Genomic DNA, 140,712 nt, shown 5'->3' on the forward strand with positions numbered 1-140,712 from the left:
ATGAAAATGCAAAATCTGCAGTTTCAGTTGTGAAAGCTTCTAACGAAATAATTGAAAGTACATTTCAAGAAAGCACTTTTAATGATTATAGAATGATCCCTTTTGAGGAACAAACAAAAGAAATAGGAAAAGAAATCAATGACAACATTGTCTTCCGGACAAACGCCGCACCAGAAGATACTGAAGTTACTTTGAAAATTTTAGAGAAGGAAATGGTGCCAATCATTTTGCATTCAGATCCACTCTCAGTGGCAACCATAACAGAGGTTGATGCAACGCAACTGGCAATAAAAACAAAGGAGAGTGATAGCACTTTTACAGGAAAACCAAATGAAACTGCAGAAGAAATCATATCTTCAGCTGAACCAATAATACCACATGCTCAGGAAAGTGGAAAACTAATCAAAGGTGACATTACTGCTGCAGAAACAGGTTCAGATTTAACAAAGCTTGCCAAGGTAGGAGATGATGCTGAGGCTATTGATTCAGATGAAAGAACTGATAATGTAAAAATAGCTACTTTTGAAGAAAACATTAAAGTTTCAGAAGAAAATAATTTTGCACAAAGTTTTGAGCAGTTAGTAGCAGATGTGCCCAGTTGGCCAGTTGACGATACGTCTGAAAGCACAGAAGATGAAGAAAAGGGAGTGGATGTGATTTCAGAAGCTCAGGCCAGTTCTAACTTGGCAGATTTGGAATGTGCTAAATCAATAAATGAAATAGCTAAAGGAATAGGACAAGAACTTTTGCAATCTGCACAAGAAACGTTTGCAAACATTCAGGCATCTGACAGCGCAGTGCAGCTGCAGCCATCACAGCTACTGCAATGCAGTGAAAGAGACAATACTGAGATACCAGAAGCAACAGAATTCAAACCTTTCAATGAACCACATACCCAGCCAAGTGCTACAGCAAACGAAGATGATGCTATTACTGTAGAAACAAGTTCAGATGTAACAAAGGTTGTCAGGGTAGGAAATGATACTGGGAATATAAATTCTGATGAAAGCATTAATAATGTTGCAATTGGTAAATCTGAGATAAATATCACAAATTCAGGAGAAGGAAAATTCACGCCTGGGCAGATAATAGCAAAACAGTCCAACTGGCTAGTCCAAATGGGTGATTTGTTTGAAGGCATGGAATGTACAGCAGAGAGATTGGATATGGGTTTAAATACTACCACGGAGTCTCTGCCTTCAGCAAGTCAGGGCATTGGAAATGACAGTCAAGTTAATACAGAAGATTCTCAAAAACTGCCAAACCTTGATACTGAGATCAAAAATACCATTGATACAACAGAATGCTTATCATCAGAAATATCTTCAGAAATTGTAAATGTGGAATATCAAAGTGGGGCTCCTACAGACAAAGAAAACACTACCCTGGTAAAACAAGAATATAGCATCTTTGAACCAGCACAGAGCTCTGATCAGTTAAGCACTGATTCAGTGAAATCATTCCAGCCAAATAAGTGCCAAGATCATTTAATTCTTGATTTTGAGAAAAGCATTATAAGTTCAGAAGAAGAAAATCATTTCACACCAAGGTCAGATAAGTTACCAAGAGCAATGCATTTAGATGAAATAAATGACAGCACGGAAGATGAAAGAAGAGACAACCTTTCTGAAATATCCCCAAACGTTCACCTCTTTTCAGATTTAACTGTACCAGTGAGCAATGCTATTGGAGAAGACAGAGAGCTTACTGAAGAGCAGGATAATGAGGATGAAACAGAAATGTGGTTATTGGAAGAGGCTGAATTGGTCCAACTTAATTCTCCAAGTTGGACCTTTGGCAGAACAAAGATTTATCCTCTTTCTTTATCACCAATATATGAAGAATCATTACCAAATGAAGAAACAATGGACTCCTGTGTCAAGTCTCATCCGGCAAGTGAACCAACACAACAGAAAACCATTGCACCTGTTTCACTTGTATTTGAATCTGTAACAACTTCTTTACGTTTGATACAACCAGAAAATTCAGCTCAACAATGTGAAGAACTAGAGGAAACCCCAATCAGCTCTGTACCTGCATTAGAAGCGAGTGCAGCAGTTTCTAGTAACAACCTGACGAAAGCAAGCCTACATGAGGAACAAACAACAACTTGCATTTATACAGCACCCTTCACGATGGCCAGCGTCTCAGAGCACTTAACAGTGGAGGAGTCTGACACCGAGCCAGGGAGGAAGGATGTGACTCTAAGCACGGTCGAAGAGGAATCTCTTCAAACATCGAATTCACAGTTACAAAGAGAATCCAAGACTACCATCAGTGCTGAGGCACCAGAAAATATATTTTATAAATACTTTCAGTCATTTTCTTTGGCAAAAATAAAACAAGCAGCAGACGAAACTGACTCGAGCTACAGGACAAATCAAAAGCCAGATCCGCCAAACAATCCATTAGTATCAAAGGTAAGACTTTTTTTTCTTGTTCTCCTTCTTTGTAATTAATTTCTCCCCTTGTGCTGTGGGATCTCTACCTCCATTCAGCAATCACCCCTGTTAACAACTACCCTAGAACATACAAGACACCCCGGTTTGCACACAAACAAACCTTTACTCAGAGGCCACCCTTATATAAAGGCCACTTTGGCCCAGTTTCCTGAGTGGTTGCTAAAGACAGATTTGAATATACACATACCTAATATATAAAGAGCTCACAGCATTATTGAATCAGAGAAGGGAGTTTCTCCCAATATCCTGGCCAACAATACTCAAGGCATATCACCATTCATCTCATGGCTGTGTGTAAAAATTGAATGTCATATCAACGTATAAATACAGTCACTACATTTGACAGCAATTACCCATTGAAGTGCTTTAAGATATTATGGGCCCTATATCAAATGATAGGATTAATATAACATGGTAAAAGTAAAATATTCATCTGGTTGAAATTCATGATTTATCACTGTAATATTGCATTCCAGTCTCTTATTAAGGACACACATTTGAAAATCAACCCAAGGCCAGGAAAGGTGAGTCAAGTATTTTTAAAGCATTGAAAAATAAATCTCCACCTAATTGTTTTCTGTATTGATTGAACACTTTATTAATTTTTGCCACCTTAGATGGTTATTTATGATCAATTACAATTTCATGGAAACAAACATGAAATCATGACTGATGTACCTGATGCTACAAGCTGGATTTTTTCAAAAGGAATTTCACTGAAAGTTGTTAGAGGATGGTAAGAAAACAATTTTTTTTCATAGAAGCTAAGGTATTGGTAACAATTAGTTTAATGGTTTTAATAAGTAGTATCACATCATTTAAACAACTGTGGAATATATCCTAGTCATTTACTCAAAGACCATGCTTCATTGCAAGGTATTAGATAGTAAAGGGAAAGAACAAGGAATTGTGATTAAGATGGATGACTTCTTGTGAGAAGAAATCCCACCATAGTTCCTAAAAAGAACTTACAGAAAAAAATCTTCAAAATTAAGGCTGTGTTTAAGAATTTGCCATATTCTGGACAATCAAAATGTGACATAAATAGAGTAAATCTCGACCCATGTGGAATTTCTCTTCACGTTGAGAAGCAAGCACCGACACAAACAAAATGAGTCAAATGGCCTCCAAATTTCTATGGTTCTATAGTTTAAGGATTGGTTGTAGAATAAGGCACCGAATCACCAAGTCTGTGTAATGATCTTTCTCAGGTTTGGGCTCTAGAGTCCTAAAGAAAGCAAGGGTGCTCTTAATCCAGTTTATGGGATATGTAGATCCACAGAACCAACTATCCATGGTTTTTACCACTTAATGCTATGTAGCTTTTTTGCAGTACAGTATTTGCTCAATGTTGTGAATACTTAGATGTAAGCTTATAATTAGAAATCCTACTTTAACCTTACAGTGAAAGAATGATCTGAATCTAAAGGTTCAGACATTTATGGAACAGAGGAAAGTAAACTGATAGGTGGATCAGCTTATCCAAAAAATCCACAAGGACAGCAAGATGACAGCAAGACAGCAAAATTTCAAATAAATTTTTTAGCATGGTGCGTTTGCTTGTATATCTATTTTTTACTATTAAATCCATCCTCATTTCAGTTGGATATTGTATGAAAAGCCTAAATTCCAAGGTCAAGCTTATATCTTGGAAGAAGGAGAGAAGGAATTACAACAGCTATGGCTCAACCATGATTTTCTGGCCATGGAATCCTCAGCCCAAAAAATCGTGATTGGTTCTATTAAAAGGGTTACAAAGGTGAGCTCCTGACCTTTCTCTCCACTAAAATAAAGGAACAAATCAGAATAAGGTGAATCGTACAGTACTTAAAGATAAACAGGAAATGTTTCTGAAGGATGAAAATGTTATTGCCATTTAAACTGCTTTCGTATCACTAATAATACTTCAGAAGAAATGAGTTTGGCAGAGATCCCAAGTATTAAAACTATGCCTGAAAAGAAATTGAAGTTAATTAGATTTGTGTAATGAGACTCTCTTAAGGATTACAAGTATATGCAACATTTAACAATGCAATTTAAAAAAAAGTTAATCAACACTGATTGTCTTTTTATACTCACCAGAAAAAGTTTTATTAAACAGATCGGTTTTTGATGAAAATATGTCACAATAAGGTCAAACAATTTTAAGTCATAGTAAAAAAATAACTTCATTAAAGGTGGTATTGAACATTTTTACTCCAATCCCAAATGCATAGCATTTAATATAGATCTTTGCAAGCATCCTACCTTCCCAAAGTAAAGGTAATTGGAATGCTATTTTGAGCAGCAAGATTACAACTATAATGGATCATCGCACTGCCATTGCCCTCTTTCTTAGGTCTTGTTCCCTTTCTCTGCTTCCTCCCTTTCACATTGATGTTTCCCTTGTTACTTGTGAACTCACTAGCATTAAGAGAGTTAATTGTGCAATGGTGTTACCAAAACTGCAAAGAAGCTAGAGAAAATGAGATTGCACCAGACAGTCATGGTAAGAAAATCAGATACTACTGTATTTCTGCTGATCAGTGAGTGGATAACTAGAAGGCATAAATTTAAGATTATTACCCAAATCACTAAAGCAGAAGTTTAGGATAATAATTTAGGCACAAATAGTTGTTCAGACATGGAACACTCTAATAGAAAAAACAGGGCTGGAACAAAAGCCACAATACAGTAGGATGTAAAAGAGAATTAGACATATATTTGAAGGAGAGATAAATATTAAGGGGAATGGGGAAAGGGATTGGGACTAAATGGGTAGCTGCCATGACATGATGGACCCAATGGTTTCCTACTGTGAGGTAAATTCTATGATTTTATGAACCCCGTTTGGAAGTAAACATTGTTGGACTGAGTTGCTTGAATGGAATTCTAATCTAATATCAGCAGTACTTTGATTACATGGGAAATGTACGTTATATAATCATATAACATTAAAGTTATTTAGAGGCAGGTGGAATAATTTGTCCTACTTTCTTGGGAACTGAAATGAAAACTTCTGAAGCCTGACCCCCCCACACCCACTGCTCTCAGTCCCCATAATTCAAATGACCAAGACAATCAAATATATGAGCTTATACTTTATCACACTATTCAATAAAATACTTGGAATGAAAAACATTGATGGTGAATTTATTTTCTGCTGCACTTAGAATTATTTTTCTATTCTTCAAATCCCTGTAATGTATGTAAAAATAAATATTCTCAAGTGTGATAATGAAGGCTGTGGTGGCATTTTAGCCATAATAAGGAAATGACTGATTCACAGGACCCCTGGTCTCCATTACTTGTAGGTATTTACAGATAGTGGACTAGTATTATTGTTGTTGACCCTTTCACACTCCCTGGACGTTGAAGTGGAGTCCTGTAGCTCAGTGGTTAGAGCACTTGCCTTGCAAGCGAGACACCTGGGTTCAATTCCAAGCAGGGCGAAACCTTGGGCAAGTTTCCTTACTCCACACGCCTAATAATAATCCCTCCAAAAAACAAAACAATAATAAATTGGTTATTTTCAATCAAAGACTGTTTGCGGGACACTGCTGTGCGCAATTGGCTGCTGCGTTTTGCCCACAAGTATACAATCAATTCACTTTACAGCATATTCTGTGAATATCACTTTACAGCATATTCTATATCAAATGCAAGGATTATTATTATTATAACAAGATTTGAAAATGTAGAAAATGTCTGCTGATATTATAGAGTTATTGCTATAGCCCAGACTTAACAAAAGATAATAACAACAGTTCTTCACTCCCAGCAACAGGAAACCTCCTCCCTATATATTTTCCATCCTGCCCCCCTCACCCTGCTCAGGCTAGCACTCCATCTCCGCTAAGCACTTTAATTACGCTGAAAGCCCCTGGACAAGTGCAAATTATTTTTGTTCATATCTGTGCATATGCAAAGCATTGATGATTCACCCACCTATAAAATCACACTTCAAAACAAACATCTAACATGCATGTTTTTTGTTCCAGAATCACTGCATTCCAGAGGTTGAAATCCGGGAGTCTTGCCAAGACAACATTCCAATATTTCTACAGAATGAAATTGCCTGCATAGGGGAAGTTGGAATTTCAATCCTTATGTCTTCTATCATTGTCAATTCAGGAATGTGAGTGAAATCCTCTTGTTACAGTTATAGATTGTTTAGAGTATCAACAGCCCCTATAATAGCCTCACAACTAATCCCATAATCAAACTAATTTCCTCTACAAAATAGACCTGTTCCTGTGACCTACACTTATCTAGGTGTGTACCCAGGTTTAATAATTGCCACTTGTTGAATTTGTTTACCCGATGCAATGCCGATGCCTGTTACAGTCTGTTTTGGCACCACGGAAATAGTGGTTATTACACAATGCCAGTTTACATTGAAGTAACTACAGTTCGAACCCTTCAGTATAATGAATGTTTGGATATAACACAGGAACATCATGGACCTGCAGTGTACTGCAAGTTAAGTGTGGGATACTTCCTGCACTGATTTACTGCCGTTCTTATTGGTGTTTTCACTGGCATCCAAGTGTACAAGCCTCTGAATGTTAGTGTTGTCCCCAGCAAACTTTGAAAAAATGCTCAACAAAGCTAGCTTTCTGCAGAGGGCATGCAGGAACAACAATGCTTGGTAACATTAGAGGTGACCTTGACAACCTGAAAGTGCTGCACTGCAACACATTCCATTATAACTCATTTTATGGACTCCCAACTGCTTTGTTATAATGGGGTGGGACCATACTAGCTTCTGTTTTTCTGTCATCATCGAGAATAATAATAAATGGATATGAACCTGTAAAGTGATTCTGTGTGACAGAGAGACACACCTTGAGGGATTGATTTATGTAGTTTCTGAACATTGCACAATAGAGAGCTTTAAATATGCATAACTGACCCCTCAACTATCATTTCAAACATAGTTTGGAAGTATGACAAGTTAGAATTCAATGTGAAATTTGGAGACAGTATAAGCAAGTGTGGTTTATCAAGTACAATTATTTTGACCTTCTTTTGTTATTTACTCTTTAATCGCAGTCATCTACTGCTTTTTTATCAAAATATAGTATTTAAAATGTATTTGTATAATAAAAAGTTGTTAAACTTAATAGAAACTCATCATACCCTTTTAAGGAATAAAAGGATCAAACCCAAATCTCTCCATGTGAAATATATGGCAGAGACTTTATATTTCCTGCAATACTACTGTGACTCATGTTTATGATGTTGACTCACAGTTCATTTTACTTTGTTTAGTCAGGTTATCAGGGGAAGAATCAGACATTTGTAGGAGGGGCAGAGAGGTGCTTGAATGATCCATTGTGCTGTTGAACTACTGTTGTGGACCACTATTTTGTGTTGTTATGTTTTGCTTGGGCCACAGTAAAAACAATCTCAGCAAATGGTCGACGTTTGGAATGAAAAATTGTTCTTTGGCCACTCCCTGTAACCTTGTAAGAACTGGTATTTTCTATTTTTTCTTTCCGGCTCATCCACTGCCTCTCCTCTCACCTCAACCTGCACATCTCTGTCCTTCAATGGTTCAGATCATACCTCTCACACCGCCTACACGTCATCTCCACAAATGGTTTCTCCTCTAGCTCTCTTCTTCAATATCCATATGCTCCTCTTAGTGACATCATCTGCAGACATGGGGTCAACTTTCACATATATGTGGATGACGCCCAACTCTATCTCTCTGCTCCACCTTTGATTCCAGGACCACTGCTGTCCTGACTGAATGTCTGTCGGATATCAAGTCCTGGATGAGAGCTAACTTTCTTCAGTTGAACATCAACAAGATCGAGGCTCTCCTGATTGGCTCCCGTCGCCCCAAGGCTCTGGAACTCCATCCCCCAGTGCCTTCGCCTTGCTTCCTCCCTTTCCTCCTTCAAGGCCGGTCTCAAAACCTTTCTCTTTGACCGTGCCTTCAGCTCCCCTCTCGACTCTCTTCCTCCTCCTCGCTCCCTCCCTTCCCCCCTCCTCTCTCCCTCCCTTCCCTCCCCTCACCCTGACCATTTCCCCCCTGCTCGGGTCATGACCCAACTGTGCAGCGCCTTGGGACGTCCTCCTGACGTGAAAGGCGCTCTATAAATGGAATCTTGTTGTTGTTGTTGTTGTTGTCAGCGCCTCCACACCTCAGGCTCTGACAGCATCACCATCCATGGTTGCACACTCCACCTTACTAAGGCAGTCCGGAACCTTGGCATCTTGTTTGACCCTCAACTATCCTTTCTACCCCACATCTGCGCCATGACCCGCTCTGCCTTCCCCCACCTCCGCAACATCGCCCGGCTCTATCACTATCTCACACCACAGGCCGCCGAAACCCTCATACATACTTTCATTACATAGAGGCTTAACTATTCAAACTCCCTGCTTGTCGGCCTCCCCAACGCCTCCCTCCATAGTCTGCAAATCATCCAGAACTGCAACCCTCTCACCCCCACCCTTGCCCAACTCCACTGGCTTCCCATCACACAGAGGATACAGTTCAAGATCCTGGTCCTCACCTTCAAAGCCCTTCATGGTCTTGCTCCCCCCTACCTCTGTGACTTCCTAATCCCCTTCCACCCTGCTCGCTCCCTCTGCTCAGCAGGCTCCAGCCTGCATCACGTCCCACGCCTCGCTCACCTCACTATTGGTGGGCGAGCCTTCTGCCACTCTGCCCCCATTCTCTGGAACTCCATCCTGCAGTCTCTCTGCCTCGCCCCCTCCCTTGCCACCTTCAAAACCCATCTCAAGACCCTCCTCTTCGACTGTGCTTTTGATCTCCCTGCTTCCCCCACTGCCCTCAACCCTACCCAATCCCGACCCTCAGCTTGGGTCCGAAACCCTGTTTGTCCAGCGCCTTGGGACATCCGCCTGACGTGAAAGGTGCTATACAAATGTGATTTTGTTTGTTTTGGTTGCTCCATAATGTAATAACATATCCAAATAATAACACACTTGTGACAAGCAAAGCATTCCATTTATACAATCTCACCTGTTGAGTAAACACCACTCATCCCTGTAAATGGTTCCATGCTAAAACTGAAGCATTGTACCCAAGTTGCTTTCTGGTCAGCTTGGTGCTGGCCTTCAGGTCATCAACTCACCATCAATGTCACCTCCAGCCAGTTGCACGTTTGCTGTGCACAGGAAATGCCTCTAATGTCGCTTCCTGTACCTGACGATGAAAGTGGCATTGCTTGTGCCTGACACACATGTACACACATGCAGGAAGCTACGCCAGCAATAAACAGATGACACAGCAATTGGACAGTTTTTGACACATTGTAAAATGTAGTCTCTGAAATACTGGACTCTGGCAACCGTGTAATAAAGGGGTTGTCCTGTATTATTTGTCTGAAAAATGATTGCTATAAAAGGAGTGAATAAAAAGTGACGTGGGATGATTGCTAATTCCCTTTTACCCTGTGCAAGGAAGTACCCGCTCTTCGATTTGATCCTCCCCATGATAGTCTAATTAAGATTGGGAATCACTGTGTCAACTTGTAGGTTCAAACCACACTTTTGACCTCTCTGAAAAAGCACCTTATGTGCATAGAAAACACTGTTTCATTCATAGCTTCCTCTTGTTGAGATAAATTGTATCAAAGCACAGTGCCATATTGAATGTTACCTCAATGTGGTGAAACTGATGGCTTGTTCAGCTTCATCTCCTTCTTGTCAGCATTTTTGAAAAAAATTTAGCTAGAGCTATCGTGAGCTTTAGCTGTTTGAGATTATAGAATCTTTCTTTCATCTGTTGAATTATTTTTCTAATTGTGCTTAAACAATGAGAACTACTGTCTGTTTAGAGACCTTTCGGGGGAATTACTAAGATCTACCATGGTTATCAACTTAATGCTTCACTGATATAAATTGAGGTTTTTTAGATGCTCAGATATTGTAACTTCTCAAAGCCAATCTTCTGTATAACTTCACCCTTAATTGTTGTTTAAACAAAGTATTCACAAACTGGAAAACATTGCCAATTTTTCCTCACTAATTTTCTCCTCTTCCACCTCTCCATAACGTTTTGACTCCTTTTTGTCTCTTATTTGGATACTTCATTCTCGCCCGAGCATGACAGGTGGCGGGGTTTAGGATCAGGGAGGGTGGAGGGCAGAGAAGGTGGGAGGGCAGGTTGATAAGAGGTTATCAGGTCAGAGAGGCAGGAGAGGGCAAGGCCATTGAGGGCTTCGAAGGTGAGGATGAGAAATTTGAACTCGATCCTCTGAGAGATGGGGAACCAGTGGAGCCGGGTGAGGGTGTGGGTGATGGGGTCATGGAGCCTGGTGCGGGAGAGGTGCTGGCGCGAGCCAATCTCCTGATTGAGACTCAGTCTTGCTGACGTTCAACTGTAGAAAGTTAGCTCCCATCCAGAACATGATGTCTGACAGGCAATTTGTCAGGACATCAGTTATCCTGGAGTTGAGACCGGAAGCAGAGAGATAGAGTTGGGCGTCATCTGCATACATGTGGAAGTTGACCCCATGTCTGCGGATGATGTCCCCAAGAGGGAGCAGGTTGAAGAGGAGAGGACCGAGGACAGAGCCCTGAGGAACACTGCGCGAGACAGTGCAGGGGCTGGGTGCAGGGTAATGTGATAATTATGACATTACAAGTTACAATTCCACCCTGTATTATAGTAATAAAGCTATCCTTCTAATATTAGGTCTATTTCACTTAAGTTAATCTCTAAGTAGCTTTATTAATGCGTTATTGGTATTTTTTTCCAGAGTTGCAGTGCTTGAGTTGGAAATGTATGTAAATAGCTTGCTTCACAGAAACAAGAGTCTATAAACTTGTTGGCAGTCAAAATCATACTGATGAAATACATAAAAAACAAAGCAGCTGAAAGATGGAACATACAGGTACCTTCATATCAGCAGAAGGTACCATTCCACAGAGAGTGTTGGACTAATGCCTTCTTGGATTAGCTCCAAAGATCTAACAACTGACAATTTTGTTGATGATTTTGAGTTGAGAATCACTAAGTATTGCCAAATGCTAATTTATAAGCAATTCATGAGCAAATGGCCATTATAGCACTTATCAACAGCCCAGCAACCTCAGTGGAACACCCTGTTCACTCTTGTTTTCAAATTAGGACCAAGGTTGAAAAATTCCTATTGCTGATAAGTGCAGTGACTGCCCACAATAAGATTTTCCCAATTTAAGACCACATTGTTAAACAAATTATAAAACAGCAACTATTTCCCATATCTAATAACATCCTGTTATCAGTTCGGCTACATAGAAATTATATGCAGTGTTTTCTTAACAGAATTCATAACAAAGGAATCAAATTTGTACAAATGGAGAATGCTTCAGTAAATAGAAGCAAACCATACCAGTCCACGTAAACACCTATAGCACTGTAACACTGAGTATAGTGGATTTCCTGTTAGTTAACAGAAATTGTGATGGATGCCTTATTAAGGATTCTTGTTAATAAGGAATGCTGTTACAAAATATCAGAAATTAGATCTGACAGTATTTATCTATGACAATACAAAATGATTTGGACATTTGGCAGTGCCAAGAGAGTGTAAAGGAGGAACTATTTGGTGATCGGCTAGCTTCTTGTTTCACTTGAGGCAGAGCTTGTGAATCCTGAACTTCAAGTGGCTGTCCAGCCAAGTTTGAACGTTAGTTATTCTGGAATCCAAATCCTTTACCTGCAGTCTGACATTTTATATTTATTTTAAAATCTCTGAACAATATTATAAGTGGAGAACGCTTTGAACACAGGTGTAGTTACACCATTGACCTTAGTGTAAGCTTGGTGCATGTATGACCCAAACCAATATGACGCATGTGGGATTTTATGCGTATTTTGTTAATTAAATGTTGAGATGTGTATGGATTAATAAATTATTCATTATCCTACACATAACCATTATATAATAATTCAAATACTATGTGAAGCATCTTTTGAATTATTCAGTATCTTCCTAAGTTTAAAATGACTGTTCTTTTTCCAGTTGGCTTGCCTACAAAAAGCCGAATTTCAATGGTCAGTTTACTGTGCTGGAACCTGACAGTAATCCTGGTGCAATGTCCAGTGAATTGAGGTCAGAGCATGTCAAATCACTGCGGCCTCTGAAGATGGTGAGGACGATAATTAATATTGTTATTTATTAATACTGCCTATTTATTACTATCAGATTATATTTTATGTGATATGATAGAAGTACAGCACATAAGGTGAAAGGCTCCACGGATTCTCTATGGTGGTTTTGGTAGACTTGTTCCCAGCCAGACAGGGCCTCGGTGCTCGAGGGCGTCGCTGGTGACAGACCAGCCAGCCTGGCTCAATCGGCACAAATTGCAGTACAATTTAAAATTAAAAGTTACAAGACCTCACTTGGTCAGGAATACAAATTGTAATGGTTTCACAGTCTACAAGTCATTTGTTTGAATTCTCAATGGACTCAAGGAAGAAACCATTCTCCAGAAGGCATGGGCGGGGGGGGGGTGGGAGCGATCACTGCCAAATCTGTTATTGAAGACAACCCCCAAAACAACAACAATTTCTCCCCTTGTGACTATTATCACATCCTTACTGTATTTTAATCCACAATATAGTCTGACCCGAATTAAAATGCACCCTCAGTATAGTGCTCCAATTGTGCTATCCCAGAAACATGATACACTTGGTAAGCGTACATGTAATACCGCTCACTGGCCGGTTTGCTGTACGCTGTAGTTTCTTGTATATAATGTACTCGCGGAGCATGTGTGAAGTCACACTAGCAGTACATCCTGTACATAATGCGCATGAACAGCACATAGGAAATAACACCAATGGCGCTTTCTGCTCATTGAAGGCATGCATGATGTGCAGAAAATTATGTAAACAGTACCATGTGTGCTTAACATGTGGCATACAGCAGGTGGTCATCTTACATTGCCCTCCATTATGTCCCCTAACCACCATCTTATAATGCATCGGATTTGTATTATTGTGAGCTTGTTAAACTTAACTGGTTATTCATGTTGACTCAGTTTGATTGAATATAAGCATCACTTTCTTTTTTCCTTTAGGGTGCACTGAAAGTAGAGAGTCCTCTGTCTCCCAAGGTATGTGTATATTATTACTCTTACACTGTTCAATTTAAAAAGTCCTGCTTGAGTCTGATATAATTGAAATATATCTGTTTCATCCACTTGCTGACATTTGTTTCTACTGAATGAAGACTGAATCAGAAGTAGGTATTAAAGATTCACTGCTTTCGAATCACTTGAAAACAAATACCTTGAGAAAGACGCATTTATAATGCAGGAGGTTATGACTGTCCTAGTTGCAAAGTCTTGCAAAGTCAGCATTGTAAAAGCATGTCATTCCCAGCATATTTTGTGCAGACCACAGCTGATTTTGAAGAAGCGAACATCTGAAGTTGAAAGCTGCCTTGTTGTCTCTGTGTCTTTCTTGGGAGAGGTATCAGATGGGAAAGACAACATGTTTTCAAAGCTGAGATCTCACATTATTTGCTCCCAAAATAGTCCAAAGTTCTTTAAGTAGGTTTTGAAGAAGCTAGTAGCACTGAAACTGCAGCCCACCTTTATTTGATGCAATAGCTGTACAATAATCAATAGTTTAACACCAAATGCGAGATTGGGATCTAGCATATCTATCACGAATGTGCTGTTTTATGACATATGAATTAAACAGTATGAGCATAGTTTGGCACACAGAAGAAAATGAATATGTTGAAGATGAGAAGAGGCCATTTTGCCCACTAAAGCTCTGCCTTCACTGTTGGAACCTATTGAATCACAAGAGATTATATATAATTGTTTATCCTTCACAAACCCTGTGGGAAGATTGTTATAAATTGTTATCGTGTTTTGAGTACTTTCCCTGACTCCAACCTTGACCAACTTCAGCTCTTACAGAATACCTCAGCCACGTCTTGTCCTGAGCTCCTTCACCCCCATTCTAGCTGAGCTGCCCTGGCTCCTTATCCCTCAATGTCCCTTCCTTGCCTTTATTTTCAAAACCTTCAGTGGCCTTACTCCATCCTATCTGTGGTAAACGTTCACAACCCTGCATCCAAGCTCATACTCCATACCCTTCTGACTAGTTTACTGTTCTTCCTCCCCCAACCAGTTAAAATGCCAAGAGCAAAGTTTTATTGTTTTTTATTTTAAACAATAAATCATATTTCACATTCCCTTTGCCTCCCTCCCTTGCCTCCTTCAAGGCACGTCTCAAGACCTTCCTCTTCAAACGTGCCTTCGGCCACCCTCCTACCCACCCTGCCTCCACCCTCCCTCATTACAACACAACCCCCCAACTTGGCTCCAAATCCCTGTCTGTCTAGTGCCTTGCGATGTCCTCCTGACGTGAAAGGCACTATACAAATCTAATTTTGTATTGTATTGTAAAGCTAAATATTTATCAAAACAAGTCACTAATAATTCATTTTGACAGTACAATGTCAATTGTTGCCTCCTCTATAGGTAAGAGCTAAAGAAACCAGTCTGTTAAAACATATTCTTCATAATATTGTCTCTCAGCTTTCTCACTAAATAGCAACAACAACATTTTTGGTTATAAAGCACAATGACACAAGATAATAACAATAATAATCCAACTTTGATATAACATCTTCCACATCAGGAGATTGTCTCAAAGCACCTCACAAGATATGCTGTAAAGGATTGAGACTATATTTTGTGGGCAAATGTAGAGAGAATGTCTCAAAGCAATTTACAAAGACAGAGTGGGAGCCGGAGGTGTGAGGGAGATGGGGGTGGGGGCTTGAGGAGAGGTGGCCAAAGGCACAATTTTAGACAAGTCTGAGCAAAAGTGATTCATTACTGCGGTACTTTCTAATCCAATTGACAATTTCTTTGGCAAATGTTCTGACATCTTTCAGAAACATTGACATCCACCGACTACACATTCTGGTAAGATTTATTGTGCAGTTTAATAATGAAGTACTCAGAGGTTTTGATTAAATAACCCATTTTGAGAATTAGTAAAATGAGATAAATTTCATGCTACAAAGAAAGGTGTTAATCGAAAGGCTCCTTCCAATATGGGAATACTGTGTAACACTGTGAAAGTTGAACATTGTAAAACGAGATATAAAGAGAAGCATGGGTCTGAACATCAGCTGTCCAAATTATTCTAAACATAGTGAAATACTGCTTTTAAATCTAGGTTGTAATATTTGAGAAGCCATTCTTCAGTGGAAACTTCAAGGAAGTCTCAAAGGACGTATTAGAGTCAAAGACACTTTGGAAAGAGGATGCTGAAATGAACAATGAAGACTTTAGAGGCTTTGGGTCAATACGAGTCATTGGTGGAGTGTGAGTATTTCCAAATTGTTATGAAATGGAATAATGAAAGAAGCCTTCAAGAAGGAATTTTGTTTGAGGGAAATATTTTGAATGCTAAGTTAAACAGTAACTCTCGCCTTTAGTGTTCCTTTTAAAAATCAGACAGCTATATTAAAAAAAACTATGGTGAATTTTAAATAACTGATTTTTTTTCTCCTTGGTCATTGATTTTTTAAAATTGTTTTGTTTATATCTGGAATGCTGATGACAGCATCAGGGGTAAATGGCCTGGAAGAGTTAGTGAGGCACACACACAAATGACTTAAATTAACATACGGTTGATATAATGAAATCAATGATTTATCATGGGTTAATGGCTAAATCTAGCGACAGTAATTCAGCTCTCTGGCACTGTCTGCTTCAGTAAGTTCTCCCATTCTTTTACCACCGAGGGGAATATCACTCCTTCGTGTTTGAAAACTCTGTGAGCCCATCACCTCCATCGTCACACAGCTCCACTAGCTCCCCATCCCGAGGTGGATCAAATTCAAGATCCTCTCCCTCACTTTCAAATCTCTACATAGCTATGCTCTATCCTACCATCTGAAACTGCTTCCTGCCTTCAAAACCTGCCTTAAGACCTATCTCCTCGATTAGATTTTTAGCCACCTTCCTATCTCCTCAGTTCCCCTCCCCCCAGCACCTCTCCCCACCACCCCAGCTGGGATTACCAGTGAGCAATGTGTCATGCTTTGAGATCTCCTCCCCGCATGAAAGGTGCTATATGAATGGGAAACGTTGTTAAAAAAAGAATCATTGAAAATTCTGCATTAGGAGAATGCCAAGCATATTCATGAGTCAAAGATGTGGAACTACTTTGCTCTTTGTAAATACCATATGTCAAAGGATTAGCTGAGAATCCAACCAAATTGACCAATGTTGACTTAGTTTGATTAAAAACTTCAACATGTATAAACCACAAAAAAGAGCAATACATCCTGGAGTATTTAATTATTGAGTACATTGACACATCAATATCAGCAATGTCTTGTAAATAGCAGCTAACTCCTAGTAAAATGGGTTTATTAGGGATTACTCTCAGAAGCTTCATAAATTCATGGACCTTGATACTCTTTAACATTGTATTCTCCACTTGTCCTCGTATTTACACTTTAGTGATGTAAGTTTATATTGGGATTACTGAGCATTCGCCCACAAATATACAGTCAATTCACTTTACAGTGTGTTCTGTGAAGCGCTTTGGGACGTCCTCCCGACGTGAAAAGCGCTATATCAAATGCAAGGATTATTATTATTATTATTATTATTATTATTGGAGAATGGCTCCTGTTGTGCTTGGGAACTGTGTGGGATGTTAGCATTGGGTTTATTTACAGAATACTAATTTGTTACTCCTTTACTTTAATGAATCAGGCCTGAATGAACAATGATGCATGTATTCACTGGAGATTTTGCCATTACCGGTGATTATTATAGCATAAGATGAATCAAAGTGTTAAAATGACCATTGACCTCGGTTTAAAAGAAAAATTAATATGCACACCTTGTAATACATTATTACAATTAGATCACAAGGCTTCTGTACAATATAGTAACATTTTTGTCATAATAAGACAAATGCACAACCAAAAAAGTCACCTTTTCAGCAGCTGAAGCATAATTGTACAAGAGAACAATTGGAATTTGAAATGAATATTTGGAATAAGTAGACAGTCATTTCACATAGTGATAAGAAATTTACAGTACAATGTTTTATTGAGGTAGAACAGTTGCTGAAATAGCGATCTTTTCATTATCTATTTCTAATGGAAGATCAAAGTAACTAAATGATCACTACTTTTAGCCATCAGCATGCTATAGACCCTAATGTTTTATAAATGATCTCAAATAAACATGTTCATTTGGGTGGAATACATTAACATCTTCAGTGTGGATTTGATACTGCATTGTTTACATTGGGTCTAAATCAAATATGACTATCTAGCAGAACGGTTAAAGTACCCTGCGATATTAAAGATACTAAACTATAATTCTCCATTGATAGTCAACTATCAGTTTCTATCTAGTAATACAAAAGGGGATAACTCTGTATGACTGACCCATCTGAATCATCCTTTTTGAAAGCTGAACCAATCGTTCCCAGAATAATCCAGCTTAACTGCCCTCCACCTCTCCTTAGCCCAACCCCCAGCTCGGGTTAAAATCAATGACTGTCCAGTGACTAGGGACATCCTCCTGATGTGAAAGTCACTATACAAATGTAATTTGTTGTTGTTGGAGTGCCTTTCTCTTGTGGTAAGGTATGCAGTCATGCCCTGATAATGCCAAATGCAAGCCATTCTTGTCTGATTGTTTCACAATAAAAATTGCAACATGATATCCACAGTAAAATGATGTGATTTTTTTCATTTGAGAAAAGTAGTCTGTTCCTGTCTACTTTTCCAGTGGCCATTTTGAAAACACAAACAGCACTACAGTGTCAATGAGGCAAATATTCACATATTTTTCATTTTGTTGCTACAAACCGTCTCTTCTGCTACTCTCTCACCCAACTCTCTCTTCAAATCCTGCCTTAAAAACTACTTCTTTGACCATGTCTATGGTCACCTCCACCTTCTCCCCTCCCTGCTGAACCTGAGTCAATCCCATCAGAGAAGAGCACTCTGAGACATTATCTAATTTGAAGGGCACTCTATCATTGCAAGTTGCTATTATTGTACAAGGTGCAATGGCTGTTTCCAGCACTGGTAAACATGCCAATATGTTATTTAAGGAAAATTGGTTCTTTTGTGTCTGTAGCATAAGAAAACTTAAATGAGAAAAGGCCTATTAATACTTCACTGACCAGGTGAAGCCTACCTTATCATGGGCTTCCTCCACTCACTCCATCTGCTGGAGAAAGTGTTATATAAATAGTCCTTAAATCCCAAAGTCAATCAACAAAATACTCCACAACATCCCTCAATCCCCACGTCATCATTATTTCAATGCCTTGGAATGTCCTTTTGAAATGAAACAGGCTATATCAATCTAATTTTGTTGTTGTTAGCTCTGGTCTTGCAGTCTAAGTCAACTTCTAGTTATTTTAGGACATGGATTGTGCCCCTTTACCATCTTGTTTTTCAAATGATCAGCTCTGTGGTCCTTTCCTTCTGAGTCATAAAGGTCTGAGCATCATCTATGTCGCTCTGTCTGAACCCTCTCTAATGCGACATGTCTGTCTGAAAAATATACACTGAATGTTTAAAAATTATTTTCTCTCATGCCTAATGATTGTGTTTTGATCAATTTTATGAATGTTTTTGTGTAGCGTAGCTTCCATATGGTCTCCAGTTAAATAGTGACTGCTGTGATAGTGAATCTATGATGTCTTGTAGACATAATACCTGCAGTTTGCCCACAGTGAAATGGTGACTCCAGCCGAGCAGCAGCGACCTTGGCTTCTCATATTTTATTGTAACATTAGGTGCTTAAAATCCCACTGAAAAAGTTCACATTGGGTATTTACATAGATTTTTATCAGTTATGTTACATTGCTACATGAAATCCATCAGCTGCTCCATGAAAGTACTCTGCATAATCATATTGTAACATCATTAAAAGTAATCTTTAATAATAAATAACAATAATCCTTGCATTTGATATAGCGCTTTTTACATCTTCTAGACATCTCAAAGTGCTTCACAGAATATACTGTAAAGTGAATTGAGTGTATATTTGTGGGCAAAACACAGCAGCCAATTGTGCACAGCAGTGTCCCACAAACAGTCATGGATTGAAGTGACCAATTTATTATTGTTTTTTTTTCTTGAGGGATTATTATCAGGCGTGTAGACTAAGGAAACTTGCCCAACGTTTCGCCCTGCCGTCTATCAAACTCAGGTCTCTCGCTTGAGAGGAGAATGCTCTAACCACTAACCACCGCAAGCGAGAGACCTGTGTTTGATTCCCGGCAGGGCAAAAAAGCTTAATAATCTTCAAGAAAACAAACAACAATAATTTGGTCATTTCAATCCACGACTGTGGATAAGTTCATAAGTTCATATTTTTAAGATAAGTTCATAAGTTCATATTTTTTAAAATGTCAAGGAAATCCCATACTCCATGATTAATAATAAGACATTTGTGATCAAATGTTTAAAGTGCATGAAAGTGCATGAAAGCAACTTGGTAAACAATATTCTGTTTTTCATAATAGGATACTTTAATTGTTGTGTTCAGTATTCCACACATGTCATCTGAAATATTCTTCTATGCTGTGTATCTAAATATTCCAGTATAGAGTACAGAAGTATACATATGTACTCTGCATTACTTTTTTCAATAGAGAGATGAGGCCGGACAGTGCTAAACTCGCACAAGTATAAACACAATAGGCTGAATTACCTCCTTCTGCGTTCTAATTTTCTATGATTCATTCCACTCTATTCTTTTTAAAATTGTATTGACAGCACATCCAAAGGGAAGTTGCTTACACAACTATGCATTCCTGCTACAAGATCTTTTCAAGCAGTGATTCAGTGATGCTAGTTTTGTCTATTTGTTATTTAGGTGGGTTGCTTATGAAAAAGAATGTTTCAGAGGATACCAGTACTTTCTTGAGGAAGGGGAATATGAAGACTGGCATGCGTGGGGCGGATTTAACAGTGCAGTACAATCCTTGCGTTACATTCAGGTGGTAAGTTATTGCCTTCAAGTATCCTGTCTCTACACTTCCTTTGCTGGAAAGAAAACAAAATCAGTCAGAGTTTCAGTCAAGGTTGGGTTGAAAATCATTGACTCCATTATATGAGGTCAGAGCCTAAATCTCTACCTCTTAAATTTCAGAACATTACCCATTTTGGGAGCAACTGTTCCAAAGATCACACAAAATCTTTTGAAAGAGAGTAATCATTGAGATAGGTGTTTGTCACCACTCATCTTATACAGAGTTGATTGAAAATGTAGCCAGTGATTATTTCTGTTAAGAAAAGATAGTATCTTAATAAAGGTCTCCAGTTGGGGACCACTTGTATTCATCTTAATACCTGCTAAATATTATTCTGCTGCACCTTGACAAAAAAAAATCACAGGTTTTTAGCTGACGGGAGTTAAATTTCAAGTTAGCACCTGTTCACCAGTGCTGTTACAGAAAATGATTACAGTGTTAAAACTGAAATGTCTGAAGATCATACAAGTAATTTCTCCAAATTATAGTATGCTGACCCAGATGACAATTACTGTGCATCAGTAATTGTTCACAGTTAAAGAGATGCTAATAATAGGTTCCAGAAATGCTGAGAGAATGAAACAGGCGTGCTAACTTTTAGCAACGTTTTGAGGATTTGAGCATATCTTTTATCAAATCCAGTCGTAGAAGAACTGGAAGTACTGTGCATTTAACCCGGTTGAAAGATGTAGCAAACATATAGGTTCATTGTCTACAGTGCCAAAAAAAAGTTATTTGCCACTGTCCAAGACAGAACTATTATTTGTTTTAAAATGAACCGTGCTCTAAATAATAAAATAATCCTTAATAATCCTTGCATTTGATATAGCGCTTTTCACGTCGGGAGGACGTCCCAAAGCGCTTCACAGAATAGACTGTAAAGTGAATTGACTGTATATTTGTGGGCGAACGCGGCAGCCAATTGCGCACAGCAATGTCCCACAAACAGTCATAGATTGAAAATGACCAATTTATTATTGTTTTTGTTTTGGAGGGATTATTATTAGGCTCTGTGTGGAGTAAGGAAACTTGCCCAAGGTTTCGCCCTCTGCCTGGAATTGAACTCAGGTCTCTCACTTGCAAAGCGAGTGCTCTAACCACTGAGCTACAGGACTCCACAATGGAAACAAAGGATTTGAAAATGTTACATAATTTCTGTTTGATATATTCTACATTTCCACAATGCAACTGAAATATAATCAATTATTATTACCCCAATAGCTGTAGAAGAGCACTTGGCTAAAATATATCAATGACATGACTTCTTATTTCATAGCAAGATCAGTTGAGCACTAGACTCGGGAGCCACAAGGTTATGGGTTCAAATCCCGACAGATCTCTTCATCCTTTTGAGATCAATAAAATGAGTACTGCATACACTTGGGGATTGGAGTAAGCATAGCCTCCCTGGGATTGAATCAGATACAAGCAAATATACCTGGTGAAACCAGGCAGATCTATGGAACTCCAAGAGGTTGTTAATGGTTGTCCAGCCTGTCTAGCTCAACAGATTAGCCATGGCTAGACAAATATTATTAAAAAAATTACCAGTGCATCGTACTCAAATTGTACAGATATCATTCAATATTGTCAAATTTATAGACAGACAGTCCGATGTAGCAGAACAAGAGGGATTTGTGCCAAAAGAATCACTAGTGTGACAAAACTCATTGTACATGCATGGTTTCTTCATTATCATTGATTGATTACTGCACAATCCAATAAAGTACAGCAATAGAGGTTCTGCACTCTATTATAGCATTCTGAAGTATGGAATATGATTCATGTCAACAAATAAATCTTGCATGGAATAATTGTTTGTGGTGGTGATAACATTTTAACATTTCTTTCTTATTAGGATTTTATGCAACCAGTGATCACTTTATTTGAACAACCAGATTTGAAGGATGGTAATAAAACCGTTGTCAATCATGACGTCCCAGACTTGGAAACCATTGCATACGGAACAGTAACTCAATCAATTGAAGTGAAAAATGGAATGTAAGCGTGCTGTCAATTTGTCCAGATTTAAATTACACTTCGCAATTACAAATCCACAATAGTCTGATGCTCAAAATGTATTTGTGTATTAGGTGGGTGGCATACCAAGGCAGTAATTACACAGGAGAGCAGTTTATTCTTGAAAAAGGAGTCTACAGAAGCCATGCTGACTGGGGAGGAAGGGATGGCACCATCATGTCAATACGTCCAATATACCTGGTAAATCCTTCTCTTAATCTAAGAAAAATTAAAGTTTGTTGTCTGCTTACTCAACAGAATAAAAGCTGATATTGTGGTTAGTTATTTAGTACAACACTGAGTGACTTCTTCAATAAGCCTTTGCAGGTTTGACAGTTTCCCCACCAACAGAAACCCTTAGCTGGGAGCTAGATATCAAATGATTTATTAAAGGAAAATCTGCAAAGATAATTTGCAATAGGCACTTATTGGTCTAATGGTTTAAGTCACTGGGGATTCTGAATACTTCCTAATAAATAATGTTTGTCAGCTTATAAATCTGGCAACTTCTTTTTTAAAACAAATATTGCTCCGGGACACTACCCTGTGTGAAGGGCGCTATATAAATGCAAGTTATTGTTTTTGTTGTTAAAAAACATCCTTTCATTAGAAAGAACTTACCAAAGTTATAAAAAACAAATGTCATCTATTTTATTCACAGCCTCCCTAAAACAATAAAACATTTACATAGATGAACAGTACAAAACGAAACCAAGTAAAGAGCACTTCACACTGAGTAAAATGCTGATTATTTTCATTGCATAAATATTATAAGTGGTTATTGAATCTACAATTGGTACCATTAATAGTAAAATTATTATTATAAATCACTCCTTAATGTTTATCTTTCATAAAGCATTTTGTGCCATAAATTTCAGCAAATTTTGTAACAGAAATATGCTATACAAGAAATACAGTATGGTGTTGCACTGTGATTGAACAAATATTCTGTGAATTATATTACAGGAACCCAATGACAAACCAAAGTTCCAGGTATTGTAAACATTACACACACCATACCAGTAGCTTTCTTCATTTAGTGAAGCATGTGTATGAAAATAAACCTAACTTTGCAGGGGTGACATTTCTCTTGCCATCAAACCTAATAGGAATTTTCCATTATAAGGACATATTATAAAAAATCGCCACTCAGTACAACATGAATTTCAATCCTTTCCTTCTATCCACTCTCAGATTTCTAAACATATTTCTCTAGCATTAAAATATATTATTGCATAGATGGATATGTTATTTGCATTCTGTTGAACATGCAGCAGTGTTAAAATAGTTTGCATTCTTGACTGCCATGCACCTTTTCGTCATCAGTTAAATTAATTTGGATTGCTTTTTGTTCTAGTTCCATAACCACAGTAACTACCTAATTAATCTCTTCCCCTTGATAATTATTCTTTTTGCAGGGATGAAATTTCAATGCGCATCAAAGAGAGTTATGTCAGTGACATTTTTTCCTTCTGACAGCTCTCAGGTCAGTCCCACACTGGCTCGTATTGTTACCAAATGGTCCATCAAGGGAGCCTTTAATCATTGTTTAACAATTAGACTACAGGTATTGGCAGCTGTTGAGCATCCCTGGACCAACCAATTGTAGGAGCTTTCAGCTAGCATACTATGATCCTGATGCAGAGAAGGAGGAAACCAGTAATAATGGCTGGTGTTTAAAAGATAACCTGTTTATTGGCTGCAGAGTGCCAAGGCACAGGAACAAAGGGGAGAAAACAACTACATTAAAGTATTAAATTACATTAAATTACAGAGCTCATTCCACATCAACCAACAAAATCACGTCACAGCATCCATTGTACTTAATCTTCAGATTTGCTATTTATTTGGCATGATAATTGATATGCATATTTTAGACGATTTTATGTCAATTTAATCTGCAGTAAATCTGTTGTAACATTGTATGAATGGCTTGTTACAAAAGTTATAAGTTGAAAGTGACAAAACAATTCTTTGTAACTGTTGCAGCTCCAAGCATACAGCGAAGCTGACTTTCAGGGAACGGGTATTGAATTTGTAACAGAAGTTTCTAAATTATCAACATTTCAACTAAAGTCCTTTAAGGTGGTTCGTGGATGGTAAGAATAAGCAAAACATTTACCTGTCATGTCTCGTCAGATACTGGTATTTTGCTCTAGTTTATAAAAGCTGTATTCTTCAAACAAATATTCTATATTAACTTGTCTACCAAATCTGCAAGGCGATATGTATAAATACATAGTTTTTATTAATATTGATATTAAATATAGTATTTATAACTATTTATTTTCAAATTAGGGGGAAAAGAAGTACCATTACAAAATACACAGTCAAAATACTCTTTAAAATAAATTCTGTGAAGCGCTTTCAAATGTCCAACTGATTTGAAAGGCTCTATATCAAATACAAGGATTATTATTATCAAACAGACACAATGATGTACTTGTTGAGTCATTATAGTGTAAAAATACTTGATGTTGCTACACAGTTGGGGATTGACAATTGTAACAGTTATCCAACTGACAGAAGAGGCTTCATTGAGATTTGCTGCAATTTTCTGTATTATGTTCTGTTGCATTCTTTAGTATTATCAATTAGTCTAAGTGTTTGATGAATGATTACAATAAATAATGTGGAAATATATGTACAAAATGTGCAATATTAATTTGAGTGATTAAGAATATTAAAAAATTCTCTTGGCATGTGTACAAATGTGCTTTTTTCACCATCCTAGCTGGGTCCTATATGATGAAGAAGATTTTGATGGTTGTCAATATCTATTAGAAGAAGGTTATTATCCAGATCTTGGTTCTTGGGGATGCCTGACAATGGAAACAATCCAATCTCTGAAGCCAATCACACCTGTAAGAATTTTTCATAACTTGCCATATTATTGTGTTAGTCGATTGGCTGATTGCTTTTCTGGGGGTAATAATTCCTTCAAAAAAAATATTAAATTGGTCACTTCAATCCACTACTGTTTGTGGGACACTGCTGTGCGCAATTGGCTGCTATGTATCGACCTTAAATATAGTCAATTCACTTTACAGTATATTCTATGAAGCACTTTGAGATGTCTTGAAAATGTGGTAAGGCGCTATATCAAATGCACAGATTATTATCCTAATAACCTCCAGTTTTTTTTGGTTTTGCAAAATGTACCTGATTCAAAGTTTCTATGTTGTTGTCTGACAAACAAGCTTGCCTGGAATTGAACTCATCTATATTTTCTAGTTGCTAATAAGGACCAAGTAGAAACCCCTTCTAGAACCCCATAACTCACTGTCTGGCTCTCATTCTTCCACTGCCCAACGAAGCAGAGGCAATGCTTACTTTTAATATGACAATAATTTGTCTTCATTTTGTCTCAATGTAGCATTAAGGTGAACAGCACATGTATTTTATTACTGTAACCTGGAAGTAAATTTAGAGCCATCTCAGGACCACGAGTCATTCTGGGTCATGAAATCATTACCATTTTAAAACTGAAGTGATATTAGTCTAACATCTATTTGGCATACTGGATATAAAATGCACAGAATATGTGGCTTGTGGCCCTTGGGTTGAATATTCCTTGATCTGATGGGAATTATTTCAGTGCTGGGTTCTGAAGGACGAAAGTGTTGCATTCAATAAATGCTTTCCCTTTGGTGATTCAGAAACTACAATCATCATCATTGTCTCATGAAAACGTGTGTGTGATGAGGTGGGGCTGGGGAACCGGATTTCACTTTGGACTCTATCACTTACTATAGTAATATTTATTATTTTTCCTATAGTAGTATTGTTCTGTAGTTCAGCCTGCAGGAAAGGTGCAAGAATGAGAATTCAAATATATTTTCTTTCTGTAGATGTGAGGCGCCATCTAGTGAATAAATGAATAAAATTATTCCATACACAATTATTCCAATAAAATTATTCCAAACAATTTTTTTTGACACGTGTAAACCTACACGCTCCATGTTTCTGGAATGATTCTGTGAGCAGTACTCACAGCCTCAGGGTAACATGGGAAAAGCAAATTAGGAAAACTAAACAGTAGTTTGCATTCAACAGATTAATGCTGGATAAAATATCTTACTTCAAGAAAATGGAAATCATGAAAAAATATTATTTAAAGCTGCTCCTTAAGGTAAACTAATATTATACTCCATGCCTTGGTAAATCTGTCTAAAGGCTAAAAATGGTAAGAAGTTCTTAATTAGTTCAGAAGTATTTCATCAACCATGACAACATGATGTTTACGTCTTATAACTGCAGTGTATCAAATGAGTATCTATTCTGCTCAGGGACAAATGTTGGTAATAGAATAGGAATGACCTACAATTCAAGGTTATTGATAGAACTTTTCAGAACTTTTTCATTATATATTACATTCGAAAACAAAATATGTTGGTAGTCTTTAGATTTGTTCTTATTTGCTGGAGGTAATTTTGCAGTATTTTTGTTACTTGCGTATAATTCTCTCCACTTTCTGGGATGCTATTTTTTAAGCGAATTAGTACAGCAATGTATAAAATGTAAATACATCAAATGTAAATGATTTTAAAGTACCCACAAACAGAGCACAATGAAGTGACCAAAACTGGTATCGTTGTTCCTGAAATTAGTTCAATAAAGTTTTCTCTTTGTCAGACCTCCACACATTACTAGTGCCCAGTGTAATTGCGAGTTATAATTTCTATTGTTACTCAGAGTGGATCAGGGCATAGCAGAACTCCAATATTCACCTATTTAATAACACTAAAAATGTAGCAAATTGATTTGCACCAGCCAAACCTATCACTGCTAGGATCATGGTAATTTTCTGCTAACCATGCAGTATAAGCAGAACAAACTTCATGCACGGGCTCATTAAGCTTATATTATTTGGGGTGTAGTTACAACTTAGAATTATTGTCACAGTTTATTAGAAGGTAAATCATGCTTTTTATCATAGTTTGAACTATATGTCCCCCAGCTATTTCTTGTCAGTATTTGAGGCATAACCAATAGTGCAGTTTTATTATTCACTATTTTAGGATTTCTCTGAACCTTCTATCAGCCTTTTTACCCTGGATTCTTGTCAAGGGCGAGAACTAATTCGTGCAGAGGCCATCAGTGTCTTACAGAGCAATAAATATTACCAATACACAAAGTCAATAAGAGTGAACAGTGGAATGTAAGTATACATAAATGATTGCATACCTGCAGTTCTTCAGTGTAGGAGAATCTTTCTGCATGAATCAGCTAATGAGGAAACCCTAAACTCAGCCAAACCAAATGGGACTGATGTAAACAGGATACAAATGTCTATTATGAATATATATTACTCATGGGTCATAAGCAATAAAAGCTGTCATCTTTTGATATATATAAATGAATTAAGTTACTAATCATCATTCGCATGATCACTTTTTTTCTGTAAACTGATCTATGACAGGTTATCATTATTTCAGTCATGTACAAATGGAAAGCCTCAAAGCTGTCACTGGAATGAATAATGAATACAATGGAGTTCTGATTATCATACTCAATTTGCCATCCAAATGTAGGATATTAAGATCATAATGAGTGGGTTACAATATTAAGGTGTCATCCTTTATAAAGATAGATGAAGAAGGATATAAAACAGAATCCAAATAGAAGCTGAACAGAAACCATTGTTGGCAGAATTTGAAGCAATGGCTTTTGTAAGGAGCTAAAACAGAGCAGTGAAAATAAGACACAATATAAAGTAAAGAAGTGACTGAAACATCAGACCTATTCCCATTCTAACATGTGCATGAACCTATTTTAAATATACATACACAGCACTGAAATAAACATACAGAGCCATTGGGGCTTTGGGATGCATGGATAAGGAAATGTCCCCTCTCTAACCTTAAGAAGGCCATTTTAGCCTCCCATCAGAGATCAGCAAACCCAACACAGACCAGGATTTGAACAAGTGATCTGTAAACTGAGACTATATCCACTACACTGTAAAAGGCTGACCCATATCTCAGCATTTTAAAGACCTCCTCATGTTGCTCATCAATTTATTTTAATTATTTTGTTTCAATTTCCTTTAATTATTTTATTTCAATTTCTTTTAATTATTTTATTTCAATTAAAACAGCCTCAGTTATCTGGCCTTTGTTTCAAATCTTGTATCACTAAGCTAACCTTGTCTATATCCAACCAGGTGGGTAGTCTTTGAACATGCTAATTTTAGAGGAAGGCAGTTACTTTTGGACAGCACTGAAAATATCAATTGGATTAAATTTAGTGGATGGACTTCAGTTGGTTCAGTTCGCCCAATCAATCAGGTATGGCAGAAGCTTTTTCATCCACAAAATGCACAATACTTTACTATAAATCCTGTGAAGCACTTTAAAACATTTTGATGATGTGATAAGGCGCTGTATCAAATGCATGGATTATTATTATAATTATTCAAAACCTATAGTAATGCACTGAAAACAAGTGTTTGGTCATAAACATTTTGATGGGGTTGAAAACTATTCACACAAAAGGAATGTTGTCATCAGGAAAGAGGTTTTCACTGACATACCAGAGCTAATGGAGCTCCACTTTAAAATGTGATGACTATTGAATCTCCGCACATTGTTCGATACAGAAACATGGACATTTTCAGCACGGAAGGAGGTTATTAATATCCTTGATATGAATTGCAAAATAATTGTCTTCCAATGCAGGACTGAATTTGCAAGAATTTTCTTGATCATCAGGTTAAGATCAAAAGAATTCAGATCTCTGATGCCTTAAAAATATCACCTACTAACATAATCACAAATTATATTACGTCCACAATTCATAAGATTTCTCACTTAAAATTTGAACCTTTGTTAAAATAGTTGCCCCCTGAGGATTATTTGTTACACCTTAGTGTTTATCCTTTACTTCTCTGAGGTCCTGTAAAGTCAATCCCAGGAAACTAGGTGAAACACTTCAGATGTCCTCCAAACATTAAAAAGCGTTGTAAAAATGAGAATTGTTGTTTTAAAATTACATTTTTATTTTATTTGTCTCTTATAAATTTTTTTCTTGGAGCACACAATACATTGGCTGAATATTGCAGTTGTAATTCTATTTGATTGATAGGAATACTTACTGTTAATAAGCATACAGGATTCTCACCCGTCTACTGAGCCATAAGATTGTAAGTGATTGCTAACCACTGTGTCCTTCTGTTCATGATCCTGCAGTGCCGCGTCTACTTCAGAATAAAAAACAGGGCCAAAGGGACATTTATGACAATTGATGAAAATTTAGAAGACCCCAGGGCATCAAAGCTGTCTGTCTGTCAGTACAATGGCAAACCTACACAGATGTGGTTTTACTGTCGTGGACTTATTAAATCCAAGGTACTGTGTCTGCAACTCTCTGACTATATAATGCTCGGAGATGAATTGTACATTAGGGAAACACAAATAGCCAATTCAGAAATAAAACTCACTGCTACAGAAACAAGAATATAGAGCCTTATATTTGGTGATAGCAAAAGAAAATCTCCACCGAGGTAACAACAACAACTTGGATTTATATAGCGCCTTCCACGCCGGACGGCACCTCAAAGCGCTTCACAGTAACGGATCCCAGGGCCGGTAACTAACTTGCTGACATATCACTGGAGATAAAGTGACAATAGATGGTTAAGTGAATATTATATGTAGGGTAAGGGCAAAAAAAGAACATAAGGCTGTGCCAAGCAATTACAGTACTTTGGTAATTGAACATTTAGTTGATTAAACTGACTATTCGGATATTAAAATAGCATAAGAGTATCCTTGGACTGGTTAAATCTGAATTCAGTCTCTTGTGCAGTAATACTAATGTGTTATTGCCCTGAATGATTCCCAGCTGTTTTGACTGGGATATTTTATCCAGTACATATGTTCATTGTTCAGTTAACAGAGCAAGACATAAAATATTGCAGGATTTTTAAAAACAAAATATGCTAAAAATGTAGCTATATTCTATAACATCCAATCTGAATAGAATTATTATACTGCATTGGTTTGTTTGATATGAGCTCAATAATGATTTTCTTTTTTAAAAAAATCCCTAACTGAGGGTACTTTTTTTCAAAAAAAAGGCTTTAAAGGGTCTCAATGATCCTGTCGATTGGCCCTCCATTTTTTTCATCTCTTGATTATTGTGAATGATAATCACGATAGTGAAGCCAATCATGTCTTAACCATAGAAAGTAGGTGATAAAAATGACAGATAAAAAAGCTATGCATGGGGCATAAATGTAAAGTAAAGCAATGTGAGGATTTCAAAACTGTATTTTTCCTATTACAATAGAGCGGACATCACTCTATATTGCTGAGAGGAATAAATAATTCATATGTAACCAAAGTATCTAGATCAGGGATCGCCAAGGCTGCATTATACATGCGTAAAATAATCACATGAATGCACTCATTGGTTATCCCTGATCTAGATTATCACAGAAATAAAACACAGAAATCAGATTAACCAGATTCATAATTTGAAGGCATTTCTCTTTCCACATAGGATATTTATAAACAGTAAGATAAATGCTTGTGCAGAATTCTGATAATTAATTTAATGATGCTAACCGTATTCAAATCCCACTGACTTGTATTATGTTTTAAAAACAAATCTCTATTGGACTGACCTGGAACTTTTCAACTTCAAAGTTCACTCTGGATCTCTTGCGCTAAGACTGGAGTTATATCACAGCAAATATGAAGTGTAAGTGATGTGAGGTAGTCTCATGTTAGTTTCCTGAAATACGTACTTTTCCTCCTAAAACTGATATTATACTGCAGAGTTTGCACTAATTCTTATGAAAACTAGTATGATTTACAGCTTATTGTTACTTAGTTTGAAACAACATGCTAAAAAAACTGACCAAATAAAAATTCTCCTTCAAAGTCGAACAACGCATGTGTGGATGTTATTGGGGGACAAAGAACATCTGGTACAAAAGTAGCTCTTTGGACGGAGCATGGGAATATTCATCAGAAATGGAATATCAACAGGAATGGCACAATTTCTTCACATTTGGATTGCAATCTGTTACTTGATATCAAAGGTAAAGAACTTTGTTTATTTGAAGAAACAGGAGACTGCATTTCCTACATTATGCAAATGATAGTAAAATCTTAAAAACATGCTAGAATTTTGTCATCATAACACAATGATTTGGAAACAGAAAACATATGCTATCAGAAATCCTGGTTAAATAAATAAACTCATTCCTCAAACCAACCCTTATGTTTAGATAATAAAACTACTCCAATACTAATCTATTAGCACGCAATGAAATTGTTAAAATAAGATATTTTTAACACTTTGGCTGACTCTGCTATGTTTTTATTATTTTAACCACTTTTGCAACTCCCATTTTAGATTTTTGGTACTCTTGCTTTTTACATTAAAATTCTTTATCTGTTTATCTTAGCTTTAGTGTGCCAATTTCCATTTTACAGCTTAGATACATATTGCTTCAAATATACCTCAGAAAAGGTGAAAACTAACTCCAAACTCTGCATTTCCATGCAGTGATCGTACAAGACTACTTCTGATGTTTTGTGTTAACTGCCCTAATGATTACCTTGTATGTCCTCCCTCCAGTGGGGCAATTGCACTCTTGACAAAAAAAGGCCATTGGCAGGATTGCCAAGGCTTCAGAGGAATAAGCGTTACAGCTATTCGATGGGAACACTAGTCACCCGAGTGTTTCTGAGAGAACCTAACTGTACTTAATTGATATTGCTTTTCATACAAAAGATCCTGGTCCTCGCCTTCAAAACCCTCCATAGCCTTGTTCCCACTACCTCTGCAACCTTCTAACTGCCTTCCAACCTGCCCGCTCCCTCCACTCAGCAGGCTCCGGCCTGCTTCATGTCCCCCGCCTCGCCTGCCCCACCATTAGTGGGCAGTCCTTCTGCTATTATAACCCCACCCTCTGGAACTCCATCTCAGTCCCTCCACTTTGCCTCCTTTGCCTCCTGCAAGACTCTCCTCTTCGACCGCGCCTTTGGTCACCATCCTTCCCCCCCACACCCGCCCTTCACCCTCCCCAAACCCAACCACCAGCTCGGGTCCGAAACACTGATTGTCCAGCGCCTTGGGACGTCCTCCCGAAGTGCTGTACAAATGTAATTTTGTTGTTGTTAATAGTAGTCTTGAATATACAGTATATTTTAAAAAGCATGAATTTTCACCCCAGTTGTCGTTGAATCCAAAAAATTATTGAACTTTTTATAAATTTGTATTTTCAAATTTCAGGCGGTGACTACTATGACAAGTCCCACCTAATATTAAACAATCCACAAGCAGATCAGCAAACTCAGTTCTGGGACATTGAATTATTGTGAGCTGGGAAACACAAAGGTCAGGTGGAACTGAAATATTACTTTACAGAAGACAAGTGTGTTGCAAATATGTCCAGCTCATCACCAGAATGAGCACCACACAATTTACACCATATGTAAAATATTGCACTTTACAAATCAGCCACAATTTCAACTATGCAATGTAACTATTTAGAAGATGTTTGCTGTTTTTGCCATGAAATCTATAATTTTTTTTAAAAAAAACTTCTCTTTCAACTTACAAACTAATTAAGATGAATCATGATTAGTGAAACATGGTTCTGTTTGTAAATAGGTTCCATTTCAAGATGTGGTAAAACAAGCTGTGAATGTAATAATTCCAATACAAAATACTCATTTCTGAATTTGTTCATTTTGTTGCATCAAAATTGTTTTTATTTTAAGGAAACTGAGTAGCCAGAAGTACAACATGCCCATTCGCAGAACTCTGCTCTGAAAGTAGATTGCAATGGAGCGAAGTTCCTGAGTCAGTAAAATGTACTTCTGGTTTCATTATTGAGTTAGACACTGCTACATATTCAGCTGAGCTAATGAGTCTGCTCAGTAAAACAATGCAGTAAATATTTGTAGAATGTAAACAAAATTCACTTTACATTAAAAATGAGTGTTTTTTTATGAACTGGACTGATCCCATATCAATGGACAGCATCTCTGTAGGAACACATACTTTTTGCTGTGCGTTTTGCATTCTGGACTATGTAAAAATCTGAATCTATGTATTAACTAAAATAAAAAATATAAAGTCTATGTATTCAGTTTATTCTTTGATTTGTTTTTAGAAATACTGTGCATCTTTGTAATGAGACAAGCGCTCTATTGACATTTTCAGTTTTATGTTTTTATTATATAGAATAATAAAAGGCACTCAAACTTCAATAGGCCAAAGGAACCATGACAGTTACATTTAGCTTGTTTCAATTAAGTTCTCCGTCCACAAGGACAGGGCCAGGCTTTCTTTAGCTTTATCCGAGTCCACTTTGAGGTCTTTTACAGGAATTGTGCCACCCATCCATAGCTGTTTCAGCGCTTCCAACTGAGACAAAGGAAATCTTAAGCCACGAGCCTGTGTAGGGATCAAAATTGGAAGAAAGATTAATGTTGAATGATTTCTACTAAATTAAATAACTATGAGTCTGTCTCCAACTCTGCTCCAGGCTTTTAATAAGATATCTGTACATATGTCTACCACTTTATCAGAATTTGTTTTTGTTTTTAGATACCTAGAGACATTTAATTACAGTTACATTTAAGGTTTCTCTAGTACAATGGTTGCATATTCTTGTTTCTCTGAAAGAATATTGAGCCCACATTAGAGCACAACACTGTCAAAGATAGCCACTTTCTCAATCCTATTTAGAATCTCTAAAGTCCTGCTTCAGACATCTCTTATCAAGGCTGAACCCTAACTTATCCAGTTGGTCCATAGATCTTCCCTCAAGCATCATATCTGTATCATATCAGGAAGCAAAACTATCAAACCTTACCTTGCTGAATAAACTGTGCTGCAATATAATTAGAACAAATATAGTCATGCTTATATTCTCCTTGCTTCAGATCCAGGTGTCTATTTGACTCAGTTGGTAGCACGCCAGCTTCTGAGTTGCAGTCTAGGCTGACATTCCAATGCATGGTTGGAAATTCCATCCTTTGGATTGGATAAACTTAAACTGACGCCTGACTGCCTGCAAACAGATTGACATTAAAGATTCTACAGTACTATTCAAAAAGAGAAAGGAATTTTTCCTGGTATCCAGGCCACGAATCCTCGATTAACTGATCAATCACTTCATGGGTGTTTGCAAAATTTTGCTGTTTTCAAATTGGCTACCAGTTTGCCTTCGTAAAAAAAGTCACTGCACTTAAATTACTATACGGAGACTTAAGAGATTTTTTTTAAAATGTATACGGCATGCACAAGTCAAGCCAAGAAAAAAAATTAATGTATGTGTTGAAGCAATTCCCTCATGGTTTTCAATTTCTAATTGTCCACAGAACACATTTGCCTCGGTACTGCTCAGTACTGCTTGATAGTCGTATTACAATTTTCCTGCAATTATGAAGCTTTAGATCAGCTCCTATACTACTCCAAAGATCCAGCCCCCATTATTATAATAATATTAAACTCAATGATGCTGTTCTAGCTCCTCTCCAACAAAAATAGCCTCAAATACTTTCAATTTTTAGCTGCAGGAAGCTGCTATTCGTCTTAGAATGGGACAAACATTCAAATTATGCTGTTGTCTAGTGAAAAGAGACCAAAGCCAACAATGGTTGAAGTTTCACTTATTATTCGCTCTGGCGTGACCACCAGAAGATGCAACGTCAACCAGATAACAAGCTAGTCTAAAGGTTACAAATAAAGCAGAAGGCATTAAGTTTACAATTATAGACAATTCACAACAGACCTGACGATAGAAAATGTGAGACTCTCTCTTAATCACATTAGTCTGTTAGGTTGAAATCTAGAAAACCATGGCAGGGTTACAGTATTCGCATCCAGTCTTTGCTCTGTACCAGCTGTAAGAACATACAAGAAATGCTAGACGAAAAAAGTCCAAGGTCCATCTAGATCGCCTTCCACCTTCCCGGTGGTCACATGCACATATGTTCCGAACTACCTATGTACTATATCCCATATTGTTATTTCCTAAAAGAAAACTAATCTGTGTTTGAAGGAATCAATATTTCCTTCTTCAACCATCTCTCCAGGGAGTCTGTTCCACAAGTTTATTATTCGCTCACTGAAATAGTATTTCCGTAGATAGATTCATTCTGAATTTACATCTGAAGTGGAAGAACAGATAGCGTCAGTAAGATACTACTGAAGTCCATGCAAGCTATGGATTTCATGTACTGTCAACAAACTTGACACTTATGCTAGTGCTCCCTGATAAACTACACACCAACATTTTTCCTGAATAACTTGATGTGGGAGATCAATTCTTCTTGGGTCATCGTTTTAAAATGTTGCCGGGAAGATTATAATAATAATAATAATCCTTGCATTTGATATAGCACTTTTCACGTCGGGAGGACGTCCCAAAGCGCTTCACAGAACACACTGTAAAGTGAATTGACTGTATATTTGTGGGCGAACGCGGCAGCCAATGCGCACAGCAATGTCCCATAAACAGTCGTAGATTGAAAATGACCAATTTATTATAGTTTTTGGTTTTTGGAGGGATTATTATTAGGCGTGTGGAGTAAAGAAACTTGCCCAAGGTTTCGCCCTGCCTAGAATTGAACTCAGGTCTCTCACTTGCAAAGCGAGTGCTCTAACCACTGAGCTACAGGACTCCACAATTATCACCTCACAATAACTTTTTGTAATCTAGGGAGTGAAGAAATATGAATTATCTTGCAACTCCTTTTCACTACATACCAACGTTTCACATTTTAAAAGTGCCCTATATTAATATAAAAGGTGGAAAGTACTACTCTATTTCCGTACTGTGATTATCACACAATTACATGAATTGCATGAAATTTAAAGTGTTTTGAGATGCAGTAATCAAATTAATACATGGTTTTGTGAATGATGAAACAAATTTCGCAAATGGGTCAAGGCAATTTTTGCACTCACTTTATTTCTTGCCAGTTCAGTGAATTCGAAACATTGCCTGATTAATGCTAATTTTATACTATGTTTGTGGCTGCAAGAACACCACCCAAGTAAAGTCTCTACCTATGGCTCTTAAAGAGTTTAAAAATGCCTGTCCTTTTCCAGCCTAGATGTCACAATCATGCTTCCCGCTTCCAATAACTTGTTACCGGTTCATTTCATTGCAGGCTGCAACAAGATTTCTCTTTGCATAAATGCAAAGATGTCATGCAGCATGCCATCAGTGACCAGACTAATTAGCTGGTGCAGGCTTGGCTGACAGTGTAAACAGAGGAAGCAAACAGTAGCAAATATGGGGCAGCTGTAGAAACCCAAAGTAAGATACTTTTCAAAATTGTAGATTGGCTTTGAACAGTAGGGCTGTCATCACAAACCAAGGCACAGCTTTAGCCAGCATAACAGCATTGCAAACCTGCAGTTGACCCATTAATGCTGTTTTTATGACCTGAGATTGCTGCTCTCTGCAGATAACTCATTCGTTTCATAGCCAAGATCATGGAAATAAATATCTAACGGTTCTGCACATGAGTTAGGGGATCCAATATGATTGCATTGTTTACCAGATGATATCAGGTGGACAGAAAACATCACCCCCCAAAAAAAACTGTGCACAATATTAAATTTCAAGACATGTTTTAAAGTGTAAAACTATGAGGAATTTCAAGCACTCAAATGGTTTTGCATGCTCAGAGATCTAATATAGAGAAATTCCATCAAAACTACTGTTTTTTTTTAAAACCCACATGTAGGGAGTGTTTTATGCTGAGGGTATTCCCCTTAAGCTTTCTTCCTCTTTTTTAAAAAAAAGATTTACTGAGAAAAGAAACCACAGGTGTTCAGTAGAAGACTTCCATGAGGAGTTACACTTTAAACTCCATCATCAGCACTGATTTGAATGTTTGCCCTCATTTGAGCATATCACATCCTCGATGGACACATAATGAAGCATTCATGTTAAGAGTTCCACCTCTGACTGATTGATCACAGCCAAACAATCAAAGAAAAATCTATGCCCTAAATAGCTACTGGCTAATGGAGGAAGTGTAGTCGAAATTTACATAAAGAATTATTTTATCTTTTTTGAGATCACCTGCAACTAAATATGATCTTCCTCATTCTTTATATGCTTTTTTCATTCATATATTGTATTTCATTCCAAACCTTCATTTCCCAGTTTGTAATTTTGATTTCGATAAAAGATTAGAGCACATTACCTATCACTCTTTCAAACAGAGAATATTACATGGCACAGGTAGATCTGAAACAGGAAATAAAAACTTAAAAAGATATATACAAATTTCCTGCCTTCAGTTTCTCAAGGCTAGATGCACACTGTTTTCCTATGAAGTGTGTATATCACAAGCCTTTCAATTAATAATGGACAGTGGTCATTTATATTTTCCTAAATGCTTTATAGCACATCAACCAAACAAAGCTCACTTGCACCACCTAATGGCAGAAATCAGCACATCAATAATTTTCAGAAACTGACCTACTTGAAGACAATACCATGGACAATACCCCGTATTGATGGTTCTTTAAATGTGAGCTGAGACATCAAATCTCAGCTTGCATATGGAGTAAAAAAGCTGACTCTCTCCTTATCTGATGTCCAAAAATTCAAATAACAAAAAAAATGCTCTACTTAGTTTCTAGCACGTCCTGTCATAAATAGCTTCTGAAAGTCAATTTGAAAATGTTTTGAACCTGAAAACTTCTTCCTTCTTCTTCATTGTCCTCAGCCCCCATCATGTGGTTTTCCCTGCTATTCCTCAGTGAATGATATAGATACACCATCATTTCTCGAGATTCATCCTGTGAAAATACAGAATTATAGAAAATAAATAACAGGTGCTGTATTTAGCTGCTGTCAATTAACAAATCATTCAAAAAACATTTTGTGCCAACCAAAAACGTGACACACAACTCATTGGACATGAATCAGGAAATATAACTGCTTAATCACATGCTCTAAGTGACTATCCACCTTCAGCACACGATGTGTTTCAAAATGATGCCTTTTTTATATGCATTTTTAGTTGTGGGAGTTGTAAAATTCATTCAAAGAATGAGAAGAAAGCTTGGTTCATTTGATAGCACTCTGGCAACCTTAGACTCCTCCCCCTCCCATCTACATTGGGGAGCCCTTTGTAGCTGAATGGACACACAGAAAGTCCAAGTGAGTACAATCATTTTACCCGGAATAACCGGATTTTTGTCCGAATCAACCACCTTATTTAAAACAGATACAAATCCAAATGATCCGGGACCGGGGGTTTTGTTTGATTTATCCGATGTTCAGGGTTAACCGGCATCCAGCAAAAGCGGATTCCACTTTACATCACTTCAACTTGAAACATTGAAATCACTTTTGAATGTCCAAGTAAATCTAAATAGGTTATTCTTTAAATATTTAGGGAGGTGATATTGAGGAATGTCAGATTCCAATTGTAGTGATTTTGATAATGGGATATTGAATGGAATTTGTGATAAGTTGGGTATCTCGGGTTAAGTTTCTCAGTTTTTCTATACTGACCGTCCTTTCTTGATCATGCTCCACCAAAATCATGATATGGTCTTTGAAACGAAGTTTAATCTGATCACCTAACTTCGGCAATTTTCCATCTACAGCAAAAAATAAAAACAGTTAAAGTGCATAGCCAGTAAATAATGCAACACATAAAATATTCAATGAGTGACCTGACTACACAACCAAGAACACTGAATCACTTGAAGAAAAAAATATGGTCACATATTCAATATTTTGCCTCCTTAGATTTTATTTGTAGCACAAAATGTTATTTAATTATTTGAATATTAAATGTCCTTTATAGTTTTGACAATAAATACATATCCTCCTGACAGGCGCTATAATAAGTGCAATTTGTTTGTTGTTGTTTTGTATTGAAAACAACCACACGGCTAACCTTCATGGCTCTGTCCTTGACTGATTCAGATCGTACCTCTCAAACCGCCTCCACTTCATCTCTAGAAACGGTTTCTCCTCTAGCCCCCGCACCAGCTCGTGCAGCGCTTCTCAGGGCTCTGTCCTTGCCTAATCTTCAACATCTATATGCTTCCTCTTGGTGACATCATCCGCAGACATGGGGTCAACTTCCACATGTATGCGGGTGACACCCAACTGTACCTCTCTGCCTCCAACCTCGACTCCAGGACCACTGCTGTGCTGACAGAATGTCTGTCAGACATTAAGTCCTGGATGAGAGCAAACTTTCTACAGTTGAACGTCAACAAGACTGAGGCTCTGCTGATTGGCTCCCGTCAGCGCCTCCACACCTCAGGCACTGACAGCATCACCATCCATGGTTGCACACTCCACCTCACTAAGCCAGTCCAGATCCTTGGGGTCTTGTTTGACCCTCAACTATCTTTTCTACCCCACATCTGTGCTATGACCCGCTCTGCCTTCCCCCACCTCCGCAACATCACCCGGCTCCACCACTATCTCAGCCTGCAGGCCACCGAACCCCTCATACGCGCTTTCATTACATCGAGGCTTGACTATGCAAACTCATTGCTTATCGGCCTCCCCAACCTCCCTCCATAGGCTGCAGATCATCCAGAACTCTGCAGCCCATGTCCTCTCCCACACCAGGCTCCGTGATCATATCACCCCCATTCTCACCCGACTCCACTGGCTTCCCATCACACAGAGGATATAGTTCCAAGGTCGTGGTCCTCACCTTCAAAGCCCTCCATGATCTTGCTCCTCTGCAACCTCCTAACCCCCTACCATCCTGCTCGCTCCCTCCTCTCCAGCCTGCTTCACGTCCCCCACCTCGCTCGCCCCACTATTGGCAGGTGGGCCTTCCGCCACTCTGCCCCCACCCTCTGGAACTCCATCCCGCAGTCCCCCCGCCTCACCCCCTCCCTTGCCTCCTTCACGACCCATCTCAAGACCCTCCTCTTCGACCATGCTTTTTGATCTCCCTGCTTTCCCCCTTGCCCTCCACCTCTCCCCGATCCCGACTCCCAGTTTGCGTCTGAAACTCTGTCTGTCCAGCGCCTTTGGAGATCCTCCCGACATGAAAGGTGCTAATTGGTGTGCTGTGGGAAAACATGAAACCAGAATAACAACAACAAAATGTTTTCCCACAGCATACCACAGCACAGCACTATTCAAAAAGAGAAGGGAGTTGCTCCTGGTGTCCTGGTCAACAATCCCCCAAATAAAATTGGTCAATCACTCCATGGCCATTTGTGGGAAATTGCTGTATGCAAACTGGCTGCTATGTTTCGCCCACAAAATACACAATCACTCCACTTTACAGTATATCCTGTGAAGCACTTTGAGGTGTCTCGATGACATGATAAAGTGCGGTATCAATTATTATTATTTGTTTCAGTACAAACAAATATGTTCCAATAGACTCTATATTCATTTTAAACCATAACAACAGAGTTGAGATCATTCTAGTAACGGATTAAAGAAACTTCAGAATGTAACAATCTTCTCTGATAAAATGAGCTTGATTATTGCACCCATTTTTAGACAAACAGCGAGTGATCTTTGCTGTTTTCAGAAAAAGCATCAACATTCGTAGAAGAGCATAAATTTACCTGGTGCTGAATCCGATGTGTTGCACAGGTATGGAGGCAATCTGTTTACAACAAAATCTTTTTTCATTTCAGAAGATCTCATTTCCTTTCCATTCTCTATCTGGTCTGCCAGCTTCCGCAAGAATCCACTCAGTTTCCTTGTTGAATCGATCGGCATTTCCATATGCTACAAAACATTGAAAAAAGCAACATTCATTTCTTAATCTCATAATTAGAAACACTACAATGTTAAGGGGGGGAGGGGGCTTGCAACAAAGCAGGGGAATAGAGGTGTTAATAATGCAAAACAAAGGGGTGAAAAATTGCAATAAAATAGGTAGACCAGAAAGAGAAAAGGTGTGTCTGGGACCAAGATGATGTGGTAATTGTCACAGAAGAGCAGGAGTGGAAGGTGAGCTGTTATGGTCTGAAATTGTTGAAATCAATATAGAGGCCAGAGGGCTGTAAGGACCCTAGCAGATAAATGAGGTGCTGTTCGTCGAGCTTGCGCTGTGGTTCATTGGAACAACGTAGGAGACCGTGGATGGAGAGTTCAGAGTGCGAGTGGGAGGGAGAGTTGAAGTGGCAAGAAACCGGAAGTTCAGGGTTGTACTTGCGGACAGAACGGAGGTGTTCAGCAAATCGGTCATCCAATCTGTTTTGTCTCCCCAATGTAGAGACCACATCGTGAGTAGCGAATGCAATAAACTACATTGGTTGTAGTACACGTAAATCGCTGTCTCACTTGAAATCTGTGTTTGGGGCCCTGGACAGTGGTATGGGAGGAGGTGAAAGGGCAGGAATTACATCTCCTGCACTGGCGTGGGAAGGTGCCGGGGGAGGGGAAGAACTGTTGGCGGTGATGGAGGAATGAACCAAGGAGTCATGGAGAGAACGGTCCCTTCGGAATGCTGAGAGGGGAGGGGAGGGAAAGATATGCTTAGTGGTTGGATCACATTGGAGGTGTCGGAAGTGGCGGAGAATTATTTTTTGTATGTTGAGGCTGGTGGGGTGGAAAGTGAGGACTAGGGGACTCTATCACGGTTCTGGGAAGAGGGTGAAGGGGTGATATTACATCATTACATCGAGGCTCGACTATGCAAACTCACTACTTGTCGGCCTCCCCAACACTTCCCTCCACAGGCTGCAGATCATCCAGAACTCTGCAGCCCGTGTCCTCTCCCTCACTAGGCTCCATGACCCTATCACCCCCATCCCCCATCCTTGTCCAACTCCACTGGCTTCCCATCAAACAGAGGATACAGTTCAAGATCTTGGTCCTCACCTTCAAAGCCCTCCACCGTCTTGCTTCCACCTACCTCTCCGACCTCCTAATCCCCTACCACCTTATTCGCTCCCTCCGCTCAGCGGGCTCCGGCCTGCTCCACATCTCCCGCCTTGCTGGCCCCACTATCAGCGGGCGGGCGTTCCACCGCTCTGCACCCACCCTCTGGAACTTCATCCCACAATCCCTCCGTCCCTCCCCCTCCCTCGCCACCTTCAAGACCCACCTTAAGACCCTACTCTTTGACCGTGCTTTTGATCTCCCTGCTTCCCCTCCTGCCCTCCCCACTTCATCACCCCGACCCTCAGCTCAGCTCCATGACTCTGTCTGTCCAGCGCCTTGGGACTTCCTCCCGACATGAAAAGCGTTATACAAATGTAATTTTGTTGTTGTTGAGGACAGAGGTGCGGGAAGACCCTATCGCGGTTCTGGGAAGAGGGGGAAGGGGTTTGGACACTCTTACGCATGGTGATGGTTTTCTGCATGTGTCAAGGCATCCAGCTGATCAAAAATAAAATAGACATCTTATTGTGCTCTAAAGCGTAAAGTTTGTAAGAAGTCCTGATTTAATGTTTAAAAATTCTACAGAAAATGTTGGTGTGTAACCTCCTTAAAGCTCATTTGGGATAATAAATTAATTTGTAAACTTTTCTTGTGAAATTCTAGCACTTGCTTATGGAGAATACAATATATGGGAATACAAAGCCTACCATTTTTTTCCAACAATGCTAAAGAGGAAGAAACATGAATTAGCTCATAAAACAATGTCCTTACCATCAGATGCTGCCAAGGTAGCCCTCTGGACAGTTCAATATCTTCCTTCATTGTATCATATACAAGCCAAGGAATCACATCCAATAAGTAATCTCCCCAGGTGCTTCAATGGAAAGAAGTTTTTTTTAGAAAATAACATTCTTAAAAAGCATTTTGGTCTGTCACAGTTAAAATCCAATATTTGCAATACCAAAAACATTTTTAGATCCAGAGAAACAAGATTTTACAAACATTTTCCAACTTCCTTTGATCCCAGTGGAAATGCCTCTCAATTACTTCCAGTACATTTCCTTGGACTGGATAGGCTCTTTTTGGTTTCTTAAACGTTCTACAGTAACCTACCACTGGCTCTTTCGCATTTCCTACACCAACTTTAATGTTTATGTTGTTACTGACATTTAGCTTTATAAAACCATTTCTGACGAAAATAAAGATAAATATGAATAATACCATATGAAATATGTGCACCATAAGCTCGTGGTCCTATCAACAATTCACTGAAAATATTTAGTCAGGGTTATATTGTAACAAGAACATTTCATTAAATGTCAAATAGACTATTCATGTTTGTACACTCATTGGTAATACATTAGAAATAAAATTATGGCCATTCATCTATTTGTGAATGCAATACTGGCAATTCCAGGATTTAACTCTCCAAAAACTAGCAAAACTGTGTTTTTTCTATTGAAGGAAAGATTGTTCCAGATGATTTAAATGCTGAAAACCATCATTTCTGAACTTCAAGCAATAAAATTGGTCCAGTGAGACCAGAATATAAAAATTGCATTGACAGAATAGTTCTACCGTGGAACAGACTAACACGAGAATCAATTAATGAAGGAAGGGATTGATGGGAGACTGGATACTGCATTGGTTAGCTCTGGCCACTTACCTCTGGAACCTGGGTTCGAACCTAGATCTCAATCTATAATCTCCTCTATTTCCTGGCACTAGATCTTCCATAAAATCAGTTCAGGCAATCTCAAGCTCCTCTTGGGACGGCACCACATCGCAACATGCCTTGAGATCATCAGTCAATTGGCAAAATCGCTTAGCGATCACTGGATGTCCAGCATCGCTTATAGAGCTATAACATACTGGTGCACTTCACGGAAGTTAGAATATGTTACAAATTTTACTCAGATCACAGAGCTCTATCTTTTCAAAATTTACCTGTGCTTATCTTTCCAAGAATATACCTTAAGCAGAATCTGACAATACAAACTGTTCATCGTTTGTTAGGATTGGGCTTGCTATATTTTCTCATTTCATACTTCTTGAGCTCTTTCAATTTTATTCTTATTAAATTTCTTATAATGTATGTGTGCATAGCAAGAAATAAGTGTATTTTATAGTGTCAAATAAAAAATAAAACCTATCAAATATTAATCACCATAAAGTCTGTGAGGAAAGCCGGACTGATTTTAAGCCACATGGCCTATTAGTGAACCCTAAGAACAACTCACTCTGATCTTCTGCTCTTTCCCTCTGCCTCCACCTAGAAGTATTTGGTTATTCTTAGCATTTCCCAAAGAGAGCCAATGAAGATCAGGAATTCAATGGGATGGAGAGAAGCTAACACTCACTCCAAGATGCTACTTTACTTCTTACTTTGGTGTGTAAAAAAAACTTAAGTGTTTTGGAAAAAATCATGTGTTTTAAGAGAAAACTATTGTCACAGCAACACATTATTGGATAAACATGTCCCATTGAGAATATATCTAATCATACCCAGAATACAATAATCATACCCAGAAACACAAAAGGCCATTCATCACATGCATCTGGCCACATTGTTCAAGTGTTATCTTCATAATTAGACAACTATAATTAATGAGTAAATTTTTATTCAGCTATAGAATATGAATGCCTATAGCAAAAAAATATGTTGGGGCATTGTTTATTGATTTCCCTACAAAGTATAGGCACAATAAAATGCTCTCACTTGTTCTGGTAGGTGCTAATGGTAATATGGGTGGAATGGGAGCCTCCTGCTGGGGTATCTGCCTGGTGGATTGTTCCTCTCGGAAAGTATAATAGATCGCCTGACTAGAAAGCAAGCAGAACAAAAGTTTCAGCAATATTTCACTGCATTAAATAATTAAATATTATATTTAAGAACAAGTTCTCATATTTTCCCCTATACAGTATTCTACTTATTAAAATAATTCATTGTTAAAAGGTGTTATTTCTTTTTGAATTTTCTTTCAAATTCTTTACCTTTAATGTGAATTCATGGGTTGGACTTCCTATCCGCTCTTCAAGCTCTACACTGTACTCACGAGCTAAAGGATTGGTGGGTTTGTAGAGTCGCCAGTGCTTCTCTCCCTCCAGCTGCAAGATAAACACCTGGCAACACATTTAAACTTATAGAATTAACAATACTTGTTTGAATTAATTGACTTAATAATCATCATCAGCAACATATTAAGTGTAGATTTTTAAAAAATACAACATTTTGTCAAATACTAGCTTCACTCTCTGCAAATCCCCCTTTCCTGCCACAAAATAGAATTATTATCATAGATGTGCATATAATTTCTTAATTCTAAAATAAGTGAGAGAAAAACATACTTTACTCTCTCACATTGCAACATGGAAAAAACAAACTTTTCAGGAGTTGAAAGCAATGTTGTAAACAAAAGTTGTGCTAATGAATGATCCGCTGAAGCATAAAAAACTCCACTTAAAAAGCAAAACATTACATGAAGTCACCCAACAAATCAATTGGTTAATTGCTAAGAGTGAAACAGAGAGAATTACAGTAAATGACCCATTCCAGATTAAATTCCTGGCCTTTACTGAGTTCACTGATTTCACCTGGAAAGCAGAAGAGCTGCTACAATTGTCTTTAGTGCCCTTGGACTCTGGAATTAATCAGGCAGGAATCCTGCTCCTGACTGTTACCTACTGACCATCCTGAAAAATATCCATGTGGTCATCGTTCAAGGATAAGATTGAGCATGGCTGGGCTGCCTCCCATAGAGGGCTCCAGGCTCACACACACAGTAGAATTTAGGTAAGGTACCAAGTCTAAGGATTATTATTATTATGTAGCCTGTGTCTATGAAACGGTATACTAGTGAAATCTATGTGTTCAGGGGAGGAGAGAGCATAGAAAAAGAAACATTAAAAAATAAGCAATATGCTCTTTACATTAAGACAATGATTGGACGTTGCCTTTTTCTTTCAAATCAACAACAACTTGCATTTATATAGCGCCCCTCAAGCAGGGTAACGTCTCAAGACAGTGGCAGAGCCTGATGCCAAGCCAGAGGGTCGGGAGCCAGGGAGCCATGTGGAGCAAAAATCACATTCCCTAGATGATAAAATTTCCATTTTATACAATATAAGAAACAGGAGTACATACAGTATTAAATTCCTTCCCATGCACAAGGTACTCATAAAAATCCAGCCCTAATAATAAATAATCCTTGCATTTGATATAGCGCTTTTCATGTCTTCGAGGCATCTCAAAGCGCTTCACAGAATATATTGTAAACTGAATTGATTGTATATTTGTGGGTGAAATGAGGCAGCCAATTGTGCACAGCAGTGTCCCACAAACAGTCATGGATTGAGTGACATTTTTTTTTCTTAAGCCCTATACAATAAAGTGGTTATTTTCTCACACACTACTAGGGATAAATGGACACAGCTATCAACAAAGATTGGACAGCCTTTCTCTCTGGAGAGGAGACGATTGAGAGGTGACTTGATGAGCCTGTTTAAAACTATGAAAGATTTTGTAATGTGTTATTTGCACTTGTTAGCAAGTTCAAAATGTGGGGGCATAAATATAATAGCCAGGAGCAAAGTTTAAAGAGGATGGTGACATTGTGGAACTCACTGCTGTGGTTCAAACAGAAAGCATGGACATATTTAAACTGTAGCTTGATGCACACATGAAGGTGAAGGTAACAGAAAGATATAGAAGAATGGATTAGTAAGGGTGAAGGCTCATGTGCAGTATAAACACCACACCAGATTAGTTAGGACAAATGTCCTGTTCCAGTGGTATAATGTTATATATAATTTTATGGAGTCCTGTAGCTCAGTGGTTAGAGCACTTGCCTTGCAAGCGAGACACTGGGTTCAATTCCAGGCAGGACGAAACCTTGGACAAGTTTCCTTGCTCCACACACCTAATAATAATCCCTCCAAAACAAAAACAATAATAAATTGGTCATTTTCAATCCACGACTGTTCGTGGGACACTGATGTGCGCAATTGGCTGCCGCGTTTCGCCCACAAATATACAGTCAATTCACTTTACGGTATATTCTGTGAAGTGCTTTGAGACGTCTAGATGACGTGAAAAGAACTATATCAAATGCAAAGATTATTATTATGTAAATACACAATCTTTTTCAGCTAATTTTAATCAGAAAGTTAAGTCTTTATCTCCATTCAGTCTATTGCATGCGTACTGAAAGGGTGATGTTTGGGTGAATGGATTCTCTTTATCAATACCTCAACATCATCGTAATGTGGTGGTAGCCCCTGGGAGCCCTGAGGAGTGATGTAAACATTGGATCCAACCAAGGAGCCAAAGAAACATTCCAGCATTTCCTGGATCTTCCACAATACATCCTGAAGATATAAAAGAAAAAGGTTGTTTGTTCTTCTGTGAGTACATTTATCTCAGCGCCTTGGGATGTCCTATCGACATGAAAGATGCTATACAAATGTAATTTTGTATTGTACGGTGCCTTTCACATCAGGAGGCCACTTCAAAGCGCTTGACACTGCTGATTGGACACTCAAGCTGGGGGGGGGGGGCAAAGCTGAGGGGGATAGAAAAAGTTAAGATGACCAAAACACGGTCAAAGAGGTAGGGTCTTGAGACCCTTGAATGAAAGGAGGGAGAAAGAGGAATTCAGGATGGAGTTCCAGAAAGAGGGGCAGAATGGCTGAAAGTCTGGCCCTGTTGGGATGAATCCGGTGGAAGACATGAAGCAGGTAAGTGTTTGCTGAGCAAAGGGAGTGACTGGGTTGGTTTCCTTGAAGGAGTAGCAGAGGTTGGAACGGGCAAGACCATGAAGCGATTTGAACACAAGATCAAGGATCTTGAAAGATCTGTTCGGGGATGGAGAGCCAGTGGAGCTGAGCGAGGATAGCATGATAAACTCACAGACTGCGGTGAAGGAGAGGGCATGAGCTGAAGGGTTATGGATAGTCTACAGCCTGTGTAGGAAAGAGCTGGAGAATTGGGCAAGCAAGGCGTTGGTGTAGTCTCAGCAGCCAAGGGGATACGTATTTGCAGTAGTAAGAAACCCCAAAAGATAAATTATAACCACAAACCACAACATGTGAAGAAAAACAGAACTCAAAAGATACCTTAAACCTCTGCGGCTGGTGAAATTGTATTGTAGCCTTCTTCTGTTCGAAGTCTTTCTTTAACTGAGTGTAGTTAATTTTTCCATCTTTGTTTAAAATCTTCTTCTTTCCATTTATACTTCGGCAACAGTTGATGTCTGTACCGTAGAATACATCATCATTGCAGATTTCCTTTAAGTCATCAAACTTAAACAATGACTTGTAGTACACCGCTAATGAAGGGTCATCCCTCTGGATCAGCAAAGGCTTCTGCTCCCAATATTCACTTAAGAATTCCTTACTTCCAATAGGCGACACCAGACTGTCAAACAAGCTGGCTGGACTTTGGAAGTTGAATGTGCTGGTTAAATCTGAGTCCAGTTTGACTCTTTTGCAGGGGTTAGAGCTCGCTCTCTCTGAAGCCAGTTCTTGCTTCCTGACAACTTTCTTCGACATTTCTGTGTGATAGACCAAAAAAAAAAGATTGTTAATGCCATGCAACATTTGGATTTTCCTCATGTTAGAAAATAACTGTCAAAAGACCATCTGTATCTTGGAACAGAGAAATGAAATAAGATCATTCCTCAAAGACAAAAGGCAAAATACTGCAGATGCTGAAACGGTATCATTCCTCATAGATATTCATAAGACAACTCAGTGGCCCCCTTCACCTTCCACTTAATGTGTCAAGGCGGGGGGGGGGGGGGGGAGCGAGAGGGGTGTGTGTGTGGAAGAGGGGGTTGGAGGGGGGAGGGAGGGATGGGAGAGGTTCAGGTGAGGGGCGGTGCGTGGGTGAGGGGGGTGGGCGGGCGCGGGGGCGGTGAGGGGGGGCAATGGGGGGGCGCGGGCGAGGGGGGCGCGGGCATGGGGGGGCGCGGGCGAGGGGGGGCAATGGGGGGCGCCGGGCGAGGGGGGCGCAGGCGCGGGGGGGCAATGGGGGCGCACGGGCGAGGGGGGGCGCAGGCGCGGGGGGCAATGGGGGGCGCACGGGCGAGGGGGGGCAATGGGGGGCGCACGGGCGAGGGGGGGGCAATGGGGGGCGCACGGGCGAGGGGGGGCGCGGGCGAGGGGGGGCAATGGGGGGCGCGCGGGCGAGGGGGGGCGCAGGCGCGGGGGGCAATGGGGGCGCACGGCGAGGGGGGGCAATGGGGGCGCACGGGCGAGGGGGGGGCAATGGGGGGCGCACGGGCGAGGGGGGGCGCGGGCGAGGGGGGCAATGGGGGGCGCACGGGCGAGGGGGGGGCCAGGGGGGCGCACGGCGCGGGGGGGGCAATGGGGGGCGCACGGGCGAGGGGGGGCGCGGGCGAGGGGGGGCAATGGGGGGCGCACGGGCACGGCGGGGGCGCGGGCACGGGGGGGGGGGCGCGGGCACGGGGGGGGCGCGGGCACGGGGGGGGGGCGCGGGGCACGGGGGGGGGGCGCGGGCACGGGGGGGGGCGCGGGCACGGGGGGGGGCGCGGGCACGGGGGGGGGGCGCGGGCACGGGGGGGGGGCGCGGGCACGGGGGGGGGGGCGCGGGCACGGGGGGGGGGCGCGGGCACGGGGGGGGCGCGGGTGAGAGAGAGGGTTAGAGGGTGAGAGAGAGGATGAAGGGGAGAGAAGGGGGGGAGAGGGAGAAGGTAAAGAGGGGGGGAGGGTAGAGGGGGAGAGAGTAAGAGGGGAGAGTTAGCGCCTCTCCGCCCTCTCCAAGAGCCCTCCCCCCACGAGTGACCCTCCCGCCCCCGGGGAGGGGGGGACCCGCTCTCCTCTTCTTCAGGAAAGGCCTTTGTCCACCCGTCCCCAGGTCAGGTCCCCCCTCTCTGCTCTGGTGTCCCCGGGGGGGAGGGGGGGGTAGTGATCCCGGTACCTGGGAGCGGGGGCGGCGTCGCCTCGCGTCACCTTCCTCTCGTGTCCGGGGCCGCGCGCCCAACCGTCAGCCAACGGAAACCTCGCGGCCTCGGCGCCAGAGACAGCGGCTCGTGAGCTCCCGAGCCGTGTGGCACTGAACCGCTTCCGGCAGGAACCCGAGTCCTGTCTCAAGAGTTCCGGGGCTGAAGGCGGCCGCGGGTTTGGTGGGTTTTTGTTGTTATTGTGCGTGAAAACCCCGCTTTGGGCGGGGGTCTATTTTTTTAAATGTAGTAATTTAAACCGGGAGGGTATTTTTTTCCCGCCTCTGAAGATCTTTTCTTCCAGTGTAAAAAAGGACTAACCTCAATTGGGCCGCTCAGCTACCCATAGGGGGCAACACATAATATTGGGCTACTTTTGGGCTAGTATTTGATGGACTTTGGGCTATAACCTGAGAGGGGCAGCGCCTTTGCTAACAGCTGCTGCCGCGATCCGCTCACACCTGCAGAGCCACACTTCACTTCTTATCTCTCATTTCCTCTCCCTCTTGTTGGAAGCCAGTGATTCCTCTGGCAGTCCTGTCATTGCATATTACTATATATACCTGTGCCTGGGTTTATACCCCTCCACATCACCCCATTCTCATACACTAGGCTCCCCCGCCCCATCCACTTATACCCTCTGAATGCTTTGGGTTTCCTCTCAAATGCGTCAGTGTTTTCTGCTTTAATCCCGACTTTAAAACTATAAAAGCTTCAGGGGCCCTGATTATTAATAATAATCCTTGCATTTGATATTGCGCCTTATCACGTCGTCGGAAAGGCTATGTGCTTGTGGGCGGATCGCTGCAGCCAGTTTGCGCACATCAATGTCCCACAAACAGTCATGAAGCGAATGACCAATGTTATTTGAGGGATTGTTGGCCAGGACACCAGGAAATGTGCTGCGCAGCGCAATATTTGTTGATCAAGTGCCACATATTCGTGGCCTGAGACTCACTGTAAACCTCACTGCCCGGCATCCTGATTAAGTTACTTACTGTTGTAAAGGGAAGCAGCTTTGGATCACCAAGTCAAATGCAGACCCTTTGAAAAAGAATCTCCCACAAGAGATAATGGGTTCAATACTTTTAAGGGTTTGGTTTTGTCCAGAAATATTGTGCAATTATTTTATTACAAGTATTAATAAATACTTTTTAATTATTCACCATTAACATATTCAAATGGTATGTTGTTTTCCAGCTTATTCCTACTCTCTTTAATGTTTTGTTTTGGGAAGAGTAAAGAAGGTATTTTCTTTTCATAAGACTACAGACTAAGTGTTCATGGAAAGCAATTGGTAAGGAGATTTTAAAGTGGTTGGCTGCCAGAATGTAGCCTCAGAACAAATGTCTGACCAGGTTTGAAGCGTACAAAAACAAATTATTATATATAGTGTCCTTCACGTAGGGTAACATTTCAGAAAAGCTTTGCAAGGACAGCCATTGATATACAATTTGGGGTTATTTAAGATAAACAAAAACGTAGCGATTTGGTGTCTGAGGTCCTTTGCTAGATGGTTCTGAGTTGAATTGCCAAAAAGCATTTGAAATGAGGGGCAATGTGTAAAAACAAAAAGAAAAAAAGTCAATGCATGCTATACAAAGGATTTTTAAGTCTCATTGTTAACATTAGGCCTCTAACATCTACCAATAGTTCTACTTCAAATCAGTTTCAATTCATCATCCTAGGGGAATGAGTGAAAATCTTTCATCACAATATTATGCATGAAAAATATTATGGATATGGTATATTTGTTATCCCTTCATAATTATGAACTAAATATTACATTGTTAGTGTGAAGTCTACCCAATAAACCTTTTAGAAGAGAGTTCAACATTAATTGTTGAAGAGATCTTATTTTATAATTGCACAGCATAGTAGGACAACAAACTAAATGCCATGCATCAATTCTAAGCAGTATATATAATATATTTATTTTAAAAATATAAAATTAATTATTTTCCCTAAATTAAAGTTTATTTTCTAAAGCAAAAAAACAATTTTAACATAACATTAATCCAAGAAGTGCATATAAACGTATACTAATATGTGGGTTTCTCTTGCTCCATTTACATTGCTAATGAATGTATTTAACAATCTCAAGATAACACTATGGACAGTAGTGGAGTGGTTTGAAAGTAGTAAAAAGTAAATTCACAAATAAACTACATTGATGTAGACACTGGCTGTGAAGCAAACATAATTCAAAGAGTTGTTTCAATAAACGTTCTATTCAGAAATCAATCTTTATTTGAGTTAGACTTTATACATTCAAACTTTTTTTTAAAGATACCCATTATTGGCTTATTTTGATTGATCAGCAAAGCAAAACTACACAAAAGTAATTTGCAATAAATGGCTGCCTGTGACAATCACCTACATGGATGCGTGCTTCAAATTACTAAGTACACAAGAAAACACACATTAATTGTAGTGACAGACAGTACCTATGCTGAGGCACACTTGTGAGCATACTCTTAATGCCAATATGCCAGAACAATGCATTTAGTACTGCTTAAAACCATATGCCCTATTTCTGCCAATTTTTCACTTTAATTGTTCATTGGGCAGTAAAATTCCATGCTGTTTCCAATGTCAACAAGTTCAAGATTTCACCAGCAAAAAATAGAAACATCACATCACAAAAAGTCAGATCCACAGCTGCACTTTCACGTCACCATTTTAACTTCTACTGTAGCTACTGGAACAAGCCAATTAAGATTGTTTTAATACACCAAATGTCATTTGCATCAATTTAAGAATTTTAACTGCCGAATATAGGAGATAAAATTCACATCAGTAATTTTTCAGAAATGCCACTTTTGAAATAATGAAAAAAATGATTATACTAATCTATCACATTTTTAAAAAAATACGACTTTGTTTTTCCTCCTTGTAGAATGTCACGTTTTTGCTGGTGGTGTATTTGTACTATCAATAGTCGCTGAGTTCTGCGCGCTTCCACATACTGAGGTGTTGTCCACACCCGGAGGAAATTCCAACTTCTCACAGAGCAAGTACTTAAGAGGTAAATACTGGGAGATCTCATTTGGATCAGTGTAGAGAGATGGCGGTATGTTCTGAAAACAACAGAATTCAATTAGATCAGAAAACTGTCCGCATACCTACTGTTTTCTGGTAAAGTGCAGAAAATAAATCGTAAACCTGAACTCCATGCAATGCAGAGGTCAATTATTAGTAGTAGCTGTGCTTGTGACTTATTTTGAGTACAATTGACTGCATTTACTTCTGCAAACCTCCAATTACCTGATTCTGACAGAAATAATAACAATAATAATCCTTGCATTTGATATAGCACCTTATCACATCTTTGAGACGTCTCAAAGTGCTTTACAGAATATATTGTAAAGTGAATCGACTATATTTTGTAGGAAAAACGCAGCAGCCAATTGCTCACAGCAGAGTCCCACAAACAGTCGTGGATTGAGTGACCAATTTATTATTATTATTTTGGGAGGGAGGAATTATTACCCCCAGAAACGCGATCAGCCAATCAACTAACAACTTCCTACTTATTGCTAGGTAAACAGGCGTGTGGAGTAAGGAAATTTTCCCAACGTTTCGCCTGCCGGGAATCAATCCCAGGTTTCTCACTTGCGAGACGAGTGCGCTAATCACTGAGCTACAGGACTCCATTAAAATTATCTCTCTGTCTCACATTTGATGATTTGCCAGCAATATTTCAATGTTAGGGAATCTGTTTATCCTGATGCATTTGCACTGCTGAACTAGTGCAACCTTTTTTTAAAAAACAAGTTACCTCAAGAGATGACATCTTACTTTCCCGAGAGGTGTATTCAGAGAGAAGGTAGTTTTTATCAGCCTATGAAGAAAAAAGGATGTTAAATCAATAGAATAATTATAAACATGTACTTTGTTCAAAATAAAATACTTTCACTGTTCCTTTCAAGTTTCTTTCCCTGCTTATGTTATATTTTTATTTTATCTACACTTATCATGCTTCCTGTCCGCTACACCAATCGTGTTAACTAGGCTGTCAGACCTTAATCTGGTAACTGAACTAGAATGTGTCCAATTGATGATCAATAGTACAAGAGTTTGTGCAAATCTCAAAAGGTCCCAAACACATACTCCCATCTAAACAAACTGATGTGCTGCATGACTCTCAGCTGACATGTAACAGTCAAAGTTCTAATTGAGATAGGTAATTGCTGTTGGTAACTGAAGTTGAATTCTGAGTCTCGTTTAATTGAATTGATATCCAGGATAGCTTACTGAAGGCTGAACATTTTAATGCCAGGTAAGCAATTTTGACACACCAGAATGGCCTACAATAAGAGCAGGCCATTCAGCCTGTCAAACCTGTTCAGCCATTTTATTAGTTCATGGCAAGTCGTTCAATCCCATTTTTCCACTTTTTCTCCAAATCCTTCATACCCTCATTTCCCAATCATGTATCATTAAACAAACCTATCTATTTCTGAATTTCTGGCTTTCTGGGGCAATTTGGGCAACACATTCTCACAATCCAATAAAGCAGCTCTCACGATTATTTTTTCCAAAGAATGAGCCCACCCCAGTCAGCTGTGATGCTGAGGTGGCCATTGCAAACAGTAACTAAATTAAAGCAGAACACCTCCATGCAATTCCTGAAAGGAAGCCACTGGGAGTTGGAATCAAGAGAGATGGGGGCCAAGTGAGATAGGGGTGGGAGGATGACGGAAGGCGCAGTCAGAGGAAAGTCTTGAGACAGGCCTTGAAGAAGGCAAGGGAGGGGGCAAGAAGGAGGGGCTCCTGAATGGAGTTCCACTGAGTGGGGGCAGAAGTCTGAAGGCCTGACTGCTGATGGTGGGGCGTGCAGGGTGGGGGACATGGAGCATGCCAGCGGTAAGGTATTCATAGGTCGCAGAGATAGAGAGGACCAAGACTGTGGAGTGCTTTGAAAGTGAGGGTGAGGATCTTAACACCACCACAAAATTACATTTGTATAGCGTCTCGGGAGGACGTCACAAGGCAAGACAATCAGTGTTTCAGACTCAAGCTGGGGGTCGGGATCAGAGAGAGTGGAGGTCAGGGGGGGAAGGAGAGTGATAATAATAATAATAATCCTTGCGTTTGATATAGCGCTTTTCACGTCTTCTAGACATCCCAAAGCGCTTCACAGAATATACTGTAAAGTGAATTGACTGTATACTTGTGGGCGAACGCGGCAGCCAATTGCGCGTAGCAATGTCCCACAAACAGTCAGGGATTGAAAATGACCAATTTATTATTGTTTTTTTTTGGAGGGATTATTATTAGGCGTGTGGAGTAAGGAAACTTGCCCAAGGTTTCGTGATCGAAGGCACGGTCGAAGAGGAGGGTCTTGAGACCGGTCTTTAAGAAGGCAAGGGAGGGGATGAAGCGGAGGGACTGTGGGATGGAGTTTCAGAAGGTGGGGGCAGAGTGACTGAAGGCCCGCTCGCCAATGGTGGGTCGGACGAGGCGGAGGACATGAAGCAGGCTGGAGTCCACTGAGCAGAGGGAGTGGGCAGGTTGGTAGGGGGTTAGGAGGTTGTAGAGGTAGGGGGAGCAAGGCCATGGGGGGCTTTGAAGGTGAGGAACACGATCCTGAACTGTATCCTGTGTGTGATGGGAAGCCGGAGGAGTTGGGTAAGGATGGGGTCACAGAGCTTGGTGCAAGAGAGGAAACGGGCTGCAGGGTTCTAGATGACCTGCAGCCTATGGAGGGAGGAGCTGGGGAGGCCGACAAGCAGGGAGTTTCCATAGTTAAGCCTGGATGTTATGAATGTGTGTATGAGGGTCTCTGCGGCCTGCAGTATGACAGTGGTGGACTCGGGCGATGTTGCGGAGGTGGGGGAAGGCCGAGCAGGTCATGGCACAGATGTGGGGTAGAAAAGATAGTTGAGGGTCAAACAAGACACCACAGTTCCAGACTGGCTTAGTAAGGTGGAGTGAGCACCCTTGGATGGTGAAGCTGTCTGCGCCTGAGGTGTGGAGGCCCTGATGGGAGCCAATCAGGAGGGCCTCGATCTTGTTGACGTTCAACTGTAGAAAGTTAGCTCTCATCCAGGACTTGATGCAATTTTCCTGGAGTCGAGGGTGGAGGCAGAGAGATAGAGTTGGGTGTCATCCGAATACATGTGGAACTTGACTCCATATCTGCGGATGACGTCACCAAGAGGGAGGATATAGATATTGAAGAGGAGGGGACCAAGGACAGAGCCGTGAGGAATGCCTTAAAATTGATCCTCTGGAGGATGGGGAGCCAGTGAAACTGGGGTGATCGGCTCGTAGAGCTTGGTGTGGGAGAGACACGAGCTGCAAAGTTCTGAATAATCTGTAGCCTATGGAGAGAAGAGTTGGGAAATCTGGTGAATAGGGAGTCAAGCTTAGACATGACAAAACCATGAATGAGGGTTTCTGCAGCCTGAGGGGAGGGAGAGATAGTGGTAGGTAGCAAACAAAAATGATAATTCAGTGACTAGAACTGAAAGTTCTAATACCATACAATTGTTATAACAGAGGAAGAAAATATCGAGTTTGTATCCTTACCTCGTGATATATTCTTGTGTCATTTGTCCGGATGAGCACACCATCAACTCTCAAAAAAAACCTCAGCAGCAAGAAGAAACTAGATGGCATCACTCTCTGAAAGGGGGAAAAAAAAATCCTTTAGTTTCTTAGCCACAGCTACTGAAAGCCTAGGTGGCAGAGCACTACAATTAACCTCAATGTCCTCGGAGGGGTGGGAGGGAAAATAGATATATTAGCCAGAATCTCCACATATATCTAGTTAACTCCATACTTATGCGTGTATGTACAAAGGGGCAGGCTCAGCTGGGATGTTCTCTTGATCAAGTAGCCTGCCAACACATGAACAATTTCCATTACTAGAGGATTGCTGGCTCCTGTAGATCCCTATCCAACTAGAGTCATAGCCTTCAGGAGAAATAAGAGAGATGAGAAACTGACAAACAAACTGAGAAAAAGGGGTGAGAACTGTGAACAGGTTAATGTTTCTTAGCATTTTTAGTGTATACTTCATTAGCGTTATTGAAACACATTTCTTTCACCTCCCTCTAAAAACCAAGTTGGCTACATCAGCTTTAGCACACATACAAGGTTCAAGGTTTTTGGTGACAATCAGAAAGTAATGAATATTAGACATAAGACAATGTCTTAAAACGCAAGATCCTGCAGAATTTTGGAAAGTTCTTAAATTCAATCTTAATTTGGCAATTTTTTTCCTGAGGTTGATATTACAGTATATTAAAAAAAGTGGAAAACCATCTACCAAATTAAAATTGAATTTAATAATTTTCCACAATTCTGAACAATCTTTGAATTCTGAGGAATTTAAGGCCTGAACATCTATAATTGTCATATAGGTGAAATATACAGTCATTCTTTTTTGGAGTTTTCATTCCTTTAGGGATGGAATTCTTAACAATTTTTGAATTTGTAAATCACCAGCTAGCGTACCACTTTAACACTGAGCATGGAAACCCCATGATCGTGAAGTTCATCTTCAAACAGCAAAACCTCTTCAAAATACATGATCTGTTCTCTTGCTTTCAATTTCTCCAAATCAATGCGGTCAGTTGTGGGAGTAACCTGCAAAGGAGAATGTAACCAGTTCAAGAACACCTGCACTACAACTATGTGCAAAGAAAGTACATCTATAGTCAATTAACACATTTTCCTTGCTTCACAGGATACCTCATACACTTGGAAACATACCATGATTAATCTTGTTACTTCTAGTACATTTATAATCATAATTTGCAGATCCTCAGCAACAGAAATGGCTAAACAATCTTTGGCATTACAAGTCAAACAATGGCTTGAATAAAGGAGATAGTTAATTAAAGTCAATGTCTGTATAAATTACCTTTAACTTCACCTGATCACCCATTAGTGTTCCTTTATAATCCGTTGTAAATGTCCAATCGTAGGATTTAGCAATTTCCTTGCTGTGTTCGGAATCGGCCCTAAAATTAAATCAGGCAATACATTAATTCTGTAATGATCTAAACACCAAGAACATTTCTCCCTTCACTTATCGCAAGTGAAAATTAATATATTTTTTCTTCAACAACTATAATTAATACAGTACAGATGATGTTATCAAGATAATTTGTATGTGTGTATGTATATATATATATATGGAGTCCTGTAACTCGTAGAATCCTGTAGCTCAGTGGTAAGAGCAATCGCCTCGCGAGAGGACCTGGGTTTGATTCCCAGCAGGGCAAAATGTTGGGCAAGTTTCCTTATTACACATGCCTCTGTTTACCTACTAGTTGATTGGTGAATCCCTTTTCCAGGGTAATAATTCCTTTAAAAAAAAGTGTTGACTCAATCCACGACTGTGTGTGGAACACTGCTGTGTGCAATTGGCTGCTGCATTTCGCCCACAAAATATAGTCAATTCACTTTAAGGTATATTCTGTGAAGCGCTTTGAGACATCTCAAAGACTTGATAAGGTGCTATTTCAAATGCAAGGATTATGATTATTATTAACATGCCCAGTTAAAAAACTGAAAAACCCTCAGCTTGGGTCCATAACTCTGTCTGTCCAGCGCCTTGGGACCTCCCCCGGATGTGAAAGGCGCTATACAAATGTAATTTTGTTGTTGTTGAACATCACAAATAAATTAATAACACTTGTTATGATAAGGTGCTATATCAAATGCAAGGATTATTCTTTAAACTGAAATTAATTTGGATTCATTACAAAATTCACTTTGCACAAGTCTAAGGGTTACTGCTACTGTTCATCTTCCAAATAACAGGATTTCAACAATCAATTCAGATATAGGTACAATAACGAACCATGTCATACAGGCATCAAACCTGTCCGTTCATATTTTGACAATTATATTGTTGACGGAAATCTAAAGGACAACATTTGCAATTGCAGCAATTGATTGACCTCACCGGCTCTCCTGCCATGCATCTGCACATGCTACTTTCACTGTTCCGTGCCCATTATCCACTCTTCTCAGAGCATCTGTAGCATTGAACACAATTCCAAACCCGCCAGCATGCTGCACCTTCAATATGTTATCACCAAACAACATCTCTGGAAGGCTGTGTATATTCATCTCCTCAGCTAACCTGCAATAAGGACAATGTATTTAAGATATTCAGAAAAGTTACATTTGTTAAAGGGTTTTCATCCATGTTAAGTAATCACAGTTCACATGTTCAATCGCCACAAAAAGTAATATTCCATTGCGTGATTCTATTCCATAATTCCATTACGCTGCATTTATATTGCTAGGAGTGAAAGTGCATTGTTTCCTCCAGCATAAAGATGTGGAGCGCAAAACTGGAATGACACGCTCCACTCCACACCTTATTTTTTATGCTAAAATCCTACAAAGCGTGCAGGAAATAAGGCAGCCCAAGAGATTGGAACGAATCTTAGGAGAGCAAGCCAGCATGATTTTTCGCATTATTACCGAAGCTACCTCCACTTGTGTAAGGAGTGCAATGTCAATGTTACTCTCATCGCCTGAGACAGTTGGCAATGAATGAATAACAACCACTTAATTTGTCACCCAATGTGCAGTATAAACACAGTATTACAAATTTATTACAGATTAGAGATGATCAAATACTTCATTTTGCTGATCATGAATCAAAAATTAAGAAAGGTTTCAAATGTTATGCATCTGAATACTTTATCACATAAATGAACAGCTGCTCTCAAATGTGTTAAACAACAACCTGCATTTATACAACAACTTTCAAACAGGATGACATCTCAAAGCGTTTCACAGAGACCATGCCAGACAGAGATCAGAGAGGGTAAGAGAGAGGTTGAAGAGCCTGGGCACGGTCAAAGAGGTAGGCTTTCTGGAGTCTTTGAAAAACAGGTAGCGGGGCAAGATAAAAAGATTTTGAGTGGGAGTTCGAGTTCAATTTTGAGTGGGAGTAGGGGCATGTTGGCTGAAGGCTCAGCTGTTAATGGTGGCGGAGGGGTTGAAGGACATGCAGCCGGCCTGAGTTTACCAAGCAGAGAGGTGAGAGTATTTAGGGATTTAAAATACAATACAATTTTATAGCATCTTGCACATATATAGCGTCTTCCACATCGTAGGACATCCCAAAGCGTTTAATTTGTAAATGCCTTTAGAAATAAAAGGTAAAATAAGATCAATCCATACCTTTCAATGTCCTTTGATTTCATTATGTGGCTTTTGTTGGCAGTGAGCTTCCATGGCCCAAAGTTAAATTCTTGTTTGCTATTTTTGAATCCGTGTGTTGTCATAGCTGTCAAATGGCATCTAAAACAAAATATCCAACAATCAGCTATTCCCACATATCACTATAATTATGCTATATACATCCAGAGATGATTCAATATTATCTTTCACCAAATTTGAAAATTCTGATGTACTATCCATATTCCAGATTATTTCATGCTTTTCTCTCCTGATTACTCACTGGCTCACTGTTGTTTACCACCCACCCCCCATTAATCTGATTCCCTCCCTGTTCTTCTTCCATCTCCCGCATCTTCTCACTCCCCCGCCCCATCCCCAGCCTTTCAATTCATTTCTTCTCCCTCTCTTCCACTCTGTCTCTTGCTGTTTTTCTCTCTCCACATTCCTCCTCTCGCTCTCTCAGCCTTCCATCTCTCCATCCCCCAGTCTCTGTCGCTCGTCTCTCTCCCTCCTACCGTCTCTCTCTCTCTCTCTCTCTCTCTACCTCCTTCTCTTCTCAATTTTCCTTGGGGGCGGGAGGCAGAAAGAGAGGTGCGCTGGGTCTCCTGAGGACCAAGCTGGCCCCAAGGTGACAAGTTTGGCAACAGATTGTGGGAGTGGAGCCAGCCCGCTGTACTGCAGGTCCGGAGCCCGGTGGGTCCTCCTGTGGTCCAGGGCACTGCTGATGGCAGCACAGCCAACCTGGAGGTCAGATCAGACACTGGGGGCAGGGAACCATCCCACTCAGCTCCTGTTAACCCTGCACGCCAATGGATGGACTCTTCCTCCCTCTCTCCCTCCCCTCTTCCTCTCTCTCTCGCTCCCTCCCCTCTTCCTCTCTCTCCCTCCCCTCTTCCTCTCTCTCTCCCTCCCCTCTTCCTCTCTCTCTCTCTCCCTCCCCTCTTCCTCTCTCTCTCCCTCCCCTCTTCCTCTCTCTCTCGCTCCCTCCCCTCCTCCCTCTTCCTCTCTCTCTCCCTCCCCTCTTCCTCTCTCTCTCCCTCCCCTCTTCCTCTCTCTCTCCCTCCCCTCTTCCTCTCTCTCTCTCTCCCTCCCCTCTTCCTCTCTCTCTCTCTCTCCCTCCCCTTTTCCTCTCCCTCTCTCCCTCTCTCTTTGCCCATTTTTCTCTGTTTCTCTCTGCTCCTTTCTCACTCTCACTCTCTCTCTCTCTCCCTTTTCTCTCCCGGTCTCCCTCCCTCCCTCCGCTCTCTTTTCCCCCAGAGTATTTGTGCAGCGTATAATTCTGCCTCCTCGGGCTCCCCGCTGCTCACCAGCGCTCCTCGTTGTCGGGTTGTTTTCTCTTTCCTCTCATGAACAGGACGCCATCTCTTCGCTGACTCGCGGTCCTTCCCCGAATGGTGTCCGGGCGGCGCGTCACCCGCCGCACAGGGTCCGCCCTCAGTGCACCATCAGGAACACACCAACGTGTCACACAGCACCAACACCACAATACAATACAACATACACTATCACATAAACACTGTAAGATATAACCCACTACTACAATGTGAAATATACATCATATATACAATATTAAACCTATAGAATATGAACAATATAAAACACATAGAATGTAAACTACATAGAAAGCAAAATGTCTAGAATATAAACTATATAGAATATAAACTATATAGAATATAAACTATATAGAATAGAAAGAATAATAATAATAATAATAATCCTTGCATTTGATATAGCGCTTTTCACGTCGGGAGGACGTCTCAAAGCGCTTCACAGAACACACTGTAAAGTGAATTGACTGTATATTTGTGGGAGAATATAAAATCTATAGAATATAAAACACTACATTTATGTAAAACATATATTACCATATATCATTATAAAACATTAACCCCAATAACATGAGATAAAGCAATAATATATGAATCAGGCGTGTGGAATAAGGAAACTTGACCGAGGTTTCACTGCCGGGAATCAAACCCAGGTCTCTCGTTTGAGAGGCGAGTGCTCAATCCATCGAACTACGGGACTCCACAACGAGGGAGAGGAAGGGGGAAGGTGGCTGTAAGCGCAACAAAAAGGAAGGTCTTTAGGCAGGATTCGAAGGCGGGGAGAGAGGGGGCAAGGCGGAGGGATTGAGGGAGAGAGTTCCAGAGTTTCGTAGCTAAGGCATGGCCACCGATGGTGGAACGGAGGGATGAGGGACGAACAGGAGGCCGGAGTCAGCCGAGAAGAGGCAGCAGGGGGTGGAGTGGAGGGTAAGCAGATCGGGTAGGTGGGGAGGTGTGAGGGCACGAGGGATATGAAAATGAGTGAGAGGATCTTGAAATCAATCCATTCGGTGATTGGGAGGCAGTGGAGCCTGGCAGGGACTGGTGTGATGGAGTTTCATACGGGTGAGTATCCGGGATGCAGAGTTTTGAATTAATTGGATTTTGTGTATGGTGGAGCTGGGGAGACCAGCGAGGAGGGCATTGCAATAGTCCAGCTGGGAAGTGACAAACGAGTGGATGAGGGTTTCAGCTGCATCGGTTGTGAGATACAGACGGTGGTGGATAATGCAGTGGAGATGGAAAAACATGGTCCTGGTCAGGAGAGAAAGGAAAGCTAGGGATCGAACCTGATGCCTAACTTGCACATGGTTTCGGAGAGTCTGAGGGAGAGCCCAGGGAAGTTGAGGAGTTCAGATCCGCAAGAGAGAAGACGTTGATGGGAGCCAAAGAGTATGGCTTACAACTTGCGACATTAGCTGCAGGAAATTTGCGGTCATCCAGACCTTGATGCCCATCGAATAAGCGGACATCAATGGACTGGGAGTCGCAGCTGGAGAAGGGGAGTAGATTTGGGTGTCATCCGCACACATGTGCAATTTGACCCCGATGACATCACCGAGAGGGAGCATGTAGATGAGGAAAAGAAGGGAGCCAATGTTGGAGCCTTGGGGCGCCCCGCAGGTGACTGAGCTGGGGGCGGGAGGAAAAAACATTGGCCAAGATGGAGTGCTGGCGGTGGTTAAATAGGACTCAACTTCGGGAAGTCTTCAGGAAGGGAAAATAAAAATATTTCGAAGGACACACCTGGCACTGCTCTACCTGGTGACCAGAAAAATCTGACACCTGCTTGAGTGGCTGCAGAGAGGTGGCTCATTCTGGTGGTTCCAGATGCCCCAGGAATTCTGGATTGAAGATATGCTACACCATGAAATTATGACTATAAATGGAGCAAAACTGCAATGTGTTCTGAGGCTATCAAGACAGATTTTGTTGGATCTAAACCTTGATTACTTTCTTAATTGATTTCTTCCTGCTTATGCTCCTTTCCGCTTTTAAATATATTGGACTGACACCAGATAGCAATATTGTAACTATGTATGCAAGTCGACTCAATTTGGAAAATAGCGGTCTGAGAGGATAATGCTCCTCCAGTGACAGGCCTAGGGTATATGCCACATTGGCCCCAGGGTTAGGTTGGCAGCGAAGCGATTTAAATGGGTTTTCATGATGGCAAGGGGCCCCTCACTACCTCAGGGCAGCATGCAATGTACCTAACACCACCAGTGCCCAGAGATTGGTCGCAACAACGTTAATAATGAAATAATACTAATCCTTTCATTTGGTTTACCTCCTTTCATATCAGGAGGATGTCTCAAAGCAATTCACAGGATTTTATTGTAAAGTATAGTAACTGTATTTATCGGCGAATGTGGCAGCCCATTTTCATACAAGCAGCCATGAAGTGTGAATGATCAATTTTATCTGGGGTTTATTGGCCAGGACACTGAGAGAAACTCCTTTCTCTTTTTGAATAGTGTCATGGGGTCTTAAGCATCCACCTGAACAGGCAGCTGGGATCCTGGATTAAGATCTCATCTGAAGGATGATACCTCCAACAATAATAATAATAATAATCCTTGCATTTGATATAGCGCTTTTCACGTCGGGAGGACGTCCCAAAGCGCTTCACAGAACACACTGTAAAGTGAATTGACTGTATATTTGTGAGCGAACGCGGCAGCCAATTGCGCACAGCAATGTCCCACAAACAGTCGTAGATTGAAAATGACCAATTTAATTATTGTTTTTGGTTTTTTTGGAGGGATTATTATTAGGCTCTGTGTGGAGTAAGGAAACTTGCAACGCATCTTGACTGCATTGGTCAGCCTGGACTATGAGTTCAAATTCATAATGCTTAAAATGACAACCTTCTTTCTTAGAGGCAAAATTGTGACCAACCAAGCCAAGCTGACACCTATGTATGGACATTGGGAGTTTTTTCTTCCAATCCTACCAAAAGACAAGACACCAGATGCTCCATCCAGTGACTTGGCTGAGAACTGATAAAACCCACTCAACAACATCAACTTGCATATAAAGCATTATATAGCATCTTTCACACAGGGGAGCATCTCGGAGCATTAAAACATCAATTCCCTCAACTATGGATCATCTAGTTTTAGGTGGCAGCCTGAGATTCTGAAGTTCCAGGCCACCACCTACATTGCAATGTTTTTCTATTCACCCCCAAACACATGTACTTTAACTCAGCTATATGCATGCACATTAATGGTTCTGATTGGTTACAGTGTGAGAATATAGTAGTTTTGTTATTTCTACTTCATGTATCCCCAGACTAAACCTTTTGAGCATTGGACTACTGCACTCAGGTATAGGTAATTGCGAAAAATAAATATTGTACAGGTTTGCAATGTTTGAAATGGTATTTATATTTAGCTTCAAAACTTTACGAAATATTATTTTAAGATAGTATATAACAGAAAATAAGCAAATTTTAATACTCGAGTGTTGAATGAGTAAAACATCATCTCAGTTGGAAAGACAAAGATCTTAAAAAGTCTAGACATTTTCCTCTTCCTGTACAGTCTTTTCAATTGATATCCAGTATGTTAGGCAAAATGTTCACAATACAGTATATACAGTTCAGAAGTTAAATTATAAAGGCTGACAGTACTTACAGCAATGAAACCTATCATTAAACATAATATTCAAAATGTACAATTCAGAAGTTATAATAAAAAGGTTGACAGTGGCTACATGCTTTATGAAAATATACCCCAGTAAATAACATTGAACACAATAAATGCTGCAGGAAACAGAATCCTTGAATAAGAATCGATAGCATGATTGCTCTTTATAATTATTTCGATGACATTTTCTTTCATAGATTTCGTCCTCCTCAGTGATTGCCCACCCAGATTTGCGCAAGGTGTACGCTCTCTTGTTTCAACATTTGACACATTTAAGTGAGATTCTCCATAGTCTGACAGGTCAACTTGACTATCGTGGTAGCAGCCGTCAAAAGCCATGTTCTGCGTCTGATTCAACGAAAAGGATTCTGGAAACTAAAGGAAAAATAAATGTTTCTTGTTGCTTATTCAGAGGATCCATATAAGAGTGGTTTGGCACAGCTTAAAAGGACCCACAAAAGATAATCTTTCACTGCAACACAAATCATTCTGTACAAGTTAAACTATATTTATATCATTACCGCATTGTTTTCTGTATCCTTGCATTTAATATAGCACCTTTCATGCTCGGAGGAATACTCAAAGCCCTTGTGAAGTGTTGTGACTGTATTTTGTAAATAAATGTGGCAGCCAATTTGTGCACAGTATTGTCCCGCAAACATTCATGAAATGAATGACCAATTTTATCTGGGAGATTTTTGACCAAGCCTCCGGCAGAAACTCCCTTCTCTTTTTGAATAGTGCCATAGGATCTTTAACGTCCACCTGAACAGGATCTTGTTTTAACATCTCATCCACAGGATGGCACCTGTAACAATGCAGTGTAACCAGTACTGCATTGGAGCTTCAGCCTAGATTCTGAGTTCAAAGGCCCAATGTGGGGCTTGAACCCAAATCTTCTGATTCAGAGAATAGAGCCTCAGATTTTGAAACAAAGTTAGTGATTTTGTAGTTAGAGTTCATAGATTGGTTTCTAAGTCTTTTTGTTTAATTTTTTTTATGGTTGATCTGACCAGGAGAGGTGAAATGTGTATTCTCTTTAGCTAAATGTTAACTATTTACCAATCAACCAGGCCTACATTAAAATAACTAATTTGCATCTTGCATTAAAAAAAACATTTTTAAAATTCATATTAAAAACATCCAGTGCTGCCTGTTGTACCTTTTCTCTGTGCTTCATTCTTTTTCGTTCTTCAACAGTAGTAAGGTAATTTACAGCTGCATATTCAATGATAGAAAGGAAAACAAAGAGAAAGCTGACCCACAGGTAGATGTCCACAGCTTTCACGTAAGAGACCCGTGGCATGGATGCATTCACACCGGTTATAATTGTTGACATTGTCAGAATAATTGTTATTCCTTTCAATAAGAAATAGAATTAATAGATTATTCACAGGTAAAAGGCACACTATAACTAAAAAATAACCAAGTTAAGTTTTGCTTAATGTGGCTTCTAACTAACAACATTCTGAACATCTGCGACCAGGACTTTTTCTGCCTCCTTGGTCTCCTCCACCACTCTGTTGCCTTCAACACTGTCGACCATTCTATCCTACACCACTGCTCCTTTCAGCTCAATCTTCGCAGTCCATGTCCTCTTCCGCACCAAGCTCCGTGACTCTATCACCCCAAACCTTGCTTGACTCTACTGGCTTCCCATAGGATACAGTTCAAGATCCTGGTCCTCACTTTTAAAGCCCTCCATGGCCTTGCTCCCACCTACTTCTGCGACCTCCTAAACCCCTACCACCTGCCTGCTCCTTCCACTCAGGAGGCTCCAGGATGCTTCACATCCCCCCCTCGCCCACCCTCCCATTGGCAGGTGGGCCTTCTGCCCCTCTGCCCCCACCCTCTGCTCCCACTCTGGCCCCTCCGCCTCTCCCCCTCCCTTGCCTCCTTCAAGACCCGTCTCAAGATCCTCCTCTTCAACCGTGCCTTCGGTCACCCTCCTTCCCCCCTGCCTCCCACCCTTCCCAATCCCGACTCCCCACTCGGGTCCAAAACACTGATTGTCCAGTGCCTTGGGACATCCTCCCAAAGTGAAAGGCGCTATACAAATGTAATTTTGTTGTTGTTGTAACTATATCATTACTGTAGATAAGGCATCAATTTACAACAGTTAGTAAATGAGCAATGGGGAGGCTAGGAGAATTTTTTTCACAGAATAGTTGTGTGATATTCCCTTATCATTTTCACATATTGGGTTATCAATAGCCCCTTGAACAGGCAGACGGGATTTTGGATTAACTTCATCAGAAAGACATCACCTCCAATGATGCAGCACTCCTTCAGTTCCGCACTGGATTGTAAGCTTAGTCTATTAGCTCACAATTGGGTTTGAATCCACAACCTTCTGACCCAGAGGAAACATTGTTCCCAAATGATTTTAGCTAGGGTGGAGGGGAACCTGCTGACAGATAATCCCAACAGACATGGTCTGTTTAACAGCGTATCAATTGACAAAAAGTACTGACATTAATTAATAATAGATAATCACAGCAGCTTGATAATTAATTAATTGGCTATAAAATTAAATCAAAACATCCTACTGCTAAGTTCAGAAATCATTAAGAGGGACTGTACTACATTGAAACAGTTCTCCTGGGGACTTTCCAATTGCTTTGGTGGGTATGCCAAAGTTGTGTGTTGATTAGAATTTAATAGTTAAGGCACATTCCTGCTACTGACAGTTCTTGTTCGTAGTTGTTATATCTTAGATTAAAAATTGAGTTCTTGAGTTTCAACATGTCTATCTTTGTCTAGATTCTAATTATTCCACAATTGGAACTAAAATGGAATCCCAATTAAAGAAGTCCATAAAGATGGGTTTAGCAAATTTATTCTGTTACAATAGAGTGTTATGCTTTAAGCTTTGAAGTAAAGTTTGGATTGAGTAGAGGGATCTTTCACCTGATATTGTCTGTGCTAGATTTGATCTAGGAGTACTTGATACTGACATTGGGTGTGACTCTATACCCCTCACTTTGACAAACATCCCAAGGAAAACAGCAGTAAATAAAAGTAAGTTACCCAGTGATACCCGAGCTGGAACCGCTCGTCTGTCAATCCAGAAGGAGACCCAGGAAAGCATAACCATTAACATGGTCGGAAAATAAGTTTGTAAAAGAAAAAAGAATATGTGCCTCCTCAGGATGAAATTTATGAACAATCTATTGTACCATCCTGTAGGGAAAAAAAATTGCGAAGTAAAATTATAGCAATATTTCCTATAAACGCTTTATCAAAATGGATACAAACATAAATAAATGAAAGGGAATTTATAATAATCCTTATAATCCTTGAATTTGATATAGGGATTTATCACGTCTTTGAGACGTCTTAAAGCGCTTCACAGAATATACTCTAAAGTGAATTGACTGTATATTTTGTGGGCGAAACGTGGCAGCTAATCGCACACAGCACTGTCTCATAAACAGTCGTGGATTGAGTGACCAATTGTTTTTTAAAGGAATTTTTACCCTTGGAAATGTGATTCGCCAATCGACTAATAACCAAGTTCCTACTTACTGCTAGGAAATTGCAGGTAAATCAGAGTTATACTGTTAGTTTCACAAGCCTCAGTCTAATATAGATTTCAGAGCCATGGCCTTTCTTTTACAGATTACTAAAATAAATCTTAGTTCCGAGGCCAGTTCAAAGTACCAGAAACATACCAGTGCTGCTATATAAGGCCAGTCCATTTGATGCACGAAATTCTTTTATGAAAAACTGAGAAAGTAAGATCTGGTCATCTGTCGTCAGTGATTTGTTTCCATTCTTCCAAAAGAGCATTAGATCCTTTTCATTGTAAGCATCTGGAGGGAAATATTCGCACAGTTAACAGACAGGGTTCCACTTGACGAAGTAGGGCATCAATAAACTGGATGTATGTCCCTCCCATTACCACCATCACAACAACCTATGTGCTATTCTCAGTGGTAAAGTCTATGAAGTCGGGCCTTTGACTAATGGTTAGCATAACATGATGCTAAATGTTTAGTAAGTAAGATACTCAGGAAGTCCAAATCCCTTTAACCAACAATGGAAAGCTAGGATCTGCAAGCCAGATGTCCAATCTGTAAGACCAGCTTTACATAATTCAATACTGGGAATGGTGATAGGGATCACACACATCCGAGTCTCAATGATGTTCTATGATACTGTGATAATTTGTTAGTGAGCACATCACCCAAAACACTCACCCAGCATAATTCAGCAAACTGGGTTGGGGGAGCACTACATTGTCCTTATGGATTAGACTTTAAAGCCACGTTCTATCTACTTATCCAAATAGTCATTAATGGTAACCCAAAACACTATTTGAAAAGAGAAGGGAGATTTTCCTAGTGTTCTTGCCAACAACCCTCCAAAATTAAATTGTCATTCATCTGCAAATTGGCTGCTATAATTGCTACAAATACATAGTCACTACTCTTGGCAGTTATTATTGGAAAGTGTTTTGAGATGTTTTGATGTTATAGGTACTGTATCAGATGCAAAGATTATTAAATAATTGACTACAGTATTACACTGCTAGATAAACTGAGACGAATAGCAGTTTACTAAATTGTGCTGGGTGAATGATTTGGGTGACCTGCTCACTAACAAATTATTCTCACAACTGACACTCAGGAGTTGTTTGTTGTATCCATGAAACAGGTGTTTTAAAGAATAAAAATGTGCACTTACTAACATTTACATATAATAATCTTGCATTTCATATAGCCCCTTATCACGTGTTCGAGATGTCTCAAAGCGCTTCACAGAATATACTGTATAATTTGTGGATGAAACGGGGCAGCCAATTGCACACAGCAGTGTACCACATACAGTCGTGGATTGAAGTGACCAATTTATTATTATTTGAAGGATTAGTACCCCCAGAAAAGCGATCTGCCAATCGACTAACAACTGGGTTCCTAATTACTGCTAGGTAAACAGGCGTGTGGAGCAGGAAACTTGGCCAACATTTTGCCCTGCTGGGAATCGAACCCAGATCTCTCGCTTGCGAGGCGAGCATGAGGTGAGTGCTCTAACCACTGAACTACAGGACTCCAGATAGCTAAAAATCATGCAGATACTTACAACTTTCAAGTTCAAGTGAGCAGTTTTGAGTATCAAGAGGAAACCTGCTAAAATCCATTGAGCACATGGAAGTCACTGTTATCCTACAGAAAACATTCACAGTGTAAATATTATGATTTAATTTTGGCCATAAATGCATTCAAAGAATTGGCATAATAGATTAAAATTCACTAAAGGTGATGTATTAAAAATAAGATGGAGGTACACCTTAAGGAGAACATTTTATTGTTGCTTTTAATGTCAACATGATCAACTGCATAAATATGCTGAGTCACTGAATTATTAGTCATTCCCACATTTCAAGACCTATTGTATTGTACTTCCACACCTATTGCATTGGACTTCAAGGAACATTTGCACAAGCGAGAAAGGGATCATTTCTGCCTGTTCAGGTGGACACAACAAAAAGTAATTGGGGGGAAAAAAACAATAGAATTCAAATAGTATGTAGATTATTTGGAATCCCAGTGCTCTCTGGATACTGCCTGGTAAATCACCATAATTTTTAATCTTTTCTATAGCAATAGGATTGTTGGTAATAATACTTTGAAGTTCTGAAATCAAATGTTGATTTTTTTAAAAAAGGTTCACAGTACAGTCAAATAATGCTTTGTGAATGATTCTTGGTGCAGTACTAAAAAATAGCAAAATAAAATAAATGAAACCTTTACAGAAAAGAAAAAGGAAGTGAATTACTGAAGTTGGCAGCTACCAGTCGGATTCTATTATTGAGAGCACATCAGGTTGTTTATGGGATTTCTTGTAAGTCACCAACAGTCAACAAGAGCATGGATAAACACAGGTCAAGTAGTCACTCGCTCTCGAGGCTCACACATGAAAAATGGTTATTTAAGCAAGGTCATTGCTTCAGAACCATGTTTTAGCATGAATCGTCACCTTCAGAAGAAAGAAGAAAAATTGGGGGGCAAAAGTAAAATATCAGCCATATGTTTGTTTCAGAAAATTTTCTGAAATCCTGGTGATAATGCATTTGGTAATCCGAAAAAGCTTAGTGAATAAAGCCCTTTTAGAACTTGTATTCCTGATGACCTTGATAGAGTATAGTTATAATGTTCTGTTTACATCAAATATATTATTCTGTTATTAGCAAGTATCTGCGTTGTTTTTACAAAACACTGTTGTGTAGTCATTGAGCATGCTAAATGTACAGAAAGGAAAGCTTCATTATGTGAGAGCACAGACTGACAATGGAATAAGCAAGACAAAAAGAGATATTTTCCCCCCACCATAGAATACAGGATATATGGATAGTTGATGCTGTGTTAATTAACTCCTTGAAGATTTACCAGATGTATTCATTTACTACTGCGTGTGTTTTTAAAAGTAGAGCTAATTGAATTTGAAAGTAACTCCATCACACTATTCCCAAAAGTTCAATCAAATATTGGATTCAGAGAATCTGACCTTAGACTATAGAGGATATTGCCATTTGGATACACCCTCAGCATGACGTTCTCCATCGTTGTGTCATGTATGAAAGATCTTTTTGAGTGGACGAAGAATACATCTGGAATCCAGATTTTTTTGGCTAATCTTCCATCAAATGTCATGCTTCTGTTGTTGGAGCTTGGAAAGGTAAGCCTCTCATCCTTCCAGTAATGTCTCAAATATAATGTCATTGTAAAGTCCTACACATGAAAACAAAGTGCAGCCACGTGGGTCTCAAGTCAGAAGACTTATTGTGAAGAGTACAAAATGTCAATATCACCGATTAACCTCAACTTAACAATATGCAAAGAAAGATTCCCAAATGTCCAACATTTACAATTTTAATAATGAAATCTAATATTCAGGAATTTCAAAGGTCTCATGAATACTGAATTCTGGTAATAACATGTGGGAGCTCTGTTCTAGAATATGACAGATGTCCATTTGCCGACAGAATGCAATATTTATGAATAATTTCTTATTTCTATATTAATCCTATTAGAAATGCTTTGTTTTAGTCCCTGAAAGATGCATTTTAATCCTGCTTTGATGAACTTCAGTGATAGCTGCCTTCTGCCTGGAATAGCGAAGAGAAAATCTGCTGGTAGCAGCTAACAATAAAAACTCATGAAAATACTGGCAGCAAAATTACTTCTATTGTGATATTAGCACTAAAATCATGCCTTTTCACCTTGATAAGTATAGTATATATGGCAATGATAACAAAAAACATATTTATTCTTTTTGCAAATAATTTCCTTTAAATAAAGTGGTTACTGAATTGGGGGAAAAAATAAAACTGAAATGATCCAAATATTTTGCTACAATGCTAAAATCTTAAAAAATCTGAACCTCTTTATCTTAATTGTTCCTATTAAATAAAATATGTATGATACATACTGGGGTGATACTCTGTTGTGCTGATATATTCATGCAGACTTCCAAGTCTAAGTAGGCACCTCAAGATTACCAGCACACAGAGCAACTGAAGAATATTACACACATAAGGTGATGATGCCACAGTCTTACCATATCAACTTCAGAAATACTGTCGATGCTTTCGATCTGTACATCTATACCAACAGGTACTGCTGGACCTTAAAAACATTTTAAAAACACATTTCATAAGAGAGAAGGAAATTGAGGAGCAGGTTAGGCAGAGATCATGTGGAGTATAAAGACCTGCATGGACTAGTTGGCTGAATGGCCTGTTTTGCTGCTGAAGATTTACTTACAAGTGCAGATGTCTTATGTAATTTCAGATTTGTTTTAAGTTGTCATTTTTGTCCCTGTCTTTCCTGATTCATGCCATGATGTGGTTCCATGAGCACAATGCGGCTTCCAGTGCTTTACTCGGGCAGCTGTTCTTCAAGCTCTGCCAAGGCATTGAAGTGTTAGCAGGCATCACAGCCAGGCCGAATCTCATCCTCACACAAGCATGCACCTTGATGGATCTCTAGATAGCAAGCAGGAGTGGGAACACTTGCTGATTTCCCTTCTCCCTAGCTCAGGACACCATAGTCAGTTGTGTTCCTGAACAGCTAATTTAACAGAGAACCAGGATTGAGACCCGAGGATGGCCGATGAAAGAAGGTTATGTCATTACAGTGATGTCATTACTTCAGGTTTATCGGCCATCAATCGGCAGCTGATTACAAAAAAATAACATGTTGAGGATATATATTTTTTAAATAATCTGATACTTGGATAAAGAATTTTGCATTATGATAAGGTCATATGTTAAACAACAGCCCTTATGTTACCTTCAGTAGTAATACCCAATGTCCTATTCATCCCTTTTCAATTTCATTGGGGCCAACTGAATGTTCTGCCAGATAATAGCAAAACAGTAAGATTTTTTAAAAAAATGCTATATAGTATAAAAACACCTTTGAGTAAAATAAAGGAAGATTGCAGTCTAATTTGTGATTTTTGCATTAATTGCAATTTCTGGTTTGTGATTTCCAGTTTCTGAAATTTACAAAATCCCAGTAACAGAAAAACAGCCTGGAATAGAGGAACTTTACCTGCATTTTACTCCAAGTTCAGGCATATGCTCCATTCCCCAGGACTGACATGCTTCACCTTGATGACTGCAAAATCGCTTCCAATATTTTAAATAATAATAATAAATTATGTGATAAATGAACCTTCTTACTGAACAGAAATGTTACTAGAATATTGTAATTTCCCTTTATAAGTATAAATTGCTCTGGTCATTTTTCCCTTTCGTTCTGGTCTCCCCAAATGATACACAACCTACAACGAAGAGTTTATTGCTTCCTGACCTTCAGTCAAACTGTTCTCAGCCAAAAACATATATGAAATTGACTTCAATTTCATTTTGAGAGCCTCTCATCTTCGTTCCTCTCTGGACAGAGCAGTATGGCTCAGATCAGTAAATTGGGTGGGTAGCAGTGCTCCAGTCTATTGTGCTTCTGAGCTTGAAGAAATATTGAACCTTGTTTAAAGATGATCTGATGTTTCCAAATAATTAGTTTATTGTAATCAATTTGTGGCAGAACACAGAACAACAGATAGTTAATGAGTTTATTATCCAAAGCAGATGAGTCAAACCCGCAGATTCATTTATCTAGTTCATATTGATCATACTCGGATTTGCTTCAAAGAGAAATTCCATCAGCAGTATCCTGATTGTATATGAGGGCAACAAAATAAATATGCAGCTTTTGTAGTTAAAATAAATGGAACGCATTGTGGCTATAGTTTAATGTAGATAGTGTGATGTTTTGTTTTAACAAGTTACAAATGAATTATCAATATTTTTCACATAGAATAACAAACATCTTAGAAATATTCTCAAACTCAATTGGTGATGTAAAACTAATAGCAACGTGCCTTGTATTTTCCCTTATAACAATGTGGCTTGTATTTTCTGTTCAACAGTTGGTAGCTAAAATGGAGCTGGTTTGCAAAAGTTTATTTTCTCTAGATGACCAAAGGACGACATCTCCGACAATGCAGCACATCCCTAGCACTGTACTGGATTGTCATCTTAGACCATGTGAGTTCCAAGGCCCAATGTAGGGCTTGAACCCATAACCTTCTGATTCTGAGGCGAGAGTGCTACCAACCGAGCCAGCTAGACACCCCTGACTAAATCTTGTATAACTCTACAAGTAACCTACTATGTCCATTTGTATATTTTGCCCACAAAATATACAGTAAATTTACTTTACAGCATATTCTGTGAAGCACTGAGACATCTCGAAGATGTGATATGGCTCTATATTAAATGCAAGGATTATTATTATGAGACAAAGTCAAAGAGCCCTAGTTTGTCCAATTAGCCTTCATAGCTTATTCCTCTGACACTGGGAATCATTCTCGATGCTCTTCTCTGCACTGCTTCTAGCTCCTGGATAATATGTCACAATTACCAGAATCATATGCAGAATACTCCTGGTGTAGCCTGAACAGAGCTCTGTATAGCTTGAGAATATTTTCCTAATTGTGACCTAAACATGGCAATATACATCCTGTTTGTCTTGCTTGTTGGCGGGACACTAATTTGTTGTAATATACGATGATATCAGCTGGTATTGAGCAAGCTTGTTGTTAACTAAAGTCGTTTGAGCTTGTTGTTAACTAAAGTCGTTTGAAGTGGAGCACTAATATTCAATTACTTCAGTGAACATCTCTGTACAATTAGAACAGTTAACATTCAGGTAAAAAATAGCATTATTCCAGAGTCTAAAAATGATAGCTCGTTCTGTACTTCCTTCTGCCAAAACGACCTTCTAACCAGCCATTTTGCTATCCCTGCAGCCAACCAGAATACACACAATAAAGTTAATCCAAGCTTATCCCAATTTCATCCAAAATTAAGACAAAATGTACTCCCATTTCAAAATTCACACCTGAAGAAAATAGTCATAATAATCTGGCAAATAAAAATATAAACCATGTCAGTACTGATCGCAAATGGATATGCAATTACATAAATGCTATGATGCTACTTGTTAAAATTGTATTGTCAAAAAAATGTATTAGAAGAATAAAATGGAATGCTGGTCTTAGGTGATGATTTATTACTGGGAGTGTTTTATTTGTGCTATTTGAATGTACCTTTTTAAAACTAATATTTTTTCACTAATTCCAAAAATAGTGCGTTGTGTAGAGATAAAACAATCGAATTCTGAAATAAAAGTTTAACATATTGGACGTGCACTGCAGGTCAATCAGCTGAAAGAGAAAAAAGGTTTTTTGAGTGTGTTTGTTTACGAGTTGTAATGAAATATTACAACGCAAATCCAAGGTGAACTAGCTTTCTCTTTCAGAATCTGATCAACATGCTATTGCATTTCATGACTTCTGTTTTTATTTAATGCACTGGTGTCACTGAATATGGCTATTGTTTTGTTACTCTAGTGGCATAACAGAAGTAAAAACTGTAGCACTGAGGAATACAATAATTGCATTATCAGGGCTTTCCTTGTTCCAAGTGCTGTTCTGGAAATGTCATAAGGGTCAGAGGCTTGCAAAATCCCCAGAGCAGCTATATTTTTGTACTGATATCAATTCAATTCCCCCTCTGAGGTATTGCATGGAATTAGCAAGAGTGAGGTTTGACCAATTTGCTATGAAATTATCTTTATACTATGGTTTTGGTATTTTCATCTGTTGTACAGTATATTAATACTACTATTTCCACACCAAATGGATGCCATCAGATTCATCAAACCTGATAGAAATACCTAAATCTCCATTTAGAAGGTCAGTTTGACATAGACATCTATTGAGCCAACAAAATATATGGCTAAACAGCTTGACAACTTAAAATCTGCACTTAAATAAAATGGATTTGTGGAATACGTCCAAATTGACATTTGAATAATTTAGCTTTGCATGCATATTAAATTAATTAACCATTTGTAATGCTTGTGCTGGTGGGGACAGGGGCTAACTGGTGCCAAAAACATGCTAAAATCTCTTTGTATTCTAGAATTCTCTGGAAGCAAGTCAAAAGGGAACACGTTAAGGTTTATGAAGGTAATGTTAGGCCAGACACCAGGATGTATTTCTTTATCCATATGGCAATTAACAGCTGGAATGGGTTAATAGGAAGTTATGGTTGAGGCCAGGTCAAGGGACTCATTTAAGAAGCAGCTTGAATCTGTAATGGGAAGGTGGTAGAGTTGGTAATCTGGAAGTATGAGATCAAATGGTTTGAAGAGCCTTCTTTATCTGATCGTGTGAACACAATGTTCCACAAACAGGGTGTAATAGAGATCAGAGATGTATTGAAAATGCTCCATGCAGCGTTATTGGACACCATGCTGTTATGCTTGTGTTAATGTTAGAAGTAGTAGTTTCTTGCTGCTTCATTGTTTTATTATGTATTCTGTGTGGATCACTTCAGTCTCAGACCATCATAAATGTACAACAATCTAATAAAATATTTTACCTCCAAATCCAGGTCGCATCGAAAAATCATGGTCATCTATTCGAAGGAGCTGTTCTGACTTTGTTAAATGGGCTTTGGTTGAATCAGATCTTTTACTTTCTGGTCGGCTGGAAGCAAAGCAATACATCATTTTTGCAAACTATCGAGAAGGTGAAAAATAAAAGCAGCTTTAAGTTACAACAACATTTTTTATTAACAACAGTGTATTCATTAAATACATACCAATATCATTGCATCTAGTAATTTACTATTAACTTGTATGAAAATGTGACTGGAATTTGTACCAGGAAGTTTTGAACCCTACATTGAAATTATGCAAATTATATTAAAAGAAATAAGCCACCCATTTTTTTTCTTGTGGGTCAAATAACTGCCAACTGGCCACAAAATCGAAATATTAATATCAAACATTATAGTTTTATCACTGTTTTCTTAGTATCTTCTCCGCAAATCAAAAATTAGATGAAAATTTAAAATCTTATTGTACATAGAAATAATTGTTACTCATGTGTCACGATCACACTTCGAATTCACCAGTTTTATTGTTGGATCCTTAAACCATTGAATCAGCCATAAAATATTATGATTTTACCATTGCTGACTGCAACTGCTTGCATTTATTTACACAGTGACGAACCACATTTTATCCTGCTACTCATATTATTATTTCAGCAAAAAGTATGAAATACTCATCTTGATAAAAGGATATATTTATCATATAGATTAGACATGGAAAACATGTGACAGAATAGAATCACAAAAGTATCTGCTTCATAACCTTACCTTTTCAGTGAAAACCTTAGATATGCTACCCACTATTAAGTCATCATGATAACTTGGGATTATGTACTCTGATTGGACTCAACATTGTTAGTAGTAAGCAATAGCTCTCTAGTAAGTAACCAAAATAACAATAATAATTATTGTAATTGATATCTCAATTGCAATAGTTTGATGATGTCTCAAAATGTTTCACAGGATTGTACTGTAAAATGCAGTGACTGTATTTTTGTGGATGAACATGGCAATCAATTTGCACACATCAATTTCCCACAATTGAAAAAAATGAAATACTTATTTTATTTGGGGGATTATTGGCCAGGACATCGTAAGAAATTCCCTTCTATAAAAAAAACTATCACAAACATTGGAGAAGTAAATCAAAAATGTGTTGTGCAACCTGTAGTGTCCAATTATTTCTCGTGTCAACCCCAGCTATTCTTCTTTACATGGATTTGATTCATACAAGCAGTACATTGGTCTCATCTGCTTGCAACCTTATGGAGAGACAATTTTAAATTAATTATTTCCCTGCAACTGATGATTGGACCTTCTGGGCTTAGTTTTTCATTTATTATATAGAATTATATAGAATGTACAGCACAGAAACAGGCCATTCGGCCCAACTGGTCTTTGCCGATGTTTATGCTCCACATGAGCCGCCTCCTGCTCTTCCTCAACTAAGCCAGTCAGCATAACCTTCTATTTCTTTCTCCCTCATGTGCTTCCCCTTAAATGCATCTTTGCTATTCACCTCAACTACTCCTTGTGGTAGCAAGTTCCACGTTCCCACCAATCTCTAGATAAAGAAGTTTCTTCTGATTTCCCTTTTTGATTTTATTGGTGACTATTTTATATATGTGGTCCCTAGTTTTGGTCTCCCCTCACCCCTCACCCTTCTCTTTTCAAGAGAAAAGAGTCCAAACTTGTTCAGCCTTTCCTGATAGGTATAACCTCACAGTTCCGGTATCATTCTTGTAAATCTCCTTTGCACCTTCTCCAAATCTCCTTTGCATCTTCTCCAGTGCCTCTATATCCTTTCTATAACATTGGGACCAGAACTGTACACAGCACTCTAGGTGTGGTCTAACCAAGGTTAAATATAAGTTTAGCATAACTTCCCTGCTTTTCATTTCTATCCTTCTAGAAATAAATCTCAATGCTTGGTTCATTTGTTTTATGGCCTTATTAACCAGCATCACTACTTTTAGTGATTTGTGTATCTGTACCCCTAAATCTCATTGCTCCTCTATCCTATTTAGATTCTTATTCTCCAGGCAGTATGTGACCTCCTTATTCCTCCTACCAAAATGTACCACCTCACGCTTATCTATATTGAAATTCATTTGCCAATTAAATGCCCATTCAGCAAGTTTATTAATGTCTTGTAATTTGTTGCAGCCCTCCTCAGTATTAACTACACCCCCCAATTTGGTGTCTTCTGCAAATTTCTAAATTGTACTTTCAATCCCCAAGTCCAAATCATTAAGGTAAATTGTGAACAACAGTGGCTCCAATACCGATCCTTGTGGTACACCATTTGCCACCCTCTGCCAGTCTGAGTAGTTACCCTTTACATCCCCTCTCTATTTTCTGTCTTGTAGCCAGTTTGCTATCCATTCTGCTACTTTTCCCCTGACTTCCACACGCTCTGACCTTATTCATTAGCCTATTATGCGGTACCTTATTGAACGCCTTTTGGAAATCCAAATATATTACATCTACTGCATTACCCTTCTCTACTCTTTCTGTTACCTCTTCAAAGAATTCAATGAGGTTGATCAAGCATGACCTTCCTTTTTGTAATCCGTGCTGACTATTCTTTTTTATATTTTCGGTTTCTAAATGTTTTTCGATTACTTCTTTCAGTAAGGATTCCATTATCTTTCCTACCACCGATGTTAAGATGACAGGTGTATAGTTCCCTGGGCTTGTTCTATCTCCCCTTTTAAATATAGGTGTAATATTAGCTATCTTCCAGTCCTCTGGCGCTACTCCCTTTTCTAATGAATTATATATATGTAACAGTGCCTCTGCTATCTCTTCCCTAGATTCTTTTAATATACGCGGATGCAATCCATCTGGAACAGGGGTTTTATCCTCCCTGAGTTTGGTTAGTTTATCGATTATCTCCCCCATTTTTATGTTAAATGTATTTATATCATTTTTGATCTCTTCTTCTACTGTCATGTCCACCTGATCCGTCTCTCTAGTAAATAGTCGTTGCCTGTGAGCTTATCTAGTCCATCCCTTAATGGCCCTATTCCTATTTTGATTTTTCTTTTGTTATTTATATATCTGTAGAATGTTTCACTATTTCTTTTTATATTCCTTGATAATTTAATAGTTCCTCTTTGCCTTCCTAATTTTTTTTGACTTCTTTCCTAACCTCTTCGTATTTTTTTTGTCATGCTCTCCATTGTTATTTATGTACCTAGTGAACGCCTCATTCCTCAGTCTCAACTTTGCGTTTATGTTTTTATTCATCCACAGTGTCTCATTATTGTTTAGCTTTATCTTGTTTTTTAGTGGAATATATTTCTCCTGGACTCTATTGGTCACCATTTTTATTGTTTTGAATGTTTCCCTCTGCTGCTCTCGTGCACTATCAATAATAATAAATAATACTAATAATCCTTGTATTTGATATAACACTTTATCACGTCTCTAAATAGACCTCTCAAAGCACTTTACAGGATATACTGTAAAGTAGATTGACTCTGCATTTTGTGGGTGAAACGTGGCAGCCAATTGCGCACAGCAGTGTCCCACGAACAGTCATGGATTGAGTGACCAAATTATTATTTTTTTTTGAAGGGCTTATTAGACCCAGAAAGTGATCCCCCAATCAACTAACAATTGAATAAAATCAATAAAATCAGTCACCTAAAGTAGAACTTATTACATATAATAATATGGAGTCCTGTAGCTCAGTGGTTAGAGCACTCGCTTTGCAAGTGAGAGACCTGAGTTCAATTCCAGGCAGAGGGCGAAACCTTGGGCAAGTTTCCTTACTCCACACAGAGCCTAATAATAATCCCTCCAAAACCAAAACAATAATAAATTGGTCATTTTCAATCTACGACTGTTTGTGGGACATTGCTGTGCGCAATTGGCTGCCGCGTTCTCCCACAAATATACAGTCAATTCACTTTACAGTGTGTTCTGTGAAGCGCTTTGGGAAGTCCTCCCGATGTGAAAAGCGCTATATCAAATGCAAGGATTAAGGATTATTATTATATGTTAATGCTCTGCCTAACCACGGTTATAATTAAAATGAATTACTTCAGATTAGAAGATCTGCCACAACATTAAATAATGTGAAGCCTTTAGAGAAATTAAATAATAACATGCAGGTTCAATTTAAGACCTTAAAGCTTTTGGGGGCAATTTTATATACAGTCAAACCTGTTAAAACCACTACCTCTATTCAGCAACCACCCATCCAACGCAACCAGTGCCCACTCTTTTTTAGTCCTCAAATATGCTTTTCAGTTGCCAATTGTAAGTGAATTTTAAGTACCAGTAATACATTACCAATTTCCATATGGGGACTTGTAGACTCCCGCTAGAATCTTAGTGCATTTACCAACACAACCCACGTAATGCCCACAGCTTCCCTCTTCACCAGTAATAAATGCTCTAAGAAACTAGTGGGAGTCAACATTCAGGCTCGCAAAAAGTTTTGACCCTTGGAATTTTTTTGACATTTTCAGACCCAGTCAATGAACCAACGAATCCTTACTCAGAGATCATCCTTGCATAAAGGCTACTTTGGTTCAATCTCCTGAGGGGTTGCTGAAAATAGGTTTGACTGTAATGTGTAAATTAAGAAATCCTGAAATCTATGACACCAACCCACAGGAATGCTCGAGCTAAAACTATTTTCATCTGGGTTCTCTCGTATTGGCATGATGTATTTACAGTTATTTTACCTTAAAAGTTTAGTTAAGTGTGATTCCCCAACCTGTCACAAAATGTTCGGATTTGCAGATCAATAGTTGCAACAAACATTGAAGGAGCCTGTTTGAATAAAGCTGGACGTGGGGGGGAGGTGCTGTGAAGGATATTAACTGGGACGTCTTCAGGAGCAGAATGTCCCACAATGTGATAATTAACGCAGACTCTATTGCTACTATTCAGTAAACGCATTGTATTTTGAATTGAAATGTTCAACATATATAGCAAATTAAAATACCAATGAAATATACAGGTTTTGCTATATATCATATATTCAAAGTCAATGTGCAAAATAGATTCATAGAATGTCTATGTTATAATGTTGTTTTAGATCGAATTATATAAATAAAAGCAGCTGCTTCTAGCAAATGTGTAGTGTTTGCAACAGTGGTTTATGAGCCATTGTTTACAGCTCAAGTACTTCCAACAATGTTTTATAATAATCCCTGCACTTGATATAGTGCCTTATCATTTCATAGAATATAGAATGAAGTGAATTAACTATAGTACGTGGGGGAAACATGACAGCCAATTGCGCACAACAGTATTCTACAAACAATCGTGGATTGAGTGGCCAAATTATTATTTTTTAATTTTTGTGTGGAGCAAGGAAACTTGCCTAATGTTTTGCCCTGCCCAGGAATCAAACTCAGGTCCTCTCACTTGCGAGGCGAGTGCTCTAACCACTAAGCTCCAGATTTCTTTCTGCAGATTGGTTGCAGATCTCAGGTACTTACAGCAATGGTTTATACAAATTAATTGTTCTTGGCTGGTTGCTACACGCAGCACTTATCATAACAGAAAGCAAACAAGGAGACGAGCTGGTATTACTATTCCAGACTACGCAATTGCAGAACTTGGGTATTCATTAAAGGACAGGGCTATCAGCCATGGTAGCAATCATTAAACTGAATAATGACAAGACGGAAACAAAACTTTACAGTGGGAAAGCTACCAATGAAAACCATTCAGGAAGTCATGGCTAAAATGCCTAAAGTATTCTAAAATATTTTCAATATTAGAGGCTCATCAAGGAGTTTAAATGTAACACTAGGTCAGGGGGATCATTTTTGTTCCTTTAGTGAATATTTTGGACAACATATGTCCAAACAATACGTATTTCCCTTCGAAATGGCCTCCATCCCAAATACAATGACCTAAGCATTTGGCAATTTGGAAGGTACAGAGGTGATAGTTGGTAATGTACACATGCAAAGAGAAAATAAATAACATAATGAAAGACTGCGGACAAATGAGCGAAAAGCATTATGTTATACAATAATAAGAACAACAATTCATTATCTGGTGTTGTTTTGGCTAATTGCTGACTGAGTGAGGAAAGGCAAAATTTGATGCAAAGAAATAGATACAACAACAACAAGATTCCATTTAGAGAGCGCCTTTCACGTCGGGAGGATGTCCCAAGGCGCTGTACAGTTGGGTCAGGACCCGAGCAGGGGGGAAATGGTCAGGGTGAGGAGAGGGAAGGGAGGGAGGGAGTGAGGAGGGGGTAGAGAGTCGAGAGGGGAGCTGAAGGCACGGTCAAAGAGAAAGGTTTTGAGACCGGCCTTGAAGGAGGAAAGGGAGGAGGCGGCGAAGGCACTGGGGGATAGAGTTCCAGAGCCTAGGGGCTGAGAGGCTGAAGGCCCGGCCACCTATGGTAGGGCGGTTGGGGCGGGGGATGTGGAGCAGACTGGAGCCAGAAGAAACGGAGGGTACGGGCAGGTAGGTAGGGGGATAGTAGGTCGGAGAGGTAGGAGGGAGCAAGGCCGTGAATGGCCTTGTAGGTGAGGATGAGAATCTTGAATTCGCACTAGATGCACTAGAAGTTCACCTACAAAATACACTAAACTTTATAGTAAATCCTGTGAAGCACTTTGAGACGTCCTCTGAATGTGAAAGGTGCTATAAGAAATGAAACCATTATTATTGTTAGATTGAATGGACAAAAAATAAAGAAGGTCTACAAAGATTTCTGGGTAAGATGACCTTTAGTAAGCAAATTTCTACCAAATCTGTTGCTAGGTACTGCAAGACTTAGTGTTCTGTTAGCGATAGAAGCAGAGTAGTGGAAGACTGCCAAGAAAAAAGCTTTATTAAATTGGTATGTATATACTTCGTTGTTATAAGGGAAGTCAAACTATTTTTTTAGACTAGTGGTTTTAGGGGCAGTGTTACATCAAAGTGACTTCCCAGTGGCATATCCCTCTTAAAGCTCTTACAAAGCTCAACATAATTACATGCAAATTGAAAAAGGAAATGTGCTCCATGCCCTAGAGAATTTCACATGGAGGTTTAGCCTGACCAAAAGCCAACAGACATAATTTAAAGGGCTCATCACACCAAGGCCTCCTTAGATTGTAGGGAATAGCAATGAAGCTGCAAATATAGTTGGTGAATGAGAAATGCAGGCCAGGAAAATAATTCATTATTGAAAGTATTGAGAGCCTTTGAAGTTAGTGAAGACATTCAGGACACAGAGAAGAAGAATCTGAAATAAGTATGGCGAAGTTGCCTAAATTTAAACAGCTGTCAGAAACGTTTAAACGAATAAATCATTGAAGGATGCCACAAGCCTGCACTGCCAAAGTAGGTTCAATATATAAAAAGATTCAATTGGGTTGTATTGGGACTGTAGAGATGAAACCACAATGATTTTGCACAACATCTTGTGCAAGAATTGGGTGGAGGGTAGGTGTTTTGGAAAAAAGGGATCGAATGGGTCAAGAGACCTTCTTATCTGTATCTCACTTGTAAATTATTTCACACTCTATAAGCTCCCTCAAATTGGTCCTTAGAAATGACATTGCATTTCTTTCTTTTAGGAAACAACAAAAACAAATTGCATTTATATAGCGCCTTTCACGTCAGGAGGACGCCCCAAGTCACTGGCCAGTCAAGGGTTTGCACCCGGGCTGGTGTTTAGAATCAACAAGGGTGGAGGGCAATGGCTGTGGGGGTGTGAGGATGACAGAAGGTATACCAAAGAGCAAGGTCTTGAGATGGGCCTTACAGGAGGCAAAAGGTTTCTGGGATAGAGTTCCACTGGGGAGGTGGGGCAGAAAAGCTGAAGGTGTGACTGCTGGGGGCGGGCAGGGCGGGGGCATGGAGCAGGCCAGTGCCCGCTGAATGGAGGGAGCGGGCAGGTTGGTAAGGTTTCAGTGGGTCGTAGAGATAGGGAGAAGCCGAACTATGGAGACATAACATAATGACCTGGAAGATGGAAACACTTTTATAAAAATAAGTTGTCTCCACTTCAACTCCCCACTACGATTTTTCTTGGAAGAAATTAAATATCAGGTTCACGTTAATGTGAACCTAATGCCCCTCACCCCACCCCACCCCACCCCACCCCACACCTCCCAACCTCCTCCTGCGGAACACACAGCCCTTTGGCTCAGTTGGGTTCGTTTCAGCACTTACCTTCCCTGCTTCTTGCTCTGTGCCGGGGGCTGCTGGTGCTGCCTGTCGGTGTGGCTGGCGCTGCCCTTCTCCATCGCAACCGGCAACAAGGTGAGAAGCACCAGCCCCCAAATGAACACCATGGCGTTTGGTTTCACTGTCTCTCTCCCCTTCTCACACAGACTCACACTCACACACACACACTCACACACACTCACACACAGGGCGCCCAGAGCAGTCAGTGGGTCATGTCATCAGGAAGAGGGTCCCTAAGCCACTGAGAACATGATCAGCTCCTCCAGAGACACAGCACATTTCAGCCTCTCACTCACTGCTCTCCGTTTCGTTGAATTTCTGCCACTTGGGGGGTGTGGTCGATCCACTTTGACAGAGGAGGAACCCTATTAACACTTGAATTTCAGCAAATATCACCGCTCCGAACCAACCCCTTCACTGCGAGAGTCTTCTTCTGTGTTTTATATAATATTTGGGGTAATGTCAGATTCGAGCCCTCTCGGCTCCAGATGGGATTTCGTCTCGAACTGAAAACACGAGCAAATAAATCCAGATGTATTTCCTAGAATGACGGTAAAACAGTGACGTTAATTCGTCTTTAATCTGCTTGACCCCACCCGGTCAGGCATGACCACGGGAATGAGTCTGTCACTGTGAATCATGGCAAAGGGGATCACGAGAGAGAGAGGAGAGAGAGAGAGAGAAAAAAAAACCTCATTCAATCTCCTGCATCAATGCAACTGACAATTTTATTGGAAATGAAACCAGGAAATATCTCTCCAGGTTGAGGCAATGGGGAGATATCTCTGGTGAGATAAACGCAAAGAACAACGGAATCGTTATTTATTGCGTCGTTTCAACACGTTGCATCAATAATAAATGGGTATAGATTATGGGGGGGTTTTATTTGCATCAATATTACCAATGTCGAGTTTTAACCCACGTATCGAAAATAATGCTACCACTCAAAGTTAATAACGTTGCTCCGCGCCCCAAAAACAAAAGGTTTATTTTAAACCTGCAAAGTCGTAATAAAAAGAATGCAGCACATAGAGAAAGGATCTTCTTGTCAAATGAAAGGATGCTTTTGTAGTTTTCTTTTGTGTGTGGGTGTTTTTTTTTGGTGTGGGGGGAGCTAAAAGTTTGCAAGATACAACAGACTGAAATACCCCCAAAATAAGGACATATATCAAATCCTTTCTGAAGCATAGGGATCAGATATTGTAATTGGTTGGGAAGGAGGGAGAAGGGGGAGTGATGTGATCAAATAGAGGGGACACTTTCTTTGGGCAATTGAACTGAGTCAAATTGATTAAATTCCACAAATCTTGCCAACCACGCAGAGCGAGTTTATTTTTTTTTTGAAAAATGTTCAGACCGTGGGCGGTCAATCAATCCAGATTAAATGTTGCTAAATGCGGTACCAATGCACTATTACATCTGGATCTGCCAATGTCCCTGTAAACGTTTATCTAAACCATCCATTTCACGTGTTTCTTTTTCGAAAATCAGCGGCGCAGTCTCATTTGCCAGTTATGCATTGGACGGATATGAGTGATGCTATTTGATGCAAATGGGCTACTTTTCATCTATGCTGAACGTTTATATTGCTTATATTTATATTGAACGTTTATAATGGTGTGTTTCTATCATCTAACAGAAACACAGGTGTGTAAAAAGCCCCCCCAGTAACTGCGATCAATTGTGTAAGTTCCAATAAACACCATTCTGGTTGGAATATGAATGCAGCAAAGAATACTAAATACTACACTGCAATATTAAGAGTCAAACCTGTTCAAGCAATCACCTGCATTCAGCAACTATTCCCTGTTAACAACTACTGAGAACAGCCGGACATTTTGCATAACAAACTATTTCTATTTAACAACCACCTGCCTAATGCAACCAGCGACCACTCTTTGTTGGTCCTTTCACACTCTGTGCCTTTGTAAGGACACCCTTTCTGAGAAATACAGTCAGAAAATAGCAAGCGCCCACCAGAAAAAGATTATGGATTTCAGCCAAAAGTAACAATTTGTCATTGCAATTTAAGGATCATTTGCCATCTTTAATTATTTAATAATTTATTAAAATTAACTTAATTTATGGGTTTACGTCTGTATTTTTCTATACAATTAAAAATCTACACACACCAAGGATCCCTTACTCAAAGGCCATTCTTATATCATTACCATTTTGGTCCAATCCCGAGTGGTCGTTGAAGACAGTTTATTGTATTTTGAAATGTAAGTGGTCCACAAATTTTAATGTACATTGGAGGAAGAAAGGTGTAGCAAAAACACAAATTTTGATTTTTTTTCTTCAAGTGGTGTTGAAAATATGGGGTAAATTGTATTTTTTTTTAATGGAATTCTCAATTACGAAATCTGGAAGTCCATCATGCCATAATGTTAGTATACCTTTGTTTTCCTTATTTATTTGGAGTCCTGTAGCTCAGTGGTTAGAGCACTCGCTTTGCAAGCGAGAGACCTGAGTTCAATCCCAGGCAGGTCAGGGTGAAACCTTGGGCAAGTTTCCTTACTCCACACGCCTATTAATAATCCCTCCAAAACCCAAAACAATAATAAATTGGTCATTTTCTATCTACTACTGTTTGTGGGACATTGCTGTGCGCAATTGGCTGCCGCGTTCGCCCACAAATATACAGTCAATTCACTTTACAGTGTGTTCTGTGAAGCGCTTTGGGACGTCCTCCCGACGTGAAAAGCACTATATCAAATGCAAGGATTATTATTATTATTATTATTATCATTCTTTCAAGAGGGAATTAATAATAATAACCTTAATACATTATTATAGTGCCTTTCACATTAGAAGGACATCCAAGAGCTTCACAGGATAAACTATAAAGTGTAGTAACTGTGTCTTGTGGGCGAATACAGAAGACAATTTGTGCACAGCAATGTCCTACAAAGGCATCAAACAACTGACTAATTCCTTTGGGGGAATTGTTGAACAGGACACCAGGAGGAACTCCCTTCTCATTTTGAATAGTGTCATGGGATCTTTAACATCCACCTAAACTAAGCAGGACCTCATTACAACGTTTTATCTAAAGAACAGCATCTCCAACAATGCAGCAGATTTTCAGCACTTCAACAACAAATACAACAAATTACATTTGTATAGTGCCTTTCACGTCAGGATGGCATCCCACTGGAGTGTCAACTTAGATTATATGATTTCCAGGTATAAGATGGATAGAGGTTTGAAAGGCATATGGAGATAAAGCAGGGCAGTGGAGTTGAATGAACATTTTGTTCTGAGAGCTGATCTAGACTTGATGGGCCGAATGTCCTTTTTCTGTACTTAAATTTCTGATTCTACGATTTTCTTACAGTCACACCGGCCAGCCATGGACCATTCTAGACTCATATCCCATTGACTTTTTGTTTCTCTTCGGACAGTTTAAATCACTCAACCTTATAATATAATAATACTCCTTGCATTTAGGATAGAGCCTTAGCACATCAGAAGGATCTCTAAAAGCACTTCACTGGATTTACTGTGAAATGGAGTGACTGTATTTGTAGGCAAATGCGGCAGCACAAGTGCACAAGCAATGTCCCACAAACACCCACAAAGTGACTGACCAATTTTATTTGGGGGATTACTGGTCAGGACACCAGGAGAAACTCCTTTCTCTTTTCAAATAGTGCTAATCATGTTCTCTTATTACCCTGCAATCTTTTGCTTATTTTCTGCAGGCTTGCATCACTCTGTATTAGGAGTTAAAGCAAATCATAAAAAGGGAGACTGCTGAGTTACAAGCGTTAGTACCACATGAGGAACATGGGGTATTTTAAACCAACCTCCGGAACCCAGTTTCATTTCCTTAGTGTTGAGAACTAGAAACAGGGAAATCAAATGTCTAGCAGTATTCACCATCAGATGACATGCAAGAGATAAAGGTTTTTGTGACGTCAAACCACTGGCACAGTATTATACGTGCAAAGATCAACAGCACCTAATCGGCAGGAGAACGAAAAGCGGCTGGAATAACATGGAGCATTCATCAGCAGATGTTTGAAAAAGAAATGGAGACTAAGGTTCTGTCATGTGTAATGGTTTTACTCTAAACTGAAGGAAAGTAGGCATTAACAAAATAAATCAGATGCAATTTATTCCACTCTCTCCATAGATTTCTCACTTCCTTTTTCTCCTTACTCTCTTCCCTCCCTGCTTCCTAGCCAGTATTCTGGGTTAATGACCTGCTTTTTGTGGATCTAATTTTGAGCTTGCCACTAGGATTATAGAGCATCCTGAGATGATGACTCATTGCCCTCTCATCCTGTGGGAAAATATGTTTTTCCTGCTAATTCACTGTGTGAAAGAGAAGGGGCTTTCTGAGCAGTAACTCCCACTTCAGAGGGTCATGGTAAATCATATGTGATAGTTAAAATGGTAGTGGCAAAGATAGTGTTAATTCATATGATGGGTACCGTAATAGTGTTAAGGTATACATAATGGAAGTGTGAGAGATAGTATTATTTTGAGTACTGCTTTCAGTTTTGGGCACCACAATCAGGAAGGATATATTGGCTCTGGAGGGGTGCAGCGCAGATTCACCAGAATGATATCAGGGCTTAAATTATGAGGACAAGTTGCATAAATTTGATCTCTATTCCCTTGAGTTAGAAGGTTGAGGGGTGATCTGATTTAGCTTTTTGAAATAATAAAGGGATTTGATAGGGTAGATACAGAGAAACTATTTCCTCTGCTAGGGGAATCCAGAATAAGGTGGCATAATCTTAAAATTAGAGCTCGGTCATTTAGCAGTGAAATTAGGAGGCAGTTTTTCACCCAAAGGGTAGTGGAAATCTGGAACTCTCCCTCAAAAGGCTGTGGATCCTGGATCCATTCACATCTTCCAGAAAGAGATAGATAAATATGTGTTAGGTCCAGGCATTAAGGGATATGGGGTTAGGGTGGGTAATTCGGCTCAAGGTGCAGATCAGCCATGATCTTATAGAATGGCGGAACAGGCTCGAGGGGTTGAATGGGCTACTCCTGTTTCTGTATTTCTATATTAGCAGTGGTAGCTTTGTCAAGATAATAGCATCGATGGTGGTAAAAATTGTTTGATGCATTCATGTGAATTCATATGATAATGCTAATATTCGGAGGTCTGTGCTTTGAATGGCCAACAATGTAGAGCATTAGCTACATTTACTCAGTTGTGAATGAGCTGGCCTCTGTTTAGAATTAATCTGCAAGACAAAAGGATGAAACAGATTGTTAAAATGAGCTTTGGTATGTTACAGAAGTGCAAGAAAGCTTTGAACTCATAATTACCATTGTCCATTATTTATTGATCTTTTGGAGCAGATCTTCTCTTGGTGTTTCTGAGTTTGCACGTCCTGCAGCAGTTCACTGAGGTGAGGTTAAGTGAAAAATCTTTGACATAGATTTTGGAATAGTTCTCAACAAATCAGAAGGATTCTCTGAACCAACCCATTTAATGTGGGTTTTAGCCCAGCTGTCGGCCAGTTATAATCCTGGATTCTGTTTCTACATAATCTAATTCTACTTTAAATCCACACGTTTTTTGCTACTTAATATCCTGATGGAAAACTCCATTGCTTTGCTGTAGAACAGCAAACACACTAATGTCACATTTGACAGGGTAATAGTTCTGTTCATTTTCATTATATTTTAATTAACCTCCAAATGAAAAACTATACAATTTGAAACAATGCTAGTGAGCAGCCAGAGCAAAGCTCAGCTGTACAATCAATGTGAAAGCTATTGTTTCGGTAAGGGTCAGACAGAAAGATAGCCAGTCTTTAGGATTACTGGTCAAAGTCGATTCACGCAGCAGCTGGTTAGACTTCCTGCTGAAAGTAGGTTTACCATGGGTACTTACATAGTGCTGTTGATTGTGTACAAATGTTTAATCCATTCTGTCCATCGGCTGATGATTTTAACTCAACCAGCATGTGGTAGGCTGAGGAAGATGTTGAAGGTGAATGATCAGTATTTTGAAATATTGATTTTTGAGGAATGTCTGAGAAGCTTGGGAGTTCCAAGTTCTCTGAAGTGGGACCAGTAGTTGTCGTTTTCTTCGTGTTTATTATGGACTTGCAAAGTGAACCTCATGGATCTCTTATTAATAAAGCACTGTAGGTATCAGCCTGGCTAAATTAGCAGTTTTCTTGTCTCTGAGTCAAAAGTCCTATGTCAGGGCTGTGCACTCATAATCTAGGCTGACACTCCAAGCAGTGTTAGGAGTGAGCTACATTGTCACAGGATCCATCTTTCAGATGAGATATTAAGCTGAGGCATGTTCAGGTGGACTTTGAAAATCCCAAGGCACTTTTCAAAAAGAGAAGTTGCCTTTGAGGCCTTAACTTAAGAAGAACTCTAGAAACCCAACTTCTAAATTAAAACAGAATTTAAGAATTTTCCAAACTTCTGCATAATCTTACATTTTGTGATAGTAATTTTTAAGCTAAATTCCTTGGGTTGGAATAGCACTCTTTCTGTGTTGTGCAATACAGAGTACTGTAACACAGTGAAGGATGGTCAATGTTTTAGTGCTCATATGATCACAAGTTATTTGGTCTTTGAAGAGGATGAATTGAAGGAGCTTTGTGCACCATGGTTATTAGCTAATTACCGAACAGATCAACTTCAAGCTCTTCTCACTCAATTTCAAACCTCTTCAGGCCCTCGCATCTCCCTACCTATCTAATTTGCATACCCTCCACTCCTCCACCCACTGCCTCTGCTCGGCCGGCCGGCTCCGGCCTCCTGTTTGTCCCTCACCCCCTCCACTCCACCATCAGCAGCCGTGCTTTCAGCCACTACGCCCCGAAGCTCTGGATCTCCCTCCCTCAATCCCTCCACCTTGCCCCCTACCTTTCCCTTTTTCAAATCCGCCTAAAGACCTTCCTTTTTGATTGTGCTTACGGTCACCTCCCCCCTCCCTCTCCCCCTGACTCGAGTCAGACTCCAGTACTGTCAAGCGCTCTTGGAAGCTACCCCGTGTGAAGGGCAAGTATATAAATGCAAGTTGTTGTTGTAGCAAATACCTTTGGTGCAGAGAGTTGGTGGGTCCTATTTTACTTATATTGCATTAGTAGGATACTGTATCATGTTTTGTGAATCAGCTGTGTAGTAACAGTGATTTTTTTTAATGCTAATGCTGTAATGCAGCACAATCTTTATAGCAATTATAGTGAAAGGAGTTTCCATGGATACAGCTGGCATTTGCTGATGCTGAGCTTTACTATTACATTGCTGGTTGCTCAAAGGAAAGCAGCTCTAGTCAGATTGTTATCTCATCAACATGGGATAAATTCAGTACTTCCTGTCCAGGAGATACCAAACATACAAGCTGTTCCACTCCACTGTGCTGTATCAGTAGCATTGACCTGAAAGGCCTCCCTCTGTGCCATTTGCCAGGCTGTGATTCCAAACCTAAATTATGAAAATGTTGCAAATATCGGATGGTCACTGGAATAATTATCAATAAATATAATACTGCAACGTTGCTTTCATTTTATTTGTACAGTTATTTTTATTGCTCCATTTTGTGATTCTTGGTTGTGAGTAGTTGGATAGAGATGATTTCACTATACCTAAACTATTGATATATCCCTCCATGTTATACTTGTATTCAATCACATATAATGTTCCACCTACAACCAATCATAACCCTAATCCTGTTGTTGCCTGTGAGAAGAAAGACAGTAAGGACCCTCTTTTTTAAACTATCTCACGAGTGACACCGTAATTGATGTTTAACTACCCTTTTGAACTGAGAACAGATGTTCATGGCAAATAAATCAATCTGATATATGTAAGCTCTCATTATCATAACATGACATTTAGAAACCTGTCAAGATGAACAAGCCCAAAGGTGAATTTATTCAGTTTTCCCAGTCAAGTATTGCAGGTTAATTCTCTTTTGATAATATATTGATAGGCTTTAATTTTATTTATTTGTAGTTTCAACAGCTGGAACTGCAGGGCTTTAAAGGGTTTTAAAGGATTATTTTTATGTCTTTTGATGCATTCTGATAGCTTTATATACAAATAAAATTCTCAGCTTTTTTTTACTCATTATATAAATTTATTGAGGGTATCACTACTGGATAATGGAACATTTTCTCATATTTTTGTCAATGTAATAGAAGTGCTAGGTAAGGTAATTTTGAAACACTGCAAAATTTATCCTATAAAGAGAAGAAACTTTCTTCCTGTGAATCTAGCCTGAATTTAAACTTAGGGCTTGAAAGGACAATGTGCTAATAAATGATTATTATTCAATACAGCATCTTCAACAACAACAACTTGCACTTATATACCACCCTCCACGCAGAGTAATGTCTCAGGGTGCTTAAAGGTGGCGGAGTCTGACTCTGAGCTGGGGGGAGGGGGTGGGGGGGGAGGTAGCCATAAGCCTAGTCGAAGAAGAGGTCTTCGGGCAAGACTTGAAAAGGGGGAGAGAGGGGGCAAGGCAGAGGGATTTAGAGAGAGTGCTCCAGAGTTTTGGGGCATAGTCTCTGAAATCGTGACCTCCGATAGTGGGGCGGAGGGTGCAAGGGACAAGCAGGAGGCCGGTGCCAGTCGAGCGGAGGTGCCAAGTGGTGGAATGGGGAGTGAGGAGGTCGGAGAGGTAGAGAGGTGCCAGGGAGTGAATGGATTTAAACACGAGTGTGAGGATCTTGAAGTCGATCCGTTCGGTGATGGGGAGCCAATGGAGCCTGGCCAGAACTGGTGAGATGTGGGTACGGAGTTTGGTTCGGGTCAGTATGCGAGCGGCGGAGGTTTGAATGAGCTGGATCTTGTGAATGATGGAGCTAGGGAGACCGGCGAGGAGTGCGTTGGAGTAATCCAAGTGAGAGGTGACAAACGCATGCACGAGGGTTTCAGCTGCATTTGGGGTAAGGTATGATCGGAGGCAGGCAATGTGGCGGAGATGGAAGAAGGCAGTCCTGGTCACGAACTGGATGTGGGGGAGGAAGGACAGCTGGGGGTCGAACCGGACCCTTGGGTTGTGCTCTGATCTCTTTGATGTTCCTGTCTTATTCTCAAATAAATACTACAACAAAATTCAACCTAGTTAATTAATTCCTTGACAAATGCAAGTAATTCTTATTATAACAGCCTCACCCCTTAATTGGTAACTAGTGTGAATTCTGCTGATTCCAATTAACTTTGTAATGTATGGAATTCATCTGAACATAAACTACATGGAAGTGTACATACTGTATTTTACTGGACTGTCTATTCCACACACCCATACACACAAACCTTTATACTTTTCAAGGAGAATGAATCAAAATAAAACTGAACAAAGGAATTACAACATACTTGATCAATCAATCTTTATTCAGAATGGTTCCTGAAAGAACCTAAATTGCAACAAATGGATTTAAGTTGAATGAACCAGTGACAGGAGTTAATGAATGAAGATAGACTGCTGGTGCAAGTACTCATTGAATGGGAGTGCAAGTGGTTTTCAATTTGTTTCGAATGTATCAAAAGGAAACAGAGGCGCTGTAAAACAGTCACACTTGCTTCAGAGTACTCTAGTTTTAACACGGAACTGTGAATTGATGGTTTGGCCTCACAGATTATTAAAATTAATAATGGAGTTGTGGAGTCCTGTAGCTCAGTGGATAGAGAACTTGCCTCGCAAGCAACAACAACAACAACAACAAGATTCCATTTATAAAGCGCCTTTCACATCAGGAGGACGTCCCAAGGCGCTGCACAGCTGGGTCATGACCCGAGCAGGGGGGAAATGGTCAGGGTGAGGGGAGGGATGGGAGGGAGCGAGAAGGGGGAAGAGAGTCGAGAGGGGAGCTGAAGGCTCGGTCAAAGAGAAAGGTTTTGAGACCGGCCTTGAAGGAGGAAAGGGAGGAGGCGGCGAAGGCACTGGGGGATAGAGTTCCAGAGCCTCGGGGCTGAGAGGCTGAAGGCCCGACCACCAATGGTAGGGCGATTGGGGCGGGGGACGTGGAGCAGACCGGAGCCGGAGGAACGGAGGGTACGGGCAGGTAGGTAGGGGGATAGTAGGTTGGAGAGGTAGGAGGGAGCGAGGCCGTGAATGGCCTTGTAGGTGAGGATGAGTATCTTGAAATCAAGATCCTCGGGGGGATGGGGAGCCAGTGGAGGCGAGCGAGGGTGGGAGTGATGTGGTCCCGAAGCCTGGTGCGGGACAATACACGAGCTGCAGAGTTCTGAATGACCTGCAGCTTGTGGAGGGAGGAGCCGGGAAGGCCGACGAGGAGAGAGTTCCCATAGTCCAGCCTTGAGGTGACAAAGGTGTGGACCAGGGTTTCAGCAGCGCGAGGGGTGAGGTAATGCCGTAGTCTGGCGATGTTCCGGAGGTGATGGAAGGCGGTGCCAGTTGTGGTGCGGATGTGAGGGAGAAAGGACAGCTCAGGGTCGAACAGAACCCCGAGGTTCCTGACTGGCTTTGCGAGGTGGAGAGTGCAGCCTTGGATGCTGATGGTGTCGGCGCCTGAGGTGCGGAGGCGCTGACGTGAGCCAATCAGGAGGGCCTCAGTTTTTCGCACGTTGAGCTGAAGAAAGTTGTCTCTCGTCCAGGACTCGATGTCGGACAGGCAGGCTGTCAGGACATCGGTGGTCGTGGAGTTGAGAGTAGAGGAGGAAAGGTAGAGTTGGGTGTCATCCGCATACATGTGGAAGTTAACTCCATGTCTGCGGATGATGTCACCAAGGGGGAGCATATAGAGACCTGGGTTTGATTCCCAGCAGGGTGAAACCTTGGGCAAGTTTCCTTACTCCACATGTCTGATTATAATCCCTCCAGAAAAAGAAACAATAATAAGTTGGTTGCTTCAATCCACGACTGTTTGTGGGACACTGCTGTGTGCAATTGGCTGCTACATTTTGCCCACAAATATACAGTCAATTCACTTTACAGGCTATTCTGTGAAGTGCTTTGAGACATCCAGAAGATGTGAAAAGCCCTATATCAAATGCAAGGATTATTATTATTATAAATTAAAAACCTTTTCAGGATTTCTTTTACATCTGAGCATAAAATTCACATAAGATGTTGTGACTTTTATAACCTAGAATTGTGATCTTTTACAGGATCAACAAAACATTCCTTGACAACTAGAACCATCATAGTCAGTGTTTGAAGATGGAAGTATTATATCTGACACAGGTTTTAGACACTTGATTCAAAACTAGTTAATAAATAGAATGGTTTACTAAAGCAAGCTAAGAAAAACACATCAGAACACAAGTACTGTGAATCAGTGGAATTAAACTGAGTATTACAGGATAATGAAAAGAACAAGTCAAAATGTTTGGTGCAGAATTAAGTTTTTGTGGTCAGTAGAAAGTCTCAGACTTCACAATAAAATACTGTAACTGAGTACTTGCAGTTTCAGGAGTCAACTGAACACTGAAGGAAAGATCTTTTCTTATATTTAGAAATGATTCTTTGAAGTTGCGTCTTTGTTTGTAGAGTTGCAAAGTATATTCTATTTGAGTGTAGGATTAACTTTCAACTTAGAGATTCCTTAAGTCCTACTATGAATTATCCTGATATGCAGATGGCAAAACCATCCCCCCACCACCGAACCATTATCAGACTCATTAGCTACAGACAATTAAAAAAACTAATAATAATCCTTTCATTTGATATAGTGCCCTTCATGTTGGGAGGACATCTTAAAGCACTTCATAGGATTTACTAATATGGTTTCAATAACCGAATAGATACTTCATATTTGTGAGTCAAAATCAGCGAGACCAGGGAGCGGGTAGTAAGCAGTGAAGTTAAATTGTCATACATCCCCAGCAATTGCAATTGAACCACAAATATCTAGAAATAGTAATCTCAATTTATTCTCTCACCCCAACACAACAGCATCCTATTTTCTATTGAAAACCCTCCAGTCAGGCAGCATCTGCCATTTCCATCCACAAAGTATATTACAGAAGAAACTGGTAATACATCCTCTATTGCTGTATGCTAATTCCTTCTCCAGAGGTTCAAAGCCCACCCTAATAATGGAAACAACTCCAATATTTTCTTCTCTGAATCTAAGCCCTGACATTCAAACTCACATGTAGGAAAGTCCAGCTTGTAATTACAAATGCTCATCACATGGGGATGCTATTGCATGTAGTCTAACCACTGAAAACTATTATTTTATCGCCACTATATGTGCCGATTTTTCTCATCTCCTGCATTCATTTTGTCTCCTCTTTCTATCTATTTTAGTGTGCAGTTCCGCAGGCACCAGTCACAATGACATGGCGCCCAAGGCAATTCATGTCACTCTGAGAGTGATTGTGAGCTGGCTTTTCAACTGTTCGTGTGGAACTGATCGTATTCTCAGCCGACATTCTCACCTCCAGGAGCAGCAGAAGGGCAGTAATAAAAGCAGGAACACAATTTCATGTTATCCTCCCTAACTCAGGATCGCTAAAGCCAATTGTAGACTTTCAATTGCTATCCTTCTGAGAAAAGGTAACAGCACAGATAAAAACCCCAGGAAGTATTTATTTACCCTGAGGGTAATGCCTGGAAAAAATTACTAGGAAGGGCTGTCAAGGTTAGGACACTGGTCTAATGTTTTAAAAAAAATAATGGTGTGACAGGCTGGATGGTAGACTGGTATTTGGTTGGTGGAGTCCTGTAGCGTATTGGTTATAGCACTCACCTCGCAACCACGAGGGCCCAGGTTCGATTGCCGTGCAGGGTGAAACCTTAGGTAAGTTTACTTACTCCACACGTTTCTGTTTACGAGGCAGTAAATAGGAACCAGGATGTTGGTTGATTGGCAGATTGCTTTCCTGGGTTAATAATCCCAGAAAAAATTTGGTCACTCAATCCACGACTGTTTGTGGGACACTGCTGTGCGTTTCGGCAACAAAATTCTGTGAAGTGCTTTGAGACATCTCAACGATGTGATAAGGCGCATTGTCAAATGCAAGGACTTTTATTATTATTTTGGAAGGAGATCAGCAAAATGCCTTCTTAATCCGAACCTCTTTTGTGATTCCAATATACAATGGTTTGTAACAGTTGTTGCAGTTAGTGACAAACGATGACTCCTGCTAGCAACAAGGAGCTGTGTGAACCAACCTCTGTAGGAACACAGGTAAGCAGAAACAGGTTGTGTTGAAGTGGGCAGGACACACTTTTACTCACTAGCTGCTAGTAAAGCCTGTTACAATTCACTGCACACTAGTCCCCATTCCATGTGAGTAAACTTGTTTACCTTCTGATTATGCAAGGCTATAATATCCGTGATGATAAATTTGCCTTTCAGGTAAAAGGGAAAGGCTGAACAATAGCAACTAACTGTATAATTACCACAAACACGTTATTTGTCTTAGTATTAAAGCGCCTTGGGACATCTCCCCGATGTAACAGGTGCTATACAAATGTAATTTTGTTGTTGTTGTACACTCCAAGTATACTGTGCCTGTTCTGGAGGTTAGATGCCTCTAATCATTCCAGCTGAGCACAAAATGACTTGGAACTGAGTCATACTATGTCATCGCTATGAGCATTAGTCATACAGTCAGTTAATCAATAAGTGGATTTGTCTCTTCTGGAAGTCTTTGCAGTAGATTCATTCCTAGCAGTGGGTGAAGTAAACATGCCCCAGCCCATTGGCTTGAACTGCAGAGTACTTTATAAAAGCATCAAAGGCAATGGTTGAGTAAATATATTATTCAGACTTTGTAACTTTTTATACTGAAAACAATTTATAAACCAGTTGCCTAAATTACGATGGAATTAATGAATTCACAGCAGAGCAGTCAACTCAGAGTATTGGCCTCCATCACAATGGTCAAAATATCCTCTACTATCCTCATTGACCGGCTTTGTTTTTATTTTTTTACGTATAAATTTTAGAGGTCCACGTTTCCTCATGTTCTTAGATTGAACCCATTGTCTTAAAATATAAAATTGTGTGAAGGTTTGCATACAAAGTATTAAACTCAGACTAAATTTCCAAGTAAAAATCTTTTGCCAGCAAATAATTTCATAAATCCAGTTTGTTCAAATGTATTTTATTATGGAACAGAACTCCTGAGTTCAGTTGACATGAAGATTGTTAACCAAGTGTCACAATTTATTGCTTTTTTATTTCTTCATGAATCCGGCACTTTGGTCCATTTGATCTCATCCTTCCAAAATAATAATAGTGATCTTTGCATTTAATATGGGATCAAACAATCCTGCTATTAAATTGTAATGTAACTATCAGATCAGATATTCATATTTTGAAATATTTCCAATCTGATTTCAATATACTAATTTCAATATCCAGTCGTGAATATCAAAAGTCACCTCATTTACAAAATGACTAATCACAATTTCAATTGGCTTGTAAAGTAAGAAAATAGGTTCAGCGAGCAAATCACAACTCAAACCACATTATCCACACAAGTACAGTAAGGTACCATACACCATTGGTTGATTTGTTCTGCTTGCAAAATAAGAACCAGCATGAATTATCTTTGTTCTTTTATGAGCATAACAAACCACTCCACATAACTGTGGAGTCCTGTAGCTCAGTGGTTAGAGCACTCGCTTTGCAAGTGAGAGACCTGAGTTCAATTCCAGGCAGAGGGCGAAACCTTGGGCAAGTTTCCTTACTCCACACAGAGCCTAATAATAATCCCTCCAAAAACCAAAAACAATAAATTGGTCATTTTCAATCTACGAGTGTTTGTGGGACATTGCTGTGCACAATTGGCTGCCGCGTTCGCCCACAAATATACAGTCAATTCACTTTATAGTGTGTTCTGTGAAGCGCTTTGGGACATCCTCCCGACTTGAAAAGCGCTATATCAAATGCAAGAATTATTATTATTATTCCTTCTTTACAAACTGTAGAAAATCACACTCTTGACATACGTTCCCATAGAAACTGCACTGCTGACAATAAGCAGAACACTAACTATCCAATGATTATGGTCTATACTGTGGCAGGCATGATAACTTCATAACAAATGACTTAATGCTTTGAGATAAGTCTTTTATGAAGTTACAATTATTGCTGGATCCACATATCCGTGGTCAGTTTCTAAGCTGGCCAAACAGAAAATATGGATACAATATTTATTCAATGAGCAAACCAATAACACAGTTGTAAACTGTATTGCTCCTGTATTAATTGAATAAATATTGTATCTATTGCATTCCTTGCTCTTCTATAACCGCTTCTGGATGAAAATATGGATTGCCTTAAAATTAATTGCTTTCACAAAAGGGAGCATCTTTCATATAGTTAACTCACGTATACTCTAAAATATTTATTGTCTGTATCAAGTGCTGAAAATAAATCTCCCTATCTCCCTCTTTTGCAGGCTAAATTCTCTCATGATGGGTCATTCTCTCTCACATCTCTTGCATCATCATTTGCTGCTCTTTAATCTTTCCCTTTACACCTTTTTCTTGACTTTCCACTATGTATCACTTTTCAAAATATCTCAAGCTTCACTGACATCTTCCCAGTACAAGTCAACCAATGGCAGGTGGGAACGCTGTACTACATCAACAGAGCTTTGGTAAACCTTTTTCTACAACTGTTGAACAATCACATTTCACACAATTTTTAAATCAACCTGGACTATATAGCCTGGTTCAGTTAGTAGCATTCTCACCTCTGAGTCAGAGCTTGTAGGTTCAGGCCCCACATTGGGAATATGAACTCACAGTCCAGTGCTGGGCAGGGGGGGTGGGGGTATTGTATTGTTGGAGGTTCTGTCCTTCAGATGAGATGGTAAATGAAAGTCCTGTCTGCCTGTTCAGATGGACATTAAAAATCTTGTGGTATTATGAGAAAAGAGAAAAAGAGAAGTGAGTTTCCTCTGGTGTCAAGGCCAACAATCCACCAGATTATTATTATTTACATCATGGTAGTTCGTGAAACATTGCTGTAGACAACATTTGCTGCTGTGTTCACTTACAAAATACACAGTGACTACACTACAGTAAATACTGTGAAGTGCTTTGAGGTGTCTTCCCGATTTAAAAGGTGCTTTATCAAAATGCGAATGCAAGGATTATTAGTTCAGAGTTGCCTGTTCATTTTAGCTATTGGAGCTTTATAATGGGTGGAAATAAATAAACATAGGAATGGGCAGAACTGGAGAAGACAATCTAGTCAGTTCTAAGTAATAAATAAAGCAAATATTTTAATCTGTACATAATACATTTCATTTAGTTTCCTTTCTTATTTAAACAAAAAGTCAAAATCTGTAGAAAGTTAGATAACAAACCTTCCTCTCCCTTACTCCAATTACCTTCATCAACATTGACCAGTCTAGAACTGAGTTACTGGGAAGGTGCAGGGTTAAGTTTCCCAGGCTGTGCTGAGTTTCTTATCTCACCTGTGGTAGTATATTGACCTCAGGGACCTGGGCTGGAACTTATTCCTGATTACTTTTTCATACTTATTTCTGATTACTATTCAGCAAACTCTACTGGAAAGAGTGTATGTTGGATAAGATCAGGATCAGGCTGTTTCCACCCTTCGCCAATTAACTAGTCTGACAACATATATATACCGTTTAGCTTTGTAAATGAGAGGACATTTGGGTAAGGCGCCAAAGGGCGGCCAACGTCCACGGAACCAAAAAAACAGCATAAGTCGCATGTTCTCGAAAGGAGAGAGGGGGAGGAGAGAAAGAAAATCAGATGACAAATGTATCACGCGTTTAGTCAATCGCTTTGGCAAGCCGGGAATCTGAGCCGCAGGAGGAAACCCATCCACACAGGCCTGAGAGTATCCAAACCACACTGAGAGTTCCACATAGGTCTGGAGTCATGACATCACTGTGATTTATTACCCACAGCACTGGATGAATGTGATGCAATAATCCGCTGCCCTCCCTGTTGTACAAACTCTGCCCACCCGGGCAGCATCAGGGGCACAGGTCCAGCCTCTGGACCAAACTATTTTCATTTCCCAATTGGCCTCTTAGTACCAACAGCATTATTTTGGAGGTGGGCAATGCCGCTTTGTACACGTCGCTCGGGGCTTATTTCCTGTGGTTCTGTGTCACCGGTTCGCTTGCGGTGAAATGTAGGTGTCGCTTCACACGGTTGCAATGTGCAGACAGCACTGATCGGGGAAAGAGATCAGGCGAACCACTGCCCCCGAGGCTGGTGCCCTCCAGGGAGGAGGAGGAGAGGGCTCCTCAAGTCTCCCCCTAGTGGAAATATCACTGACTACATGTGGCTCTCAAACCATCTCCTGCATCCGCAGCGGCTCGGCGACAAACAGGGCTGGACGTGATGGATGTCTCCAGCCTTTGCACAGAGGAGTGAATCATTTCCCACTTGATGCGCTGAGGATGAAACCCCCGGGCGGTATCTTCGTGTCGGTCTTTCTGTTCGGTGCAGAGCTGATCGCAGCCTTGTGTCTGAGCACCACTTACAAATCCAACGGAGACCAGATCTGGCAGGGGCTGACACTGCTCTTCGCTCTGGTGCCGGCGGTGCTGGTCCAGCTCACTCTAACCTTCGTTCACAGGGACCTGAGTAAAGATAGACCCCTGATACTGTTCCTCCACCTCTTATTGCTGGGACCGTTTGTCAGGTAGGCGAGTTTGCATCTACCAGAGGCAATGAAACCAGCGGTGATGTACTGGGTCTCCCCCCAACCCCCATCCCCAACCCCCATCCCCATCCCCATCCCCATCGGTGTCTGGGTGTGAGGGGGCGCTGGGATGGGAGTGCACGTGTGACTTGGATGCAAAGCAGAATGCAGATCTCGGATGGGGTTTAAAGGGTCGGGAACCAATGCTTTTCTTGTTGCTGCTGTTTTTTTGGTTCGTGTAATGGACCCGCAGAGCACAACGTTGAGACGCGATGGTTGTCAGATCCTTCCCGACTTCGTAACATGCATCGATCGCCCTCCCTCATCGCGGGCGATGCTGTGATACGAATGGCGAGGCTGCGAATTATGATCAGAATTATTGCTGGACCAGAAATATTGTGGTTATTGCTTCCCGTGCATGTAGATTTCAATTAATAAAGGTGTTTTTTTTTCCCTCCCCTGTTAACATGTTACGCGGCCATCGTTTCCCTACTGTATTCGAAACGTAAGGCATTTAAATGGCAGAGTAAATAAATGCACACTGTCACTTGTGCTGGAAAATATCCAGTGTTTCTTTATCGCTGGAGATAAATGTAGTTCGACATATGTCGATGGTGGATGGGGCCGTCGTATTATTCTGATGTTTGAAATGTTAAATGGTTCTGGTGGCTAAGTTGCTAAGTGTGTAAGTTGCCTGTGTATGTGTATGTGTGTGTGTGTGTGTGTATGTGTATGTGTGTGTAAAAAAATTGACACCGAGAATCATGTGCCCATGTACCAAACCGATGTTTAATCATTCATTGCTGTCTGTGGACTACTCTGTAACAACAGGAGGCTGGTGAGGCCAAATTGGAGCATCGCTGCATAATGCATTACAGAGATCATTCATCACACGAAAGAGACATGTGCAGGAGTCTCTGGTGAACCAGAAATGGAGAGATTATATTTTCTCCTAGCTTTCTCGCGGCTATAGCAAGGGTCCGGAATATTAGAAATGGCAGCCTTCTCCCCGCGCGTTTGCCCAAACTGTTCAGAACAATGGTTTGGATTCTCTTAAGCACGGTCATGGGTTTCGGCATGTGTCAGACACCAGGCTGACCCCAAAAATTAGGACAATGGTCTTGTCCATCTGCTTGCATCATTTGTGAATAATCATTTGTTATGGACCAGCGCTGGAGTTTGAGCAGCAATGTCTTGTCGTTATGGAAGAATTAGCACCAAATGTAATACAATTCAAAGATAGTTACAATTGAAATACATTTAAAACATTTTTTTGTATTAGAACACATGTAGATAATAACGCCAATAGGGATATCTATAAACCGTTAGAAAAATTTATGGTGGGTGGGCGTGTATTGAGTGTAGGGCTAAATCAATGAGCAATTGCAAACAAAAATAATGTTTCACATAATAGTCTTTGACATTTTCTTTCATAGAATGATTTGATTGCCACTGGGTTGTTAATCCTCTGTGTATTGTGCGGGCAGCCGTTGCTGTGTGGATATTCAAGCGTGTCTAACAGCATGAAGGACCTTTCATTCTGGCCTCCACCTAGAAAATTGTTTATCTTTCAGTGCAGGCTGACTGAAAAAACAATCACAGTAGCTTTCCAGGAAAATGGAGAGGCTACTGTAAAACACTACAATTCTTTCTGCTTATATCGTATACCCAAGGCTTTAATAGCAGGTTTGAAGTGTGGGTGATGTAAGAAAGTAAGGCGAGGGTTTCTTCCTACTGGGAAGGTTCCTTTTAAATCTGCAAGCCAAAGCCCTTTAGGGTAGGTTTATCCAATATCCAAGTAAGACAAGCAATAGAAAGCTTCCAGACAGTGGCCATAATGGTAAGCTATGCAGGTTTAATGGGTTAAATTCCAACAGTATCCCAACATGCACTTAAGCATTGGCTTTTATCAACCTGCACCTAATACTCTTCAGAATTAGTTAACAACACCTTGCATTTTCTATAGTGCCCCTTACGCAGGGAGGATCCCATAGGATCTAATGCAGAATTAAGCAGAGATTGCACACCATTCCACACAAAGGGAAATTATCGAGCATAGGTGACATGCATACAGAAACTTGCATTTTTATAGTGCCATTCACACAGGATACAGTCTTGGAACACTGATAGGAAATTCTATTTGGTTTGGATATTGTTAAGTATGGTGGTGGGTTTCTACATGTGTCAGACACTTGCCTGAACAAAAAATAAGTGTGCAGCCATTTTTAGTTTGATTTACCAGTACTGGGAAAAGATATATATTTTTTTCTTTTGGTCAGCTTGGTGGCTGACCTGCAGAAATCCATCACCAGGCTTAGGAGTAACCAAACCAAATTGAGAATTCCATGCATGCCACCTACAAATGGAAATTCTGGAGAGAGATTGTTGGAATGGAATGTGCTCTCTCTCCCTGGAGGGACACATCCTGCTTACCTAATTCCTGAAAGTATTAGGTGCAGGTTGGTAAGAGACAAGTCTTGGGGACGCCAGTGTGTACAATGGGGTACTGCTGGAGTCTAATCAGCTGGAACCGCATAGCTTGCCATTGATACACTTTCCAGCAAACTTTCCAAGCTTGTCCAACTAGAACCACTCTACCTAATGGAGTCATCTGTACTCCTTCCCCACTGGGCGTCCTCCCGCAATGACCTAGTCTCCTCGGTCACTCTTCTCCACAGCTCCCTCTCCCCCACTCTTGATTCTCTTGCTTCCCTCTTCTCCCAAACCGTTTTCTATTCACATAAATCACCTTGGTACACCAGGCACCTCCGCTCCCTTAAAGCACTGGTGCGTTCCGCGGAGTGCATCTGGCTAAACTCAAAATTAATGATCCATCGGCAGATCTGGCTAGACAATATCAAATCCTACCCCTCCGCCCTTGCCTCTGCTAAATTGGCGTTCTAGTCCAAGACAATCTTGGAGGCTAAGGACAACCCCAGGCTCCTCTTCTCTATCACTAACCGGCTCCTCCACCCACCCGCTCATGCCTCGCCCATCCTCACCTCAAATGCTAACTGCGAGGTAATGCTGGACTTCCTCAATTCCAAAGTTGAGGGAATCCGCTCAGCTACCTCTGCCACTGCATCTGCTACCCCATTGCCATCTCCTCCTCCCATCCTGGCCCCTACCCATCCTCCCACCACACCTTTGAACCTGTCTCCCCTTCCTCTCTCATCACCACCATAACCCGTATGAAACTGACCACTTGCTTCCTCGACCCCATCCCTACGCCTCTCCTTACCTCCCAGCTCCACCTCGTTGCCCCTCTACTCACTGACATCATAAACCTCTCCTTGTCCTTGGTACTGTTCCCATCCAATTAAAAACCCCGTCATCACTCTTATTCTTAAAATACCCTCCCTGTACCCTTCTCTACTCCCTAACTACTGCCCCATCTCCAACCTCCATTTCATTTCCAAGGTCCTGGAATGAATTGTTGCTTCTCAGCTTTGCTCCTTCCTGTCCAGCCACTCCCTTCTCGAACCCTCCAATCGGGTTTCCGTGCCGCCCACAGCGCAGAAACAGCCGTGATCAAAGTGACAAATGACATTCTGTCCATCTGCGACCAGGACTCCCTCTGCCTCCTCGTCCTCCTTGACCTCTCTGCTGCTTTCGACACCATCGACCACTCTATCCTTGTCCACCGCCTCTCCTCAACTCAACCTTCACGGCTCTGTCCTTGACTGGTTCAGATCGTACCTCTTACGCCACCTCCACTTCATCTCCACAAACGGCTTCTCCTATAGTCCCCGGACCATCTTATGCTGCATTCCTCAGGGCTCTGCCCTTGTTCCCCTCCTTTGAATATCTATATGCTCCCTCTTGGTGACATCATCCGCAAACATGGGGTCAACTTCCACCCCATATGCGGATGTATGTACGCGGATGACACCCAACTGTACCTCTCTGCCTCCACCCTTGACTCCAGAATCACTGTTGTCCTGACAGAATGTCTGTCAGACATCAAGTCCTGGATGAGAACTAACTTTCTTCAGTTGAATGTCAACAAGACCGAGGCTCTCCTGATTGGCTCCCGTCAGCACCTCCTCATCTCAGGCACTAACAGCATCACCATCCATGGATGTACACTCCACCTTAGTAACCAGTCCGGAACTTTGGGATCTTGTTTGACCCTCAACTATCCTTTCTACCCCACACCTGCGCCATGACCCGCTCTTTCTTTCCCCACCTCCGCAACGTCACCTGGCTCCGCCACTGTCTCACACGGCAGGCCGCCGAAACCCTCAGACGTGCTTTTATTACATTGAGGCTCAACTATGCAAACTCCTTGCTTGTCAGCTTCCCCAACTCCTCCCTCCATAGGCTGCAGATCATCCAGAACTCTGCACCTCCTGTCCTCTACCACACCAGGCTCTGTGACCTTAACAACCCCATCCTCACCCGACTCCATTGGCTTCCCATCACACAGAGGATAATGTTCAAGATCCTGGTCCTCACCTTCAAAGCCCTCCATGGTCTTGCTCCCCGCTACCTCTGTAACCTCCTAACTCCCTACTATCCTCTTCGCTCGGCCTGCTTCACGTCCCCCACCTCGCTCGCCCCACTATTGGCAGGCGGGCCTTCCGCCACTCTGCCCCCACCCTCTGGAACTCCATCCTGCAGTCCCTCAGTCTCGCCCCCTCCCTCACCACCTTCAAAACCCATCTCAAGACCTTCCTCTTCGACCAGGCTTTCAATCCCGCTGTTTCATCCCCTGCTCTCCATGCTCCCCGACCCCGACCCAGCTCAGGTCCGAAATTGTCTGTCCAGTGCCTTGGGACGTCCTCCCGATGTGAAAGGTGCTTTACAAATGCAATTTTGCTGCTGTTGTACCTGATACGGCTTTCTCATGCAGGATTAACAGGAGCTGATTGGGATGATTCCTTGCCCCCAGTGACTCGTCAGATAATTTGATACTAATGTGAGATGTACAGCAATAATCAGAGCATCAGTGTTCTTACAGCTAATCCAGAATGTAGACACAATTGATATTTGAAAGGGCACTTGATCCAGGTCTTTAAAATATTGGGAGTTGGAAATGACTGTTATCTGGACATCAATTACTCACATGACTGTGAACATAGGGCTGTGAGATAGCAGCAACAAATATCATTTGTGTGTATGTGCATGAAGCTTCTAACAACAGAAAATCACATCTCTACTGACCTCTTGCACAAGCACCCAATTGAATTTTGTTTTGCTGATAGTGTGAAGATAACTTTATACTTTTCACAATGGAGGGTTAGACAGACAGAGAAATAAACAAATAGAGAAAATCATAGAGAAATAAATAAATAAATAAAGTCATAGAGAGAGAGAGACAGAAAGTTAGAGACTCAGAAAGTGAGAAAGACACAGAGAGATTCAGAGAACAAAAAAGATAGAGTGAAAGTGAATAAAAGGAGAGGTTCAGGGGAACTTCTCTAGAATTTTATCAGGGTATGAAATGATTTGCCAGAGTGGCTGTTCTACATTTACTTTCACTAGGCATAGAGGCAACAATAGGTTCAGATAAATACAACAACAACACGATTACATTTGTATAGGCCTTTCACGTCGGGAAGATGTCCTAAGGAATAGGAGGTGTGAAAATAGGAGATAGCCAACTTATGACAAGCAAATTTTTTACCCTGCTGTCACTATCATATGTAATGTTGTATATGGGTCCAACAGTGCTAGAATGGGCCAGGTTGTATAATCTGGTATAAGCGAGTCCGCTCTATAATATTTCATTCTTTGCCGGAGGAAAACCTGAAAATGAGTAATTTCCAAGAGTCCCTGTTTTGCAGAGATGGCTTGTACCTATGCGTCTCGGCGCATTTACAGTATTAATTAAAGCAGAGCATTCCCATAAAGGGTGTCACCTGTTTACAAGACTTTCAAAATTTCTTATCCATATGTTTTTACGTTTCAGGGGTTTTGAAGCATTCTGTATCTACCTAAAGCATGGTAAAGCTGAAGAGCCCTATGTCAGCATTATCAGAAAGCAACAGATGCCAAAAAATGGCTACTCAGAAGAAATCGAGAAGGAAGTGGGCCAATCGGAAGGAAAAATTTTCACACACAGAGCTGCTTTTAACCGGACTTCAGTGATTCAGGCTTTTCTAGGCTCAGCCCCTCAACTGACTCTCCAACTGTACGTTAGTGTAAAACAGCAACATGTATCTCCTGCTCGAGGTGAGTGTCTTGAACTGTCTGTTGAGGTGGATTATTAAAAAAATGTTTTAATAATTATTTGGTCACTCAATCCACAATACTATTTGTGGGATACTGCTATGCCCAATTGGCTGCTGCATTTCACCCACAAAATATACATTCAAATCACTCTACAGTATATTCTTTGAAGCAGTTTGAGACTTCTTGAAGACGATATAAGGCACGATGTCAAATGCAAGGATTAATATTATAAATGGTTACCTGTTATTGAACTGAATTTGTGTTTAATGAATGTAATTATAACTTCTTCACTGTAGTTCAGTGGTTAGAGCACTTGCTTTGCAAGCGAGAGACCTGGGTTCGATTCCCAGCAGGGTGAAACCTTGAGCAAGTTTCCTTACTCCACACGCCTGATAATAATCCGTCAAAAAAAACAGTAATAAATTGGTCACTTCAATCCACGACTGTTTGTGGGACACTGCTGTGCGCAATTGGCTGCCATGTTTCGCCCACAAATATGCAGTCAATTCACTTTACAGTATATTCTGTGAAGCGCTTTGAGACGTCTAGAAGATGTGAAAAGCGCTATATCAAATGCAAGGATTATTATTATTATATTGATATTAGAACTTGCATTAACTCTGAATCTTCTAAAAAGACTTGCCTTCTAAAAAAACAAAGAAGCTAATCCTACTGACTTGCAAACTTTCAAACCCCATAGCTGGAATTTGAGCTTATAGTTTAGATTGGCCTTCTAATGTAGTTTTGGGGAAGGGCTGCATTGTTAAAAGTGCCATCTTTCAGATAAAACATTAAGTTAACTGTTGTTGAGGTGGACGTTTTGTTCGATGGCACTATCGAAAAGTGAAGGACGTATCCTTTGGTGCTTTGTCCAACAATCCCCCAGAGAAAAAAATTACTTCAAAACAGTCTGTGGTATATCATTTACTTCAAAGCTGTTTGTGGGATATTGTTATGCGCAAATTGGCTGCCACATTTGACTACAAATACAGTCACTATACTTAACTGAAAACTCTGAAACACTTTGAGAGTTTTGATTGATAAGGAGCTATATCAAATGCAACGATTATTATTGTAAACATTTATTTTATGCTAGCTGGTCTGTACAGTCTGATCTCAAAGGCATCCTACTTTCAAGGTAACACCTTTGTGTGATTAAATGTCCTCCCACCATGCTTAAAACCAATGTCCAACAGATAGCCAGGGTGGGGTGGGGGTGTGTGTGAAGGGGAGATAGGCGGGGTCTTCTTGGAGATGAAGTGACTTTAAGGTGACATGTTTGGTAATGGAATGTCAAAATGGAGCCCACCCTCTGCGGCGGTCTAGGTAATCCATTTCCTGAGTCAGGTGGGTGCGCAGTACTCCAGGGCACTGCTGATGACAACACAGCCAGACTGGATCAGCAGCAGGACTTGAAATGGAGGACCTGTCACTGGGGGCAGGGACTCTTTCCACTCAGCTGCCATTACCTCTGCAAGCCAAAGCCCTTCGATGGTCTTAGCTGGACAAGCAGTGGGAAAGCTTGCCACGCAGTTCTCTCAATGGCAAGCTATACAGTTTACTTCAAATGTACACTCTGGGGTCCCCAAGCCTTAACTCTTGCCAACCTGTACCTTGGAACGTGCTCCTGACATGAAAGACACTTTACAAATGTAATTTTGTTGTTGTTGTAATAATTCCTAGGATTAGGTAAGCAGGATGCATCCTTCCAGGAGAAAGTGTCGACTCCATTCCAATAAGCAACTCTGGAATTTCTATGCATAGAACTCTCAGTTTGATTTGGATACTCTTAAGCATGGTGATGGGGTTCTGCATAGTCAAACACCCAGCTGACCTAGAAAAACATGGTGTGATGAGAGAATTCCCAGTGAGGTTTGCTTTGCTATGCAAAGTAAAGCTCAATGAGATACACTGTGGCTCAAATAATTGTCACCAACCTGTTAAATGTCTCTCTCTCCTGATAGTGACTGCAGGGCTTGGTCAATGAGCACAGTTTATGGAGAAAACGATGCCCTGTTTCCACAAATATTTTTTGTCTCATCTTACTAATCATTAATCACTTTGCCTGCTAAAGCAACTATGGGTTGAATTTGTGCTATTTTTAAAATGGGATTAATTGACAAGGAATCCAACTTGCACAAATGCAGAGTCCAGACGTACATCAAAGCGATCCATGGGAATTTAACTATGACAAGTTATCTGTCCAGCACAGAATTCCCATGGGGTGGACAGAAGTTCCTTATTAAAAAATCTCTTTTAGAAATACTGCAAATTATAACCCAGTATGTACTCTTACTAGAAGCTGCCAGGTCAAAGTATAGTGTTCAGAGCGCCTACTCTATATACGTGCACATTGTTGAAGACATAGTGTTCGGTGCTTACATTATACTGTATATTGGCACATTGAATGACAATGTATATTCAGCTCAAACTCTATTCCATTGATTGACAAATTAGTGATCATAGGGATAACATTTCTCATAGCTTTACCCTTGAGATCTCAACCTTCTCTTAACATTTAAGATCTTAAATACAGCCTTAAATTGGAAGCCAATTTTCTGCAATTCTATGAGGAATATTATAAAAATAGACCCCTTTGTAGTCAGACAATGTTATTTTGTACCTTTCAGAGCTGAAGTTGAAATTTCAAAGTATGTATGAATGCTGCAAACAAGTAATAGATAGATTTTGTTTTTCACTTCAGGAGAACATCTAAAAGCATGTCACAGGAATTACAAATAAATTATAGTCATTGTATGTTTTGTACCTCAACACATTTACAGCATAATCTGATGAGTTCTGTTCTAGTTGGTATTACATAGTAATATACAAACTATAGCTGTCATTTCAATGTAGAATTTTTTCAAATAATAATCTTTCCATTTGATATAGCGCCTTATCATGCCTTTGAGACGTCTCAAAGCACTTCATAAAAAATACTGTAAAGTGAATTGACTGTAAAATGAAATGCGGCAGCCAATTGCACACAGCAGTGTCCCACAAACAGTCATGGATTGAGTGACAAATTATTATTATTATTTTTTGAAGGGATCCGACAGACAATTGAAACTGGGTTCCTACCTACTGCTAGGTAAACAGAAGTGTATGGAGTAAGGAAACTTGCTCAATGTTTCACCCCGCCTGGGAATTGAACCCATGTCCTCTTGCTTGTCAGCCAAATGCTCTAACCACTAAGATACAGAACTCTTACATGTTACAGGACTACTAAACTACAGGACTTCAGTATATTACATGCACAAAAAAGCTTTTAAGTACAACATATGTCAATACACAGTTTAAACTCAATGCATGGTATTTTTGAAAATCGGCAAGATTCTCTAATAAATAACTTTAAAAATGTGTCCAGTATCCTATGATCCTGTGTCATTTCTTTATAGCTATACCTATCCATAGTAATTGACTCCTCTATCTATTACCATTTCATAAATAATAACTAATACATATTCCATAAATTCCATGTACAAACTCTGGATAGTAAACATTGCAACCACAGTCCTTTTCAAACTCTGGATAGTAAACATTGCAACCACAGTCCTGTAGCTCAGTGGTTAGAGCACCTGCATTGCAAGAGAGAGACCTGGGTTCGATTCCCGGCAGGGTGAAACCTTGGGCAAGTTTCCTTACTCCACACGCCTGATAATAATCTCTCAAAAAAAAAATTGGTCATTTCAATCCACGACTGTTTGTGGCACACTGCTGTGTGCAATTGGCTGCTTCGTTTCACCCACAAATATAGTCAATTCACTTTACAGTTTATTCTGTGAAGCACTTTGAGATGTCTAGAAGATGTGAAAAGTGCTATATCAAATGCAAGGATTATTATTAGTAGTATAGTGGAGTCCTGTAGTTTAGCAGTTACAACACTTCTTGCAAGCAAGAGACCTGGGTTTGATTCTCGGCAGGACAAAACATTGGGCAAGTTTCCTTTCTCCACACGTCTCTGTTTACCTAGCAATAAGTAGGAACCCAGTTCTGAGTCGATTTGCCGATCGCTTTTCTGGGAGTTATAATCGCCCCCCCAAAAAAAAAAATTTGATCACTGCATCCACGACTTGTTGTTGGACTTGGCTGCCGCATTTCGCCAACAAAATACACAGTCAATTCACTTTACAGTGTATTCTGTGAAGCGCTTTGAGACGTTGCGAAGACGTGATAAGGGGCTATATGAAATGCAAGGATAATTATTATTATCAGTGAGATAGGTGAAGGATGTTGACCTGAGAGGCTGATATGCCAATCAAGTGACCTGCTTTCTCCAAGACAGCATTGAGCATTTTCAGTGTTGGTGAAGCTGTTCCCATCCTGGCAAGTAACAAATGTTCCATCAGTTTTGACTTGAGCTTTTCAGATGATGAGGATTTAAGTTATAACATGTGCCACTTATGACAGAATACCTTGCCTCTTTGCTGCTCTTGAAGCTATGATGTTGTTTTGCATTGTTTTATTATTCCAATGTCCTGCTTGCCGGAATCTCCAGCTCCAATCTATACGTGATTCAGGCCATTCGGATCTCTGTACCGTGTGTCATCTCCTGCATCAAGGCTCCATGAGCTCATCAGTCTGTTTGCCCCCATCCCACACACACCTTTGCGTCCCCAGGCTTCCTATTCCCAGTGGATTAGATAAACAATCCTTGTCCTCACTTTCAAATGCCTCCATAAACAAGCCCCACCCAACTTCTGCAACCTCACGTGCTTTGACTACTTTCTCCACAGCAAACACCAACCTACATCATGTCGCTTATCCTACTGTCCCACTATTGGTGGGCTAGCTTTCAGGGATCCCCTCTCTGTAACTCTAACAGAGACCGCCACCCTGTTCACTCTTATCAACTTGCTAACTTTTATAGACCTCCCACCCAAATATTGGCGGTCGTGAACTCACTGCGGTGATGTTCACTACCACTCATTTTGCAAACGAGAGACCTGAGCTTGATTCCCGGCAGGGCGAAATGTTGGGCAAGTTACCTTACTCCACGCGCCTCTATTTACTTAGCAGTAAGTAGGAACCCGTTTGTTAATCGATTGGCGGATCTATTTCCAAGGATAATAATTCCTTCAAAAAAATAATAATAATAATAAATTGGTCACTCAATCCATGACTGTTTGTGGGACACTGCTGTTCGCAATTGGCTGCCATGTTTCACCCACAAAATATACAGTCACTACACTTTACAATATATTCTGTGAAACGCTTTGAGACATCTCAAAGACATGATAAGGCGCTATATCAAATGCAAGGATTATTAAAAGGGATTCTCTCTTGTTGGAGTTGATTATTGCCTGGCATTTATGTGGTGCAAATGTTATTTACCACTTGTTAGCCTAAGGCTGGATACTATCCAAGTCTTGCTGCAGATGGTACGGGCTGCTTCATTGTCAAAAGTGTTGGCAATGGAGTTGAACACTTTGCAGTTATCAGCTGTCTCACTCTTGACTTTATGATGGAAAGAAGGTCAATGACGAAGCAATTGAAGATAGTTGTGCCAATGACCTTGCCATGAGGAACTCCTGCAGCGATGTCCTGGCTTGTGCTGATTGTCCTCCTCCAATAACCATAACCCATATTCTTAGAAAACAGAAAATGATTGCAATTCATACTAATGATCTGTTTTTGATTTATGAGGCACTGGTGCAAAATGAGGAGTTATTACAAATGGTCTTGCCTTGTGCCCTGCTCCCTTTGCTCACCATAGAAAAGCACAATAGCTCAGATTGCTCTGTTTCTTTTATTCTACCTATTTATATAGTTCTTTATTACATGTATTGTTATTTAAATAACTTTACTAAAATAGTTTGGCTAATTCTCTTCAGGGTGAAAATTGAGTACCCCACAGACTAAGAACAGATTAAGAAGGCCTTCCCACTAGCAGTGTCACTATATTCTGTAACAGATTTAAAAAGTCTGCAGTTTAATCTCTTTCTATATACAAAATATAAGTAATATAATAGTTTTGTAATAATAATAATCTTTGCATTTGATATAACACCTTATCACGTCTTCGAAACATCGCAAAGCGGTTCACAGAATATACTGTAAAGTGAATTGGCTGTATATTTTGTGGGCAAAACGCAGCATCCAATTTCGCACAGCTGTGTCCCACAAACAGGCGTGTTTTGTTTATCCTAACCACTAAAATTTCTGACTGTTCCATAATCTCTTTCCTATAAATATACTTTTATTATTTCAGGTGTACTGATGGTCATTTCCCTCCTCTCCATTGTATACGGAGCCTTGCGATGCAATATTCTTGCCATCAAGCTCATGTACGACGAATACGATGTAAACGTGAAACCCGCTGCCTACATCTGCATATTTCTGTGGAGAAGCTTCGAGATTGCCACAAGAGTCGTTATTTTGGTTCTTTTCAGCTCAGTCATGCAGATATGGATCCTTCCCGTTGTGCTTCTTAATTTCTTTATCTTCTTTTTATTCCCGTGGATACTCTTTTGGCACAGTAGATCACCCTTTCCTGAGAATATAGAAAAAACATTTACAAGATTAGGTACAACAATGGTATTGTGTTGTCTCACATTCCTTTTCGCTGGAATCAACATATTCTGTTGGTCAGCAGTTCAGCTTAACCTAACTGATCCTGATTTGATTAATAAATCCCACAATTGGTACATACCAGCTGTGTACTACTTAATAAGATTTATTGAAAATGCTGGTCTTGTATTCTTCTGGTATCTCTTCAAAACCGATGTATATAATTACATTTGTGCCCCCTTGTTGGTCTTGCAGTTGTTTATTGGATACCTCATTGCAATTTTTTTTATGCTTGTATTTTACCAGTTTTGTCACCCATGTAAAAAGCTTTTCACTTCCAGTATCTCTAAAGAATTATTAACATGTATCCATGTTAACTGCTCTGTATGCATATGCTGCAAATCCTCTAAACCTCCAGAAAAGGCTGTCTTGGACCATGAGCAGGGTACTTAACCCTTTCAAGAATCTCAGGGTTAGAAGAGTCTTCAAAAGTGATCAATGCATAAATCGTCTTTTTGTACATATCCATCTTGTCTGCATATAGTTCTTAACAGTTTAACTAAACATTCCTTAGCAACCAGTTACAAGCTTGTCTTCAGACTTGACAAACTCCTGCAGCTTTTAATGCTCATGAAATTGATTTTGTTACAATGTTTAAGATACTATTTATAATTAATTTCAGTGGGACGTGGAATAATATTATATTCAATGCCCCTTGAATGCTGCTTGTAACTCACTTGTTTTTTTTACATAAGTTATTGAGTATATGTACAATAGATGTGATTAAGGACGAATGACATACAATATTCTATCTGAAATCAAACAATATGGATAACTTTGAGAAAATACTAATTTTCCCAAGGTCGTCACATTACTTTGTGTGATTTAATGAAAAGAAGTGAATGTGACCTGGAAGTGGAAAGGCATTACTCCATTTTAGATTTTCTGAGTATCAGAAACCAAATCCCAACCAAATTGTCGTTACTAATTAATTTACACAACTGTTAACAATATACAGAAGTACATTGTACTCTTAAAACAACTGTTCTCTCCTCAGAATTTAATAATTCTATCGGAATATGCCAAGACCTGTTGACCATATCAGTTAAAAAACATAAGTGGATACCAAAGATTGTTTTTATTGGAGAATAAAAATGGGTGTATGTCACAATAACATAACCTTTTCATTCTATTCAACCCGAGACAAGCTTCCATTTCACTCTTCAGTTTATTACTCCAGTGTCCTTTATGCAGTATCTTAACAGTTTTTGAGTGTAGAACCATGGAAGGAGATCAAATCCACACTGGGGTATGATTTCAGAGAGGCTATAAGTTTCTGATACATTGGTCAAGTGGCCGAATATTTCATGCTGGCACCCTGTCAGGAAATATGAATGGGTAATTCCAACATGGCTGCATTACAACCAAGTCCAATCCTCACCCAAGATTGACACATATGAACTTTCAGCAGAGGCTCCTAATGGTGATTGGGATTGGAAGCTTTGACGATTTTCCCCGTCCGTAATCCATAGACATTGAGGTACTCTTGCTGCTTCCTCAGATAACTCTGCACAGAGTATCTGGATGTGCATGTGCAGTTTTGCTGCAGGCAGTCTCTTATTGACTGAGTCGTTGGAGAAGCCCAATACACTAAATTTAAACAACAGTTTCATTCTGGCCAGTAAAAATAAGAGGAACCCTAATTTGTTCAATTATTTTTAAAGTTGTTAAATTGGGCATTTTTAAAAAAATGACAAAAATAAATTATGTGGAATCAGTGGGAAATGCTAGTATTTTTCTTCAGTTGGTTTTGTATCCATTTTAGATATATGTTATGAGGTTTGTTTTGAAATGCCAAGTTGTATTCTAATTAATTTATTTGCAATATTATTTAATCTCCAATACATCGCTATATGTTGTTGCCCTTTAAATACCTTGAGGTAGAAAATTGCATTAAAATTATGTCTGTAATTTATAAAGCAATCTATTCTGTAAAATCAAAACAACTGCCAATGATATTATTAGTGAAATCTTATTTTAGGCATTCATTTATTTATTTCAGCAACATTTACGTTGGCCTTGGCAATGGATGATGACTGGCAAAACAAATAAGTAATTGTGAATGGAAAGGGTATGTTTTCATTTGCCATTTTTTAAAGGATCTAAATTATGGTTATAACGTCTGAAGTAGAAGTTCCAGGATGGGAAGGGAAGAGAGCAGTTTCAGAACATCTATAAACAAGTCAAGTACTTTTAATTTGTTCAGAAACCTTCATTTTAATTGTAAAGTCCATCTTCAGATATCATTTATTCTATTCTTAGCATCACCATAAAATGATCTCTTGAACAACCTGAGGCAGCTGGCTATTTGTAGCATTTGTTCATGTTTAATCCATTAGATTTAGAGTCGTTCGGTTATGAGGTTCTGATTTATCCTCAAATGACCCTTGGATTAGAATCCACATGGTGCTAGTATATATTTGACTTTGATGCCTAAAAATCCCAGTGGTTGTAAATATCTAGCAAAACGCTTTGGTCAAATTGTATCATGAAACATTTCAGAACTTCATTTTCTTTGTTGATAATAACTGAAGCAAATGGTAAATAATCACCCAAATATGTTTCTGCTTTCCATCTTTGCTATATATACAATTATGCTTCTTGTTTCAATGTATATAACTTTGCATTGATAGAAACATAAAAATGTACAGGCATTCATTGGGCCAGTCATATTTTCAAATACTTCCACACAATTTTATCTAGTACCCTCTTGAATCTGCCCACGCAAAATCACTTCCCCTGCTTCACGGGGCAACTGTTTCACTGCATTCTACAAGCAGTTGTTAAACCTTAACTGTCTGTTATTTTCAATCTGTTACCATAGACATCTTGACCATATTAAATAAGTTATTGGAGTCTACCTTGTTTATAACCTTTAAGATACGTTTTATACAATATATGTATCCATGTAGCCATGTGCTATGTTTATGTATGTGTGAAAGAGAAGCTGAGCTAAAGTCATCAGGTTGTGCTTCTTTATTGGGGAAAATGCTAAATATCTAGCACAAGTATGAAGGTCAATTTAACAACCTAATAGTAGAATGGAACAATTCTTGATGCTCAGTCAACTGACTGAGGGTTTAGACTGCTTGGCAATTTACTCTACCAAATTCTGTCTCCTGACTTGACTGTTATAGTCCTCTGCCGGGCAGTTAGACAGATTGCCTTATGGCCAACACTACCTCCAAGACAACAAGAAACAGATATTTCTAACTCCCCTGCTGGGAATATATCTGCTTGAATGAGCATTTTGGAGATGCACTTATTTGAAATCTGCCTGAACACTATTATAACAATAGGTCTAACGTGATTAAAAACTAATGAATGATTGATCTTGTAATGGTACAATTGGTTTTGGAAAGATACGGTATACAGTCCACCTTCTGTATTGTCATTGAACAGCCTTTCAAATGAGCATAGCTCATTTAGGAACGTATATAGCAAATCAGAATAAGTTGCATCAATATTGAAAGGAAACATGTTGATTCAAGCTATGCTGAGAAACAAAAATATATCACTGTCACAGTTGTAACCCAATACAATTGTTACCTGAATGAGTTTTAGATGGATAATGTCCTTGCTATTCCAGGAACGAGCTGCTTAAATTTGTTATGGATATTTTAAGATGCATGGTGCCAAGAAAGCTGAAAAACTATTAAAATCAGCAAGAAAAAAACATTCTTGTAAATATTTACAATAGAAAGAGTAGTTGTGTATATTACGTAAACTTTGTATATTAAAAGTGGATTTTTAAAAGTATCATTTATTGCTTTTCAAATCCATTGCAAATAAAATGTTTGATTTATTTTATGCATATCAGATAATTGTAGCCATAATGTAAAATAAATCATGTATGAAGTTATTTTGTTTCAGAGTCTATTTATATTTAATGTAAAGCTAAAATTGGTATTTCAAATAGATACGACAACAGGATAAACCTTTCTATTCTTCTTTAAAATAATGGGTTTGGCTGCTGTGTTTTGCCCCCAAAATATAGTCAAGTCACTTTGCACTATATTCTGTAAAGCACTTTGAGATATCTCTTAAGATGTGATAAGTTGCTATATCAAATGCAGGGAATATTATTATAGGATTATAACCAAACTACCAAGACTACCATGTGTCTTCTTTATTCCACTATTCCATTGCGAGCATCATTGAAAGCTTTGTTAATTTACAGGTGTTAGAAAATCGGGTCTCCGTTTGCAACCGATTACCAGATTAAATGAATAAGGTTCGATCTCAATATACCATATTGGTTGAATACATCAAGTTTATTGTCTGAATCCAGTAATCCTTTATTACATAGCAATTATGGGTACACATATGGGGTATAAAAGAATTAAAAGGTATAAAATAGGAAACCACACAATAATATAAAAAAGACTACACAACTAAAACTAACTATTTAGAACAGAGCAATACTACCAAACTTCGTTGATTCAGGACTTTGTTGATTCAGCACTTTGTCTTTTCTGCAAACAAGTCTTCTCTGCTCCACGCTTTCACCTTCCTTTGTTCTTCTCTGTCCTTCCTTTTCAAGTCAAGAAGTCCCAGCAGTCTTGCGCTGAGTCGACTAACTTTAACCCTATTACACTGTAACCTTTATTGTAGCCAATCAAGGTATACACCACATTGTCCAGTGTCATCTGCGCGCATGATCAGTGCATGTCTTTTTCATTCATTCCCCACTGTCCGGTCTTAAAAGTCAGATAAGTGTAAGGGGCTCACTTCTGATACAGTCATGCACTCAGGTTAATTAACCATCTGGCTTGGGCCAGTCTGACTTGAGTCTCCACAAGGTCTTCCCTTTGTCCTGTCTAAGATAGAAGACGGATTGGTTTAGGGCTGTATCTGGGCTTCATTATTTTGTGTGTGGGATCATTAGTACATTCCTTTTAAGTGACTGGTTGTTTCTTATCAGTATCCCGGGATGGTACCAAGGTCCTCTAGTTTAAGCAACTTGTTCATTAGTTGCTATTTTGAGGGTTGCCTTCTGTCGCTTGGCAGGCCCTGTCAGAATCTAGCGACTTATTGCTAAGTCGAGATTCTGTATCAACCGGTACCTTAGATTGTTACCTTTGTGGGCTTATTGTTACTTACTGATAGGAGGTGACCCTCTGCCCTTTTCCAAGGCTGTCTTGTTCCTTTCTCAAAAACAGAGAAAACCAGATGTGTTCTATCCCAAGACTGTTAGTACTTTCTCCATTCTACATTTGTTTAATGGAGAGGAGGGGGTCCCGGTCCCCGCGTGCGCATTATGGCTGCCGCTCTGACACGAGCCCCCTCACCCCCTCCCTCCCTCCTCCTCCCTCCCTCCAAACCCTGCCCCCTCTGCATCTCTCCCGCTCTGTCCTCTTCTTTCTCCGTCCCCCTCGCCTTCTATCCCCACTTGACCCTCCCACAACCTCCCTCTGTTCCAGCCTGGGAATCCTCCGCCGGGCTCACCGTGGCACTCGGCCTTGGCTGTCCAGCAGCAGCCACACCGACTGCCCCATTCCCCACCACACTCGCCAGCCACCCCGGACACAGACCCGGGGAGTCAACCTCTCCTCCCTCATCCCCACCCCCCCCTCCACCCCTGCCTCACAACCTGGATCCCCCTCCCTCCCCACACACCCTTCTGTCAACCGCTCCCTCCACATCGGACTACAAAACGTCCGCTCCCTCTATAATAAGGCCCTGGTCATCAACGATCTCATCCTTGATGAGAGCGTTGACATCATCGCCTTAACTGAAACCTGGCTCACCCCAAGCGACACGGAGGCCACACCGCCTGGCTACACCTCCCACCACATCCGTCGCCTCAACCGCCGTGACAGTGGTGTAGCCCTTATCTCAAGGACACCACTTGCCCTATCCCCCTACTCCTCTGACTCTTTCCCCTCTCTTGAGCACCTCACCTCGCCCACCCCTCCCATCTCTCACTCAAAATCCTTCTCCTCTACTGGCCCCCTAAAACCTCTTCCACCTTCATCTCCGATATTTCTACCCTCCGAACATCTCTCTGTCTCTGCTCTGATCGCCTCATCATCCTGGGTGACTTCAACCTGCACTTCACCCCATCCTGCTCCATCTCCTAGGACTTCTCCTCCCTCCTCTCCTCGTTCAACCTCTCCCTCCACATCAACTCCGCCACTCGCATTCATGGCCACCCACTCGATTTGGTGATAATAATAGTAAAAATAATAATAATCCTTGCATTTGATATAGCGCTTTTCACGTCGGGAGGACATCCCAAAGCGCTTCACAGAACACACTGTAAAGTGAATTGACTGTATATTTGTGGGCGAACGTGGCAGCCAATTGCACACAGCAATGTCCCACAAACAGTCGTAGATTGAAAATGACCAATTTATTATTGTTTTGTTTTTTTGGAGGGATTATTATTAGGCGTGATCACCCAGGGCCTCAGTGTCTTGGATGTCACCATTACCGATAAGGCCATCTCCGATCACCACTTCATCTCCTTCACCATATCCACCCCCCGCCCTACCTCCACCAAACCCACCACCATCTTCTACCGCCCCTGGAAGAAGTTACCCCCACAATCCATAAACGCTGCCTTGGAGTCCTCTGAACTCCTCTCCCTCTGGCCTTCATCTCTCACTGACCCCTCTTCTGCTCTCACCCTCCTCCACAACACCCTCTCCTCCACACTCGACACTCTTGCCCCCATCACCTCCTGTACCGTCTCTTATTTTCGCTCCTCCCCCTGGTTCACCACATACCTCCGCTCACTGAAGAGCCAGGTGCTGGCTCCAGGATAATCCTGGAGGCGAAGAACAACCCAGGCTTTTTTCTCTACCACATACCGACTCCTCCGCATCCCCCGCCACCTCGTGCAGGTCATCTCCTCCAACCTTCACTGTGAGGAGATGCTGGATTTCCTTGAATCTAAAATCAAGGGCTCCCTCTGCCTCCTTGTCCTCCTCGACCTATCGGCCACATTCGATATGGTCGACCACTCTATCCTCCTCCACCGCTTATCCTCCCACCTCAACCTTCAAGACGCTGTCCTTGAGTGGTTTAGGTCCTACCTCTCCCACCGTATTCATTTTGTCTCTGCAAACGGCTTTTCCTCCAGCCCCTGCACTGTCTCGTGCGGTGTCCCTCAGGGTCCCCTCCTCTTCACCCTCTATATGCTCCCCCTTGGTGACATCATCCGCAGACATGGGGTTAACTTCCACATGTATGTGGATGACACCCAACTCTACCTTTCCTCTTCTACCCTCAACTCCACGACCACCGATGTCCTGACAGCTGCCTGTCCGACATCGAGTCCTGGACGAAAGGCAACCTTCTTCAGCTCAACGTGCGCAAAACTGAGGCCCTCCTGATTGGCTCGCGTTAGCGCCTCCGCACTTCAGGCGCTGACAGCATCAGCATCCAAGGCTGCACTCTCCACTTCTCAAAGCCAGTCAGGAACCTCGGTGCTCTGTTCGACCCTGAGCTGTCCTTTCTTCCCCACATCCGCGCCACAACTGGCACTGTCTTCTACCACCTCCAGAATATCGCCAGACTACGGCACTACCTCACCCCTCACGCTGCTGAAACACTGGTCCACGCCTTTATCACCTCAAGGCTGGACTACGGGAATTCTCTCCTCGTCGGCCTTCCCGGCTCCTCCCTCCACAAGCTGCAGGTCATTCAGAACTCTGCAGCTCAGGTACTGTCCCGCACCAGGCTTCGTGACCACATCACTCCCACCCTCGCTCGCCTCCACTGGCTCCCCATCCCCCAGAGGATCGAATTCAAGATCCTCATCCTCACCTACAAGGTCAATCATGGACTTGCTTCCTCCTACCTCTCTGACCTACTATCCCCCTACTTACCTGCCCGTACCCTCCGTTCCTCTGGCTCCGGTCTGCTCCACATCTCTCGCCCGTATCATCGGTGGCCGGGCTTTCAGCCTCTCAGCCCCTAGGCTCTGGAACTCCATTCCCCAATGCCTTCGCCGCCTCCTCCCTTTCCTCCTTCAAGGCCGGTCTCAAGACCTTTCTCTTCAACCATACCTTCAGCTCCGCTCTCGACTCTCTACCCCCTCCTCGCTCCCTCCCTTCCCTCACCCTGACAATTTCCTCCCTGCTCGGGTCCCAACCCAACTGTCGAGCGCCTTGGGAAGTCCTCCCGACATGAAAGGCGCTCTATAAATGCAATCTTGTTGTTGTTGTTCATTCTTATTATACTATAACTTCTATAATTTAACTCAGGGAAGATGCAGCTTGAACATAAGAATCACTTTAAAGTGCTTGTATTTCTATAATATCTAGAACACCCCAATCACTTCAAAGTTGATTATTATCAAGTGCAGTGACATAAATGCATTTTGCACATAGCGAGGTAATGGAACAACAACAACGAAATTACATTTGTATGGTGCCTTTCACGTTGGGAGGACATCCCAAGGCGCTGGACAGACAGAGTTATGGACCTGAGCTGAGGGTCGGGGTGGGGGAGGGCAAGGGGGGAAGCAGGGAAATCGAAAATACGATCGAAGAGGAGGGTCTTGAGGTGGGTCTTGAAGATGGTGAGGGAAGGGATGAGATGGAGGGACTGCGGGATGGAGTTCCAGAGGGTGGGTGCAGAGTGGCGGAAAGCCCGACTGCTGATGCTGTTGTTGGATTAACAGCCAGGAAATTTATGATAAATCAATCTAGCGGATTGCTTGCCAGGACGCTGGAAGGAAAAAAAATTCCCTTGCAAATAATGCGGTGGGATCTTTACAACCTCCTGATCCAGCACCTTGGGACATCCTTCTGAGGTGAATGGCTATACAAATATAATTTGTTGTTGTTGGATTAGCAGGGGGGGACCTTTGCTTTACATCTCATCCAAAAAACTGCACCACCAGTCCTGCACTGTCCACCAAGACTGTGAGCTCTAGTACTTTGGTGAGGACAGAACCCACAACCTTCTTTCCCAGTGAACAGAATGCTTCTCACTCGCCCAACCTAACACCTTGGGGTTCCCACCAACCACACCTCCCCCCCCACTCCACCAACCACACCTCCCCCCCCACTCCACCAACCACACCTCCCCCCCCCCCACTCCACCAACCACACCTCCCCCCCCCCCACTCCACCACCACACCTCCCCCCCCCCCCCACCCCCCCCCCCCCCACTCCACCAACCACACCTCCCCCCCCACTCCACCAACCACACCTCCCCCCCCACTCCACCAACCACACCTCCCCCCCCACCAACCACCTCCACCAACCACACCTCCCCCCCCTCCACCAACCACACCTCCCCCCCACTCCACCCCCCCCCCCCCCACCCACCAACCACACCTCCCCCCCCCCCCACCTCCCCCCCCCACCAACCACACCTCCCCCCCCCTCCACCAACCACACCTCCCCCCCACTCCACCAACCACACCTCCCCCCCCCCACTCCACCAACCACACCTCCCCCCCCACTCCACCAACCACACCTCCCCCCCTCCACCAACCACACCTCCCCCCCCCCCCCACTCCACCAACCACACCTCCCCCCCCCACTCCACCAACCACACCTCCCCCCCACTCCACCAACCACACCTCCCCCCCTCCACCAACCACACCTCCCCCCCCCACTCCACCAACCACACCTCCCCTCCCCCCACTCCACCAACCACACCTCCCCCCACTCCACCAACCACACCTCCCCCCCCCCCCCCACCCCCTCCCCCCCACTCCACCAACCACACCTCCCCCCTCCACCAACCACACCTCCCCCCCACTCCACCAACCACACCTCCCCCCCCCACTCCACCAACCACACCTCCCCCCCCCACTCCACCAACCACACCTCCCCCCCACTCCACCAACCACACCTCCCCCCCACTCCACCAACCACACCTCCCCCCCACTCCACCAACCACACCTCCCCCACTCCACCAACCACACCTCCCCCCCCCACTCCACCAACCACACCTCCCCCCACTCCACCAACCACACCTCCCCCCACTCCACCAACCACACCTCCCCCCCACTCCACCAACCACACCTCCCCCCCCCACTCCACCAACCACACCTCCCCCCCCCACTCCACCAACCACACCTCCCCCCCCCACTCCACCAACCACACCTCCCCCCCCCACTCCACCAACCACACCTCCCCCCCCACTCCACCAACCACACCTCCCCCCCACTCCACCAACCACACCTCCCCCCCACTCCACCAACCACACCTCCCCCCCCACTCCACCAACCACACCTCCCCCCCCACTCCACCAACCACACCTCCCCCCCACTCCACCAACCACACCTCCCCCACTCCACCAACCACACCTCCCCCCCCACTCCACCAACCACACCTCCCCCCCACTCCACCAACCACACCTCCCCCCCACTCCACCAACCACACCTCCCCCCCACTCCACCAACCACACCTCCCTCCCCCCCACTCCACCAACCACACCTCCCTCCCCCCCACTCCACCAACCACACCTCCACCAACCAGTTGTCAATCACCACGATCACGATGGCTTTCTTTATGGCATCACAGAGCAGCGCGAGGTGTCACGGGGCTGATGACGCGGCGTGTTCGCTCCCGGAGCCGGTATAAAAGGAGCGGAAGCCGGAGTGGCACGTCCAGCTTCCCGGGAGGGAAGGCTACAGTGCGGGCGTCGGTGCTTCGTGCGCGCGTGTGTCCCTCCTCTCGTCCCGCTGTTTGGCTGTGGGAGAGGGGTGGAGAACGGCACATGGTTGGCCGGGACTCGTGTCCGCTCTCGCGGTTGGTGGTGTGCAGCGGGGTTTAGCTGCAGCCACGCTGAGCACAAGCGCCCCGCATAGTCCTGGCTTTGGGAAGACAGGCACTTGCACCATGGGATGCAAACAGAGCGGCCTCCTCACCCCATCAGCCCCCAGGGTCAATAACAGGCCCGGGAGGTATCCCAACCTTTCTGTCATCAGAGTGATCCCACAAAAAACCACTGTGTGCAAAACCTCGAACGAAAATGAGAGTAAACAGAGAGGTAAGTGGAGGTGTCTCGGGTTTAAGGATTGGGTATCCATTCCAACACGTTATCTCTGGGATGCATGGAATTCTCGGTTTGGTTTGGATACTCTTAAGGATGGTGATGGGTTTCCACACCCCTGACCAAAAAAAAAAGGATTGAGTGAATGAAGTATTTAGTGAGTTTTGAGTTTGTTCAACATCCATTTTTCATTTTTTTTGGGATTGAACAGCCAGTTGTGTCACGTTTGTTTTGAAAAGTGTGATTTTAATTAATCTTGTATTTCTAACCACAGTAAACAATCTGCTTTGGCTGAATTGATGAGAATGTGTGGCCAACATCTGTTGCAAAGGTATTTTATGGATCCAGCTGTGGATGTTACTCTCCTACCCCTCCTTGAGATATTACTCCCGTATTTCTCCCAAATAGATTCTCCAACACACTCTGCATTTTCATTTTGTGGAAAATCAGAACTCGCACTGTTTTGCATTCTTCCATTCTTTTGCAGGATCTCAATATTGAACTTTACTCCCTCAGATTTCCAGTTCCCAAGTTTTACAAAGCCTATTTTTTTGGTGATGCCTAACCTCACCTTCCCTCACTGCTACTCTTCTCAACATTAATCATTTTGCGCTGTAGACCTAACAGCTGAATAGAAAAGAATTGGTGTCAGAAGATACCAGGCAGCCTCCACACTTTATGATGTCACAGTGGTTTCTCATATTAACTCACAAGTTGGTAAAACAACAGTTTAAAGGTTTTGTTCAGGTGGTAACAATATAGGTCGAAAGATTTTTGGTTCTAGCCCCACTTCAGGGATATTGAGCTCTGCTTCATGCAAGTCTATTTCTGGGGCAGAATTGTCATAGATTCACAGGAATTCCAAGTAGATTCTTATTAAAAACAATGTTGGCAGCTATTGGACTGATCTCACCAACACTATAAACACAAGGTAAAATACTGCAGATGTTGGAAATCTGAAAAAAAACAAGTTGCTGGGAACTCACAGCAGGTCAGGTAGCATCTATAGAGCGAGGAGAGTGAGTTAATGTTTTAGGTCAATGAGAAAAAGTTCTGATGAAAGGTCATCAACCTAAAACGTTAACTCACTTTTTTCTCTCCATATATGTTGCCTGACCTGCTGAATGTTCCCAGCGATGTCTGTTATAGTTTCACCAACACTGAAGCTTGCTTTAGATTGACAGAATTATCCCATTTGTGAGAGACAAATGCCAAGAGACAAAAGTTGTACAAATTGGGAAATCATTTCCATTCTGTAGGACGGACCATTTTAAATTATATTGCAACTGTTTATTTATATATGTTCCAATTTTGCACTTACAGCAAATAATTGATTTTTTGCCATTTATGAAGAGTTTAGATTTTGATAATTATGGTGTGTCTGCTCATTGTAGCTGTGTCTGAAAAGGAATGTTGGCCTCAATGTACTACAGAAATTATAACAGCAACATGTAGCATTATGACAGGCCCCAACCTGCTCAATACTTCTGGGAACTGGGCATGAGTTGGCTAAGCAATGACCTGGGAAACTCGTGAACCTTCTCAGTTGGCCAAGTGGTCTAAATATAACTATAAAAATGTAAAATAGATAATTTTTCCCAAATGATTGCGATTTTTATTTATATGTAATACACAGGTGATCATCTGGACATTGCCTTGAATCCTTTACAGTGTCAATCGGATAACGAAGGCTCAACGCTTGAAGCTAAAGACCCTGAACTTGCTGAAATTCTAAAGCAACAAAAGGAAAATTTGGTCAAGAACTCTAAAAATATCAAAATGAGAGAAGAATCTTCGAGCTCTTCATCTGACACTGAGCATTTTCCATTCAAAGTAAGCTTTTTAGTTTTCCATCTCTACAGTAGAGCTCAGTGTTAACATTCAAGGGGATGGAGGCTCATAGGATGGCTTAGCGGGTAAAGGTGCTTTCCAACATGGACGTTTGACAGTTTTGGGTGTGATTGTCTGTTGCTAAACTTGGGTCTCTATTCCCTTGAGTTTACAAGTTTGAGGGGTGATCTGATTGAAGTTTTTAAAATAATAAAGAGAATCGATAGAGTAGATCCAGAGAAACAATTTCCCCTGGTTGGGGAATCCAGAACAAGGGGGCATAACCTTAAAATTAGAGCTAGGCCATTTGGAAGTGAAATTAGGAAGCAGGTTTTCACCCAAAGGGTAGTGGAAATCTGGAACTCTTCTCCAAAAGGCTGCGGATGCTGGATCCATTCAACTTGTCAAAACTGAGGTGGATAGATATTTGTTAGGTCAGCGTATTAAGGGATATGGGGCAAGGTCAGGTAATTGGAGTTGACGTACAGATCAGCCATGATCTTATAGAGGGGCTGAATGGCCTACTCCTGTTTCTATGAGAGTACAGAAAATTGTATCGAGTGGTATAGCTGTCACAGACTAATATGAATTAGTTTCAGTGCTCGCACACCAGTTGTATTGTACATGGGGATGCTGGGATACTCGCATTTGCTAAATATTTTCACTGAGAATAAGAGCGAGCAATCATAGAATCATAGAATTATACAGCACAGAAGGAGGTCATTCGGCTCATCGTGTCTGTGCCCCATAGCCCTGCAAACTTGTCCTCCCCAAATAATGATCTACTTCTCTCTTAAAAGTTGTTATCGAACCGGCTTCCACCACCCTTTCAGGCAATGCATTCCAGATCCGAACAACTCGCTATGTGAAAATATTTCTCCTCACTTCCCCTCTGTTTCTTTTAACAACTATTTTAAATTGGTGTCCTCGGGATATCGATGATCCCGCCAGTGGAAATAATTTCTCCTTGTTCATCCTATTGAATCCTCTCATCATTTTGAAAACTTCCATTAAGATTCCTCTTAATTTCTCTGCTCCAAGGAGAATAATCCTAGCTTCTCTAGCCTCTCCTGATAACTGAAATCCCTCATTCTTGATACCATCCTGGTAAATCTCCTTTGCACCATCTCCAATGCCTTGACATCCTTCCTAAAGTGTGATGCCCATAAATGAGCACAGCACTCTAGCTGAGGCCTAACCAGTGTGTTATACTTATAGGAACTCTATATCTGACTGTAAGGTAAACTTAATGATGCATTGAGCAAACATTAGTTTGCTGCTTAACACCACACATACTAATGTCAAGGTATGATTTACATTTTTATGAATTGTTGATGTTATTAAGCTATGAGAATCAGTGTTTTCCAACCATAGAAGATAGTTGAAGACAGATGCCAGTTACACTCTTTTAATATTATTTGTACAGCAACACTCAATTGACAGTTAAAGAAATTGGAGTTTATTTTTTTGAAAAAAATCTTATATCCTGTAATAATAATCCTTGCATTTGATATGGCACCTTATCACATCTTCAAGAAGTCTCAAAGCACTTCGCAGAATATACTGGAAAGTGAATTGACTGTATATTTTGTGGGCGAAACATGGCAGCCAATTGCATACAGCAGTGTCCCACAAACAGTCGTGGATTGAGTCACCAATTTTTTTAAAAGGAATTATTATCCCCAGAAAAGCGATCCACCAATCAACTAACAACCGGATTCCTACTTACTGCTAGGTAAACAGAAGCGTGTGGAGTAAGTAAACTTGCCCAACATTTCGCCCTGGCTGGGAATCGAATCCTGGTCTCTCGGTTGCAAGGCGAGTGTTCTAACCATTAAGCTACAGGACTGTAGTTTGATTGCTAAAATTGTTTGTGTTGTAATACTACAACATGTGATACTTGTCAATTTGGGGTGATATTTATAAATCTTAACGATATATTGAGGAGTCTTGAGAAGGAGTTCAATATTGGGGTAATTAATTCCCTTTTTAATTTGCAAGATAAAAATAGAAGCCATAATTATAATAACTTCTTCATTTCATGAATGTATTAGTCATAACATAATTCCCTAGATTTTTCTCCTGTAGTCGTGATTGTATTAGTCTGCATTGATGTCTCAGTATCATTAGCGTTGTTTTATTTCATTAACCCATTAGACTAATGACTCCAGCAAAATGCTTCATGGACCTTGGTGCTGTCTTTTATAAAGAATTCACTGTACTTCATTGGATCATCTCTTACAGCAAGTTTTAACTCATTTCAGTCAGGAGATTTAGTAAAGGGAATTCTCCTATCTGTACATTTTAGACTAATATTGTGATGTAATAGACTCGGTATTTCCAAACAATTTAATTATAGCCTTGGTAACAACAACGTATACTTAATATTTTGCAATTTCAGTAACCTATATGGCATATTTTATGCGTTTCAAAACAACATTGAAAGTTTTTAATTGATTGGGTTCTGAAGCAGTGTACCAGGTCTTGTATTTGCTTGAATTAAGCATATTTCTTCATAAATATACTTTTCAAATTTTTATGTGTAGTAAACAAAGTAGATTAATATGTTTCCAGGGAATGATAAATACTGTACATACTCTGTATGGTTGTTATTGTATATCATTTATAAAATAAAACTGTACTAAAGGCTAAATTGCTTGGATTGTTTTAATGAAAGCTGCGCAAAAATTGAATAAAAACACAAATTTACAAAATATATAAGAATAATAAGAACAATGCAAATAAAAATAAAGTTGGAATTACTTCTGAATGAATCCTATACTGTTTCATTCAATGAAAAATAAAAAACATTTTAAAGTTTTTTTTCTATGTATTTTAAAGCCATTCTTCACCTGTCTTGAAGCTGCTGAAACTTGATGACGTGTGATAATAATAATCCTTGCCTTATCACGTCTTTGAGACGTCTCAAAGCACTTCAGAGAATATACTGTAAAGTGAATTGACTGTACATTTTGCGTGCGAAACGCGGCAGCCAATTGCACACAGCAGTGTCCTATAAACAGTTGTGGATTGAAGTGACCAATTTATTATTATTTTTTGAAGGAATTATAACCCACCGGAAAAGTAATCCACCAATCGACTAACAACTGGGTTCCTACTTACTGCTAGGTAAACAGAGGCGTGTGGATTAAGGAAACTTGCCCAACATTTTACCCTGCCGGCTATCGAACCCAGGTCTCTCGCTTGCGAGGCGAGTGATCTAACCACTGAGCTACAGGATTCAAAGAGCAGCACCAGTTCCTCACTCATGGGGTAATGTACTCTGATTGAGCCTGATCCTTTTTTTCTCACCTGCACACGTCTACACATTCCAGCAGGGGAATTTGGGAAGTGATTTCTGGATGTGTTTTTTTCCCTCTACCATTGCCTCATTTGTGATCTTGTGATTAAATCAATTTTGTGATTCTGGCCCAAGAGATTGAACTAGTGATTATATGGTTTGATTGTACATTGTAATGTTATTATGCGATATGGAACCATAGAAACAGGCAATTTGACCCAGCAAGCCTGTGCTAGTGTTTATCTTCATCTGAGCAATCAAATTTAATTATAGGCTCCTGCTCACTCTCATCATACTTTAATATAATTCTTTTCCGAGGGTCTGTCTAATTCCCTTCAAAGGAATTGATGAATTCTGCTTGAACTTAGATGTTGGCTTCAGCTATTGCACTGGTATTGATAATGCTGTTCTGGTGAGTAACCAATTGGACTCAGCAGAGATTGTGGAGCCAAATCAGAGTGAAATTTAGCTTCTCTAAACTTCAGCTTTTGCTAGGAATTCACTTTTGTAAATCAAGCACTGAAACATAGTACATCAAGCTTGTTAAATATTTGAAGGGAATAAGAGTATTTAATGCATGGAAATGGAGATCAAAGCTTGTGAGAGCTCTGTGCTATTTGACAATTCCGCAGGATTTGGAGTGGGCTACTATCTGTCTGTGTATGTTGTAACATCAATATAATGATTAAGGAGACTAACCAATTATGCTCTCTAGCCTCCTTCAAGTTATGCAAGGAGGCTTTCACAGGTGCAGTACAGACCAAGACACAATAGATCTTTCAGGATGCCACAGAGACCTAGGGTACAGAGAAGGAGAATTGAACCTATCAAAAGCAGAATTAGTGAAGATGATATACACTTGTTGGATCGTTCAAAAACTGTGAGTGCAATGTCATTGTAGTGTTATGAATTTGCACACTGAGTAGAACTAAGAACAGTGCCAGCATTATGTACAGCTTGTAGTATATTACCTCTTTTAGTTAAGGCAGAAATGCTTATATTGTTTTTTTTGAACTTAGATTTTTTTACTGTAATCTGCTTTGTTGAATAGTTAATAATAATAATAATCCTTGCATTTGATATAGCGCTTTTCACATCAGGAGGACGTCCCAAAGCGCTTCACAGAACACACTGTAAAGTGAATTGACTATATATTTGTGGGCGAACGTGGCAGCCAATTGCGCACAGCAATGTCCCACAAACAGTCGTAGATTGAAAATGACCAATTTATTATTGTTTTTGGTTTTGGAGGGATTATTATTAGGCGTGTGGAGTAAGGAAACTTGCCCAAGGTTTCGCCCTGCCTGGAATTGAACTCGGGTCTCTCGCTTGCAAAGCGAGTGCTCTAACCACTGAGTTACAGGACTCCACAGTTTAAAGAGTACAGGTGAATTCCCAAATCCAAGAATCATGCTCTGGTTATCATTAAATCCATCCAGTGGGATATCCTATTATAAGTGCTCACCACCAAAATGATAGCAAAGACTCGCCTCTAAATAAGTATGATTTATATTTTGTTGACACTTTTGGCCCAGTTGGTAGTATTCTCTCCATAGGTTCAAAAGATGACCTTATCTCAAAAGCCTTATGTTGGGATCTTGTCTAAACATCTAGTGTTAATTTGTGATGCCATTTTTGTGGTAACCTTTTGGATGAGATGTTAAACAAAAGTGCCATCTGCCAATTCTTCAGATGGATGTTAAAGATCTCACTACTTGGAAAGAGTCTTCTGCTGTCTTGGTCCACTAAATCCACTAAATTGGTGATTTATCTCACAGCTCTGTAGGATCTTCCTGGTATAAATTAGCTGCTGTATTTACCTATAAAAGAATTACTGCACTTGACAGTTGTCACTTGTGAAGCACTTTGAGATTCTTACATGTTATTAGGTGCAAATGCAATTTCTTCCATTATGTCAATGGCTTTATCGTACATATTTGGTGCTTATAAATTGTCACATCTGGTCAGTAGTGATATATACTATATACATATAGTTATATATGATCTCACAGGCCTTCATTCTGTAATCTGTTTTTACTAAGTAAGCAAGAAGCCAACATTTAAATTGCATGGAATGGAGGCAATCTACTTTGCCTCCTCCTTTGCCTTGTCTCCCGTCAAAGTCTTCACTCCTGTGGATTTAAACTCCTCAACCTCTCTGGCCTCTCCCTCAAACTCACCGAACCAGTGTACAGTTGAGGCATCCGGTTCGACCCCCAGCTGTCCTCCTCCCCCACATCCAGTCCCTGACCAGGATCGCTTTCTTCCACCTTCACCACATTGTCTGCCTCCGACCGTACCTTACCCCAAATGCAGCCGAAATTCTCTTGCATGTGTTTGTCACCTCCTGCTTGGATTACTCGAAAGCACTCCACTCCGGTCTCCCCAGCTCCACTATTCAAAACAACAACAACTTGCACTTATATAGCTCCCCCCCACCAAGCGGCGTCTCTGATGCCTAAGTTGCACAAGGGTTCAAAAAGTTTTAAGGACAGGTTGGGTAGGTCGAGGAGGTCGGAACCGTGGGACAGAAGACGTCGGGGGGAGCCAAAGAGTATGGCTTCCATCTTGTTGACGTTTAATTGCAGGAAATTTGCACTCATCCAGCTCCTGATGTCTGACAGACAAGCTGACAGAATATCAGGGGACTGGGTGTTGCAGCTGGCAGTGGAAAAGTAGAGTTGAGTGTCATCTGCATACATGTGGAAGTTAACCCCATATATGCAGATGACATCACCTAGAGAGAGCATATAGATGGGGACGAGAAGTGGGCCAAGGATGGTTCCTTGGGGTACCCAGCAGATGACCGGGTAGAAGCATGAAGAAAAGCCATTTGCAGAAATGTAGTGCTGGCGGTTTGTAAGGTAGGAGTCGAACTAAGCAAGTGCGGTCCCACTGAGGTGGATGATGGAGGACAGGCAGTGAAGGAGGATGGCGTGATCGACTGTGTCGAATGCGACGGAGAGGTCCAGGAGGCAGAGGGAGCCCTGGTCATAGATAGAGGATATCATTTGTAACCTTAATGAGCGCTACCTCTGTACTGTGAGCAGAGCGGAAACTGGACTGGAGGGGTTCGAAGTAGGGTGTGGAGGGAGAGGTGTACACAAAGTTGTTTGGTAACAATGCATTCCAGAGCTTTGGCAAGGAAGGACAGGTTTGAGATAGGGTGGTAGTGGCTGAGGTCGGAGAGATCGAGGGTAAGTTTTTTAAGGAGGGGATGATCACCGCAGTTTTTAGGGCAAGTGGGACTAATCCTAAGGACAGGGACTGGTTAATAGTCTGCAAGCAGTGGGCAGAGGAGGGGGAGCTGAGTGATCAGTACTTGGGTGGGGAGTGTGTCAAGGCAGCAGGTGGTGGGTTTCATTGTGGTGATGGTGGATGAGAGAGAGGAAGGAGAGATGGGGGCAAATTAATGTACGATGGGGGCTGTGGTAGGAGGTGAGTTTCGAGGTGGGTGAGGGAGATGGAATGGGGGTGGTGGTAGGTGACTTGGGGCAGAGGGATGAAGCTGCCAGACGGATGTTGTCAATTTTAGAGGTAAGGAAGTTCATGACCTCTTCACACTTGGAGTTAGATGTGATGATTGAGGATACTTCAGGGGGCGCAAAAGATCCAGCTCATTCAAAACTCTGCTGCCCGAATACTTACCCGGAGAACTTCGTACCCACATCTCACCAGTTCTGGCCAGGCTCCAATGGCTCCCCATCACCAAACAGATCGACTGCAAGATCCTCACACTTGTGTTCAAATCCCTTCACTCTGTGGCACCTCTCTACCTCTCCAATCTCCTCACTCCCCAATCCACCATCCAGCACCTCCACTCATCCCTCTCACATTCTGCCCCATCATCGGAAGTCGGGGTTTCAGCCACTACGCCCCGAAACTCTGGAACGTTCTCACAAACAGCTTTATTGAAGTGGATTGAAGTGACCAATTTATTATTTTGTTTCTCAAGGGATTATTATCAGGCATGTGGAATAAGGAAACTTGCCTAAGGTTTTGCCCTGCAGGAAATCGAAACCAGGTCTCTCACTTGTGAGGCGAGTGCTCTAACCACTGAACTACAGGACTGCAACAGAGTTTTTTGGCAAAATAGAAAGCTGATGTAACCTTGTGCTCATATAAGCAGCTGGGACTACGAAGCCACCCTGAGTGTTTAGCTATGTTCACAGAGGCTTGTACAGGGGTTGCTACTGAAGAGCCTGGAGATGTTATCGTTTAATGAAATTCAGGGTGCTGGCTATAGTAACCTCACTCATATCAACAGAATGAACCACACTTTTTCTGATTAGATAAGATTTCTCTCGAAAATAGTTTGAAATAGTTACTTTATTAGCTTTCTGTGAATTGGGCACAATACTGAATAAATGCAGGAAAGTGTCACCACACCCTGATGAATCATTGCTGTTGCAAATGTTTAGCTGGAAGAAAACTAGCCAGCCAGGCCCATGGAAATAGCCTTAAATTATAGAGAATAATTCTGACACTTTACATACAATAAAGGTAATAAAATGGGCTGAAAAAAGACTGTACATACAAGCATGCTCTGATTTTGATTTCTTGTTTTCTAGCAATCGTTGCTGGTCTTATATCGACGCAGTCTATGCAGCAGGATAGCAAAGAGCAATTTATTTTTCACTACACTGAAACATGACTGGCAGCCACCTGGAATGGTTGTCGCTCCTGCCAACAGTTCAGATACAGTTGACAACACAAAAGAAAACAAACCACGAGACTTCTTGTTGGCGGCTGATAAAAATAATAGACAATCTGCAGAAAAAGTATCAAGTCTTGAGTAGCAGTGCTAATCCTGGCAGATCCCACCAGATAAGTGAGAACGCAAAACCTTCAGTGTTCTCTGACCAATTCCAGAATTCTGCACAGGAGAAGCCTAGGGAGACTCCACCTTTGATTTCTCCTTCTTGCAGACAAAGCATCTTCCTCCTGCTCAGCGATTTCCCAATGGCATGTTGACAATCAAGAACTCATTCATTGAGAAATGTCAGGCGCAAATCAATGTTTTACCACTTGGTGGCACAGCACAATACAGCTCCAACATAGTGTACAACCAAATATCCAAAATACTGAATATCTTTTTAGTATTAATACATTTTAAAACATAAACTCCGTACCTTTTTTGCTAACAATATATTGTAGCTTTTAATGTACAGGTATTTGGTGCAAATATTACACGATCATATTAATTCAGTTGGAAAAGTGATCATACACACATTTGTTCTGTATCACAGATTCCTTGCAAAATGTTAATTGTCTTTCAGTCAGTCAGAATTTCATGTGCTTTTGTGACATGGATAACAATGCAATTATACGCTTGTGCATATAGATATTTTTAAACAAAATCATTTTGCGCTGCTTTTCATGCCCTATCTTTTCAACTATTCAAAAGAAATGTTTTACTTGTGGAAGTTCTCTGTAATTGTGATTGTTTGCTCAAGGATCCCTGTATTCATGCCTTTACATTAATGATACAGCTCATTCTAATTTTGTTTTACTATGTGCAATCTTCCCATTTACAAGCACAGAAATGATGTCCATTGCAGTAAAAATACAACTTGTAGTCATTTCAAATAATTTTTTTCTAGCAATTTGCACAGTTTCTTAGATCTGAAAGTCACACCATTTTTCTTTTCATTTGTATCAGATCAACGGCTCACACATCTCTGACTATCAAAAGAAATCTATGCAATCCAAGTCAGCCTTTTGGTGCAAATGTCTTTTAAGTTTTTCTCTTAAGTTTCATAATAATTCCGCAAAATACTTGCCATTACCTCTCCCCCGGACCTGCTAAGATCCTCATTTGTGCATTCATCACATCCAAATTAGACTATTCAAACACTCTGTTAATCATAATCCCCAGCTCCTCCATACACAAACTGCAGATCATCCCGAACTGTGCAGCTCTTGTCCTCTCCTACACCAGGCTTCATAAGTACATCATCCCATTCTCGCTTGGCTCCACTGGCTCCCCATTCCCAGCAGATTGAATTCATGTTGTCTTCATGTTCAATTCCTTGTGCTTCCCCGGCCTAGCCTCACTGTACGCCTGTGACCTCTGCACCTCTACCTCCTGCTCGCTTCCTCCACTTGGCACACGTCAGCCTGTCCTACCCCACCATCAATTGACAAGTTTTCAGCCATTCTACCCTTGTCGCTGGACCGCCATCCCAGAGTCCCGCCATCTCACCCCTCCCTGCTCACCTTTAAGAACCTTTTTGACCCTACTGACCGTACTTTGACCCTACTTACCTTTCTAATCCTGCCCATCCCTTTCTCAGTTTCCACCACCCATAGATTGGGCTCCAAGTCAGCTCCTGTGAAGTGCTTTGAGAAGTCCTCTCAACATGAAAGACACTTTACAAATGTAAAATTGTTATTATTGTAATAATACAAATACAGTATGTCCTGTGATGTGCTTTGAGACATCTGGATGACATGATAAGGCATTATATCAAATGCAAGGTTTATAATAATAATCCTTGCATTTGATATAGCGCCTTATGTCTTCAAGATGCTTCAAATGCTTCACAGAATATATTGTAAAGTGAAATGACTGTTTATTTTGGGGGCAAAATGTGGCAGCTAAGTGTGCAGTGTCCCACAAACAATCGTGGATTGAATGACCAAATTATTTTTTTTAAGGGATTATTACTCCCAGAAAAGTGATCCGCCAATTAACTAACAACCAGGTTCCTGCTTACTGCTTGGTAAACAGGCGTGTGGAGTAAGGAAATTTGCCCAACATTTCGTCCTGCCGAACCCAGGTCCACTCGCTTGCGAGGCGAGTGATCTACCACTAAACTGTAGGACTCCACAATTATAATCATATTTAGCATTTCAATGCCTCTGCTGAGGGTCTGTTCAAATTCACACTGCTACACAGTCCAGGAAATATCAAATCTAACAGTTCACATCTTCAAAGATCTGTACTTCATGCAATTAACAACCTATCTTCATAAAATGCAGTCTGCTTGCAAACAGTGGGATTCTTCATAAATGTAAGTGAATTGGTTCCATGTTCTTGAGCATATACCTTTGAAGGTAGTCAGGAGTCTGGTCTACCTGGGTAAAGATCTAAAGATGTGAGAAGAGAATGCAAAGCATTTTGATGTGCTTTGACAATAACACCTTGCACATATATAGCACCCTCCATGCAGGGTAGCATCTCAGAGCACTTAACAATAGCGGAGTAAGACTCCGAGCTGGTGGTGGGAGGTGACGGTAAGCACTCTCGAAAAGGAAGGTTTTCAGGGGGATCTTGAAAAAGGGGAGGGGGCAAGGCAGAGAGATTGAGGGAGAGTGTTCCAGAGTTTCGGGGTATAGTCGCTGAATGTGCGACTTCCAATGGTGGAGCGGAGGGCACGAGGGACAAACAGGAGGCGGTACCAGTCGAGCAGAGGCGCAGGGTAGTGGATTGGGGAGTGAGGAGTTGGCGAAGTAGAGAGGTGCCAGGAAGTTAATGGATTTGATGGGGAGCCAGTGGAGTCTGGCCAGAATTGGTGAGATGGAGTTTGGTCCGGGTAAGAATGTGAGTAGGAGAGTTCTGAATGAGCTGGATATTTTGAAATAGAGCTGGAGAGACCGGTGAGGAGTGTATGTGAGTCATCATCCAGGCAGGAGGTGATAAACGCATGCACGAGGTTTTCAGGGTAAGGTACGGTCGGACAGTGTGGCGGAGGTGATGGAAGGCGGTTCTGGTCAGGGACCAGATTTGGGAGGAAGGACAGCTGGAGGTCAAACCGGATGCCTAGATTGCACACTGGTTCAGTGAGTTTCAGGGAGAGCCCAGGGAGGTTGAGGAGTTCAGATCCGCAGGGGTGAAGACATTGACAGGAGCCAAGGAGTATGACTTCCGTCTTGTCCACATTCAGCTGCAGGAAGTCTGCACTCGTCCAGGCTCTGATGTCTGGCAGACAAGCTGATAGAATATCGGCGGAACTGGAGTCGATGCTGGAGGAGGCAATGTATTTGTGTGTCATCCGCATAAATGTGGAGATTTACCCCGTGTCTGCAGATGACATCACCAAGAGAGAGCATATAGATGAGGAAAATAAGAGGGCCAAGGATGGAGACTTGGAATACCCTGCAGGTGACCGGGCAGGGGCGGGAGGAGAAATTATTTGCCGAGATGAAGTGGAGGCGGTTGGTTAAGTTGGACGTGAACCATGAAGGTGCTGTCCCACTAAGGTGGATGAGGGAGAAGAGGTGGTGGAGGAGGATGGCGTGGTCGATGACACACAAATTTAAAGAAGATATACAAGTTGTTGTTGTAGGAAACTATGAATAGGAGCGATGGCCAATTTTGCTATCGCTTACCCAGTGGCACTGAGCTTAATTACAATTGTAACTCCCTCAACCTGACTGAGACTCAAAATATTTGATTGCTTCTCACTTTCATAAATCACAAGACAGATTAAAACTTAAAACTAAGAATATGCATTATCAGAGTGAGTGAGTGACCTCCTTTAACATATACCAGACATTAGACATTTGCAGGGGCAAGTCAGCTATAGATTGAAAGCCTAAAGGATGGAAGGAAATACTATATATTTATTATATATACTGTATTTTGATCTTCATTTTTGTCCACAAAAGAATCATTTTAGTGCATCCAGAAGAAAAATAAATCAGAAAATTGAAGATTTAGCACATATTTCTTTTCCATGCAATAAAATGAAATATTTTGGATAAAAAGCAGTATAGATCAAATGATATTGGTTGAACACTTAATTTC

At 40.8% G+C, this 140,712-nt stretch overlaps 5 protein-coding genes across 6 annotated transcripts; 2 read left to right on the plus strand and 3 right to left on the minus strand.

The window, feature by feature from the left end:
* The first annotated feature begins 2,180 nt into the window (after window positions 1-2,180).
* On the plus strand, window positions 2,181-33,209 carry LOC103183680 (beta/gamma crystallin domain-containing protein 3). The gene is made up of 19 exons (XM_007901295.2): window positions 2,181-2,420; window positions 2,939-2,986; window positions 3,080-3,198; window positions 4,065-4,221; window positions 6,443-6,579; window positions 12,434-12,560; window positions 13,497-13,532; window positions 15,622-15,770; window positions 20,313-20,439; window positions 22,328-22,470; window positions 22,563-22,689; window positions 23,455-23,481; window positions 24,478-24,587; window positions 25,223-25,352; window positions 27,510-27,649; window positions 28,655-28,778; window positions 29,679-29,837; window positions 31,378-31,537; window positions 32,737-33,209. The coding sequence occupies exons 3-19, from the start codon at window positions 3,080-3,082 to the stop codon at window positions 32,823-32,825; spliced, it is 2,061 nt and encodes a 686-aa protein (XP_007899486.2). The 5' UTR covers window positions 2,181-2,420; window positions 2,939-2,986; the 3' UTR covers window positions 32,826-33,209.
* Window positions 33,210-33,659: 450 nt separating this feature from the next.
* Window positions 33,660-50,622, minus strand: riox2 (ribosomal oxygenase 2). Of its 2 annotated transcripts, none has more exons than XM_007901317.2 (10): window positions 50,596-50,622; window positions 48,428-48,864; window positions 47,561-47,680; window positions 45,308-45,436; window positions 45,033-45,136; window positions 43,085-43,187; window positions 41,047-41,212; window positions 39,002-39,090; window positions 38,173-38,280; window positions 33,660-33,906 (listed from the first exon to the last, which is right to left on the minus strand). In XM_007901317.2, the coding sequence occupies exons 2-10, from the start codon at window positions 48,860-48,862 to the stop codon at window positions 33,748-33,750; spliced, it is 1,413 nt and encodes a 470-aa protein (XP_007899508.2). In that variant the 5' UTR covers window positions 48,863-48,864; window positions 50,596-50,622; the 3' UTR covers window positions 33,660-33,747. The 2 variants fall into 2 exon arrangements, with proteins under 2 accessions (XP_007899508.2, XP_007899499.2); XM_007901308.2 differs by lacking the exon at window positions 50,596-50,622 and adding an exon at window positions 50,253-50,388.
* Window positions 50,623-52,501: 1,879 nt separating this feature from the next.
* Window positions 52,502-61,836, minus strand: tiprl (TIP41, TOR signaling pathway regulator-like (S. cerevisiae)). The gene is made up of 8 exons (XM_007901329.2): window positions 61,743-61,836; window positions 60,436-60,555; window positions 59,201-59,380; window positions 58,151-58,250; window positions 57,742-57,873; window positions 56,812-56,907; window positions 54,056-54,118; window positions 52,502-53,354 (listed from the first exon to the last, which is right to left on the minus strand). The coding sequence occupies exons 2-8, from the start codon at window positions 60,537-60,539 to the stop codon at window positions 53,178-53,180; spliced, it is 852 nt and encodes a 283-aa protein (XP_007899520.1). The 5' UTR covers window positions 60,540-60,555; window positions 61,743-61,836; the 3' UTR covers window positions 52,502-53,177.
* Window positions 61,837-65,234: 3,398 nt separating this feature from the next.
* LOC103183710 (gamma-aminobutyric acid type A receptor subunit rho3) lies at window positions 65,235-86,036 on the minus strand. The gene is made up of 9 exons (XM_007901341.2): window positions 85,542-86,036; window positions 77,379-77,485; window positions 72,980-73,047; window positions 71,927-72,150; window positions 70,502-70,584; window positions 69,091-69,231; window positions 68,447-68,599; window positions 66,579-66,775; window positions 65,235-65,791 (listed from the first exon to the last, which is right to left on the minus strand). The coding sequence occupies exons 1-9, from the start codon at window positions 85,661-85,663 to the stop codon at window positions 65,489-65,491; spliced, it is 1,398 nt and encodes a 465-aa protein (XP_007899532.1). The 5' UTR covers window positions 85,664-86,036; the 3' UTR covers window positions 65,235-65,488.
* A 16,833-nt stretch (window positions 86,037-102,869) lies between these two features.
* xk (X-linked Kx blood group (McLeod syndrome)) lies at window positions 102,870-116,260 on the plus strand. The gene is made up of 3 exons (XM_007903470.2): window positions 102,870-103,120; window positions 109,035-109,297; window positions 115,509-116,260. The coding sequence occupies exons 1-3, from the start codon at window positions 102,876-102,878 to the stop codon at window positions 116,258-116,260; spliced, it is 1,260 nt and encodes a 419-aa protein (XP_007901661.1). The 5' UTR covers window positions 102,870-102,875.
* Window positions 116,261-140,712: the final 24,452 nt, after the last annotated feature.

Source organism: Callorhinchus milii, unplaced genomic scaffold (genome assembly GCF_018977255.1).
Source record: "Callorhinchus milii isolate IMCB2004 unplaced genomic scaffold, IMCB_Cmil_1.0 Scaffold4, whole genome shotgun sequence".
NCBI lineage: Eukaryota > Metazoa > Chordata > Chondrichthyes > Chimaeriformes > Callorhinchidae > Callorhinchus > Callorhinchus milii.

Excerpts from the sequence above, each read along its gene's own strand:
- LOC103183680 (XM_007901295.2), top strand. The coding sequence starts at position 3,080 with ATGGTTATTTATGATCAATTACAATTTCATGGAAACAAACATGAAATC. Across the intron at positions 23,482-24,477 it reads ATGACAAACCAAAGTTCCAG|CTCCAAGCATACAGCGAAGC; the intron begins GTATTGTAAACA and ends TAACTGTTGCAG. Across the intron at positions 31,538-32,736 it reads TCTGTTACTTGATATCAAAG|GCGGTGACTACTATGACAAG; the intron begins GTAAAGAACTTT and ends TTCAAATTTCAG.
- riox2 (XM_007901317.2), bottom strand. The coding sequence starts at position 48,862 with ATGTCGAAGAAAGTTGTCAGGAAGCAAGAACTGGCTTCAGAGAGAGCG. Across the intron at positions 45,437-47,560 it reads CACATTACGATGATGTTGAG|GTGTTTATCTTGCAGCTGGA; the intron begins GTATTGATAAAG and ends ATGTGTTGCCAG. Across the intron at positions 43,188-45,032 it reads ATTAGCACCTACCAGAACAA|CACCTGGGGAGATTACTTAT; the intron begins GTGAGAGCATTT and ends TTTCCATTGAAG.
- tiprl (XM_007901329.2), bottom strand. The coding sequence starts at position 60,539 with ATGACAACACACGGATTCAAAAATAGCAAACAAGAATTTAACTTTGGG. Across the intron at positions 59,381-60,435 it reads AAATCAAAGGACATTGAAAG|GTTAGCTGAGGAGATGAATA; the intron begins GTATGGATTGAT and ends TCCTTATTGCAG. Across the intron at positions 58,251-59,200 it reads GATGCATGGCAGGAGAGCCG|GGCCGATTCCGAACACAGCA; the intron begins GTGAGGTCAATC and ends ATTTAATTTTAG.
- LOC103183710 (XM_007901341.2), bottom strand. The coding sequence starts at position 85,663 with ATGGTGTTCATTTGGGGGCTGGTGCTTCTCACCTTGTTGCCGGTTGCG. Across the intron at positions 73,048-77,378 it reads GATGCGACCTGGATTTGGAG|GTCCAGCAGTACCTGTTGGT; the intron begins GTAAAATATTTT and ends AATGTTTTTAAG. Across the intron at positions 69,232-70,501 it reads CTCACTTGAACTTGAAAGTT|ATGCTTACAATGAAAAGGAT; the intron begins GTAAGTATCTGC and ends ATTTCCCTCCAG.
- xk (XM_007903470.2), top strand. The coding sequence starts at position 102,876 with ATGAAACCCCCGGGCGGTATCTTCGTGTCGGTCTTTCTGTTCGGTGCA. Across the intron at positions 103,121-109,034 it reads TTGCTGGGACCGTTTGTCAG|GGGTTTTGAAGCATTCTGTA; the intron begins GTAGGCGAGTTT and ends TTTACGTTTCAG. Across the intron at positions 109,298-115,508 it reads ACATGTATCTCCTGCTCGAG|GTGTACTGATGGTCATTTCC; the intron begins GTGAGTGTCTTG and ends TTATTATTTCAG.